Below are 107057 nucleotides of genomic sequence, written 5' to 3'. Positions count from 1 at the left end.
AGCAACAGCAGGTCAGGATCATGTTGAGGTTGAACATCTGAACATCTGCAGCAGCTGAACCGTTCAGACTCTTTCAGGTGGAACCAAAAGTCAGGCAAATTAACAACTCACTACGCAAAGACCAGGAACGAGCAATGTTTATTTTAGCAACACAAAATGAGGATAAACTAAATATTTGGATCAATCCACAATCTAAGTCCATAAAACAGCAAATACAAACCAGACTGTGTCCTATGGAACATTTTAATCCCTGACTGTTTGTAAGTGGATGAGCTCTAAACCCAGAACACCAGTGTCACCAGTGGTGGGTAGTAGTTTATTAGTTTATTACACTACTCAACTACTCTAAAATACTCATGTCCATTTGATGAGCTTATTTTGAAGTAACATACTCAAGTAAAATATAATATTTATATATTATATTTCTGTACATTTCTAAGTGACAAAAGATTAATGTTATTGATACAGTGTATATATACCCAACTTTTATTTGAATGGAAAAAGTCATGGCAAGCTCAGTTTTCTTTCATAGTTTTGTGGATCCAGTCCACGTAGTTGGACACTCGGGTGTAGAACCCATATCTGCCTGCATTGGCACATCCAATCCCCCAGCTCAAGATCCCGGCCGCCCAGTAGTGGTCGTTGCTCCAGAGGGCAAAGGGACCTCCACTGTCCCCCGCACAAGGATCCCTCTTTCCATCTGGGAGTCCAGCACAAAACATGTTGTGAGATTCCTCTGGGACATTGGACATGGTTCTTCTAAGGACATCGAGTGATTTAGTGCAAGCACTTGGATCCACCACTGGGAGGTGCACATATTTAAGTTTTTGTGTGAATTGGTAGCCTCCAACATCTGTCCTTGTGAGACCAAACCCCGAAACAACTCTGAAAGGAAACAATATGTTACAATACATTATTGTATGTACTAATACCATAGACTGTAAAAATAATGGACGTCTTATGCTCACTCCTCCCCGTTTACCATAATGACCACGGCCGTGGGGGAATTCATTGCGGATTTACAGACTCCCCCTCCCCAGCTCTGACGAAGCATGTTCCTAAAAAGGACATATGGGCGGGATTTTCACCGTAGACTCGGCCCTTGCGTGACGTGTAGCTCGCGCTGCTCCAATGCTAACAGTCCGACCCTCATTAAGTACAAGATTTCAAAAATTCATATTACGAAAACCAGCCTGGTTTCATATATTGTGATTAACCCAGCGTTATCTCAGGAGGAAGATCGAGCCTAGTCTAGTGTTGAAAAAATTGAAACCAGGCGTTAAAGTTGTTTTTAAGGTGTCTAAACTCCAATGCTTTTCAATGGGGGCCTAGTGGCGATATGGAGGTACTACAGCAATGGCGGAGCAATGGCGGCCCCCACGTTCGTGGTCAAAAAGCAGGGCAGCCAGCGGCCATTGACTAATACATTTATAAAGCATCCGGAAAGTTTTCACACCCCTAAACTTTTCCCTCATTTTGTTACAGCCTCATTCCAAAATGGATTAAATTTGTTTTTTATCACACAATACCCCATAATGAGAAATACTGGCCGTCCGCTCACACTGAGTAATCAAAGGAGAACCTTTCAGATGGACAAACATCTCGACACAGTGGCTGAGCGATTAGCGCTCTTGCCTCACAGCAAGAAGGTCTCGGGTTCAATTCCCGTGTGGACCTTTCTGGGTGGAGTTTGCATGTTTTTCTCCCCTTCTCTCTTTCCAGATGGGTTTCCTCCAGTTCCCCCATCAACTAAAACATGTACAATAGACGAATCCTCCAGCCAGGTGTTTCTGACCATCTGCCTGGCTCGACATCTGGAGATGGATCCCCGGCCACGGCACTGATGTCGCCCACTGCTCCTGACGGGTTGCCCCAGTGGCATCGAAGGACGGGTCAGAGGACAAATTTCCCTATGGGGACAATATGTAGGACACCTTAACCTTGATTTCTGCAGCAGAGATGGTTGTCCGTCTGTAAGGTTCTCCCATTTCTTCCATTTACTAATGGTGGATGCTGCTGTGCTCTTCGGGACCTTTAATGCTGAAACAATTTTTCTGTTATAATAATAGAATAAAACAAGTAATAATGACTTTACCCCACTATTCCGTCTTGAAGAGTGTTGTTCTCTGGGGGCAGACAGATTGGCATCACAAACTTATTAAAAGTTACGGGCGCTGGAAGTTTAATCAGGGCGATGTCATTGTCATAGTTCAAATGATCAGTATTATTGTATCCGGGGTGTAGATGAACAGAAGCAGCAATCGCATTTGGAACTTGGAAATCTGTCCAAGCGTTTGTTCCCCAAAACATCTGCAAAAACAAAGCGAAAAACAACAGCTCTGTCCAGTTGCATTAAGGCAATAAAACAACTGAAACTATTGATTGTGTTCATGATTTATCACAAACAAGCAAATACTTAAAAAACAAATTGGTCACAGTGGTCCAATCTGTTAAAATTAAAATGTCTACATGTTCCCTCAATCTGTCTCACCCCACTGAGTAACATCATTAACTCCATCTGAGATTTAGAAAATGTAAAAAAAAAAAAGATAATATTTTCCTGTTTATTACCTCTATATCATTGGCTGGTCTTGGCTGCATGTTTGAACTCAGGACATGGGCAGCAGTCAGGACCCAGCGATCGGCGATGAACATGCCCCCTCCACCACCAGACACACGCACCTGCCACGGGATACTGCCCTGTGGAGCATCTCTGCCTCCAATAATCCGCTTGATACCCAATAAATCGACTCTGGGTTTACCACAGACTAAAGGTACAACATCATTAGAAAACAACTCCTGCGACACAAGTGGAAGTGCAGAAAGAGGGATATTACCTGGTGAACAAATGGGTTTTAGACCAAAGTCATCGACAGCTCTCCACTTTCCGTCTGCTTCACAACTGAAACTTACTGAGTGAAGGAAAAGATTGCATTTAAAATCATGTTTCTGAAAACATTTACAGATTGCACTTGTGTTCCCACCGCCCGTTCATGTATTTACTTGAGAGGAGAACATGTGCACTGGTTGTATTTTAATGCTTATTGGTGAATACTTTTATGTGTTCAAGAGGGTGGACATCTGTTACAACTATGCATACACCACGCTGTGAAAACATGAGCTGGAACAAGCCTAAAGCATATTGAAAACTCACCATTCACAGCTCCAGGAGGCAGAGAATAATAGGGTTCATCACAGTAATACTGCACCACAGAGCCGTACTGGTTTGGTTCACCAGAGAGGAAGGACACGCCTCCGTTTAACAGGGGATCTGGGTCTCCACAATCAATATCTACAGTTCAACACATAAACATCAGGTAAAATTAGTATTCTTTATTGACAGACTCAATGTCCGTTTAGGCAAGTAACAAATGAATAGGTTTATGTTTTAATGTGTTTTTTCAGCACCAAGGGTAAGGCTGGGTACTGTTGAACAATACGATTTAGAAAAAGATTTGTTGTTGTAAAGTGGTAAATTAACTTTGATTCGTTCAAGCTTCTGGTATATAAAAAAAAAATTAAGTATCGAAAGAAATGTATAAAAACGTATGATTTAGAGACCAAGTTTTGATGCCTGTTGGATCAAGGGACCGCATTAAAGGAATAGGCCACCGTTTTTTCATACTGAGATATGTTCTTACCTTAGCTTTGACGAGTTCTTTAGGACCTGTCTGGTCTTCACCCGTGCCTTCAATCACGTAAACACAGCGCAGACGGCGTTAGCATTTAGCCTCTCCCTCTCTCCTCTATAGCTCCAAAACAGGTCAAGATAGAAGCTACCAAGCTCTTCCACGTTTTCCCTATTTAAATATGGTTACGTGAAGTGTTTCACTACAAAGTATAATTACACAAAATTAAACAATGTGGATTTTCGAAGCGGATAAAAGGGGGAACTATATTGTAAGGTGTAATAATACCAGGAGTAGTTCGAAATCCGCGCAGTAATCTTCACTTTACTGTGTGGATGCCAAACTACTCCTGGTATTATTACACCTTACAATATAGTTCCCCCTTTTATCCGCTTCGAAAATCCACATTGTTTAATTTTGTGTGATTATACTTTGTAGTGTTCACGTAACCATATTTTAATAGGGAAAACGTGGAAGTGTTTGGTAGCTTCTATCTTGACCAGTTTTGGAGCTATAGATGGTTTTCCGTTCCCATGATCCTCTGCGCCGTGCTGCCATTTTGTGTGGCGTTCGACAATGTTTATGCACAACTCGCATGCACATTTCATGAATAATTGTGTCTACTACGGCCGTTCTGTAGTCGCTAATGTGTTTTTTTTCACTCACAATGAGCCATGTGATGGGTAGGCTAACATAATCATTGTGATGTACACATGCACGGTAATCATAACAGTAAAACACCTAGGGCATAGCGTGCACTTAAACTTGTCCATCGAACCAAACAAACAGCCGTCATGTGAGCGGTTAAACAATGAGGAATGGCTGTATTTATAACGTGTATCAATGCCAATCTGTGCTGCGTTTACCTCCTGATGAACGAAGAGAGTAACAGCGGCCGACTCGCGCTCTTCCCCGGCCTTCTCCTCACACTCTCCCCGAGCGACTCACGCTCTTCCCCGGCCGCCTCGCTCTCGCCTCCCCGGCCTTCTCCTCACACTCTCCGGCCGCCTCTTGCTCTCGCCTCCCCGGCCTTCTCCTCACACTCCCCGGCCGCCTCGCTCTCGCCTCCCCGGCCTTCTCCTCACACTCTACGGCCACCTCGCTCTCGCCTCCCCGGCCTTCTCCTCACACTCTCCGGCCGCCTCGCTCTCGCCTCCCCTGCCTTCTCCTCACACTCTCCGGCCGCCTCGCTCTCGCCTCCCCGGCCTTCTCCTCACACTCCTCGGCCGCCTTTTGCTCTCGCCTCCCCGGCCTTCTCCTCACACTCCCCGGCCGCCTCTCGCTCTCGCCGGGTCTCACTTTACGGGGACGGCCTGGGCTTCCTCCGTGATTTGTCCAGTCTCATTTCTCTGCTAGCTGCTAACTGTACCTGGTTTGTGTTTGACTGCAGCATGAAAAAATACAAGTCTACTATGAGCTCATTCTAGACTTGCTTATTTCATGCTAGCAGCTAGCCCCGTTGTCACATCTGTTTGATGCCACTTTTTCTCATTTATCTGTTATCTGTCAGATAAAAGCTGACAGATCCTGGCAAAACCAGTGTACATCAGCCAAGACATGAGACTCAGACACAGACACAGAGCGGAATAAGCACAGGCTGCCCCGTAAAGTCAGACCCTACACCCGGGACAAGCGGTAGGCGGCCATAGTTTAAATCTGTTGTACGAAAGTTTTTATGTTTCTGTTACTTAGTGATGAATTACTTTTGGGATATTGAGACATTTTCTCTTCGTCATGTCGGGATCAGCCCAACACAACACAGGTGTGAGCACTATTTCTTCACCATATTATCAATGATCCGTAACCCAAACAATTAGACCCTTGACACACATGATGGCGCCATATGGAACTATGCAGGAGTGTGACGTCAATGGAAAACTATCTATAGTGGAGAGGGGAGGAGGCTAAATGCTAACGCCGTCTGCGCTGTGTTTACGTGACTGAAGGCACGGGGGAAGATCAGACAGGTCCTAAAGAACTCGTCAAAGCAAAGGTAAGAACATATCTCAGTATGTAAAAACTGTGGCCTATTCCTTTAAAGAAAGTTGCTGGGACAATACAGCTGAAATAAATGATACACATTTAAAGGAATAGGCCATCGTTTTTACATATTGACCTTACCTTAGCTTTTGTCTATTTTAGCCTCACATTGACTGGCACTTGGAGAACATTCTTAAACACAATTAAAAAAATCACATTTTTACTTAAAGCCATTATAGGTAATATATTAGTACCTCGTTCAGTCAGAGTATTTTCCACATTGTCCCAAAAAAGCATCAGAAGAATAAAAACGTGCTTCATAGTTGCTTTGAACTGAAAACTGCAGCTGGTTTGTTTCATATCAGGTCATTAACCCTTAGACTCACTCTGTTACCGAAAAAATCGATAAGGGGGCTGCCTTATCGATTTGTTTTTATTTAACAGCTAAAATTACATAAAAAGCAACATCTAGCAAGGGATGTTGCTAAATACTGGTGTAAAGTGGTTCATTTTAACGAATAAATATATTTTTCCTTCCTTATGTTTTTCCAACATACTATTTTATGGACAGGCTTTGGGGGAGTTGAGCTTCCCGATGGCCTTGTGTATGAAACTGTTCTTCAGTCGACTGGAACTGACCCGTGGATTCCGCAGTCTCCTCTCTGAAGGCATCACCTTGAAGAGACTGTGTGATGGGTCCGAAGTGTCCCTGGTGATTTTGATGGCTTTGCGGGTGAGATGGGTGGAGTACATGTCCTTAATAGAGGGGAGAGGGGCTGCACAGATCTTCTCCGCTGCTCTTGCAATGCACTGGAGGCTCCTTCGGCAGGAGGCAGTGCTGACGCCGTGTCACACAGTGATGGAGCTGGTCAGGATGCTCTCTATAGTCCCTCTGTAGAAGTTGGACATAACAGAGGCTGGGATTCTGGCTCTTCCCAACTTGCGGAGAAAGTAGAGACGCTGATTTCTTTTCTTGACCAGTGGTGTAGTGTGCATGGTCCAGGAGAGCTTCTCTGTGATGTGCACAACCAGGAACTTAGTGCTGGTCACCCTCTCCACAGCAGCACCGTTGACTGTTGGAGGAGCATGCTGGACCTGCGCTCTTCGAAAGTCCAGAACAATCTCTTTTGTCTTCTCCACATTTAGAGAGAGATTGTTCTGTGTGCACCACATGGCCAGACTGCTCACCTCACTCCTGCAGTTTGATTCGTCTCTGTTGCTGATGAGACCCACCACTGTTGTGTCGTCTGCAAACTTGCTGAAGAGGTTTGAGTCGTACTTTGGAGTGCAGTCATGGGTCAGCAGAGTGAACAGGAGGGGGCTCAGCACACAGCCTTGGGGAGCCCCCGTGTTCGGTGTGATGGTTCTGGAGGACTTGCCGCCGACACGTACAGCCTGTGGTCTCCCCGTCAGAAAGTCCAGCAGCCAGTTGCACCGTGATATGTTGATCCCCAGGTGGAACAGTTTGTGTATTAGCTGCTGTGGGATTGTAGTGTTGAATGCTGAGCTTAAGTCTAAAAACAGCATTCTAACGTAGGAGTCCTTTGTTTCGAGGTGAGTGAGGGCTGTATGAAGCGCAGTGGAGATGGCATCTTCAGTTGAGCGATTGGACCGACAAGCCAACTGCTATGGGTCCAGGGCGGGAGGGAGAACAGACTTGATGTGGCCCATGACGAGCCGCTCGAAGCACTTCATAAGAATTGGAGTGAGTGCTACTGGGCGGTAGTCGTTGAAGCGGGAGGGTGGTGACTTCTTTTGCACCGGAATGATGGTCGTTGCTTTGAAGCATGTTGGGACCACAGCCTGCTGCAAAGATGTGTTAAAAATGTCGGTGAAGACTTCAGTGAGTTCATCAGCACAACCTTTCAGCACACGACGTGGTATGTTGTCTGGACCTGGTGCTTTGTGTGCGTTGATCCTGCTCAGAGATCTTCTCACACTCTCTGGAGATAGCTTCAGCACCTGGTCTTTTGGAGGGGGTGTTGACTTTTGTGCCGGGGTTCTGTTGAGTGCCTCGTAGCGAGCAAAGAATTCATTTAGAGCGTTCAACAGAGAGGTGTCACTGTCACAGGTTTGTATAGTCTGTGATGGTCTTTTTTCCCTCCCACAGACTCCGAGTGTCTCTGCTGTCTCTGAAGTGATCTGTTATCTTTTTGGAATACTGCTTCTTGGCTTTTTTGATGTTACGGGACAGATTGGCCCTAGCTGTCCGCAGTTCCTCCTTGTCACCAGATTTGAAGGCAGCATCCCAGACCCTCAAGAGCCTGAGGACTTCACTTGTAATCCCTTATGTTATGCTTTTTTGGAGTGAACCCCAGGAAGCCCAGCTGACTTATATTGCTCTCAAATAGCAGGATCCATATAAATTAAAAATAAACATTTAATTATAGATGAATGTTAAGAAACAAGGAGTTAATGATATAAACTTGAATTTCTATGCCATTTGTAAATCTTTACAAACCAGCGATATTTGTTCTGTGTTGGATCATTGTTTGTTAGTTCATGATTAACTCGTGTTTGTTAATGTTTTGTCAGTGTGACTTGTTTGATATTTTCTTAAATGTCACCTAATCTTAAACATGCTTTATAAATGTAACCTGTTCATTATAAATTAAAGATGTACAAGTAACACACAACTTGAAATATATATTGTTGACATTTTGTGAGCATATTTTAATAATTATTACATTCAATTTTTATTTGCTCATGAAAAAAAAAAACTTTTGTAAATGGGTTAAGCATAGTTGTTTGAAACTTGTTGAAAATATGCCTGTTCATTTATAACTAAAGGTTTACAAATGACATGAAACATTGATTCATGAGTAGTTTATTGTTGTATTTCGTCATGATTTAATTCTGTTGATAAATGTTTTATAGTTATGCCATTTTATACAGAAATATAGGACTATGTGATTTTATTCATAGAGGTCTCGAAATTTCAAGCTGCAGCTTTAATAAAAAATTAGACCCCAGGTAGACAAGTATCTGTATATAAAATATTGCTATATATTGCAAAATGTATGTATTGTGTACATCAATTTTGCAATATATAGCGATATTTTATATATTTTACAATACAGATACTTTGCATTCCAATATCGATACTTGTGTGACTGTGTGACATCATGCATATTAATATTGTAAAATTATGAATAAGTTTAAATTTGGGATTGGTTTGTTCCTTTTGAAATAGGACTTTGTTTTTTTATTTAAATGTAAATGAAGTGATGCCACTGACTGATCAATGACCCATTTTCAGTGTGTAAGTAAGGGATAATATATTCTATTAGACTTATAAAGGGGTTTAAAGCACATGAAAACAAAAGTAAAAGATAAATAATATGTCGTGTGAAAATCTTCTATGAAAATCGTGATGTTTTGATTGCATCAGTGGATGGAGAGACTATTCACTCTCTTGCTGATTCAGACTTTTCTCAGAGCAACAGCAGGTCAGGATCATGTTGAGGTTGAACATCTGAACATCTGCAGCAGCTGAACCGTTCAGACTCTTTCAGGTGGAACCAAAAGTCAGGCAAATTAACAACTCACTACGCAAAGACCAGGAACGAGCAATGTTTATTTTAGCAACACAAAATGAGGATAAACTAAATATTTGGATCAATCCACAATCTAAGTCCATAAAACAGCAAATACAAACCAGACTGTGTCCTATGGAACATTTTAATCCCTGACTGTTTGTAAGTGGATGAGCTCTAAACCCAGAACACCAGTGTCACCAGTGGTGGGTAGTAGTTTATTAGTTTATTACACTACTCAACTACTCTAAAATACTCATGTCCATTTGATGAGCTTATTTTGAAGTAACATACTCAAGTAAAATATAATATTTATATATTATATTTCTGTACATTTCTAAGTGACAAAAGATTAATGTTATTGATACAGTGTATATATACCCAACTTTTATTTGAATGGAAAAAGTCATGGCAAGCTCAGTTTTCTTTCATAGTTTTGTGGATCCAGTCCACGTAGTTGGACACTCGGGTGTAGAACCCATATCTGCCTGCATTGGCACATCCAATCCCCCAGCTCAAGATCCCGGCCGCCCAGTAGTGGTCGTTGCTCCAGAGGGCAAAGGGACCTCCACTGTCCCCCGCACAAGGATCCCTCTTTCCATCTGGGAGTCCAGCACAAAACATGTTGTGAGATTCCTCTGGGACATTGGACATGGTTCTTCTAAGGACATCGAGTGATTTAGTGCAAGCACTTGGATCCACCACTGGGAGGTGCACATATTTAAGTTTTTGTGTGAATTGGTAGCCTCCAACATCTGTCCTTGTGAGACCAAACCCCGAAACAACTCTGAAAGGAAACAATATGTTACAATACATTATTGTATGTACTAATACCATAGACTGTAAAAATAATGGACGTCTTATGCTCACTCCTCCCCGTTTACCATAATGACCACGGCCGTGGGGGAATTCATTGCGGATTTACAGACTCCCCCTCCCCAGCTCTGACGAAGCATGTTCCTAAAAAGGACATATGGGCGGGATTTTCACCGTAGACTCGGCCCTTGCGTGACGTGTAGCTCGCGCTGCTCCAATGCTAACAGTCCGACCCTCATTAAGTACGAGATTTCAAAAATTCATATTACGAAAACCAGCCTGGTTTCATATATTGTGATTAACCCAGCGTTATCTCAGGAGGAAGATCGAGCCTAGTCTAGTGTTGAAAAAATTGAAACCAGGCGTTAAAGTTGTTTTTAAGGTGTCTAAACTCCAATGCTTTTCAATGGGGGCCTAGTGGCGATATGGAGGTACTACAGCAATGGCGGAGCAATGGCGGAGCAATGGCGGCCCCCACGTTCGTGGTCAAAAAGCAGGGCAGCCAGCGGCCATTGACTAATACATTTATAAAGCATCCGGAAAGTTTTCACACCCCTAAACTTTTCCCTCATTTTGTTACAGCCTCATTCCAAAATGGATTAAATTTGTTTTTTATCACACAATACCCCATAATGAGAAATACTGGCCGTCCGCTCACACTGAGTAATCAAAGGAGAACCTTTCAGATGGACAAACATCTCGACACAGTGGCTGAGCGATTAGCGCTCTTGCCTCACAGCAAGAAGGTCTCGGGTTCAATTCCCGTGTGGACCTTTCTGGGTGGAGTTTGCATGTTTTTCTCCCCTTCTCTCTTTCCAGATGGGTTTCCTCCAGTTCCCCCATCAACTAAAACATGTACAATAGACGAATCCTCCAGCCAGGTGTTTCTGACCATCTGCCTGGCTCGACATCTGGAGATGGATCCCCGGCCACGGCACTGATGTCGCCCACTGCTCCTGACGGGTTGCCCCAGTGGCATCGAAGGACGGGTCAGAGGACAAATTTCCCTATGGGGACAATATGTAGGACACCTTAACCTTGATTTCTGCAGCAGAGATGGTTGTCCGTCTGTAAGGTTCTCCCATTTCTTCCATTTACTAATGGTGGATGCTGCTGTGCTCTTCGGGACCTTTAATGCTGAAACAATTTTTCTGTTATAATAATAGAATAAAACAAGTAATAATGACTTTACCCCACTATTCCGTCTTGAAGAGTGTTGTTCTCAGGGGGCAGACAGATTGGCATCACAAACTTATTAAAAGCTACGGGCGCTGGAAGTTTAATCAGGGCGATGTCATTGTCATAGTTCAAATGATCAGTATTATTGTATCCTGGGTGTAGATGAACAGAAGCAGCAATCGCATTTGGAACTTGGAAATGTGTCCGAGTGTTTGTTCCCCAAAACATCTGCAAAAACAAAGCGAAAAACAACAGCTCTGTCCAGTTGCATTAAGGCAATAAAACAACTGAAACTATTGATTGTGTTCATGATTTATCACAAACAAGCAAATACTTAAAAAACAAATTGGTCACAGTGGTCCAATCTGTTAAAATTAAAATGTCTACATGTTCCCTCAATCTGTCTCACCCCACTGAGTAACATCATTAACTCCATCTGAGATTTAGAAAATGTAAAAAAAAAAAAGATAATATTTTCCTGTTTATTACCTCTATATCATTGGCTGGTCTTGGCTGCATGTTTGAACTCAGGACATGGGCAGCAGTCAGGACCCAGCGATCGGCGATGAACATGCCCCCTGCACTGCCAGACATACGCACCTGCCACGGGATACTGCCCTGTGGAGCATTTCTGCCTCCAATAATCCGCTCGATACCCAATAAATCGACTGTGGGCTTACCACAGACTAAAGGTACAACATCATTAGAAAACAACTCCTGCGACACAAGTGGAAGTGCAGAAAGAGGGATATTACCTGGTGAACAAATGGGTTTTAGACCAAAGTCATCGACAGCTCTCCACTTTCCGTCTGCTTCACAACTGAAACTTACTGAGTGAAGGAAAAGATTGAATTTATAATCATGTAGCTGAAAACATTTACAGATTGCACTTGTGTTCCCACCGCCCGTTCATGTATTTACTTGAGAGGAGAACATGTGCACTGGTTGTGTTTTAATGCTTATTGGTGAATACTTTTATGTGTTCAAGAGGGTGGACATCTGTTACAACTATACGCATACATCAAGCTGTGAAAACATGAGCTGGAACAAGCCTAAAGCATATTGAAAACTCACCATTCACAGCTCCAGGAGGCAGAGAATAATAGGGTTCATCACAGTAATACTGCACCACAGAGCCGTACTGGTTTGGTTCACCAGAGAGGAAGGACACGCCTCCGTTTAACAGGGGATCTGGGTCTCCACAATCAATATCTGCAGTTCAACACATAAACATCAGGTAAAATTAGTATTCTTTATTGACAGACTCAATGTCCGTTTAGGCAAGTAACAAATAAATAGGTTTATGTTTTAATGTGTTTTTTCAGCACCAAGGGTAAGGCTGGGTACTGTTGAGCAATACGATTTAGAAAAAGATTTGTTGTTGTAAAGTGGTAAATTAACTTTGATTCGTTCAAGCTTCTGGTATATTAAAAAAACGTATGATTTAGAGACCAAGTTTTGATGCCTGTTGGGTCCAGGGACCGCATTAAAGGAAGTTGCTTGGACATTACAGCAGAAATAAATGATACACATTTAAAGGAAGAGGCCATCGTTTTTACATATTGACCTTACCTTAGCTTTTGTCTATTTTAGCCTCACATTGACTGGCACTTGGAGAACATTCTTAAACACAATTAAAAAAAATCACATCCTTAAAACTTATAGGTAATATATTAGTACCTCGTTCAGTCAGAGTATTTTCCACATTGTCCCAAAAAAGCATCAGAAGAATAAAAACGTGCTTCATAGTTGCTTTGAACTGAAAACTGCAGCTGGTTTGTTTCATAGCAGGTCATTAACCCTTAGACTCACTCTGTTACCGAAAACACAGCCCCCTTATCGATTTGAACATGTCTAGGGGCCTCCCACTAATAATAATGAACTTTATCCAAAGGGATTTGTTTTTATTTAACAGCTAAAATTACATAAAAAGCAACATCTAGCAAGGGATGTTGCTAAATACTGGTGTAAAGTGGTTTATTTTAACAAATAAATATATTTTTCATTTCAAAATTCTGTTTTTCCAAAGTACTTGCTTTATAGACAAGCTTTGGGGGCTTTAGTGTCTCTGAGGCCCTCCAAGGGGCCCTGGACCCCACTTTGTGAACCACTGGCTTAGAAAATCTTTTACCAGGATAGAACTGTGAAGCTCAAATTATCCCCCAGACTGAGGTGTCGATATTTACTGTAAACCTTGACATTCTCTGATCAATAAAGATAAATTAATAGTCCCTACTGGTAACATAGAACAAAAAACTATCCATCCATTTGCTTTATCCAGGGCCGGGTCGCGGGGGCAGCAGTCTCAGCAGAGATGCCCAGACTTCCTGATCCACACACACCAGAGACATAGTCCCACCAGCATGCCCTGGGTCTTCCACGAGGCCTTGTCCCAATAGGACATGCCTGGAACACCTCCCGAGGGAGGCGGCAAGGAGGTATCCGGAACAGATGGGAGCTTGTTAATGCTTTGTCAGTGTGAAAATGAAGTGAATCTTGAAAAAATGCTTTATAAATGTAACCTGTTCATTATAAATTAAAGATTTACTACCACACAACTTGAAATATATATTGTTAACCTTTTGATAATTTCATTATTACGTTTTCATTTGTTCATGAAAAAAAAAAAAAATATATTGTAAATGGGTTAAGCATAGGTGTTCATTTACACCTAAAGGCTTACAAATGACATGAAACATTTCTTCATAAGTAGTTTATTGTTAGTTTTGCATTTCGTCATGATTTAATTCTGTTAATAAGTGTTTATAGTTATGCCATTTTATACAGTTATATTAAGAACACAGCAATGAAAAGTGTTATTTGGAAAGCAAAGAAGTCGAGCCGTGGGACTGAAGGAGCTTGAGAAGTGTTTTGGGTGATAGAACTATTATATATAGGGCGAAGTCATTTTATCCATGTTTGTAGAGGTCTCTAAATATCAAGCTGCAGCTTTAATACAAAATAAAACCCCCATAGACATGTGACAATACATCAATTTTGCAATATATCACGATATTTTCACGGGACGATACAATACAGGTGCTTTGTATTCCAATATCAATACTTTGTGTGACGTCATGCATGTTAATATTGTATAATCATCACTTGGGATTGGTTTGTTCCTTTTGAAATAGGACTTTGGTTTCTTATTTAAATGTAAATTAAAAGGGGTTGGATGCAAGTTCGCTATTTGATACTCACTACTGCCACCTCAGGCCACATGTGCTCGTGCATGACGGCAATTCGACCCGAAGTGACACCTTTTTGAGTGACAGTGCAGGATTTTAGAGGCAGTTGTGGTAAATAGGTCTGGGCTCATTCTACACATTAGGACATGGCTGGAACATGTAGGGGGAGGAAAATACATAATTATAACATTTTTAAACTCCCTATAGTCCCTTTAAGTGATGCCACTGACTGATCAATGACCCATTTTCAGTGTGTAAGTCAGGGATAATATATTGTATTAGACTTATAAAGGGGTTTAAAGCACATGAAAACAAATGTAAATGATGAAAAGTATGTCATATGTTTAAAAAAAAAAAAAAAAAGATGAAAAATCTTCTATGAAATCGTGGGTTATTTTTCTGCAATATATCGATTATCACAGTATCGGCGTATCGTGAGGTTATCATTATCATGAGCCATGTATCGCGGATCGTATCCAATGAGGTTCCCAGATGTTCCCACCCCTAACGGAGACACAGAACTGCAGACAGGTGGATAGAGATACTATTCACTCGCTTGCTGTTTCAGGCGTTTCTCAGTCGCCTCTATTGTGTCTCGAATCCACTGCACGTAATTTTCCACTTTGGTGTAGTAACCCTTGTACTCTGTCTTATAACAGGGCGCACCCCAGGACACAATACCCATGAGTCGATGCGGCCTCATTGCTGTGTCCAACTTCGGCACAAAGAACGGGCCACCGCTGTCTTTCTCACAGCTGTCTTTGCCCGGAGCCCCGGCACAAAACATGTTCTGGGTGTACTGCATCATTTTATTTGGTGTAACCCGGCATCTCTGCTCTGAATAGACGCTAATAGGTGCATGTTTCAACATTTTAGAAGTTCTATTTTTTCCCACCACTCCGAACCCTGCAACTGTCCCCAAATCATTCTCCTGAATTCCTCTGTTGCTTTCCGGCAAACATATGGGACTGATATTGGGACCCAAAGTGACCCGAGATGTGAATCTAATCAGTGCGATGTCATTGTCGAAATTGGTGCGATCTGATGACTGAATTCCCCTGGTGTAGGCGGGATGAATAATGATCTCATCAGTGTGTAACAAGACAGGATTTTTGGTTTGACCGTCCACGATGCCGGCGTACCACAGCGGCTCAAAAGAGTCGTGGTCGACGACGTGGGCAGCGGTCACAGCCCAGCGGTCGCTAATGAGAGATGCCCCTCCTCTGTTTGGCTCTTTGATCAACAGGTACCAGGGTATTTCTCCGAGCTTTGCATCCTTGCCTCCGAGAATCCTGGCTGTGCTTTGAGAGGATGTTTGGGGCATGCCACACACTGAAATACAGTCAAAGAGAGAAAAAGAATTTGTAAAAAAAAATAATAATCGAATTGTTGATGTTTATGTGTCTATTTAACGTTCTACTATGTGGTTGGATCGCCTTAAACTTTGATTACAGCACACTTTTACTGTGGCATTGTTTCATTCAGCCTCTGCAATGTCAAAATATCCGGTGTTGCATTCATTCATAAGATCTTGTACTGATGGGTTTAACCCCTTAACCACCGCCTTAACCGAGCAGATTTTCTCCAGTTCAGCTTTACCCAAAGCAAAAGCTTCTCGACTGGAGCTCCCCCTTCACTGAGCGAGTTTGTAAACTTCAGATCGAGAGCAGCCAGAGTAACTCGAGGGGAGACTGCATCCTCACCCATAGAAAAAGTGCCTTTGGACAGGCTGTCTTTTCTTATAAAGCCCGAATCAATCTCTTCGGGCATATGAGTCTCCCTCATTCGATTAATTTAAAAAGAATGCCAAAAGTGGCTTGTGGAGACACAGACTTGTGAGCACTAGTTAAAATGTATACTTTTGTTCATTTTATGTACTATGTATGCATGTAACTATATTGTGTTTTGTGAATTGCTGTGTGATTTTAATTCTGTCTTTTTTAGGCTGGCTTTGACATCTGTCAAAGGAACTACCGATGAAAATTAGCTTTCGCTGCAAACTCGGGCATATTTACATGTATAATGTTTATTAATGTGCACTGTCCCTTTTCAAATAAAAATATAATTAAATAAATACAGACTACAGACCAATGTAACACCTCATTTGAAAGTGAAGACCTATAAAACTGATCAAGATTTGTCCTTGCGTCGTCACTTTTTCATAGTTTTTTTTTGTCGCCTGTTTTGTTGCTTTTGTATTCCTTCATCACTGTTTTGTCGTGTTTTTGTTGCCTTTTTTGTCAATTTTTTTGTCACTTTTTGTTGCATTTTTGACAATTTTTTTGCCTGTTTTGTCACTTTTTTGTTGTCTGTTTTGTCACATTGTGTCACTTTTTTGTCACCTGTTTTATTGTCGCTTTTTTGTTGTATTTTTTCCACCTGTTTTGTCACCTTTTTGTTACAAAACAGGTCATTCACCTGTTTTGTCGCTTTTTTGTTGACTGTTTTGCCACATTGTGTCACTTTTTTGTCACCTGTTTAATCACTTTCTTGTTGCCTTTCCTCACTAAGGACAGTGAGGAAACACTGTTTTGCCTACACTGACATATTTTGTTGCTTTTTTTGTTGTGTTTTTTTGCTGTTTGACATATTTTGTCGCTTTTTTGTCACCTTTTTCAACTTTTTTGTCGCCCGTTTTGTTGCGTTTTCATCCTCATTTATGTCTCGTTTTTGTCGCTATTTTGACGTTTCTTCCAAGAAGCTTTTAGATTTGGGTAAGGCTGAACCGGAGAAAATGTGCACGGTTCAGGCGGGAGTTAAGAGGTTAAGTCATGATTTTATTCTATTTTTTATACCTTCAGTACATTTTGGCAGTGTTTTGTCATTGCCAGATGAAAGCCAGTCTCCGTTGGGACCGCAGGTGTACGTGTCTGGAATCACATGGAACAAAAACCTTTAAAAGATACAGCACAGACTCTGATCATGTTTAACAGTAGGATTTCATTTGTCCTGCTTTGTCTCACCATCGCCCTCCAGTGTGTAATACGGTGAACTGCAGTTGAATTGAACTTGACTTTTGTACTGAGTATTGGAATTTCCTGACTCCACTAAAACCAGGATGTCGTCTCTGGGGATATCGGGACGGCCACAGTTCACAGCTGCAAGAGGAAAGTGTTTTCTAAGTTCAGACACAAAGTAATTGGCAGCTCCAGCGTCAGTCTGAGCAAAGGTACAGTTTTCCTCACGTTGGCAGATGTAGCGAGGCGTCCAGTCTCCTGTGCTCTGACACGTCGTCTCATATTCTTCGGCTACTTTCACTTTGCCATTCTTCTGCAGCTGGAGAGACATCATCATTGTGTTTATACTTTTTTACACAAATATTGTACACACATTTGCTAAGAGAGGTTGTATGAGTTGATATTGTAATAATGGCCAACAATTTAGATTCTGAATCATCCCTAAAATGCTAAGGCGGATAGTATTCCACTACACTACTTTTGGAAATAATCATACACTCCAGAAAATGAATATATAGATTAGAGCATATTAATTTAAATTTACTTAATCCCCACTTGAATCGAGTGCATTTTCTCCAGTACGACAGTCGACTTTATCCAAATCTAAAAGCTTCTCCAAAAAAGTGTCAGTATAGCAACAAAAGCGTTTATGACAAAAAACCCAATCAAAATGTAACAAAAACGTGACGAAAATGAGACGAAAACGTGATGAAAACCCAACAAAACAAAGAAGTGATGAAAAAACACTGAAAAAGCAACAAAAACACGGCAACATATTTACATATTTTGACTCATTAGGTGTTTTTCTAAGTTTTTGTTACACCATTGGTCTTTATTACATAATTATTTGCTTCAAACCAGACTTACAATGTTTACAAAATGTCCCTTGTCACATGTCACCGTCACCACTTGGCCCGAGCCGAACTCCGCTTTCAGAGGCTCGGTCTTTGAGTGTGGGCTGACTGTTGCCAGACACACCTTATCTGTAAAAAAAATTACATAGTTTTAGTATTAATTACTTATATGTGAAGTTTGCAGTGGGTCATTATCACTGAAAAACGAGCTGTTGTGTGCACCTCTGGTTTGGAAGCGGAGAGAAAAGCCGCTGTTGGTGCCAAATCCGTCAGACTCGAAGAGGATTTTGACCTGGTGCGAGTGGGTGAGGAGGGGAGAGGCAGGGGGCTTGTTCCCACAGAACGTCCCCAGGGTCCCATAGTGAGTGTCGATCTGCAAGTGAAAATAGTAGAAAAGTATTGTACAACAGGTTGACATGTTCTGTTAATGTCCCGTCTTACACGCCAAAGAAACTGGATATACACTGTATTTGTAAACTTGATTGTCCTTGTATTCTTCTGCATTTGACCCATGGTACCTACATGTACTGAACTAATGCTGAGACCAAGTACATGATAATTAATTATAGATTTATGAACTAAAGCAGCTGGAGCCGTTATCTCTCCCTTGCAGTTAACACTTTCCCTTCAAGGCCAAGTCAAAGAGCTAAAACAGATAAGGACTGAGTTCCTTGGCTGACATTATTCAAAACACTGACTTTCAAAGATTATAAACAACTGCACACACAAACCCCCTCTGTAACCACGCCCCGTCATTCTGCGTCTGCTTCAACACATTTCCTGCACATACCAGCATGTTTCCATGTGTATTGTGTATTTCCCATGTCTTGATGTTTTTACATGTGCATGTACCTGATTGTAATTTCGCGTATCTTCTTTTGTAAAGCGCATTGAGTTGCCCTTTGTTCAAAATGTGCGGTATAAATAAACCTGCCTTGCCTTACATTTCATTTTTTCTGTACCTACTGTTTGAGTTTTCTTGTGCCTCCACCCTTTTAAAATAACACTGTATCAGTGCAAAAGAAAAGGGTAACTTGTAATTTTCCTCTTTGCAATGCACTCTTGCCTGTAAGTGTATTTGTATAATTAATCTCATAATTGTTTTACAGTCAGTAGTTTCCACTTCAGGAAAAAAAAGAAGAATTTCCTAGAGAATGACTTACAAACTTAGTAGTAATTTATTGTTTTTGTGTATATTTCTGATTGAAGCCATCCATACAGTGGGAAATGTTAGGAATCTTAAGAATATTCATTAAGTCTAAATGTATTCTTTTTTTAGCAAATGTCCCTGCATACAAGAACAACTCAAAGCCAGTTTATAGTTCATTTTAACTGCCGTTTGGATTCTCACTCGGACGCTGTCGATGCACTGTCCGTCCTCCTCCTCCACGTCGAAGGGCTGTGAGAAGTGCAGCTCCAGCTGGAGCTTAGGGTCCACAGACAGAGAGAACTCACAGCGGCTGTTCTCCGGGTACAGACCAGGCCATGACGGACTGGAGACCTGCCCTGAGGTCTGACCCGAGAGATCCTCTGAGCAGCTCACTGTGGACACAATCAGAGGTAGGCGTTTAGAGAAGCAAGATCACGATTAAAACTGCGAGAAACTACAAAAAACTCTTTAATACCACAATCAATATTTCTGAAACTCAACAGGGAGTTACTGAATATACTTATTTATCAGGCCCATTAGCCAAAAATCCTGTACCTACTTCTATTAAAGTAATATTTACCAAAATCGGTACTTCCGGTTTAGCTGAGAAAAATGCTAACGGCGCAGCAGCTACGCTAACCCCGGAAGTACCGACTTTAGTAAATATTACTTTTTTAGCAGTAGGTGCGGCCTTTTTGGCTAATGAGTCTGAGAAACAGGTAGGTTCACTCACTCTCCGCTGAGTTTCAGAAATATTGATAGTTGTTTTAAAGACTTTTTAATGGGTTTTTTCTCGCAAATTTGCCGGTCTGGTAGTACCCGGAAGCGGAAGTCGTGACATCATCAGTGACATCTGCTGGAGGCAGGAAGTGATCATGAGAAATAAAATTGAACTAAAACTAGTGATTATAAATGTAAAACTACAACTAAAAATGTAGTCCTGTTGTGGCTTAAGGCACAACAACAACATTTGAGACGTTAAAATAAGGTTTGTCTGATATTTCCAACAACAGTTAGATTTGTTTATTTTTACTATGACAACACCTACAATGGAAATAGATAGGAATCTCGCCTCCCTCCTCCAGCTAAGCCCAGAATGTTTACAAACAATTAATGGGTCTATTGCATTTCTCACAAGCCCAACTGTACATACCAGAGCACGTGTGGTTGTCTCTGTCCAACTGGTAACCGTGGCGACAGGAGCAGTAATATCCTCCGATGAAGTTATGGCAGAACTGAGTGCAGCTGGTCTCTGGGTCCTCACACTCGTCGTAGTCTGCAGGAGAAGACGCAAAACACGAAAACAACCATTACACTGCCGGACCTGCCTGTGCCAAAAGATCCAGTGTTGCATTAACTTTTCACCAAGATCTTGTATTAATGATGGGAGAATGTGATCACTGTGCAAAGCTTTCTTTTACAGGAATTGTACCTCAAGGCCAGAAAGTGCACATGACACCTTAGACACAATTTTTGCTAAAACATAGTCAACACGATTTTATCAAAATTTTGCTAAAGACTCCACCCAGCTTTCTTAAGTTTGGACATTTTTTGTGATGTTTATAGTTTCACTTCCTTATTGGACACTGACAGGAAGGGACATAGATGAACCATGTTAAGTCAATGGGAAATTAGTCCAAGGCTACGTGTGAAACCATCACATTATAGCTTCTAAGTACAAACACTAGCAACTAATCCTTGACCTTTCATGGGGTCAACTGTTAGATCTCTATGCAGTTAGTGAACTTTTGCTTCAGCAGCATTTGCCCAATTCGACCGTCCTTACCCAGGGGAAGTGACATCAGCAACATGTGACTGTGCTGTGGTGACGACAACATGTATTTTGTCACTTTTATAAGTTGGGTTGGGGGGTTTGGCGCAGTGGCTTATGGGATGGCACATAGCTCCTAATCACGGGTTAGTTAGCATCAGAGGTCCCTATGCTAAAGTGGCTATGCTAGTTAGCATTGAGGATCCTTTTCCTAACTCCTTGCTAACTGACTGACCGATTTGGACGCTTCTTGTCATGGTGGACGCTGACGCACTTCCGGTTTGGCGTAAGACCTCTTACCAATTTACTGGTTTCGGACGGGCCCAACTGCTATGCTAGGAACTTTACCTCTATCTATGTCACTTCCTGTCAGCAGCTTAAAAATGCTTGGCCCAATATTACTTCAAATTGCTGCTTCATGGAAGTGATGATGATAGTGATGATGATGATGATGATGAATGATAATTATGATGTTATCCATCTATATAAGTCATATTTTCTAAAGCATTAAAACCTGTCATAAGCACTTTAAATGTCATTAAAGTCATTAAATGGGTTTCAAACTGGCATTAAATGTAATTTGTAATTCTTGTAAAAAAAAAATTGTTCTATAACTTCATGGAAAATACCAAATTGATGGTCTAAACATATTTATTTGGCTGAAATTAATATGTAGCTTTTTTTTTTTTTTTGCAGATACAATAGGATAATTCCATTCACACAAAAGAAGAAAAAAAAGAACTCTATGTATATTTAACACTCAAGATAAATTCATTTAATGGATCCCATGTTTCAAGATAATCTCATTATTATCTAACCTGAAAGCTGTTTTTTTTCTTCTGATATCGTCTCCATAAGGTGTGCGTACCAGTCGTAATGAGTTGGACTGTCATTATCCATCCATTTTTTCAATATTATTCTTTTGGTTATAATGCATAATGATAAAAACGCATTCTTGTTCGTTGATGAAACATTACTAAATTGATAGATCTCCAAGGATGCAGGTTTGCGGCTGAAAGCTTTTGGAGGTTGACTCTTACCACACTGTGTCAACTGGGTGTCAACCCTGAATTACCCAGAAAGCAGTGAATCACAGAAGAAACTCTCGAGATAAGCAGCACATCACAGGGTCACATCGAGTTCGTTTTGATATTAATAGGACCCCCCTGAGAAAGACACGGTTGATATCCTTGAAATAAATACAATGAAATCCTTGTTCTATCATTCACACCTAGCGATTACTTTTTAGTTTGTACAAAAGAGAACTTAACCTCTTTTGGATCTTGAGGTTACTAATTTACAACCGAAACAGGAACTATCGCTTCTCCTATTAGGGTTAGTTTCTTTTTCGCCCTGTCTTGCAACACTGAGAGAATTTTTCTTAACAAACTAGAGAGACAATGACTAATTGTACTAACTAATTGAATGACAGTGTGATAATTAATATGGGGATTAATAACAGGCAGTAACATGTGTTTGAGAAAAGAAGTTTCATCAGAAAGAGAGAGAGAGCACTGAAATGAACATTCATCCAAATCACATCCATGTGATTTGGATGAAAAATAACAATATCACAAATCATCTTTTCCCTGTTTGATGATTTTGAAATAGATTTTAGATATTTTGAAGGTTGTTTTTGTTTCATTTTGCTGACAGAACAGTATAGTTAGTTAGTTTGTTTAGTTTCTCAAGTGTTCTCGTTCTCTGTATCGATTAAGTTGACTTTTTTATGTCTCATTCTGAATGTCTATGATTGCAAGGTTAATTTACTCTTAAAGGGACTATAAGGAGTTTAAAAACGTTAAAATTATGTATTTTCCTCCCCCTACATGTTCCAACAATGTCCTGTGTAGAATGAGCCCAGACCTGTTCACCACAACTGCCTGTAAAATCCTGCACTGTCACTCAAAAAGGTGTTACTTTGGGCCCGAATTGCTGTCATGCACGAGCTTAATATAGAAGGTGCAGTTACGCATATGGCCTGAGGTGGCAGTGGTGAGCATAAAATGGCTAACTCGCATCTAGCCCCTTTAAAGGAACAGGCCACCGTTTTCCCATACTGAGATATGTTCTTACCTGAGCTTAGACAAGTTGATACGTACCTGTCTGGTCTCTGTGTGTGCCCTCAGCAAAATGACCAAAGATGTTGTTAGCATTTGGCCTCTCCCAATGTATTCCTATAGCTCCAAACAAGGGTGAAGTTGGAAGCTACCACGCACTACCACGGGCACAAAGACCAGACAGGTACGCATCAACTCGTCTAAGCTCAGGTAAGAACATGTGTATGCCAGAACGGTGGCCTGTTCCTTTACAGTTTTAGCACTTAAAGCGCAGTAATATTGTAGTAATAGGATACACCCTTTCCATCCCATTACTACTACATTGAATGTGTATTAACATTGTAATAACATGGCACAGATTATACATCATTCAAGGTAATATGAGTCTCATAACATTAGCCCTAACCCTGAAGACTGCGCGATATGGTCTTGTTTCTGACCTTGTATGGTGTAGAAGAGTCTGAACCCGGCGTGTCTGTGGGTGTTGGAGTAGTCCGAGTGGAAGGACAGATTGAGACATCCTCCAGGACTGGACCTCAGCTGTGGGTTCACTGAAGACTGAAGCTCCTCGAGGTCTTTTTTACCACACAAAACCAAAATCACGCCTGCATTTGAAGTCACCTGCAACACGAGGTGAATGAGGTCCTTTAATATTTCTATGAAACCGACTAAAAGCAATAAAAGCCCAACTGGAAGTCATAAATAAACATTTTAAGGGGATTTTATGAGCTACACTGCATGGTTTTAACTGTTCTGATCTGGTGTTGCTGCTGTTGGTCAGGTCTTGGTTCAGCAACACTATGAACCCAAAGAATGAGATCAGAACATCCTGAAAGACCAGGTTGTTCCATCGATGGGCAAACTCCAAGATGACAATGCCCCAATGCCGCTGAGGAACTTGAACTAAGTACATGGTCAGAAGAACCACAGTTAACCTCTTAACCCCCCACCTGAACCAAATCTGAAAGGTTTCAGCCTATAGGCCAGCAACGCCTCATTTTTTTGCTTTTTTCTGCTTTTTAGTCATGTTTTTGTCTCGTTGTAATTGTGCTATTGTTGCTTTTCTGGCTCTTTTGTCACTTTTTTTTTGAGTTTTTCATCCTCGTTTTCATCACTGTTTTGGCGCTTTTCTCAAGAAGCTTTTACATTTGGGTAATACTGAAGAAAACGCGCTCGGTTCAGGTGGTGGTTAAGAGGTAAATCAAGAGATAAGTAAAATTTTCTTGAAATAAGTAAATTTGTCCTTGATTTGAGTAACGAATTTCATGGAATCTGTCCATGAGGCAAGTTTTTTTACACCTAAATTATATATATTTTTAAAAACATCTACAACAACCAGTCTCCTTTATGGAAACAATGGTATAGCTGTCTTTTATAATCTTGTATGTATTGTTTATGTGAGTCTTGTCTTTATATATCTGATATCAAGTAAATTATGATTTATTTTTTTTGTATCCAATCTTGCTTGATCTTTTCTTAATTTAAGTGTAATAAAGATTCTTTGAAGTTAGTTACTCAAATCAAGAACAGTTTTACTACATTACTTTTTTCAGATTCATCAGGCACATGTGAAAGAGGTTTAAAATCATTTTCACTCATGGATCGACCACAGAGTCCAGATCTGATCCCTATTGAGAATCTTTGGGATGCAGTGTTATTTCGTCGACTAAAATATTTAGTCTCAATGTGAGAGATATTTTTACTGACTAAAATTGGACTAAAACTAAATTAAAAGTTATTCCTGAGACTGAAACTATGACTAAAATGTCAAGATATTTTGGTCGACTAAAATAAGACTAAACAAAAATGAAAAGGAGAGACTCAAATTATCCAAACTTCTACTGACAGTCTGAAAGAGCCTCAGATCATGTAAATTCACTGTCAAAGGAACAGCTCTGAGCTTTGCTCCATGAGGCAGGACCTTGATTAAATATGATTATAATGAATATTATAAATGCAAAGTCGACTAAATTTGTCTTAAATTTAGTCGACTAAATCTAGACTAAAATTGAAGATATTTTCTTGACTAAATCTCGACTAAAATTGCATTACATTTCCGGCCAAAGACTAAAACTAAAATAAAATATGCTTTAAAATATGTTTTATTTACACTGTTGGTATGTGCTGGAGAAGGCGGGGTCACACTCTCCCATCACCAATACAAGCTCTTGGTGGAAAATGAATGCCGCACTTGACCCAGAAGCTTATTGAAACAGCAGCACAGCCAACGCGTGCTGTAATTAAAGCTGAAGTCAGCGTAATGACTTCCTGTTTTTTTTCTGCTGCTGGAAACATTTTATAGCTTATTTACGGCCCAGTGATCTCATTCGTTTTTATCTGTTTTGTAAATACAATTGAATATAACTTGTTATATACCCACAATAGAAACGCCCCTGCTTGAAAGTGTAGTTCAGTTTATTACGTTATTTCAACAGGGACAATGTGCAAAAACATTCATTAAAAATGCTTTGCCCCAGTTTCTTTTGTTAAAGGGAAGAGGGCGGGACATCAGGGGGAAAACCTTATGTGAAATAAAACGATTTATCTTGAGCTAGCACACACAATACAGTAAAATTACAGCAGTAAAACATCAGAAAAGTTCATAATCTGTCCTGGTTTTCCAATATCTCTTGAATCCTTTGTAAGTCTTACCGTCACTGCATCGTTCTCACACTGGTGACTGTCCTCCAGGTCCAGGTGCATGAGTTGGATGGACAGGGTGTGTCCCTCAGGTGCACAGCGGCTCCAGTTGAATCTCGTGTGAGAAGGGTAACCTCTGGGATACCCCGGAGACTCCACCCATCCCAGCAGAGAGTGAGACCCCGGGCAGAACAGCACCACCACCAGGAAGCTGAAAAGTGCAATCATGTGACTTTAGTGAGGAAAGCTTCAACGTTACAAAGTTGATTTCAAATGTTATTGGTCGAAATTGGCAAATCTCAAAGGATGTAATTAAACTATTATAGTGTCAAGAGATATTTTCATGCAAAATCTGTAGTTTATACCCCTGGAGACATACTCTGAAATGCATTAGATTTAGCACTTATTTTAAATCTTTTCTCAAATGTTAATAAAAATCCTGCACGCGTTTAGAATTTCCTTATTTAACACAAGTTGCAAATCTATTCCCTTTACTTTTCCAATCAGACGACTGTTCAGCCCATCAAAGTAATTACGCACCTTATCCTCAACATGTCGTTCAGATCAAGCCTCTCCACAAATAAAAGACCAGCGTCTCCTGTTCCCCTTTTTATTTCATTTCGATTTTGCACCCCCCCTCCCTTGATCTGGCCACATTTTGCAGACGTAGGCATTTCAGCTTCTATTAGTGGACTGTGTTTTTTTGCCGTTACCGTAATAAGTCAATGTGAGCCAACTCTTTATACACGTCTCTGCAGGATTGACAAACAATGGGGTTAAGTGAACAAGAGGTAAAGGGAAGGGTGTTTTGGACAGAGAGGAAATGTCTCATTGTGCAGCTTGTGCTTGATGCAGTTATAACAGAGGCACACTGCAAAACTGTGACAATTAATTCAGTTTTTTATTTGATTAGTAGGCATGTAACTTTATTTATGCCGCGCATTTCGTACATAAGGCAATTCAATGCGCCTTGTAATTTTGGTATATTTAGTCTTGGTTACTTTGTTACTCAATCTAGATCAGGTGTCATTAAGGGGCCCATATACAGTAGGTTGTGTTCACGACCAGTGTTGGGGAAGTTGCTTGAAAATTGTAATATTCTACATTAGTGATTACAGCTTTAATAATGTAATATGTTTGCATTACGTATTACTGTTTCAAAAATGTAGCTGAGATACACTGCTTTGAGTTACTTTTAAGTTATTTTTGGCAAAATATAAACTGAAAATAGCAATAAAGCCACTGAGCAAAAGGGCAGTCAGAGATATCCTTTTCCTTTTCCCCATTCTCTTGTGTTTTGTTTTGACAACATTAACTACACTTTGCAGATCTTATACACCAGTGTCCTGCTCGATTTTCTTGTGCTCCATTTCATTTGGAGGGAGTTTGGCATTTTTTGTTCATACATTTAAAAGCTCTTGCTCTTAAGTTACTTGAATTGTAATGACTAATATATTCCCGTATTTTGTAGTAAAATGTTATTGTTATTCCAGAAGCTGCGCATGTGGACCAGGTCGTCGAGGCACCTGTCTCTGACTGCCACCCAGTCCTCTCCGCACCCGACCCCTACGGATCCCTCTGCGGGTGGTGGGCCACAGGAGGGCGGGCCCACGTCGTCCCTTCGGGCTGTGCCCGGCCGGGCCCCATGGGCAGAGGCCCGGCCACCAGACGCTCGCGTTCGGGCCCCAACCCCAGGTCTGGCTCCAGGGTGGGGCCCCGGCTGCGCCATGACGGGCGACGTCTCGGTCCTTGCATGTCGTACGTCCATAAGAGTCTTCTGAACACCAAAATAAAAGCACCATCTTATTCATTAGTTCCGCTTAAATATTAAAAGATAAAACAAATGTGTGCATTTAATTATTTCCTTGTTATGTTGCAAGTACTGAACTAATCAATGAGACGCGCTGTGTGCTTTTATTTTGGCGTGCTTGATCGAAACAGGAAGTCATTTCTTGGGCGCCGTTTTTATGATTTGAAGTTATGCACAGTGTCAATTATGTTATTTTGGATACTCTGTTTTGATATTTGGCCTCATTTCACTAAAATATGCTGTTTTCAATCAAAAGTACATCAAGTTTAGTGTCAGAAATGTAAAAAACATTGTCTCAAAATCATCTTGCGACTCCCACTCAGTGTCCCGTGACTCCCCAGGGGGTTCCGACCCCACTTTGGGAACCACTGCTGTAGAAAGTCAAGTGTCAAAAATGTAATTCATGGCAATTCAAAGTGCTTCACAGTTGCATAAATACAAGAAAGCAAATAGAATCAATAAAAACATCAACATAAAACTAATCAATTACAGTAAGAGGCAAGAGTGTAGATAAAATACTTTCAGTTATATGCATTTTTAAGTCTTGTTTAGATTCGCTCTACTTGAGAACTATTTTAAGTCTTGTTTTGACTCGCTCTGTCTTGAGCACTATTTTTAAGTCTTGTTTTGACTCGCTCTGTCTTGAGCACTATTTCGCTTTGTCTTGAGCACTATTTCTGTCTTGAGCACTATTTCTGTCGTGAGCACTATTTTTACTTGCTCGTTCACACAAAGTTACCTAACCTCTGTTTTGTCGCTCCTTCTCCTCTGGACATCAACATAAAATTAATCAATTACAGTAAAAGGCAAGAGTGCAGATAAAATACTGGTCGTTGGTCCACAGACTGGTAATGCAGCTTAAAGGAAGTTGACTTTGGTTCTCTCTTCTATTCCAGTAAGTAAATGTGCGTGCAGAGGTCTTACTGCAGTCTCGCACAAATCGAAACAAAGTGACTGTGCGTTGATGTGTTTTGCAGTGCAGAGAGAAGCTGGGGGTCCTGCGATGAGGAAACACATTCTCACTGACAGGAACCTGAACAGGAAGCCAGTGAGAAAAAGGAAAAAGAGCACAGTAGGGTCACTGGGGTTTTCCACACTGTGTAGGATTGAAAAAGTCATGAAGTCTATGCGACAGAGGCAGAAGGAGACGTCAGAGAGCTGAGGGGCAGATTAGAAGAGAGTCAGAAGAAGCTTTAGGTTCAGACTTCATTGAGCAACATTTGAGAAAACAGTTTTGAGCTGGAAAGATGGCCAACTGAAGAGGTATAAGAAAGAGGCTGACACTGAATGGGATAAACATGGCACCAGGTTGCACCAGGGATCAGTACCGCAGTGATAATGGCAAGTGTTGCACAGGCTGCAGGGCAGGTAAGTCGACATAATTTCCGACTGGTGTTCTCAGTTGCATGTATTTGACGGGGGTTTTGTGTAAATGAACATTGAACTTGTTTCTATGTGCAGTCCCTGGACAGTTGTGCTACAATATTATTCTATGTATAAAAGTACTCTTCACACAGAGTTCCCGCCAAGATTTTTTTATTCAAAGCACGAAAAGCAAGACCAGGTCCAAAGTGGTTCAAATGGGATCTTAGGGGAAAGGACATCAAAACACAAAACGTGAATGAAATCCATTTATACAAAGACAAATTGTATCGAAGGCACTGTTTGAGAGACGCTGATCAGGCTGCAGGACAAAAAACAATACAGAAAACATTGCGGTGTGCCATGTAGTTTACAGTCATCTAGTGGCTGAACATCCTGTCGTCTGGTAATAGCACCCGTGTGATAACACTGTTTAACACTGTGAGAAAGAAAATCCCCCTTTGTTCATTTGTGCTTATAGAGAAGACGTTTATTACAGAATTACAGAGGTGTCGGCCATAAACCTGCTCAAAACATCTGCCTGTAAAAAGGAAAATTGTACCATAGACTTCAATGTATTTTGTGTTTTGGAGCTTTAAGTCATCCTCATTGAATAAAATACGAGCAACAGGAGTTTTTATTGGAGAAAAATCCCTCGTAACTTTGCTGGGAGCAGGACAGCGGGAACAGCTCATCTCCTGTTTAAGTTTTAATGTCATTTTCATATTCATTAAAAAACACTCGACCAACAGAAAACACTCTAATTAAAAGCATTTGCTCACACTTCATTAACAAACATAACTACCATATTTCATTAATCTATATGTGAAAATACTTACAGTTTTTAATTCACAATGCAAGTCTAGGCGTTGTCCTGATGATGTGACATTAGCAGCGTCTGAGACCAATTACTGGATGGTGATGACCTGCTTTCCGGTAACACGGGTTAGAGTTTTATAGGTCAAAACATGAGCAATCCATGATAAAAGCATTTATTATTTTTGGATTAATCATGAGTTAAAGCGTTCATAGCATTGTCAATGTCCAGCTAATCAATAGGAGCATGTTTAGTTGCTCCTGTGGCATATTAAACTTAACCACTGAGAGCTTTAATAGCATCATCTACCCTGGATTTTGTGGCTTATGTATATTCAAGGCATAAACTGTAAACTGATCTTTGTTGCGAATGACACTGCCTTTCATTGGTTGTATTTCAGGCACATATAAGCAGAAAGACTGTGATGGGACAGCGGACACGAAATGCGGCAAATGTGGACCGGGTTACTTCATGGCCACCCCAAATCACATGGAGAAATGCTTCAAATGCAAGACGTGCAACTCTCGTAAGTCTCAAAAAACACACTATATGTATACTATAAAGACTGGTCAGGATTTTGCATTGGCCTGGAGCTCCCTCTGCAGGCAGCCGTGGGAATAACTGTAACCCAAGCTCTGAAAGAACTTATGCATTTTTTCCCCATACCACCCATCCCTGCCGCTTACATGTATCTTTCTACTTGCTTTCAGTTAATAATCAAATAACGGTGGTGGAGTGCACGGTGGAGAAGGACACCGTCTGTGCGTGTGCGTCTGGGTTTTACTGCAGTGAAGCCAGTTGTGAACACTGTCGTCCCGCCTCCCGCTGCCAGGAGGGACAAGGGGTCAAGACTCCGGGTAAGATCCTCAGCTTCAGTTTGACACACACTGCGCGATGGATCCACAGGGGATACAGTTACTTGGATATATATATTTTCAAAATGAGAAAAATGATAATGCAACCAGTTTTACCTTTAATAAGTTTAATGATATTGATTCCACGCGACATCTTTGGAGGACACTCCCTGCAGAGATGTTTCAATACACACCGAAGCAGCAACATTAAATCCACAACAACTCACTATTGTTTTCTGATTTAGAAACTAAGCGGTTGGTAGTTATGCGGCTGTTACAATCAAATTGTGAAAACACTGCCTTGACGAAGACTGGATTTAACTCTATCTGCTCTGATCTGGGGCTACTGCAGTTGGTCAGGTCTGCGTTCAGTAACCCTATGAGCCCAAAGGATGAGATCAGCTGAACATCCCGAATGACCAGGTTATTGCATCAGTGGATTTCTTCTTCCCTGATGGCACGGGCATATTCCAAGATGACAATGCCAGGATTCATCAGGCTCACATTGTGAAAGAGTGGATCAGGGAGCTTGAGACATTATTTTCACACATAGAGTGACCGCCACAGAGTTCAGATCTTAACCCCATTGAGAATCTGTGGGATGTGCTGGAGAAGACTTTGCACAGTGGTCTCTCCCATAATTTTTTTTTTTAGCTTTTTTTAAAATTATTATTATATTGAACAAACAAAAATGAAAACAAAATAAAACACAAGACACACTTTCACAGCTTGTGTATCAACCCAAAACCCTCTCTACATTATGTATCAATGCAGTCTGCAAGGGATAAAGTCCAGGAATCACTGCCTTAAACCAGTGCCTCTCGGAAACCACATCCACCACAACAGGGTTGTGTTTGCTGCTGATAGTACCAACATTTAACAGTTCATTTTACTTCAGTTATTTACTTACAAATTAATACGTATCTGATTTTATATATTTATTCAATATACAAACCCAAAAATAAAAGCCACTATCTTTGCCGGACTAGGTTGTCAGAGAATTTAGATAGAATTAGAAATTAGATAGAAAAATTACATTTTCAAAATAAGCATTTGAGAACATCCCATCTACTATTATGTTTTTTTGGCATCATTATTTGTTTCAACCATATGTACATTATGCACAGTGTACATTCTTTTTCTATTATAAACTGTCACAACAAATTTATTTGTTTTGTGGACATATGCAGAGATGACTTTCATGAAGTTTAAACCATTTAGCTGTTTCTTCTTTAATCTGTAATCAAAGTTAACAACAAAAACGTGTGACCTTATTTTTGTGTCAACTTTTTCTTGGTCAGGCACTGTACGCTGGCCCTTTAACTTCAGTATTATCAGAAAAATCAATCTCCAACCAACCCAATTTCCATTAAAGTTGAAATTCTCATCACCTGAAGTGATGTCACACACACAGATGGAGTGTATATATATCTATATTGATTCTTACATTACAAATCCCCATCAATCTGCACGTAATCTACCCCTGTATATGAATCATGGCCTATAAATGTTATAAAACCCCAGCAACGGTTCTAGTTTAGACCGTTGGTTCACAGGAAATCAAATATAGGCGACACTTCAAAGCACTGCTCTGCAAAGTGAACAAACCCATTTTTATTTTTCAGTGCAGAGACCTTTGTTTGGCTTCTTCCAAAACCGGAAAATGCTGCTTAAAGACACATTTCTGAAGAATCACGGTGAACAAGGGAAGGAAGTCACACAATGAGCGAAACCGACTGAAATAAGCGCAGCCAAAAGAGAAACAGAAGCAAAACAAATCAGTGCTTGAAGGTCACACAAAGAAGAATTTTTACAGATTACACAAGTCAAACACGGCTATTAGCATTCTGAAATAACTGGAGGGGTAAAAAGGAAAAAAAGACTAAAACATGTTTGTCCACATACAGTATACAGTAACTACCTCAACAAACAAAAGAAGTCACCACTACAAAAAGGTCACACAGACAGGGATCTCCAACCAGCCATTTCTTGGTAACTCGCCCTTTCTACAGTTCTCTATACGCTTTATGTCACATTTTAAAGGCATCTTAAACATCTTACCACAAATATTAAGGTAAAAAAAAGTTTTAAAGTTTAAAGACACATTTCAATGTATCATGTTTAAGTATCATCTATACGTCCTCCCAAGCCATGTAGTTGCACAAGTGTCTTTGAAACATAAGCAGCTCCTTGGCATTTTTGTGATGTAAAAGTAGCTCACCAGGTAAAAATGGTTGCACACCCCAAAGATTATCAATGGGGTTAAGATCTGGACTCTGCGGTGTCGGATCCTGAACCACTCTTTCACAGTGTGAGCCCGATGAATCCTAGCATTGTCATCTTGAAATATGCCCAAGCCATCAGGGAAGAAGAAATCCGCTGATGGAGTAAACTGGTCATTCAGGATGTTCAGATGATCTCATTCTTTGGGCTCATAGTGTTGCTGAACCTAAACCTGACCGGCGGCAGCAACCCCAGATCATAACAGTTAGATCCAGGTGGAGACTTGCTTTATTGATCAGGTGGTGTATGTGTGAAAATATAAAAGATCTTCCTTGTAAACATCATGCTCTTGTTTTTGTGTCAGCGTCAGGAACAAACGACACAGTCTGTTCCCCGTGTGAGTCCGGCAGCTTCAGCAACGTGTCAGACCACCTCTCAGCGTGTAGAGCCCACACCAGGTGAGCCATCGTCCACCTTTCTGCAATCACTTTGTCTTTTGTGTAAACATTTTTATTATGCTGTGTTCTGTGTCCTCCAGGTGTGGAGAGATCGGGAGAGAGCTCCACATTCCAGGGACAGCGACGACCGACGCCGTCTGTGGAAACTTTATATCATGTAAAAGAAAACACAAATTGAAGAGCCATATCCTTTCCCAATATCTGTGTATGAACAAACTTGACTTGTGCTGTTTTGTCTCCTGTGTGTTCTCAGCGTGTGGCTGGATGCTGCCTGCCGGGCTGTGGATTGGGCTGGTTCTCACCTCATTGATCATTTTTGCTGTAGTGTTGTTTTGTTGGAGGCTCAGACGCTGTCGGCGTCAGAGAACAGGTATGTGGCACAGCTGTGAAGTGCGAATATCGGGGTAAACTGATTAATAGGTAATAGCGGTGACATTAAGACCACTGTCCACCCAACCTTTTAGATAATGTCCCACTTTTTCAATGAGTGTGTTTACATGCACTCGAGTATCCAGGTTATTAATGGGGATTTCAAGTTTCCTGGTTTTGTCTGGTTCATGTAAAGGCAGAATCCTGGTTTCAGTTTCCTGGATAAGCCAATATCCAGGTTATTAGAAACCAGGATATTCTCACTAGGATATTCCCACAGTTTCCAGAATACTGTACCATGTAAACACAGTATCCTGGTTTTTCACCATTGCTGACGTACTGAGCATGTGCAAACCTTTGAAACAGATATGGCAGGAGAAAAAACTTTCCTACAGCCACTTTATCTGGTACCTGAGCTTTTAAAATGTTGTATCTTCAACCAAACATTGAAGTAACCTTAATGTAACAATTACTTTTTTGCGCCGTAGTATCTCCCATGGAAGTCAGCATTACTCTCGGATCAAACCATATTTTATTATTATTTTATTTTTATTCTCATCTCAGTCTCTAAAGCTGGGAAAGAACTCTATTGTACTTATTTGGATAGTTCTTGGGCCTGTGCTTGAGAAATGTCTGAAAAAGCCAGGCGTTAGCCACATTGCTAAAGTATTTAGCTCCTTACCATATTCATCATTAGCTCCGCCCCCTCTGGAGCCTAAATATCCAGGATACTGTAGCTTCTCATGTAAACAGGGATATGATCCTGGTTTCTCAGACGCATGTAAACATCATATCCAGAATACTGACATAACCAGGATATGTTAACCAGGTTACTCAAGCGCATGTAAACACACTCAATGTTGCCAAGGAAACTGAACTGAAGTCAGATTTACATAGAGGATGACAAAATATATAGACGCCTTGGATAAAATACCACGTCCCACTTTTACTACTTTAAGAAAGAGCTTTAGTCATAAAATCTGTTGGTATAAAGACTTGTTGATTGTGTGGTGGAAAGAGAATAAATGGAGTTCTGAAAGATAATTATAAAATCCAACATGTGACATCTCCACAGTAGAGTCCCCATAGCAAAAGGTCATTTCTATCTTCACGCTGCCGTCATGCCGCTCGTTCTCAGTAATCACCTCCGGTTTGATGTCGACTGGCGGTGGCATTTGAAAGCCAGACTGTGCATATTTAGCTCAGAGGATGTGAGACTCCTGCATGATGCTACAGAAATCTTGCAGAGCACATCATGTATCAAGTTTAAAAGAACCCACTTCCTGTGACACACTTAAAGACAGACTCTGACGCAGGTTCACGGTAAATATCAGCGGTGACAGCTCAAAGTGAGACCAGCTCCTACGCCAGAGTCTCACCAGCTCAATTAACTTCAATGGCTTTTCATTCAGCTTTTACTGTACTCCCTCTGAAACTACGCACCACTAGTGGAATTTAGAGCATGAGAAATGGAAACATACAAACTCCTTACTACGACTGATATCAGCACATTTAATTTGACAATCTACCGCTATGTACCAATGTATGTGCATGATCTTTGGTTTTTGGACCCGATGAAGCCAGTTACCTGACAGCTCCGCCCCTCAGTTAAATCAAAAGTGTTGGGCAGTGCGGTGGCTTAGTGGTTTGTTTGTTATTATTGCAACACAACATCTAAACAGAGCATGACTCAGATCATGACTCCCATGCTCTGACTAATCTGGGTACTCTCTGGTGATGTGCTGTTCCTCTATTTTGGACTGCAAAAAGTACCGTAATTTAGAATTAAGTTACACTTTCTTGAAATAAGTACAACCCATCCATGCGGTAAGTTTTTTACATTTGAAATTAAGAAAAAAGATCTAATCATACTTGGATTCAATGGATACTTGATATCAGATTGTTGATGTTTTGGACAAATTCCTTGAAATTAGTCACTCAAAACAAGAACAAATTTCCTTTTTTCAGCCAAATTTTACTCATCTCTCGATTTGTTGTGGTAAAAGGTCCCAACGCCTACATTAGGCACTCGAAAGCGCTTTGCAGCAAGAAACCACTCACTCATTCACACTCTCATTCAGACACCAATGTGTGCAGACACTGGAGGCAAGGTGGGTGAAGTGTCTTGCCCAAGGACACAACTTCTGCCCATATACCTCGCTCAAGTCCCAGATGAAGCTGCCTGTTAAATGGAGTTGACAGATTTTAAGGGGACAATAAAATAATCTTTTACCTCACCAGAGATATACTATAAAGAAAGAATGGACTCTACACGGATAATAATCGTGTATTCACTTGTACAAATGTATCATATTGATTATTTTAAAATTTGTTTTCAGAGAACCTGAGTCGGCCTGAAGCTCCAGTGGACGAGGTCTTACCTGAGGAGGTCCTTCTGAAGCTTCCTGTGCCCTCAAAGGAGCTAAACGGACTCTACCAGGACGAGACCTACAAACCCTCGTACTCCTGCGAACTGCCAGCCTTTGTGTCAGGTCAGTAACTACCATCATCCAAATGACATCGTGAAGAATGAGGTTGTAAAACAAAGAAAATGGGGCCACAACTGACTTCAGTCTAATGTAATTTAGTCATTTTTTATAATTTACTTAATTTTATACCAGTCCTGTTAGATTCACTGTGGATAAGCCAAATTTGATTTAATTATGCATCCATCCATCCATCCATCCGTCCGTCCATCCATCCATCCATTCATTTATTTTCTTCCAAGTGTCCGTTGCCGGGTCGTGGCATTGCACCAGCCCCTATGGCTCCTCCTGCAGGTGGTGGGTCCACAGAAGGACGGCCTCACAATTCAAACTGGGCCTGTTGGTCTCTCATAAGGAGCTTCTGAACCGCTCTTTGTCTGACCCGTCACCTATAGGACCATGGGAGACTCTACCAGGGGCACGAAGCCCCAGACAACAGAGCTCCCAGGATCATTCGGGTGCTCAAACCCCTCCACCACGTTAAGGTGGAGGGGTTTGAGAGCAGATGGAGCCCTAGGTGGCCGCCTAGGTCTCCAATGCCCAGGGCCATCCCTCGTTTCTGTAATTTCTCTTTGCCACGGCCAAGAAAGGATGATACTGTATTACATTTTGTCCCTGTAATAATATACTTTTGATGTGCCATGTTTACACAGTAGGTATTTATTAATGGAATCGGCACCATTTATTTCTGACTTTCAACAACATACTCTGCACTAAAATTTTGATATTGACAATAAAGCATGTACAACTTGCCATGTTGGACTGTAGATAAGTGTAGGCGTCATGCCCCAAAAACATAATGACAGTTTGCACCGTCAGAGCTGGATTCAAACTGGCAACTTCCTTTCACAGTTTTGCAAGACAAGTGTGTTGGGTTTTTATATTTTTGTTGACATGTTTAAGATCAACTCTCTCACCTCATACTGTTTTTATGTTTTCAGATGGTGTGGTGATAAGCTGTGACGCACAGGACACCGACGACAGCAGCGTTCCCATCACCCCCCTCAAAGCCTCCGTCTCCTTCAGCGAGTCGCAGCATTTAAACGGCACCTCCGGATACAGCACGGGCAACTACAGCAGAACAATGTCCGAGCCACAGGAGGACGAGTGGTGTGACACATGACACATCTGTGGAGCAAAGCCACTGGACATTCACCTTCTGGACCTTTTCGTATGGGACAAAACTGAAGAGGGGATTTGTAAACGATGCCGCCCCCTGGAGGAGATTAGGAGGAGGTTCAAGCCCTTTCTCTGAATATAGTAGTGTCTGTAGTTATGAAAACATTTTAAGATTATTTATTTCATTTATAGATTTTGCTTTCACCTATACAAGGTTATTTTTTACATCTCCTGAACTCCTTGTGAACTATTTCTTTTACAATAAAGTATATTTTTATATTCACCTGTACTAAAAAAAAACAACGATAAAGCATTGCAGACGTTTTGATTTATTTTTCTAACATCTTGAAGTTAGTGCAAAGTGAAGAACACAGGGAATGTTTACAAGTTGTTCCATTGCTCCCGGAGTTCATAATCGAACAGTATTAGTACCACAAACAGACAGGCAACAGTAATCAGGCACATTATACTCCATATACACAACATTAATGATTATATAAAAAACAGAAAACAAACTAAAGGCTTTGTAACAACAGCTGCTTTTCTACTGACAATACACTGATGTTGCCGTAATACTAACAGAAAGAAACTAGTGGTTCTCAGATTTTGCCTTGGTTTTGAGCCAGTCGTAACTTGGACTTGGTTTAGTCCTGTTTTACACATATTTGTCTTAGGTGGAATTGGGAGAGTGGAATAACAAACCGGGGATTAGACGTAATTTCACGGTTTCTTTTGTTCATTGGTGCAAAGCAGTTAGAGACCTTTCTATGGGGGGCAGATCACTATGGAGACAGGCCCTAATAATCCAATTAATACTAGCATCCAGAGACGCTCAGAGGCTTAACCAGGGTAACTTCAACTAGTTTCATGGTATAGTGAGCCCTGACAAATATTTTCCGAAGTGGTACTTGGTGGTAAAAAGATAAAAATCGAGAACCACAGGCTCAGCGGCTTCAGTCGGCCTTCTTGAAGACTTGCTTGGCGATGATGCCTTCGACTCTCATCTCCTGCAGAGAAAAACAAGCAGACAGTGAAAAGCTTAGTTTTAACCGACAAAGAGGATTTTCACAGCAATTGTTGCCTGACCAGGAAAAAACTGGGTTAACTAACGGTTAATGTTGTTGCTGCAGTTGTTCAGGTCTAGGTTCAGCATCACTATGTGCCCAAAGGATGAGATCAGCTGAACGACCTGAATGACCAGGTTATTTCTTCTTCCCTGATGAAACGGGCATATTCCAAGATGACAATGCCAGGATTCATGCCACATTGTCAAAGAGTGGCACAGGGAGCCTGCGGCATCATTTCACTGGATCTTTTGACATTGCAGAAGCTAGTCAAAGCTCAAGGGGGTCCAATCAAATATTAGAGCAGTGTCAGGCTCTATCAGGCAGTGTACATTATTTGTCAAATATAAATTGTCACAAACAAAAAAAATAGATGCAAGTTGTCATTTTTATACTCACTACTGCCCCCTCTGGTCTAACACGTAACTGCAGTTTATATATTAGGCTCGTGCATGACGGTACTTTGGACCGAATTAACATCTTTTTGAGTGACAGTGCAGGATTTTAGAGGCAGTTGTGATGAACAGGTCTGAGCTCATTCTACACATTAGGACATGGTTGAAACATGTAGGGGAGGAAAATTCATAATTTTAACATGTTTAAACTCATTATAGTCCCTTTAAGGGGACATATCATGCAAAATTGACTTTCATGAAGTTTAAACCATTTAGCTGTTTCTTCTACGGCGTCAGCGCCTCGTTCTGTACTTCCTGAATACAATCGCATCATTGTTCAAACCCCGAAATTGTCAACATTATTGATTTTGTGTGTTCGAAGTGTGTTTTGTTACGTAGCTGCCAGGAGGAGCCCCAGTCAAGATTTTCACCTGCTCATTGCCTGCATTTTATTGTCACTATTTAATTCTCACAGAGATATATTGGTGAATTTCTCCTTTGTGAGATCAATAAAGGATTATCTTATCTTATCTTAAAATGTCAAAGCTGAGGCACCACAATAAGGTCTATGTTTAGGCTCCATAACATAACATGTCCACTTTAATGCATTTTAAAAGCAACCTTCTCTGGCCATCTCTTAGTCAGTCACACCCTTACCCCAAAATCATCCCAGTCTGAATAACTTGTCAATGTATTTGTGCCATATTTAGTAAAGTTAGTTTAATTAAGTACTTAACCCCAAACCGTGACTCCTTTGATTCACAGGTTTATGTGCGGGACAATGCACTTTCTGGCACATCAAAGAGGAGATGAATGAGTCACGTCCGGATCTGGCCTGTGTCCAAAAATAACCCCCTTTATGTCTCTATGCGGTTCATCATTTGACCCTATAATCTGTCTCCCCTCCCTCTCCTTTTCCCAGTGTTAATTTCACTGACTAATATATTTTACCCCTCCCTCTCCCTCTCTCCTCACCATCTCTCCTCTCCCCTGCTTTGTGTAACCTCTAAACCCACCGGGCTGATCCCTTACTGGCATTTTTTTGCGGCAGTCCTCCCCTGAATGTAGACGCAGTGTTGACAATGCACTGCTTTGTCCCACCCGGTGCAGCAGCAGAGGTATTAGTAATCCAGCGTGAGAGGGTTAGAGGGATGGAGAGGAGAAGAGGCTTATTTACGCACAACACCACGAGAAAGTTACAAAAAGCTTAACCGATGGAAATGCTGCATAGTAACACGTGAAATTAAAACGCATGTGATTCGTTTTCGTTCAGCTGGTCTCCTTAACCTTTTCTTACCAGGTGCAGCTTGTCTCCGTCGAGCCAGTGCGTCCAGCCTCTGCCCTGTTTCTCTCCTCTCTGCACACACAGAAGCTTGTCGCCCTCCCAGCTCACTGTCGTCTGCAAACAAACACAAATGATGTGGGCAATTTACATGTTAAGCAGTCTGGCATTTGTGAATAGAGTTTTACAGTGAATGGCAGACTGGACAAAATAGTTGTGTTAAAATAGAACAAAACACTGACTTCTTGCCCGTCTCTCACATTTATATTTGTGCAGAAAGAAAGAAGTGACACGGTTATAGACGCTATTTTATTATACGGCTTTAATGTTTATGAAGCTGCTGCATATTTTCAAAAAGTAGTTCTGATTAAAGGTACACTGTGTAACATTTTGGACTACACTGTTGCCGGCAAAACAAAACATGCTCCTATGACCAGCTCAACACAGAAAATGCTATTACGGGTAATAAACAAATGTGTTTGGATGAGAAACTAACCTGTTTAAATCTCAAATTCTGCTGCCTTTCGTCACATCTCCATGGAGACGAGCTGGAGACGTACCCACTCCCGGTAAAGTTTACAGTCATATCTTAGGAGGAGTGAGCTTCATAAATGCTTGTTTGTACATTTATGAGGTATTTTTCAATGATGAAAATATCTGTCATAAAATAAATGCTTGTATTTAAATGTTATTTATTGGTTAAAATTCTACACTGTGTGGCTTTAAATGAAGTAAAAGTAGCAATATTGCATCAAGAAGCTAAGGCCCTATACCTGATTTTTCTGATAAAAGACAATGAAAAAGGAACACCCTAAATTAAAATGTTAGTTGTGGAGTGTATCGGTACATGTCACTACTTGCAGGGTCACTTTTCTGGGTCATTTTAAAGGAATATTCTTCCATACTGAGATATCTTTGTGAAAGGTTCATGCTGTCTTCTTAGGTTAAGCCTATTACAGTTTTGTTCTTTTAGTAAGACAGAAGGTTTAGTTTACCTGCTTATGGAGGTAAACTAAAGATAAGATAAGATAAACCTTTATTGATCTCACAAAGGAGAAACCTTCTGTCTTACTTAAAGAACATACTGAGATATGTTCTTACCTGAGCTTAGACGAGTTGATGCGTAACTGTCTGGTCTTTGTGGGTACCCTCAGTTACACAAATGTTGTTAGCATGTAGCCTCTCCCAGCATAGCTATAGCACCAAACTACATTGTGAAGCGTTGTAACAACTGGAGTACTTCAGCGGACTTCAGTTATTACGCCTCACAATATATTTCCCCTTTTTATCCGCTTAGAAAATCGACATGTTTGATTTTGTGTTAATATACTTGGATTGTGTAAAGTTCACCTAACTTTATTTAAATAGGGAAAACGTGGAGCAGCGTGTTTGCTTATAACTTCACCCCAGTTTGGAGCTATACCTTTGCTGGGAGAGGCTAAATGCTAACAACATTGTGTGACTGAGGGTACGCACAAAGACCAGACAGGTACAAATCAACTCGTCTAAGCTCAAGTAAGAACATATCCCAGTATGTAAAAACGGTGGCCTGTTCCTTTCACAGAAATGCTACTTGCCGGCAAGTTCATGAAACTGCTACAAATGCTTTATAGTTAGATACACAGTTAACAATATACTACAGGGGAAAAACAGGGATAGTGCCTTTAATGTTTCCCCCAGTCTAATAAATGTAGTGTATTCCCTCCTGTGTGGAGGAGGGGATGTGCCCAAACCTAGTTTAGACTTCCATGGAGCGCTGACCTGACCTAGGGTGAATATCAGGGTCGTTGAGGTTGAGGTTCATTAGCATGACTATGGCCTTGTTGTTGTGCACCAGGGGTGGGCAATGTCAGGCCCGAGGGCAAAATCTGGCCCTCCAGCAAAGAACTTCTGGCCCATAATTTTGAGAAATGTTACTACACAAATCAGAGATCAAATACCTGGTAATCTTCTGTTAAAAATGTGGAAAATACTGTTGATTCTGTTAAAAATGTCCATGCAAAACAGCCTATTGGGTCTTAATATTAAATACAATATGGGCATTTTGAGGAGTGGGGCTTTACTTTACCCTTGGTGTTTGTGGCGATTCATAAAATTGGCCCTCCACCAAGCAAACCTGCCTATCCCTGTTGTTCACCATGAGAGGAGAAATATATTAATTTCCACACACCTCAGTCCAGATGACTACTGTCTAAAGTCTTTAGTTTGTGTTAAAACCATTAAGCGACAATGATGAAGTAGCTCGCAGCTTAAATCCATGTTTTGTTTTGTTTTTGCTGAGCTAAGAGCATCATCACAGCCTTTATTAAATCTTATATGGCCCAGTGATGAGGAGTCCAATCTACATTAGTATAGCTAGTTTGACAGGCGGATTGAAGAAATGGTCATGAAGCTATAGAGTTTTGAGAAAAGTATCAGAGCTGATGCCTAAGCATTATAAAAATCTCTTAATGCTTCTGTACAGTGTTTGTCGTTTAATCCCCATGAAACTCCATAGAAAAGGCCCACTCGATTGACTTTGTGATTGAGATTGAGAGCTTAGAGGAAAGAATACAATGAGACAAACCTGGCAGGTGCGCCCGTCCACTGGCCCCAAGTCCTCGGTGAACTCCTGCCCGATCACAAAGTCCATGAAGAAGTTCTTGAAGGTGGTCATGGTCTTGATCTTCATGGTCCCTGAGGCCGGGTCGTGTGTGATTTCTTTGGTGGGTTTCAGCAGACACACGATTTTCCTCAAAGCAAAATTTATATCTGCAAGAAAAGATCCAGTTCTGTAATTGTCAATCCTACCTCCCATGAAGTGCATAGAAGTAAAGGCCTCGCTTTACTCTCAACTCCTTGATGCAAAAAACAATAGTAAACATAATAGAGCATGTAAAAAAAAAAACAATTTGAGGCAGCTGGAGGGAAGGGGAGAGTTAAGTCTTTTTTACTGTGTGTTGTAATGTACGTAGTCCTGTAATAATGGAAATATTAATCATATATCATCATTGTTTTCAAGATCTTTCTTGTAAACAGGAGTGTTAAAAAGTATTGGCTTCAAAATATTCACAGAAACAACCACCGGTGCAGCAGTGGTTCCCAACCCGGGTAACAGGCACGGCCCAACGTGGCCCCAACACACACAACGAGGACTTTGAGGAAAAAAAGGTTAGGAACCAATGACCTAGTAAATACAAAAAACCTGTGGGAGCGCTCGCCGGATCCAACAGAAGTGTAAGCGATATGGTTTTCTGCAGGATCCCGAGTCGGCAGAGGATAAATAGAGAAAGAGAATGAGATCCGAGGCACACAAAATCAGCTACAAGTGAAATGTATTGAACGCGTTTCGACCTAGTAAATACATCTGATCACTCACTGGCAGTGTTGGAGAGAATACATCGAAATTGTATTTGATTACGGAGTACTTTCCTCAAAATGTATCTTGTAACCTATTCCGTAACTTTGTCTAATCAGAGCATTGCATTCTGATTCTGAATACTTAAAATACTTTCACGTTGATGTACTTTATATTCATGCATAAAAACACGCAGCTACACCACACATTTGAAATGCAAAAACAGCACTTTGCAAATGCACAAAGTCCAGAATGACATAGAGCTACACTTTTCCCTGGCCATTTTGATCTTTTTCAGTCTCTTATTGTTATGAAACTGAAATGTAATGACTGAGTATTGCAATATATTCATTTGATTTTGGAAGTAGCTGTATTATAAATACCCTCAAATGAAAAAGTATGTTTGTCGGAATATAGTTACTCAACATGTGTATTGTAAATATGTATAGTTCATTAACATGCACTCCCCGCCCCTGACATGTTGAAGGTTAATGTTAAGATGTTTTGTTTCAATACAGATACATCCCTGTTATGTCCTTGTTCCAATACGATCTGCTGCTGCCCTTTTGCCTGGTTTTACATCGATCTAACCTACTCCTCAGTTCTTATTTTGTCTGTACAAGATTTGAGGTGTTATCTCTTGAAGACGAGCCCCTCCTCCCCCCTCCTCCTCCTCTCTCCTCTCCTTGTACCCCCGGTGTGCGAGTGTGGGGTCACGCAAAGGACAAGACGACGACTACATCAAACTAATGTCTCGCTGTGAAAGAGGATGGGCCATTTACGAACATCAATAACGTCGCTCTCTCTCAAAGGGACGCGCGGATGCAGCTGCTGCGCGCACCGGGTGAACCTGTACGCTTTCATAACCCGATTACGCAGCTTTATGAAAGAAAAGGGGGGAAAAAAAAATCTCTTACCTAAAGCTTCAAGGTAGGAATCCATGTTGTCCTGCTCCACCATGTGAAAAGTCCCGGAGTAATTAGGTTTAGACATATTTTCTTTCACCTGTTGGGTCTCGGTGTCAGCGCTCCTGCCTCTGTGCCAAAGGGTGTCTGGTCCGGGATTGTTGTTGTTGCGCGTTGCCTCTGCTTGCCTCTGCTTGCGCCTTTGTAACTCGGGGTAAAGCAGGAAGAGAAAGTGGCGATCTGAAGCTTGCCTTGGTGTTAGTTTCTGCTTGGATCGCTGCCAGAAGCTCCGTTGCTGTGGGTAAAGTTTTGTGGCGTGTGCGCTGCATGTGAAGAGGATTCTCATTCATCTCTCCAGAGGCAGGGGCGGCGCGTAGCACGTTTAGGGGCGTGTGGGGAGGAGAGGGAGAGCAGTGAAATTGGAGGAAGAAGAATTACCTCAGACATTTTAAGAGCTGGGAATGGATTAGAACCTTATGTTGCAGTGAATCACGAAGAAAAATGTGTAGGGGATTTACTTTGGCCCAGTGGCGCAGTATCATGTTAGTAAGAGATCTATTGTTGCATGTAATGTCTACACCAGTGCTTCTCAAACTGGGCAAAGTCAGAAAAATATTGCACACAGTTCTAGAAGTGGGGAAACCGTGACTAAATGTTGAGCCTAGACCAACCCAGCAGGCGGTAAAAAAAAAAACAAATAGGTGCGTAACTGCAGTCAAAGGAGTCTTAAAGTGATAGTCTGTACATTTCAATGCTTTACAAATTGAATAGATTGTGTATAATTGACCGCCTGGGTCTGAAATGTGAGGTAACATAAGTATCTTTCCCTCCCTTAGCTGATTTCAGACACTAATCAGAATCCACGGGACACCACTTTGACCAATGAGACGAGCTTTCCTTTTTCTGGGGAAGGGGGAGGAGCTTGATCGTTTACTTCTGAAAATTCTGTTCCTGCTCTCCTCCTTTTGCAAACTAAGAAGTGCTTTCTGGTTAAAGAGGGGAGGAATTTGACTCTATCGCTCCTCACTTTGCAAACTTAAAGGACAATCACTTTAAGTGCCACACAAAACAGCCCACAGATCATTGAGAAACACTGGTCTACACTGTCTCTTCAGTGTGCTGCTGACTACAGGGAGGAGACTGCAGTGTACATGCCAGGTCTAGCTGGCTGGTAATCTAACTAAATGGTTCGCTCAGCCAGTAGGACCATTGGCTGCACTTTGCTCCTGGAGGCCAGATGTAAAGCTAGATTCTCAAATCGAGCTTTACGACTTGCTAATGATGCCTCAGGCCACCCTTTTGTGAGATGCTTCCCTCAGGGAGAAGGTATCGCTCTGGCAAATGTTCTACTTATCACTATTTAAACAGTTTCTTTCCCCAAGCTGTGATCACCTTAAAGGAACAGGCCACAGTTCTTCCATACTGAGATATGTTCTTACCTGAGCTTAGACGAGTTGATACGTACCTGTCTGGTCTTTGTGCCCGTGGAAGAGACTCTTAAGCTTTTTATGTGGCTTTGTTTGTTTTTATGTTGTGTCCTTTTACGTGTTGACACTGCACTTTGAGCTCCTTGCACATTTTTTTCCAATGTGGTTTTACACTGCGAATGGCCAATACAGTGAATCTCAATCTGATCTGACTGAAGAACAGGTTATTCCACCAGTCAGGAGGTTGAGCTCTCTCCCTTCCCCTCTGGTTAAGCCTATCAGGGACGGTGAACTCTTACCAAAACATGAAAACACAGGAATGACCTATGAAGTGATTTCAACCATAGATAAACTGTCAACACCTCACACCAACTCTGCCAAAGTGACATTATCTTTTCATTTATTAACATCTGAAAACAACATTAAATCATTCTACATTAATGACACATATTATATATCTTTTTGGTTTTTAGCAATATACACGTTAAAGTAAAACAAAATAAATATTTAAAAAACACTATTTTTTCTTCATTGAGCCGCTCTTCTTGTCTGACTTTTGCTTCTTGGTGTCTTTCTTCCCTTTGGACAAATTCTCATAAATCTCGTCCTTATTTCTGTGGAAACAAAAAGTAGAAACATTGTTTGGTCACAGGTCGGAGATCCTGCCAGAACCTCCCAGCCCAGGGAGGGAGTAACGTGGCCGTTCAAACACTCAAGTCTATCAAAAATAGAAATGCACATGTAGTAAGAAGAAAACATGCAGTTCAAATCCCAGATGTTTCAGCTTCAGTGGTGGCCATGTATCTGTCTTAGTCTACCCCTGGGCAGTTACAGTAGCTTAATATTCAAATAAAACTGGTTTGTTGTTAATTTTCTTGTGTGCTTCACAAAGCCCTAGGCGCAGCTTCATCTGCTGACGGTCTGTGATCTGTTTCCTACAAGCATGACCAAACTGTGGCCCAGGAGCCAAATGGGGCCCCGTGACCTTTTTTATTGGCCAACTGGCTTCCCTCTCGACTGGCTCATGTTAGTTTGGTGCGGCATTTGTTACAGAAGGGCCTTGTTTAAGTAAAAAACAATTCCCATAAGCAAGAAGCATATTATGCCTTTTGCAAAATGCTCAGGGAATCTATTTAGTTTTAGCAACCTGAACTGCAGAACAAAACACACGAGATGAACAGTTACATTTGACTGTGAAACCAACTATAAGCAGCTGTTCACCCACAAACCTGTAGCTTGACGGGTCTTTTACAACTTTAACCAGTTCCTCAACCTGTGGTCTCAGTAACTACTTTGGTCAGTTGAGTTTAGAAAAATAGGAAGATCTCATAGGTTTTGGAAACAGAAAGAAAAATAAACATGGCACATCTGTTTCAGGCCTAATAACAGCAGGTTTTTGTTGTACTAAAATGGTCTCAACTTACTGTATATTAGGGCTGCAACTAAAGATTATTTGGTAATTGATTAATCTAACCGAGTAATCGCTTGGCTGTGACTGGTGCATGAAACTTGTATTTTTTCATAGTTTTTTTATCACATAATGCTAAAGTGGCGTCGCTTGAGGACATGTTGAATTGGACACTGAGGACTGGACGGTCTGTGATCTTGGCCCGTCTGCTGAGGGACTCCTATCAGCCCTGGGTCTATAGTCTGTCCGTCCATGGGAGTGGATCTCTCCTTGTGGTCCTCCCCGAGGTTTCTCCGTTTTCCCCGTGGGTTTTTGAGTTTTTCCTCGCCGTGCTGGAGAGTCTAAGGACAGGGAAGCCTGCGCCGTTCATCGCCACCTGCTGCCGACGCTGATTTGGACTTTATGTTTGCCTGGATACTTCATTCACCGGAACTTTACATTGTCATACTTATTACTCTGTTTTATTGCCTTAATGTTCGGTGCAGCCCTGTGAGGCAACTCCTGTTGTGATATTGGGCTATACAAAACTATTGATTGATTGATTGAGTAAACTTAAAGTGAATGTTTATTGGAGGCTCTTGCCGCTAATTCTGCTTCTGATTGGACGAGACACAGACCCATATTTACGAAATGTTCAATGTACAAAACACTACACACCGTAACTTTAAAAACAAAGTAGCTTTTCATTAAAAATACATATTTTCAATGTCATTTTTGCTTTATTTGAGTCTGTGTTTACTAGAAAACGATTAATCGATTACTAAAATAGTTTTGGACTATTCCAATAATCGATTAGTTGTTTCATCCCTACTGTATATAGCGCTTTTCTACCTTTATTAGGCCCAAAGCGCTTTGCAGCAAGGAACCAGTCACCCATTCACACTGATTAGTCTCTAGATACAGCAACAGTCAATTGGCTTTTAATATAAACAAAATATGGCATAACTAACACTTAGCTTGCACAAAACATTAAGTTCCTCAGTGGTCAGTGATTCATTGTGTATGTCAGAATGTGATGTGTGAGATCTGTCAAACATGGCCACATAAATGAAGCTTCTCACCATCCGAGTCTTGGGAGTGAATGCATCATGAATGAACTTGTAAAGTGACTTTGAGTGAGATCAGTAAAATGAACATGTGTCTCTCCTCTGCAGTGGAAGTTGTGGGGTGGGAGCGTTAGAGTCGCCGTGTGAGCACATTTTTTATCGGACAGAACTCACTTTGACACCTTCCTGCTAGCGGGTTGCTTCAGCTGCAGATTCCCGTACTCTGTCTCAGTTTCCTGTGGAAAAAAAATAGGAATCTAAAGTTTAGATGTGATTCAGATGTGTGATCTGTGATGTCATGTGTGTACTTTAAACACACCCTTCTCGCTCTGTAAATCACTTTGAGTTACTTTGTGGGTGCACTGTCTTAGATCTGATTCATGTAAATATATCTGCAGATACTGTAAATGATGGGAAATATTGTTACAGATTCACTGTTACCGTGGAGATCCGCCATGTTTGTGTGGGTACTAGCAAAGGTTGTTGTTGTTGTTGTTGTTGTTAATGTTAATGTACTTTAATGTGTTTATTGAATGAAGAAGGAAAAAAAATAGCAAATGTTGTTTACAGACTAACTAAAAAGTGTAGAAAAGAGCTGTGGAACATCAGCTTTGTTTTATTGTTTTGTTTATTTGTGACATTCCTGGGTCACAAATGGTTCGAATGTGTGGTTCAGATGTGTGGGTCAAAGTTCATTTTTCTCAAGACAATCTCAGATAACTTATCACTGACCTGGCGATAAATCTTGAAAACACAAATTGCTTCTCAAATGCCAAAACTCAGAAGGAGGGTGGAGGCCAGTGTAACTCTGGATGAGGTGTTGGTAAAAGTTTTTATTATTATTATTTTATTGGATGTGTGTGTGTCCTAAAGCCTGTGAGTGATTACAAATAAGCCTAGAGTTATTGAGTCACTAGTTTGTTTTTAGCACAGAGGGAAGACCTTGGACCAGTTTCTGCTTCATGTTGACATGTCCACAGAGAGAACGGATATGTGCATTTTAACACAGAGTGACTTCTACCCCCACCTCGGTTAACCTCTTTACCCCCAAGTGCATTTTCTCCAGTTCAGTTTTACCCAAATCTAAAAGCGTACAGCCTATAGGCCAGTGTTACGCCTTATTTGAAAGCTAACCATGCGTTGTTGTAGCGTTTTAGTCACTTTCTAGACACTTCTTTTCATTGCTTTGTTGCCACTTTTCTGTTGCTCTTTTGTGGTGTTTTTGTTGCCTTTTCGTCACGTTTTTGTCACTTTTTAGTCACTTTTTAGTCACATTTTTGCCAATTTTCTGTTGCTCCTTTTTGGTGTTATATTTGTTTTTTAATCACATTTTTGTCACTTTTTTGCCAATTTTCTGTCACTTTTTTGCCAATTTTCTGTCACTCTTTTGCCACATTTTTGTAGCTCTTTTGTGGCATTTTTGTCACTTTTCTCTTCAGTTTTTAGACATTTCTTTTCATTGCTTTGTTGTCACTTTTCTGTTGCTCTTTTGTGATGTTTTTGTTGCCTTTTCGTCACGTTTTTGTCACTTTTTAGTCACATTTTTGCCAATTTTCTGTCGCTCTACTGTAGCGTTTTTGTCGCTCATTTGTGGTGTTTATGTCACATATTTGTCGCTTTTTTGTGGCATTTTTGTGGCATTTTTGTCACTTTTATGTTCACTTTTTTGACATTTATTCTAATTGCTTTATTGTCACTTTGTTGCCACTTTTCTGTTGCTCTTTTTTGGTGTTTTATTTGTTTTTCAATAACATTTTTGTCACTTTTTTGCCAATTTTCTGTCACTCTTTTGCCACATTTTTGTAGCTCTTTTGTGGCATTTTTGTCACTTTTCTCTTCAGTTTTTAGACATTTCTTTTCATTGCTTTGTTGTCACTTTTCTGTTGCTCTTTTGTGATGTTTTTGTTGCCTTTTCGTCACGTTTTTGTCACTTTTTAGTCACATTTTTGCCAATTTTCTGTCGCTCTACTGTAGCGTTTTTGTCGCTCATTTGTGGTGTTTATGTCACATATTTGTCGCTTTTTTGTGGCATTTTTGTGGCATTTTTGTCACTTTTATGTTCACTTTTTTGACATTTATTCTAATTGCTTTATTGTCACTTTGTTGCCACTTTTCTGTTGCTCTTTTTTGGTGTTTTATTTGTTTTTCAATAACATTTTTGTCACTTTTTTGCCAATTTTCTGTCACTCTTTTGCCACATTTTTGTAGCTCTTTTGTGGCATTTTTGTCACTTTTCTCTTCAGTTTTTAGACATTTCTTTTAATTGCTTTGTTGTCACTTTTCTGTTGCTCTTGTGTGGTGTTTTTGTTGCTTTTTCGTTGCTTTTTGTCACATTTTTGTCATTTATTTGCCAATTTTCTTTCACTCTTTTGTCACATTTTTGTCACTTTACTATTCACTCGTTTGACATTTCTCTTCATTGGTTTTGCCACATTTCTTTTACTTTTTTGTGGCATTTTTTGTCACTTTTTTGCCAATTTTCCGTCACTCTTTTGACACATTTTTGTCGCTCTTTTGTGTTTTTGTCACTTTACTGTTCACTTTTTTGACATTTCTTTTCATTGCTTTTCATTGCTATTTTCTCATTTTGTTTCTTTTACTCTTTGGTGGTGTTTCATTGCTCTTTGTCACTTTTTTTTTGCGTTTTAGATGTGGGTGAAGCCAAACTGTATAAAATGTGCTCGGTTCAGGTGGGGGTTAAGAGGTTAAACTACAGACTTTGAACCTCCTTCATAAAACAAACATTACATGGAGAATCTGCTCTGTCTCTGTCTGGGTTATTATCATGTCCTCTGAGTCTGGGTTATTATCATGTCCTCTGAGTCTGGGTTATTCCTCTAAGTCTGGGTTATTCCTCTGAGTCTGGGTTATTATCATATCCTCTGAGTCTGGGTTATTCCTCTGAGTCTGGGTTATTATCATGTCCTCTGAGTCTCACCATGGAGGCGTTGGCTTTGGCTTTCGTGGTCTGGATGTACTCGGACACAGCCAGGTAAATGAACTTGTACTGGGCTTCAGTCTGGACCATCCCTGAACGCTGCTCCCTCACCATCTGGATGATCTTGGCGATGTCGATGTCACAGTCCTGCCCTGAGGGAACACAGAGGATACGAGAGGAAGTGAGGGATTGTACAACGTTTCCATAGACACAGGGAGTTACAGATTAATGCCGGGTTTTGATAAACGATATCAGTTTGGTATCGAGAAAAAAAAAAAGGTTTAGGTACTACTGGTATCGAGAGCAGGTACTGAAAAGAAATATAAAATCTTATATTTACGTTCATGAAATATATTCTTCTATTTCTATAAAAAAAAAAAAAAGTGAAACTCAAGTCTAAAATAAACTGAAAAATGGTAAAAACAAGTGGAAAAACTGGGGTAAATTTGGGAAAAATGTGGAGAGTAAAATGTAGGGAAAAATGTACTTTTGGGGCAAAATTTGGAAAAATGAAATAAAAAAAAAGCATAAAAATGTGGAAAAAAAGATATGGAAAATTTTAGAAAAAAGTGCAAAAAAAACAAGTGGAAAAATATGGGTACATTTTTGAAAAAATGTGGGGAAAAAATTTGGGGGAGGGGAATTGAAAAAATTGAAAAATATAAGCAAAATGTAAGTAGCAAAAGTAGAAATGAAATATAAAATCTTTATATTGACGTTCATGATGCTGTTGCAGAAATATATTCTTCTATTTTTATTTAAAAGAAATAAAAAGGTGAAACACAAGCCTAAAATAAACTGAAAAAGGTGGAAAAAATGTGGAGAATAAAGTGTAGAGAAAAAAAATTAACATTTGGGGCAAAATTGGGGGGAAAAAAGCAGAATAATTTGGAAAAAAATATAGAAAAATTGAGAAAAATGTGGGTACATTTTGGAATTTTTTTTGTATTTATTTTTTATTTTTTTGAGGAAAAAAATGGGGGAAAAGGGGAAAAAAAAAAATTGAGAAAAGAATGAGATAAATTGATTAAAAATTGGAGAAAAAAATAAGAAAAATTTGGAAAGTGTAGCATAGGTATCGGAAAAAGTATCGCTCAGGTATCGGTATCGAAAACCAAGTATCGTTAACGTACCGGTATTAAAAAAATGTAACGATACTCAGCCCTAATCAAAGATAAAGATATAACATTTACAAATATAATGGGACAAGATGAGACTAAATTCCAAACGAGCGGAGAGTCATTTTTACCTATTGTCGTGATGGTTTCAATGATCATGTCAATCACCACGATGGTTCCTGTTCGGCCGATACCAGCGCTGCAGCAGAAAACACACATCAACAAACCATACACAACATGAACAGGAGAAATCTGCAACCATTTTCACTTCAAATTAACACAAGCTCTGCATAATTGTGTATATAGATCAAATATGGATGTAGTTTCTATACAATTACAATTTCCATCACATGGGGAATTACGTTTAAAGCCACGAGTGAAAAGGAAAAAAATGAATTGGTGCAGCTTTACAAAGTTTTAGATACTTTGCTGTTACTCCACATCACATGAGGCAAATTCCACATGGATAAACTACACTTAGCTGAAACCCTTGTTCGTTTTTCTAATCCTAATCCTGAAAAAAACAGAATTACTTAATCCTAATGAGGAGGTTTAGTTACCTCACCACAGATTATGAAACCTGAACCTTTCGCACAAATGTTAAAAATAGCAGTGAATTAGTTTTCTCTCATGTGATCATGTAAGAACAGCTGCTTGTAGAAAACTATTTATGTGAGATGAAAAGCTGGGGACTAAAACTGAACATGACTGAAGATTAGGAGCGTGACAATATATCGATTTTCCGATATATCGCGATATTTTGTGGGACGACACGATACTTTTTCTTCCAATATCAATACTTTTGATGACGTCATGCATATTAACCTCTTACACCCACCTTAACTGAGTGCAGATTCTCCAAATCTAAACGCTTACAGCCTACAGACCAGTCTAATGCCTCATTTGAAAGCTAAGACCTACAAAACTGATCTAAATGGATCCTTTTCCTTGCATTGTTGCCGTGTTGTCATCAGATTTTTACCACTTTTTCATAGATTAAAAAAAAAATCTAATAACACTTTTTCATCTAATTATTTCCACTTTTTCACTTTTTTGTCAATTTTTTGGGCTTTTTTTGCATTTTTGTTACTTTTTTGGGTCATTTAAAAAAAAAAAAGGTCACATTTTTCGTTGTGTTTTTTTTTTTAGCTATTTTGTGACTTTTATCGCATTTTTGCCACTTTTTTGTTGCTTTTTCCTTCGTTTTTGTCTCTTAACCAGGTGGTGGTTAAGAGGTTAATGAGGCAGCAGTGCTCCACTGTTTTCAAAGTCAATAGAGGAACAATGATCAAGAATTCAGTCAGGACAGCAGGGGGCAGCACTACAGTTTTAAGCACTTAGAACATTGTCACACAAATAATTTGCTTTTAATTATAGTTTTTATATTTATATATATGGTTAATTTGGGGTTGATTTATTATTTCATAAACAGAACTGTGGTTTTATTTTCGGTAAATTAAGTCACTGACAGATCTATATTTTCAGTGCGTAAGTCAGGGATCATTTATAGACACAGAAAAAAGGGGTACAAAGCACATGAAAAGAAATGTAAATGATAAAATAACATGTAGTATGTTTTTTTAATCGTGATGTATCGTAGGTTATTTTTGTACAATATATTGATTATCGCAGTATCGGCGTATCGTGAGATGATCATTATCGTAACACATGTATCGTATCGAATCGTGAGGTTCCCAGAGGTTCTCACCCCTACTGAAGATGAGTCATGACAAAGAACTGAAGATTGGACATGTACCTGCAGTGGATGATCATTGGCCCCGCGTTGGGGTTTTCACCCTGTCTGGAGTTGACTTGCTCCAGGAAGCTGAGCACTCCCCCGGGCTCCTGCGGGACGCCGTGGTCGGGCCAGCTCATGTACTGAAAGTGCCAGATCGTCCTCGACTTCTGGGGCTGTTAAAATAATCCAAGCAACAAGTGTAAACGTCCGACCGATGCTTGAAATCCTTGAAAATGATCGTTTGGACTAAGCGCTATAGTGGAGATTGTAATGACCTTGTCTACCCGAGCGATCTCCAGCATTCTCAGTTTATAATCTGTGGCTTCTCTCTCTGATACGTGGGTGACGACGTACGGGCCCATCTCCTTGGAGGTTTCCAGGTCCGGCCAGTAAGGCACGCACTTATTCTGGAATTGTATTCAAATTCAGGTAAATGTTTAAACAAAAATCAAGCTGCTACAGATATAAATATACAAATGACATATTTTTTTTTTTAGATACTGACCCGGCCCTTCTCCACCTCTCTGGTCGTCATGACGATGACCCTGGTGTTCTCCTGCCAAACCATCTGCCAGAAATCGTTCACCGTCGTCGCGAGGCATCCCTGAGTCGCAATGTAAACTTTCTCATCGCCGAGTTCCCCCCGCTTGTTCTGCAAATACAAGAGAAAAATATAATGTGTGTAAAAAATGAAATACATGAATGATGGAAGAACGGCTTATATTAAAGTTCATGTTCTTGTTATATATAAGAAATCTGCCCATTGGTAATAAGCAGGGCAACATTATTTACTGTATACTGTGCCTTTAATATAAAGTGCACCTTACAAAAGAAGCGAAATGACATCACTTTAATGTTAAGGCAAAGCACATGCACAAGGTAGGGGAGGGGCGCCCGTCTGTTGACTGGAGGGCGGTGGAGTTGAGAAAAGGCATGAACGCAGACGCAGAAGGACTGGGGCGTGGTTGGGGGAGGGGGGGGATGCGTGTGCAGTTATTTGCATAGTCCTTGTAATGAATGTGTTTATAAATATAGTCATGCAGACTCCGTATCTGGTTTAGCTCCGTGACTTGGCCTTGAATGTTGACTGTGTAGGAGAGAAAGGAAGTCCAGCTGCTTCAACCTCCTCCCAGGGGGAAAATAATTATCCGGTAGTTCATATATTTATAATTAATTAGCTTTTACTTGGTCTCAGAATTAGTTCAGTTCTCCAGAGCAGGTAGTTCCCTCCACGGTTCATCCCTTTTCCTCCAAAATATAGCCCACCAACCATAATATCCAGAGCATAGAATAGCCGTGTTTAAGTGATTAGTAGTTGCTTGTCCTTCTCAGATGAGTAGCAAGAACTCCTCTAATAAGAAGAGATGGAAATATCCCCAAATAATTCCTTAAAATGAATTTGATCCTTTCTTGTCGTCCCACTATTTAAATATATTCATCCACCATAACATTTTAACATTGTGAACAAGGGAAACACCACAGGCCTGACTAAAAGCGAGTGTTGTCTGAGGACATACTTTGACGTAGTTGGCGTTGATGTAGTCCGACCCCACCACATTAGGATCTCCGTTCTGCAGGATGACCCTGGTGTCGTTGACTTCACAGAGAAAACACACAGAGTAAACATCCACAAACATTCAGGCCACATGTTTTATGATGAGGGGTCTTACAGGGGAGGATGTTTTTGTATCGGTTTTTGCTCTTGTTTTCAGGCCGCTGTCCTTCTTCTCTGCTCTTTTTCACTTTAGCCTCCAGCTTTTGCAGCGCCTGCACAAACGACAAATGGTGAATCGTTAACACCAATTATAGCGCGTCACGGGGGGCATGTCGACTTTGGAGACTGGTCACCCACAGAGTCAGCGCTCGGCCACTTCACCGAGAACTCATAGTTGTGCCTTTTCTTTCAAACCACAGTTATTTGTTTAAGCATCTGTTTAACTCTTAGGCAAAGGCTGCAAGTAGCCACAATACATCACATTCTTTTCATTAATTCTGCTTAATTGATTACATGAGGTTCAGTGTGATTAAAAATATGAATCAAAATTAATCACACTTCACTTTAGCGGCACAGACACTAACTCAGTTTCCTTTTTCCTGCAAGATGTTGCTTAGGGACGAACATAGCGTAAAGTCCAAAACATTTTTCTCTCATTGTGGCGACACTTTCTCCACGTCAGCAGCTCCTAAAGACTTGGACTGAACAATATTTTGAAGATTTTTTCAGAGGGAATTTTTAACACATTGAGTGCTGAACTGTTTTGGGGATTTAGCTGCTGAGTGCCAACTATCCAGAACATATTTCATGATATTTGTAGCACCACAGCATATTCTATGTTATGGCGATATAGTTATATATGCTATGGACACATGCTAGGGCTCGTTTGAAAGACGAGAATCTAAGCTCTTGTAGGTGAAAACGGTTTAATTCTACGTGCCTCGGTTCCTGAGAAATCTAAGCTAAGCAGAGGCTAAATATGATCAAAATCAAATACTCTCCTTTCTGATTCCCAGCACTATTTATAACAAACATTTCTACACCCGTATCATATAAAGCATTTTGTTCTGTAAAAGTAGGTTTAATTTTGAATGTTTTGAACTGAAGCCATTCTTTAAACACAATAAAGATCAATCAAAAGATCCGCGCAGCTCGTAAGCTCTTATGAAGTTTGCATGTTTGATGAAGGGCTGATCTGACGCCAGAAAACTGACTTTTGTGGTTTACGACCTGTGCAGATCTTTTCTTTTATCCAAATCCTGCCGTCAGAACGGTCGTATATTCTTTAACCCTAGAAAACTATCGCTCAAATTCAAAACACCATCACTGCCACCAGGTGATTTTTACCCGAGATAATACACCCGATAAAAAGTACTTGTCATCAAAATATATCAAAACATGACAATACCTGACACATGTGAGTCGTGTTCTTTTATATTAAACTGTGTCATGTCTAATAAAATGAAACAAAAGCATAATGAGAGGACTAGATAAAAATGCTCCAAACTGACTGGAAAATTAGGAATTTGGGAACAAAAAATTCATAAAAAATTAAATAATGAAGATGGAAACTTGTTTTTTGGTCCACCCGTTCTTTGGTGAAGGCTCAGTGTCCTCGGCACAAACAGCCACAGGAGAGAGAAACTAAATATGTCATATTTTGAATGGGTATAAATGATATAAATGACCAGCTGACTAAAATAACTATGTGTTCCTCACTTGCTGTGAGGCCAGAGACACCGAACTCTGCGACTGGAGCAAAGCTGTAGTTGAAGTCACAAAATAAATGTGGCAGCCCACAGCCAGCCAACCTTGAAAGGGGCAAGAGCCTGATTACATACACTAACCCTACCCTACCTTCTCTTCTATTACTATTGCTGGGTGAAAATCACCAAACATGTGCCTGTAGGAAAACACCCAGGCCATCGAAGATGTCAAAGACAAAGCTGAAGCTACTCAGAGACCCAGGACACTCAGATAAACGCAGCATAATGAAAATCACATAAATGTATTTGCTCGGGTGAAAACCACCCTGCAATATTGTTCTGGGGTTTTAAATGCACGTCACAGAGAGAACGTGAACCAGATTCTTACTAAGTTGTATAATAGAGTCACCTGCCTAAATAAGAACTAATCTGCTTCCATGCCACCACAAGAGGGCTGTAAAATCCCTCTTAACCTGAGAGTTGAGGAAGCGGCTCCAAACTGTTGTGACAGAGTCTATTTAAAACACGGTGGCGATGTGCGATGTTGCACCACAGAGTCGAACACGGTGTCGAAACCAAGAGAGAGTCTCACGTCAAATTCCTCCCAGAATCCCGCCTTGGTCTTCTCCCCCTCGTCCTGTTGGGCCTGCGCGGTCTCGTCCAGCTGCTTCACTCTGCTGTCGATGTCTGCAGCGTTCACCCGCGTCGAGAAGTAGGGCTGCAGTTACAGAGAGAGAGGAAAGGGCAACAATGTTTAAGGAGTGATATACATCATGCAGTCTTCTTTCTTCATAGGGCCGTACTTATACTCTAGGTTTGGTTTTTGCATTCTAAATACTTATCAATCCTACTTTTGAGGATCTAAAAAGAAAATAAACTCGTTGAACTTTGGTCATTTCTTATCAACACTTGTCTGCGAGCTCAACCTGATCATCTTGTCACTGCCTGCACTGTCTAAACCTGAGCCCATTTGATTAAAACACTTTTACTCCTATAATGTAGTACCTCAACTCCTTTAAATACACATTTTTAAAATTAAATCTGGTTACCATGAGCAATCAATGAATCAATCTGTTATTACTATACTTCTCATGGATAGATATGGGCTATGTTATATATCAAAATAACACTTATATACTTTATAAATACTGTGTGGGTTGTGATGATGATGATTTTATAATAACAGTAATACTAACATGCTGATATATTGAATGTGAAATGAATAAAGTGTAGCATGTTGTGAATGTTGACTTAATGTAATGCATTGTTGCATCTCATGTATACATGTAACCGACTTAATTGTTTCATTGTTACAAGCTACCAAGGGCTAAACTAAGTTAGCTCAGCAACCACATTATTTAAGTTATTTATAATACATGTAAATAAGTTTGTCTTCTTCCCACTCCTTTTCGAGCTAAAATGTTATTTATTTTATTTTGTTGGCCAAGTATAGGGGCAAAGGAAGTGTGTTGGATGTAAAGGTAAAGATCTTGGACAGATATGGCATGTCCCCTTGTCTCTGTATTTGTTCTTGTTTGTATAGTTTTGTTTATGGCTCGAAATAAAATGTTCAATTCAATTCAATTATATTCAGCTTTATGTAGTTTTGCATTTATTCAATTGCAAAACAAAGTAAATGTATTAATGCTCTGTACGTTTTGGACTATACTGTGACCATGAGTGAAAACATACTCCCAATGACCAGCTCGACACAGAAAATGCTATTACTGCAGTGGATAATCAAAGCATGGATTTGGATGAAGACCTAACCTAGTCAATATCACCATGGAGACGAGCTGGAGACGTACCCACTCCTGGTAAAGTTACTGTCATGTCTTAGGAGAGCTGAGCCGCTCACAGCAAGGGCACTTCAGGTATTTCTCAATTATGAAAACATCTGTCATAAAATAAATGCTTGTATTTCAATTGTATTTATTCTCTACTTGCACATGACCCATAATGCTTTGCGCCTTGGGTGGTAGCTACGAGCTGGAGGTCTTTGAGTGCGAGTGAAGCTACAATGAAGTGAAGCTATAATGAAAAACAACTTCTTCTGTGCTCGTAATTGCTCCAACGTAATCCTGAACAACAAAACAAGAGCTTTTGTCCCGATCAATTCGTGGTTATCATAAATTGTATAAAATGTACAATTTCCTTTTACAATGTTTTTCTTTCTTTTTTTTCCCACCACCCTGCCCAGTGATCTGGAGAGAGAGAGAGACAGAGGGAGAATGAGAGAAGAGGAAAAGAAAGGATTAAGGGGAAGAAACAGCAAAGGAGGATAGACCAGACTATAGATGCTAATGAAATGAAAAACAAAAACAACAGTGCAGTACTTTCCTGAGCTTGGATGAGAAAAGTACTGTCCTCATCCAAGCTCAGAAAATCAGAATCCATCACATTTTCTGAAAGGTGAATATGAAATTCTCCCATCAGGAAGACGGTACAGAGCACACAGTTTCAAGAACAACAGATACAAGCTCTCATTTCTCCCCAACTCTGTGTCTCCTTTAAACAAACTGAAGGATAAAGAGCAGGTGAAGAGGCGTCAGAACTAAGAAAGAAAGAAAGAAAGAAAGAAAGAAAGAAAGAAAGAAAGAAAGAAAGAAAGAAAGAAAGAACTAAGATAAATGTGAGCCATTCTTTACTTGTGTATAAGCTTGTAGCTTTTTGGGTGTCCATTTTCACAATGTAGCATTGCTTGATGGTTTATAAGTTGAATTTCCTGATTGTATGTGCAAAATTGTGAAATAAACTATAAATAAACAAAAAATAAAGAAATAAAATAAGTACGCCACAATTCTAACAAAACTAATAACAATAATAATCATAATATCATCAACAACAATAATATTGATGATAGCATGTAAAGCAATGATAACAGCGACAATATTCACTCATGTTTTTGTCACTTTTTCATCACCTTTTTTGTTTTTTTTATCCTCATTTACATCTCATTTTCGTTGCTTTTTTCAAGAAGCTTTTAGATTTGGGTAATGCCGAACTGGGGGACAATGTGCTCGGCTACGGTGGGTGTTCATAAACCAGGTCTGAACATATATTTCCAGTCTACAGCAACAGTATCTGCCGTAGCAAAGGTTGCGCTGATGGAGTTCAGATAAGAATTTGCGGTCAAAATGTGCTGAAGCATCTCTGTAACGATCGGACCTGTTCGCAGGAATCAAAAACTGACACAAAGTTCTTTCATACTGAATTAGAGGAGGGGAAGCTGCGATCCCTCCTTCGTTCACCTGTTTGAGGTAGACCATGGTGCCGGAGACCTCTTCGATGCCTTTGTGTTTGTAGAACTCGACCAGGTCTGTGAGCGAGTCGAACGCCTCAGAGCCTCCCACTGTGTACCTGTCATTCTGATCAGAAACATCATCAGTGGAAACTCCTCACGGCAAAACGCTGTCAACATGGAAAAGCACACAGCGGCAAAGTGGCGTCGCCGGCAGAAACATGAGCTCATCGTTTGTTCACGTAAATATCTCTTCATGTAAATGCACGGATAAGAATAGTGCTTCAGTGTTGACATGTGATTACAGTAATGGGCCTCATAAAACCTCATGAGGTCTATATATAGCGCTGTGGTTGGTCTTAATGTTTCTCATGTCAAAACTTTACTGTGGTGGGTTTATTCATGTAGAAGGAACTAAAGGAGGAAGCTACAAGAAGCACACTTGATCTTTAGAGTAATCATCTTTTCCCTCTTATGCAACACTGACTGCTGGGAAACGATCCTCCCGCTTAAGTTTTATGTTTTGAGGTCAGTAAAAAGTCTGGACACGCCCCCCCGGCTGCAACCTAACCGCTGTAGGCAAGTGTGCAGCGGCGGAGGAGATTCAGGAAGAGAGAATCTGAATGGGTTTCGTTGCTGTTGTCAGTGAAAGTACTTTGAAAGGATTTTGTTTTGGTGCAACGTGAAATATAAAGTAGTACTAAAATAGGATGAAATATAAACACACTTTATACAGTACCTGTCAAAAGTTTGGAAACACTTTTTGAACAATGAATGAACACATGGCCGTAACGTAGGAAACAAAAAAAGGGTGAAATAACTTATACTTTGATACTGATACTTTAAATTATTCAAAATGGCCACCCTTTATTCTTGGCAGTTTCTCAATGAACTGCCAAGTTTGTCACCTGAAATGGTTTTAATCAGTCCTGTAAAGTCAAAAACATTTCGGTGGTGACATCATGAAGCCCATTGAGAAATATATATATATAATAAGTGCAAAGCAGTAATCAAAGCAAAACTTACTAAGAAGAATTTATTTCAACCTTTTAATTATTTTTTATTTTTTATTTTTAAAGATTTTTGGTCACAATATAGTTTAGCACTCACTTATTAACAGCTACCTAAGTGCTAATTAGTAGGGCTGGGCCGATCCACTTTTGTCACGATTCAGGGGCCGATCCGATACTTATCTCGATTGAATAAGTAATTATGATAAGCGAATTTGGGGGTAGGTGCTCATAAGCTTCTTGCTTCAGCCCACTCCTTTTGAGCAGAATGTATACGGCTCAAATAAACCAATAAACTAAACTAAACTAAATGATAAGTGTGATAAGTTTATCTTAAAATGTGTAAACAGAAACAGTCGTGTGTCCAGAGTTTATAAACCCAAGGCCATTTGACATTTATTGAAGTGTTAAGATTGAAAAACGCATTAACACAAAATGTAACAAAGTGCTATTACTGGAAAACAAAGGAGTTCATGATAAAAAGTGCCTCAAAACACAAGTATTGAAAGTATTGCGATGCTTCATAAAGTATCGATACTTGGTATTGCAGTACAAAGTATTGCGATCCAAATCCGATACGATATTTTATCCCAGCCCTACTAATTAGTGCACGAACTGATAGTGAATTAGCTCTAATTTGTCTTCATAAAGCACTTATTAGTCCTTGTTTTGCATGGCCGTATTCAACATCTTACGAGCTACTAACGAAGTCGTTCCCATTTATTCATTCTTAATTACTACTTATCAGACCGTTGTTGGACATTAATTATAGTGTTAATAAGGTTCTGGTTATACGGGGCTTATTACGTGTCAACCTGTTATCTGCCAACGTAGGGTTAGCAATTATGCATATGCAAATCCCAAAGCGTATATGTCAGTGTGATGCCTCATTTGAAAGCCAAGACCTTCTAATTTCTAAAACTAGTGAAACACAACTTACACATGTGCCATTCCTAACCCTAATCATAACCCTAAACTCGACGACAAGTAACAGGTTAAAGCTATAAAAACTGTTCATTCATTAACTCTCGATAAACAGGGATAAAAAAACAATGAACTCTTAATGTGAGTGTTAGTTAGTAGCTCGTAAGATGTTAAATAAGGTATTAAAATAAGGACTAATAAGTGCTTTATAAATACCAATTTAGAAGAAATAAACGATCAATTAGTGCAATAATTAGCGCTTAGTTAGCTGTTTATAAGTGAGTGCTAAAATAAATGTTACCTTTTTTTTAATATATAAATGAACGCCTTCAGAGAATCTACAATGTAAATAGTCTTGAAATAAAAGAATAAACAGTGTGTCTATAAAAGCGTGTCTTTTGACAGGTACTGTATGTGTTTTATTTCATAGACTTATTGCACCAGTAGATTTATTATTCTTTTGTTGTTTGGTTGTCGTTTGGGTGTGAGGTTGTCGGTGCTTCTACTGTGAGGTTTTGAAACTAGTTTGACACAATGACATTTAAAGCCAGACTCGGGAATCCTGTTCAGAGGAAACGAGACCTCCAATTTGAATGTTACATCACTTAAGAAAAACCCTGAGTCGGCCTGAGCAGTTTTGAAGAACATCTAATCTTCAGTCCTGCCCCTGATTGACCTGCAGTATTTTAAAGCGTGACATATTGAAGCCTCTCCTACCTGGCAGAAGATCTTTATGTGGGACACTCTCTTGGCCCCGCTCCTGCCGAGCTCGTCAGTGAGGACAGACAGCACGAAGTCTCCGGGTTTGGACAGAGACTCTCTCACCAGGAAGGTCCCCGGCTCGTCCCGCACGCTCAGCAGCTTCTCTGCGTTCGGCCCGGACAGGTGGCCGTGGAACCACCTGGTCACAACAAACACGGACACTGCAGTCAGAGGAGGAGCCGGTGCTGCACTTACCAATATTTGTCTTTATCTGTAGGACTTTTGTACAGACGAGAAACTATTACAATCAGTGCAGCTTATAAAACAATGTTGGTATTGAGCTAAAGCTGTTATTGATACAACTGTTTAATGTAATAATTGATCTGGTGTTGTGGAGTCCAGCTCCAAGCACTGAATTAAAACAATTACAATTAAAACAATCAAAAGCTCGGCCACGTGGCGTGAATGACTAACACAGAGTTTATACAGGAAGCAGCAAGTCAAATGTAAGGCTTTTTAATGACATTTTAAAGCTCAAATATTGCATTTAATGCCACAGAAGCAAAAGATAATCTGTGCATATTTCATTTCTCAAGATCAAACAGAGGAATGGGGGAAAATGTTGAAATCCAAAACATTTTGGACACGACTTTTAAGCAAAAAAGTATAAACAACAGTGTTAGACCTTCAAGTAGGTATTTTTGACAAACCTACACAGTAAAAATGTTCAAGCAATGTCATTATTCTAAAACAAATTTAGAATCATTGATTGATTCATGTCTTTAGTTTGAATTTTTGCAAACATGTTTCCATCAAACAAAGTTTAGGTTCTTACAGATTATTTTTTAAGAGAAAAAAACAGTATACAAACATGTATGGCCGGTTGGAATAAAATTCAATGCTTTTTATTACGACGTTTAAGGCCTTCATTTTGGCACAAAGCATTTTATGAAACACAGTTAGAACAAAGACAAGATGTGTCAGACGTCTGACCTTTCATCAAGTCAGTGATTCTCAGCATGTTTACAGTTTGTGCCACAACTAAAAATAGTCTTTACAAGCATCAGTTTAAACTGAAAATAAACCAGACCTGAATGTAAACCAGGACAAACTCAGACCTGAACCAGCTCTAAAACTGGACTCAGGTTTTAAACAAAACTAAATCAGGACTAAACCAGGTCTTAACAAGTTTTATCCAAAAACGCCAGATCCAACAAAGACAGACCAGGTTTAAACTGACCTAAAGACTCATGAAACCGTCAAAATTACAATTAGATTTTCACCCTAAATTGTTTCCTATTTGTCCCACAAAGTGCAAACGCTGCTGAACAGAAAAGCCCGAAATAACGACTGCATAAAGTGAGATTGTGTTAAATATGAATGAGTGAACGTGTGGCGGCCTGGTTTGTGGACCAGGCTCAGTTCTCAATTTCGTCTTCTACACTTCCTGCGCTGTGGTCGGAAAATTTCTGAAAACCGATTTCGTGGCTGAAAGATCTGAGTATTTATAGCACGGCCGGCAGCGCTACAAATAAACCTTGCGATAAACTTTTAATGCATTACTGTACACTTAGTTTTGCGCAGGAGTTCTGTGTGAAATCAGGAGGATATTTGCATCAAAGTGAGACGGCGAAAGGTTGCAGAAAAAACTAAAACAGAAGCGAATGCAAAGTCGTCTCGTCAATGAACTAGAGAAACCTCTGAAACAGCAAATAATATGCAGATCAGACAAAAGGCTTGAACTGAGATTAAGTATTTGAGATTGCATTGCATTTATGTATTATCTAATATCCACGCAAACTCTGTTGATTCAAATCTCTACAAACATGTCCCGTTCATGTTTCATGTTTCCCTTCAATGTCAGGCTCCTGCACATGTGTTAAAATGTTAAAATAAACAGGAATTCTCAGACATTTCAGTTCAGGCTCATGAGAAGGGATTAATTTGTTTGTGTTTTTGACCATATTAGCAAATCTAACAAGTCGTTTTCCCCAAATTGTTGTGCCCTCTAATATATTTTTATCATAGTACTGAAGCGTTTCATACGTTGCTTTACCTCAAGCTGAATTGTGTCTCCATCGAAACAAGTTAAAAAGAGGACGAGTGTTGTAGTGATTGTAAATTAGCATACGGACATTTGAAAGATAAAATCTCCAGGGTTTTCGTGTTTTAAAAATAATACGACTCCAAGATATGTTGATGTTTGCAAGAGACTAAAATAATGGCAGTCTTTGCTTATCCGTCAAACTGCATTACAGATTAAATTCTGATTTCGTGCGTCCCTAACCTAACCTACGTAAACAAAGCTAACCAAATCTAAAATTAGGGTGAGCTGAAGTCATTACGCACATCGTTTATAAGACAAGTGACACGTTAAGTCTGAGTGAGTTGAGGAAGATAAAAAATGAGCAAGAACACGATGGAGTGTGCAATAGAGGAAGGTACCCATGCTCTGGCCACTGCTTTCAGAAGTGTCAAAACTTCAAGTTTCCAACCGCAACTACAAAAGGGAAGTTAGACAACTGACACAGAGACAGGACCGGCGAGAGGAGGGGTGCAGGGCAGGGCCCACGAGCACAGCATGGACTAATGTTTCAGTAATGGACTGGTCGTTATAAAGGCTCTGGATTCTTGCTATTTCCACTGCAGACAGAAAAAACCTAACGCCAGTCTGTTATACGCGCTAAAGTTCTGCAAAATGAAATCAATTCTCTACTGATTATAGGCACAGTATGTACTTACAGTTTATGCAACAGAAGGACTGACCAGCTGAGAAGATCACGTACAAAATATGCACCAATATGTCATATTTATACAGCCTATTATACACAGAGAGGGCTGTAGGTGTGCGGTGTTTTCTTGTGATCATTTTAGGTTAGAAATAATTTAACTGGTGCTGAACTTCACTCAATTTCTCTGTTTGTTTGCTTTTTATTAAATGATTTAATGCCTTTTAAACCGTGTCAAAGATGAATTTCTGCCTCTATTGGGACAGACAATAAAGATCTGTTATCTTGTCTTATTTATTATCCAGCTTTAATTCAACAGTGTCTCAATAATGTCAGTGCATGATAATAATTCACAGGATTAAAATTGTTAGTTGTTAGAACCAAGAGCTGGACGATAATTTGAACTAAGACATATCTTTAATATGAACCTCAGCTCAAACAATAACAAACACTTTCTACAGTTTGATTGAACACAAAAATCTTCCATGGTCTTGTCCAATCTCCCATGAAGTCCCATGATGATAATTGAGATTGACTGAAGTACAGATTGCTATTGAATGTTAAAAATAAAGTGTAGCGTCTGCAGAGCGGTTGTGGGAGTTCACTTTCTGAGAAAAAGCTGCTCATTTGCATTTGACATACTAGATCTAGCTCTTATATTTTTCTAACCATTTCTTAGTTTGGTGAGATTATTTGCCGCCGGTGATGAGCCATAATCATAGTTTTATATGACTGAAGAAGTCATTTTAGTAAGAAGCTGAAATAAAAAATGTTATTGCTTCTAAAACTGTTTTTTCTAACGGTGGAGGTACTTGGACTTCAAGTCATACTTGGAGCGCGACACGTTATCAATCTGACTTGCGGAGACATTGGCATGATTGTCTTTTTAAAATGTTATCTTCATTGTTTGTCTTGTCTTTTCATTTTTAATGGACTACGAGTTGAATTGATACCATAGCAGACTTTATTTATTTTAAAGAGAAATTGTATTCATGCATAGGTAAAGCATTTGGATTAGGTGTGTTTCTGGTTTAGAGAATGGTTAACTCCAAGTTTAGACATTATGTCAAATGTATTATGTATTAATTTAGGTCGACTTAAGGCTCATTCATACGTCATAAGACATAAGTCATGTTTGCCTTGCAACCATGGAAACTTCTTGTAACTGAAGACATTTATACGGTTACAAAGCAAAAATGATTTCATTTTGTTCTTGCAGGTCTCGATGTAAGAACAAAGTTCTTGTGTCTTATGAAGTATGAATGAGCCGTAAGAACATTTTTAGACCAGATTTAGTCTTGATTTGACATTAATCTAGGCCTGATGGTCAAATAGTTTTTTAGGTGGTACTTGGTGTGAAAAGTTTGAGAGCGAAGAGGAAGAGGATAGAATATACTCCAGTATAGAACTGGGGCTCGCTCATGGTCCTTATGTACAGTATGATTAGTTTGGCCAGCCAGAAACTCCTGATTTTTGTTTCTGTTCTCCTGTTTTTTTTTCTGTATGTAAAGTATGTAGAAGAGCTGGCCAGGCTACAGTGTAGTTGCACCGTGACCATTATAAATGTTTTATCTACATCCTGCCCATCTCCAGTGATAAAAAAAAATACTGAAATAATAAACTTAGAAGTGGTCAAACCTGGGAAATGTAGTTTTTGATATTGTTTTTTTAGCAACACCTTAAATAATACGTCTGTAGTCCAACAGGCAAATGCACGTGCGAGTAAATCTCTAAATCAATGAGGTATGAACCAGGACTGTAGCAGGACTAAACTAGTACATCTCCAGGACATATTGAATAGAAATGTGAATGGATGGGCTGACCTCTCGGTGGTGGGGTCGGAGCAGTTGAGCGGGTATTTGAGGTCGATGGTGGTGCCGTCCTTGTCCTGCAGGATGCCGTTCTCCGCTGTGTAAAAATCCACCAGCTCCGACAGAGTGGCAAACTTCTCCCCTCCATACAGGTCGTAGAAGTCCCCCGTGTTCTGGATACGGATGTGGGTCACCAGCTCCCCGACCCTGAGCGGCAATTTCCAAGTTTCATTAACATTAACGAAGAAGAAAACGCCAACTCTGATCAATTAGCAGAACGGAAGAAGATCTCGGAGAAGGGTAAAAGGGTCCTTCACGGGACAGTACCTGACAGACAGGGAGAAATCTCCGGCTACTTTCTTGCTGGGCCGAGCCAGGAAGCTGCCATGGATCCCTTTGGTCTTCAGCAGGTCCTCGGCCTCGAGCCCCGTGATGTCTCTGTGAAACCACCTGCACAAACGCCACGCAGAGCAAGGCACGCATCAGATAACCCGCCGCCCTTTGATTCAGCTCAATCAGGTACTCAATCACTTCATTTGTCTTTACAGGATTTATCTGTTATTTCAATTAGACCTCATATTATAATAAGAAGCCGAATTTTAAAGGGAAAAAATGTCTGTGATCTAAAACTGAACATGTACATATAAATAACATTTCACGGAGCAAAAGAAAGCCATTTTCTGAATATAAACATTCAATTGAAGCTGGTTACATACATTTCTGTGATAACATACTAGACGCTGCCAAAACGGTGACTGGAGGATTTCATCATTCCTGACTTTGCTTCAGAAATGACGACAAACGGTACAAATTGCATTGTGTGTCGCCTATTTTTTAACAATCTTTGAATACATTAGTGCTCAAGGCAAATTCATTAATAGACGTAGATAGACCTGATCAGAGTTTTTGTTGCGATATTTCTAAAAAAAAAAAAAAGTGTGGGGATCAAGCCGTCTTCCAAAACAAGACATACATTTCCAGATCAAGATTGAAATAAAGAAAGGCACAAAGCAGAAGGAAGAAGGAGCAGAGGAGGCACATTAGTATCCAGCACAGACGGAGAGGACTGGACTCACCGAACCATGGCGTCTGGTCACTTCCTTTGGAGTCAAAGAGAAGGAGAGGGCTGTGAGTGGATTTGACGTGTGAGGGCTTTCAATCAAAAAGGCCAACTTTATTTCCTGTTATCTAGAGTTTGACACCCTGACTTCAGAGACATGAGACATCTACACGATCAGGCATAAGATCCATTTACTCAACTTATTTCAATCTTCTGTACTAACCTACTTCAGTATTATATAAAGAACAATGCTCTTACTCGAGTACACTCCCCACTTCTTCACCAATCACTTTAGTATGTTGAGATTTGTCTATTTTTACACACATAGGCTAACATTTTGACACCACACGCTCATGACATGCAGTTTTGATCTACTTTACCCACCTCTGCACACTCTAAACTGACATCACCAAAGCAAACCTCCCTCTTTCCCCTCCACACTCCTCCTCCTCCTCCAATCCCAGTCCCATCTATTTCCAAAGCACAAACAGGTGAACACTTACTTTCCGTCAGCGCCTTTGAGAACAAGTGCCACAGATCAAGATGCTCTCTCTATATGACGTCCTGCCCTCCTCTCTCTCTCTCTCTCTCTCTCTCTCTCTCCGTGTGCGTCTCTGAGCTCTCCCCTTCCTTCCTATTTGGTCGTGTCTTTTCACCAAACGGTAAAAAAAAAAACAAGACAGGAACAAAAAATAGCTGACGAGCCGGAATTCCTCCAACAGAGAACTACAAGAGTTTAAAAAAAACAAAACAGAGACGCTACTGTTTGAGTGCAGCGCCGCGCACAAGGCTCCGACCGTCTCGTCTTCACGCGGTGAATCATTGCCGAAGCGGCCGGCGCGTCGGTTCCACGTTGGTGACAAAAAACAGTGTGTGCCAAAGGAGCAACAGGAGTCAAGAATGCTGAATAATAAAAAAAAAAAAGAAAGAAATGGATGTACTAAGTGTTGACAAGTGTCTTTTCCTGTTTGTGAGAGGCCCGTTAGTGCTGCGGCTGTGTGTTGTGCTTCTCAGGTGTGTAAAACAAAGGTCAGATCACACTTCCTCATTTGATCGATCGGCCGTCCCCTCCCTCCCTCCCTCTCCCCCGCTCGGCTCTCTCTGTGTGAGCGGCAGAGGCAAGGTGCGTCCAGGGAAATGCGGCTCATAATGACAGGATCTGACAAACAAGAATGAAAGGGCTCATATTCATGGACTTGCTAAGATAAGGAACTCCAGGGGATAATTGCAACTGTTTTAAATTGACTATACAGAGTTTAAAAATGTTAGAATTATGTATTTTCCCCAGCCTGCATGTTCCAACAATGTCCTAATGTGTAGAATGAGCCCAGACCTGTTCACCACAACTGCCTCTAAAATCCTGCACTCAAAACGGTGTTACTACGGGTCCGAATTGCCGTCATGCAAGAGCTTAATATAGAAGCTGCAGTTACACATATGGCCTGAGGTGGCAGTAGTGAGTATAAAATGGCTAACTTGCATCTAGCCCCTTTAAGCTTCATTTTAGTTCAGGGATTTTAGGACTTGAACCTCAAACAGTATTATATTTGACATTCCAAATACCACCAGGCCTGGAACAAGCTCAAATCAGGACTAAACCAGGTTTAAAAGGGTTTAAGATAGACATAGTTTACATCCAACTTAGGTCTAAGTCAGAAAAACGCCTCACTTATGCTTTGAAACAACAACAAAAAAACCCAAATTGAGCAATTGCTACGAATGCAATAAATACGGCCTCATTTCCTATTTTAAAAGGTGCATTATGCAACTTTTTATGTGGGAAAAACAGTTGATATTTGTGTGTATTTGACCTTGTAGTGACCCAGTGACTGTATGAGTGATCATGGCGCCTTTACTATCTCAGTGGTCTCTAGGACGCTCCAGGATCAAATGTTTGGAAGGTTTTCACCACAGACGGACCCGCTCACCAGAAAACCTAGAAAACAATTGATTCTGGAGCGTTGTTGAGACCACCGTGATCGAAAGTAAAGGCGTCATGCTGACCACTCATACAGTCGCTGTGCCACTACAAGGCTAAATACACAAATATCAACTAGGGCTTAAGGTTAAGGGTTAGAGTTAGAATTATGTCTTATTACATTGCGTACCTACAAACTACTAGTACACATTAATCCATTGTGTATCTAACCCAAAGGTACAACTTATTACACATTGTTACAAAGCCCATTACATTGTACTCAATTTAGCTTGGTACAATGGATCAAGGGTAGTGTAAAATGAAGTGTTGCCCTAAAGTCTTCTGACTGAGATTGACACGCTTTTTTTGGCAAACTCAGCCAAAAACAATAAACAGTTCAGTTTTAGTTAAAAATGTCCTAAGTCTTCTTTTGACACAATTTACAACAACAAAAAAACATGATATTACAGCCGTATTGCTTATTGCAAGTTACTTCAATATCATTCGGCCGTAAGTTTACCACAACTGCCTCTAAAATCCTGCACTGTCACTCAAAACATATTACTTTGGGCCCGAATTGCCGTCATGCACGAGCTTAAAGGGGGGGTATTATGCAAAATCGACTTTTTCAAGCTATACATCATGTTATTATGTCATTCCCTCATTAAAAACATGCCTGAAGTGTTGCCTCGGCACATTCACGTATTTTTGAGTAATCTGTAAAAACTCTGATGGCGGCCATTTTAGGGATAGGTTTGCCTGAGTCCTCCTAGGAACTAGTCTCGCCAACCAGACTCCGCTTCTTTACAGAAGAGGGTCTGGCAACACTCCATTGCGCGCTTTCAAAGGAAGTGACGCAGCGATATGGAGCCTACCGACCAATCAGAGCAGCTCCCTGAACGGGCGTCACGTTGTTGCGCCTTTGTTTTGTAGTTTTTCAACACAAGCAACCACTTCACGTAATGCTCCGGTTTGCTTGTATTCTTAAGTTTTTTCTGACATAAACGACAGAAGTCATTTACTGAACTCCATGTGGCAGGGAGCGCCATTGTTAATGTCCGAATGACGACAACTTTCTTGTCGCTGTTTCTGTCGTCACATCTGCTATGTTCTCATTGGCTGATATGCGCTTCGGTTGTCCCACATTAGTCCCGCCTCAAGCAGTAGCTTTTCTACGACAGGGTCGCCAGACTAGTCTCCTGTTTATTAATTAATAAACATCGGCGATTAGTCTGGATGCCAGGCTACCTAGGAACGCCCCCACCTCCTGGAGACGCCTCCGAGCTTTCGTCACCAGCCAAGTAACCAACCACTGCTCCTCAGCAGAACCCCCTCCCCACTGATGCCACAGACAGTGTGTGGAGGGGGCGTGTCTGAAAGGGTCAGAGGTTCTTAAAGAGACAGAGGCCTATTTCAAGACATTCGCTACAGCCATTTTGAGGCAGTTATTCTAATTTACTGCATTTACAGACCAACAGAATGTTTCGTCATCATTGTAGTGTGCTATTGACTGGTGCTATGTGATTGAAAAAAGCTTAATACCCCCTCTTTAATATAGAAGGTGCAGTTACACATATGACCTGAGGTGGCAGTAGTGAGTAGAAAATTGCAAACTTGCATCTAGCTCCTTTAAGTACCACCAGTTTGAGAAGTACCGGACTTCAATATGTGTAAACCTGGACTAAATCATGCCTGAATTATCAGGACACGCTCTGACAGGACGAACAGACAGATTTACAGCCTATTTAAATGAGTTCTGCTTTAATAAAACATAACAGTCTGTTTCTAAATGTTGTCGCATGTTGTCTGTGGTAACATCCATGATACAGAAAGGTGCAGCCTCTAAACAAAACCTTTCCAGTGTCAGACTCAAATTACAAGGGAAGAAATAAGCACTTCCTGAAGTTTATTTTGAGAAACGATCTAAAAGTGCGTGTCCTCTGTCTGGGCAAAATGTGAAAGGTTTATTTGTTGAACGTGGGGTTGGTATTTTCTGGTTCTGGCTTCTAAAAATGTCAGAATCAGCAACTCCTACACAAAGAGAAGTTGACATTGACACGCTGCTAAACAAGGCACAGACACAGATTAGGGAAGATGCACATTTAACTTGCAAACCAGACCAGCTGCGGCACAGGCCCTGATAAGGAAACTTCTGACGTGATAAATACTCTCTTTATTGTTCAGGGTTTTCTGCGAACAGAGCCAGAGGTGATGTGATGGAAATGTAACAGTTTTACAGCCGCGGCAGGTGTGGTGGTGGTTTTGCAGCACGAGTTGTAACTCTGCACCATATGCAGCCAATGTCGAACTGAGAACACCAGCTTGTTTCAGTTGTGAGCGGCTTAATATGGGCTTCAAATGGGTAAGCAGAATCTGAACATAAAAGAGCCCATGCAGAAGCTATAGGGTGTTTTGTTGTTGTAGAAATGTTATGTTAAAGGGTTGTAATTAATACAAATGAAAGAGCAAGAAAGGTTAATGTTATTGCATGTGACCCCCGTGTTCCTCTAAAAAAGAGATTATTATTCTTAGTGGGACTTTCCTGGTTAATTAAAGGTCGTATGAAAAATACAAATAAAGAGATGAGCATATGAAAAGGTTGTACAACTTTCAGGAAGTAATACTGCCATGGAAATGTAAACAACAACAGGCTGTTTGTTTACTATCTATGAAAATGCTTTATAATTAGACACCAGGGTTTGCACTGGCAGAAGTAAGTCAAATGTAATGCTTTTTTATACCATTTTAATGCTCAAATACTACATTTTAATGCTACTATTGCAGAAACAATGGGGAATGTGTCATTTCTTAGGATTTGCAAATATTTCATCAAACTGAGGAAAGAGAATAAGACAAAATGGGGGGGGGGAAAAAGTAGTCAATTTCAGCCAAAACTGCAGAGACTGAACGATATGGACAACATTTCATATCTCGATATTCATGCCAGACATCTCGATATATTTAACTGTGGGTTATCTGAAAACCACAAGAGTGCCGTTTTATTGAATATCGATATCGTTTATATCTTGCTTTTGCGATATTGTCATCTTGAAAGTTCATATCTCGATATCAATACGATAACGATTTATCTTTCTGCCCTAACTGCGATGTCATCATTGTCCAGGGAATTTAGATTTAATGCCAGTTTGAGTCCAATGTAATTTTTTTTAAAAGACATTAAGGCCTTCATTTTGGCACAATTAATTTAATAAGGTAATTCTAATGCCCCACGGAAACAGTTACACATGGCACAAAGGTATTGTTTGTTTTTACAATACACGGAAGGCATTTAATTCCATAATTTGGAAAAAAAACAAGTACAGGGTCTTTAATATATATTGCGATTTGCTAATTGCGACCGGTCGAACTGCAATCTCGATTAGGCAAAAGGAACAAGTCAAGTACGCTTTCTCTTGTATCTGTGACATTCACGAGGATAATCCTAGTCTATACTTCTTTATGCTGTACACGGTTATACCTAGTTTATAGATGTATAAATGAAGATAAAGAAAAAGGTCAAGGGACTCGCAGAAGAAGCCAAAGGTAAGCGATGCTGGAGAAGGCTTGAACCCACACAGACGAACGTAAGTATGAACTTTAAAGCACACTCACCTGCACGACATGTTCGCTCTGCTCTGGGACTCAGCTGCAAAGATCTACAGGAAGTGAGGGATGGATCTCGTCTCCCGGTTATTGATGTCAGAGGTGACGCTCTAACGCTCTACCTTCAAGTACAACAATAAAAACTATAATTACTCTGTCCAAGCTTTGCAAAAAAAACCTCACAAAAGGCACAGCGAGCAGAAGTTTAAAGTTTTTACACCGGATTGTGATAAGAAATCGGACGACTTCTTCACCGACCCGAACATCCCTCCCACCCAGTAATTTGCAACCATTTTGTTAATTGCCCGAGGACTGTATCTACAAAAGAAAATGTGCCTGTTCCTGTCTCCCTCTCTCGCTCTAATTTGTTTGCTGTGGCGGTATCTACTCATGTTTTCCGTGTATCACTATCTGCATGTAAATAATGACAGTTGAAGATGCAAATAACAGCAGAGTTGTTGTTCGTCTCCATTTCTCTGTTGCCTCTTTCTTATCACTACTTCCAAACAAAAAAAGTACTGATAAAGTTGTTCAAGTAGTTGTTAATAATGAGCTTATTCATTCAATTATCAAAGCGGGGGGAAAAAACATGTAAAAATGATGACCATTTATTGGGATCTGTAAACGAACAGCAATGATGAAACAATAATTACAATAAAACAACAGAAAATAACAAATTAAATAAAAGATTGCCATCATTTCTTCTTCTTAAAGTTGAATTTCAGTCTGTAGCGTTTGTTGTTGAGGAAGAGTTTTAGGAGAAACCGTATGGTCATAATATTTAGGAATGTTGAGGTAAATGTCGGGGTAAAGATAGTTTCCACTTTTCCTCTTAAAGGCAAAATAAAGCTACTAAAGGGAACGGTTATGATATGATTTAGAAAGACTTTTCCCCCGCCGTATTACTCACCTCTACTTGTCTTTCTGTAACGCAAAACAAGCTTTGAATGGGAGAAACTTTCACACTCTCTCAGCAAACACATCTACACAAAATGCACATGAAATACAAGGACCTTGAATGAAAGATGAATTTGTTGTTCCACATTTTAAATCCAGTAAACTCCAAAAACATGCTGCGTTCGTCTTACTTCAAGCCTCTTTAGCGTCATTGTACATAGTTACACGTAAAAGTTGACCCTGCTGTAAAAGAAGCTCAGCTCCAGTGAGTTTGTGTGGCTAAAAAAAAATCAAGTCCTGTCCAACGCCGTACACGGGAGTTTTCGAAAAAATCGTGAGGTCCGGTAAATGAGAATCAGAATGCGGTGTGGGCGGAGCCTCTGAAACCTCTTTGGTGCGTACGGCTTTAGTCCTGACAGTGATCCGCTGCTCCCCCCGCGGCGACTCCTCAGTTCGACGGGTGCTGCTGCGCGAGGACTGACCTGATATTGGACTCTGCTGCTGGAGAAAGTGATGAAGGAGAGGCCTGAAAAAACCCGCTGAGGTCTGTCCAGTAGGAGAGTTGCTTCAGCGCGGCACCTGCATCGCCTGCGCGTTCTGGGCCTGGCTTTGGCTCGTCACCTCCGAGCCGCGGCTCGCTAACCGGCTCAAGATGTTGCGTTCGGACATTTGCAGCCTCACGGCGACGGGCGGTATCCTGGCGATGGTTGCCGGGAGGCGCGTGACGTCCGCCTTCATGTCACTGAGCAGCTCCTCCAGCTGTTTGAGAACTGAAAACAAGGAGACGAGACGGTTAATGATGTGAGAGTGTCGAGTATCTTTTGGAGGACTCTCCTTTAAACAGTGCTTTTTATAATAAAGTTTAGCTCTATTTAGATGCTGCGGTATAGATACAGACGGCATCTCGTCATAGAAGGGGCGTGGCGTCGCCGAGGGGGAAAATAGAATCTTTTGGGAAACACAATTTTTTACTCTTTTTAGCCATTTTCTGGTGGAATATGAACATATTTATCACATACGAATAAAGTCAAGTGTAAATCGGGTCTATATTGATATTTTCTCACAGCAGATACGAAAAAACGGCAGTCATAGCAATGCTAGCTAGCGTTAGCATTTGCATGATGCTAACATGTAGCATCATAAGGACAAATAAAAGTAATTTAACCATCAGTTCTGGCCTTCTCAATATTCAGGATGCTGCTTTTTTTTTTTTTTTTTTTTTTTTTTTTAAATGTATTTATTTACATTAAATCATATATACATATATATATATACACATTATTTACATCTTATATTCATAGACATTCATATTCGATTCGTTTATCCTTACATTACTTAAATAGCATTTTACATGTTCCATTTTTGTAGCTCTATGGCAGAGACATGAGAGGACAAAACATCCCAAAATAATAAAAGAAATAAAAAGAAATAAAAGAACACCAAATGAACAGAAATGAGAATTCAGGATGCTGCACGCTGTATACATACGTTTCCAATGACATCACGCATAGTTCCAGGCGCCATTTTGAATACTGAAGTAGAATTATGCAGTACAACAACATATAACAATATCTCTACTCAGGATGAAAAACTGATTAACTGTGGCATTTTTATGTTCTCGTAATCATTGCTCAAGAAGATAGCAGTTAAAACACAGCCCCAGAGACGCATGTTTATGTGGCAAATGTGGCACAGACATAGCAGTGCTGTCTGTTGAGCTACAGCAGGTTTAACTAAAGATCTGACCGCTTTCTTCCTCAGACTTAACATTACACAATTAACACATCAAAGAGGAAACAGAAAACCTTTCTCTGTGATTTTTACAGTTTGTCATGTCAACAGAGTCTCAGTCTGAGTCAGTGATTAAGCTGCTCACGATGTTAGCATGCTACCGGTAAGCAACTGTCAACCATTGATCAACCATTGATTCAATGATGACTGAAAGGCATGTATAAGTTCCTCTTCATATTATTTTGATTAGCTGGTTCAGCTGTGCATGACTTTTTTTTTACTGCTGTGAGCTGTTCAACACACATGGCCCTCTGCACCTATGAGCTAATTGTTTGCTCAAGAACAATAAAAGACGGAGAGATCACAGACACATCCTTTTGAAGCCTGATAGAGGTTATCCACACCTGCCCTTCTCTACAGAGTAAAGCCCTGACTAAAAACCGAACACAGGCAAACAACTGCAGGTATTTTAGGAACAAAAGAGTGAGAACATAACATGTATACAGCAATACAGCAGCAAATAACTTTATTCAATCTGTCTCCTTTTTCAAAGCAATGACCCATATTCGGTCTTTGCATCAATTTAGAATCATGATAAGATTAGTGGCAGAGAGGGTGGACCAATTGTTCATCAACATTAGCATTTCTATACCTCATGTTTAATGCACTAATTCCAACCCTGGCTTGGTATCAAATACGACCCACGGAGCGCGAGAACGAGCGCAGTCTCTCGACTCAAAGGACGCACATTGATCCAGCTCGTTTGCAGAGGATTCATCACTAACTATAGGCGTCTTATAATCACAGTCACTGATCATTGAGACGCTTTGTGTGGTACCTTTGTGAAGCACTGCGTTAGCCGGCTTGTTTCCGGACATGGACTCTTTGCTGAGATGCTGATGAGACTCGGCCAAACACTCCACTTCACTGAAGCGAGTGTTCAGGGCCATGGAGGGGTGGGCTGGGTCCTCGGTCATGTTCAGGTAGGCCGCTCGGCGAAGCTGCTCCTCGATGACCAGCGCCTGTTCCAATAACTGCAGTGCAACAACACAACCACCATGAGAAACTGAGACACAACACACAAAGGCTCGAAGTATGCGACACTCTACCTTAAAACGCCGCGCCAGAAACTTGTTCTTGATCTCCAGAAAGTTCCCTCGGCTCATTTCACCTTTAAAGGGTTCATTCAAGATGGCGTACCTCACGTCGTTCTGGACGTCCTGCCACCGAGCGTAGCCGTGTCTGGGAGCGCTGGAGTCAAGCGTCACAACAAGCGGCTTTTGTTTTTATGGACATTATGTTTACTTAACTGGATTAATGGGAGTAAAAGGGCCCGATGTAAAGGATACTGTATGATGCCAGCCAAGAGCCAGTAGTCATGGCGACGGTGCCAAATCTCAAAGGTCTTCTTGGTGACGGTGGCAGCGCGCTCCTCGTTCTGCCACAGCGAGTGCAGCTCTGGACACAGAGTGGTGAAACAGTGAGAGAGCGTTTGCAGGAGCAAATCGTTTTAGTAATTGGTTCTTTAAGCACCTGTGAATCCTCCGTCTGCGATGTTGAACATAAACCTCTGCTTGGTGGCTTTCTTCTTCTCTTCGCTGATATTGACCGCAGGTGTTGTGGCGACTCCGTCTTTGGCGTTTTCCCCGTTCTGCAGTTTGTCAGAATCCTCACTTTTTAAGGCTTCCTTCTCCTCTTTTTGCTCTGTAATAAAAACTGTCAGTGCTCTGTAACTTAGAATGATGGAATCTGTAGTTCATTCCCAATGTGTGGAAAATACCTTTTTTGTCGTCTGCATTTGAACTTGTATCCATCTTCTCTTCTTTTGACTCCTCAGCTGAAGAACAGACAAGGACAATTTGATGTATACATAATACGCCATTTTGTATTTACATTAACCGTTTTGATATTTTAATATGAAACTGCATTGTGATTTATCTCTGAAATGCTTAAGTGTAATCATTTGCCTGGCAGCTACACCCCCGCCCTGACAATTGCCTTTTATTAAGCAGCGTTAATCACCAATCTTTAAACAAGCACCTTTACCAAATCCGTTCTGCTAATCCATCCACTCATGTATTATAAGAAATCCCCCCCGTGTTTTCTGAAATACTTTGGCTGCACAACTCAGTCTGCGGTTTATAACAATCCAGTCCATGATTTACGCGCAACTCATCGACCATGGGGTCCTGTTTGTTTTGTGGATCACTCACAGATAAACAGAGGCAGGTAGTACAGCATGAGAAAGTTTGAGAGCACACACAAGGCAATAAAATGAACATTAAAGCCCAATAACACCGGCATTTATTTATTTACTAAAGTTATCTTTCGCCCACTCCCTTTGAGAATATTATGCTGCTTCATCTATCTGTGACTTTTGCCGCCCAAGTGAACCTAATAAATAAATAAGCTAAGCCAAATCTAGCAGCTGCTTTAGGTAAAGCTGTTCGCTGAAGTGAGTGCTGTCTTATTTAGTCTCAGAGAAGTAAAGCGATTTAGATTTTGGCTCCTTCTGTTTTAATGCAAACGGACATCGACTTATTCGGTCAAAGGTCACTACTGAAAACTCACAACTGCAAAATGTTACATGTAGATATGGGGAAATGTAATGTACCGGTGTGTATTTCCATACTGTAAATAGTCAAGCTAAAATTGACATGTGGCCAGAAAACAAAGGGGAAGCACTGTATTTATGCAAAATATACTTTCATTTATGTCCTCATATAAAAATAAAGAGTTTGTTTCATTCACACATTGTTTGCCCAGGCTTTTATGTTTTTAAAGTTCAGCCAGCCTTCTTCTCATTATGTCAAAGCTCAATTACTTTAGATTAACAGCCAATGTGCAGGAGAGCCCGAACCTGCGCCCTCTGCTGGTGGTTTTATAATATTTTGATATCCAGAATTAGTACTAGATAAATTAGTTAGACATGCACATATTTATAGGGCCTTTAAGGACACACAGAGGATACAGACTTATCGCAAACTTAGTTCTAGTAATCTCACCTTTGTTCCCCTCTGGATCTGCCTTGAGCTCCTCGGACTTCACCTCTGAACCCGGTTCCTTGTCGGCAGAGCTCAGAGGCTTCTGTTCTTTATCTCCGTCCTCTTCTCTGTCCTTCGCTTCACTCCCTGCCGTCTCCTTTTCCTTCTCATCCTTCGCTCCAGCAGCCTCTTCTTCACCGTCCTTCCTGTCGCTCGGGGAGGATTTGTCAGACTCATCTGGGATTTCGATGATCTGAGAGCAAATATTACGATATTATTTTTTCCCGCCTCTAACGCTTTGTGAGGTTTTGTCCAGTTGTTTTGTTATATGCTCATTAAAAAGGTAAACTTACATCCTGATCATCAGACTTCTTGTTCACTTTCCCTTCCTCTCCTTCCTTCTTAATGTCATCCTTCTCATCCGCTTTAGACAAGTCCTCTGCAAAAGAAACACCGGCGTTTTATAACCATTCTCCTCTCCTTCCTGCATGTTGTGTATTGCACGGACTTTACCTGGGATGGGGGTGTTGGGCTGAGTGTCCGCGGGGGTACCGGACGACGGGGTCTTGGGGTCTTCACCGGACGCTAAAGCCGCCGCTCGTTTGTTCTCCTCCAGCTCTGCCATCCACGGCATCGACCACTGTCCGTTCACATGCTCAAACTCCTGCACCTGTTCAGTTACAAAAAAAACACGTTTACATCTTTGCACACGGCAGCTTGGTCAGTATTGTGTAGGTTTAGTCTGCAGCGTATGTTTCTGATGGTCTGAGGTCATTAAGTATGAAAGACTATGAAGTAACTCATCTGATTAACCTCTTAACTCCCACCTGAACCGAGCACATTTTCTCCAGTTTGGCTTTACCTACATCTAAAAGCCAATATAGCAACGAAAACGTGGATGAAGACGCAGCAAATAAAGCTACAAAGACACAATGAAAGAGTGTCACAAACGTGCCAGAAAAGCAACAATAATGGAATAAAAAAGGGACAAAAGAGTGACAAAAAGTGACAAAAATGTGACGAAACATGACAAAAAAGTTAGGATCAGTTTTGTAGGCCTTAGCTTTCAAATGGGGCATTACACTATGCTCCAGTCCAGAAGCTTTTAGATTTGGGTGGAATCGTGAAGAAGAAGCTAACAGGCTAACGGGCACTGCGGGCTAGCACCACTTAAACAGTATTTAGAGCCAAGTTTGAGTGAAAAAAAATATATACAGTATATGGATATACGACATCCTTCTCTCCCTTTGTCTTTTCTGTCAGTGAAGTATTTGCTCCCCTCGACAATTAAAGTAAAAACCCGTAACATGCTACGACACCTGCAGTGGCGCTTATGGCCTCTAGGGGCATGAGTTACTTAGTACTGCTGCAGGGGTTAAGAGGTTAACTAGATCTAATAAATAATTGAAAATGTTGTCAAATGATTTGGAAATGGAATACACACAGAATACACAAGAGACAAAGCATCAAGATTACAAAGTGTAAATGTTTTGATCTGTGAAGTACCAAAATATCCAAAAAAGGAATCCCCTCTTCACTTTCTTCCTTATCTCAGTAACTTTATACTTTATTAATGCCCACAAAGCGTCTCAAAGTGATGTCAAACCTTCTTCCTTATGAGAGACATGACTCCGATGCGGGTGAGTACATGCTGCCTGGAAAGACCCTCTCGCGGGACGCCGTCTGCGAAGGTCTCGGCTCCATCGGCCCCGGGCTCGCACAAGTGACGCATGAACAGAGACACGTAGGCCCTGGAAAAACAGTCATCTATTTATTTATACAGTTGATTTACAGTTTTACTCACTAGCATCCAAAGCTCAGACATAAACATTAAGTTTTTTGGGGACAAACGCTAATCCCTGAGCCCACACTTTCAATATTACACTGTTCAGTATGTGACGTTTTGAGAATAATTGCCCCTAAAATGTAATTGCAATCCAAGTGGCCGCGAATGTTGGAAATGTGACTCACTTGAATTCTTTCTCTGACTTCCCTCGGAGGTCCCTGACGAGCCACTGGTTTGTGAACGCGTCTTGTGGAGGCATCCCGTATCGCATCACCGCATTCAGGAACGCCTTCCTCTGCCGCGCATTAAAGCCCAACACCTGAAGTGCATCATGAGGTAAATAAGGCCACATTATACAGACAATACATCTCAATACTGCTTTGTGGTTCTTAATGTCCACACTTACCTCAATATTTCCCCCAACGCGGGCCAGAAGCGGAGGCAGAGGTTTGTCCCGATCGTTGCGCAGCCCTTTGCGGCTCGGTCTGCGGGCGTTCGCTGAGGAGAGAAACAGCCAGTGTTACTAATCAAATAAAAAACAACACATGATAAAAGTGTTGTCCCATTGTGAAGTGTCTGTGCTCGACTTACAGCTCACCAGGACCTCCCTGCACTGCAGCTTCTTCTCAAAGTCTCAAACCAAATATAACCTTCTCAACCAATGAGCTCACAAGTACAAATGTAAACCAATTCGTGCGATTCATAATTTAATGCTTTGAATGAACAGCTATAAAAGTCCAGAATGAATGAAGAACATAGTACATATGGAATAAAGTCATGCTGAAAATGTGGAACTTTGGTCATTTAAAACAACATAATGAACCATTTGATTGAACAAAGATGAGCAAATAAAGTGCATACATGGTGCATGAACAGTTTAAAGGAAAATAAAGAGAATTTATGCCTTGTTTTTCATCTTCCACATCTTTTTTAATTTTTTCTTTAACATCTTTTGCTTTTTCTTTTCTTTTCGCTGCCTTTTCTTCTCTTTCCTCTTTTTCCTGTCCTGCCTGCGTGCAAAGCAAATCAAGCACCCACAGGTGCTCTTCCCTGACGTGATGAAGACGATGTCCCTGTGGATATCATAGCTGTCATCTGACCCTGAGTTTACATCTGTGAAGGGCAAAGCGTGTTAGTGCACATGCATCATGTTAGTTGGGGGTTAAAATCTTACTCTTACCAATTGGATGTGGATTATTTGTGCTATAAGTCTCTCTAATCACAACACATACAAACCCACTCCTCTTATTGGTCGGCTGTCTCCGTCATGCGCAGAGTGAGTGACAGGCAGATTTACCCAATCACAGAGGAAGCATTTACTCAAATATCTCTTACAGGAACAGGCCACCATTTTTCCATACTGAGATATGTTCTTACCTGAGCTTAGACAAGTTCATGTGTACCTGTCTGGTCTTTGTGCATGCGCTCAGCCACGCAAAAAGACCAAAGATGTTGTTAGCATTTGGCCTCTCCCAGTATGTTCCTATAGCTCCAAACGGGGTGAAGTTAGAAGCGACCACGCTCTTCCACGGGCACAAAGACCAGACAGGTTTGTATCAACTTGTCCAAGCTCAGGTAAGAACAAATCTCTGTATGGAAAAGAAAGAAAGCGAGTGTACTGAACATGCATCGTGAATTAAACTCCAGTGAACTAGACGCTAAGTGTATACATAGCTTTGCGATATCGCCCACCTCTCGCCCATGTTTGTGTCTGTTTATGTGGAACTTCATGCAGGTTAAAAAGAACAGCTCTGAGCAGAGAGGGCATTACCTTCAGTGCGTTCGTCGAAGTCCTCGTCTCCTTCCTCTGAGGCCACAGAGTAGTCAGACTGATTGTCCGACTGATCCTCCTGCCAGTCTACACAGGGCACAAACAGACGTGAGAGAGAGACTTACAGCAAGATTAAACTAAAAATATATATTAATTCAAATTAAATCAAAAACTCATTGAAAATATGCTACTCTTAAACACATTTGCATGCACATGTTTCTAAATGACCCCAATTAAATGTAAAAAAAACAACATTTCACAAATACAGATTACAGATTAAAACGATTACTTGTAAGATCACAGACAGACAGTACATTAGACAAAGGAAATTATTTACCTGAGATAACTAGTGTTCCAAGAAGCAGGGAAACAAAACTATGTTAATAACATTTCATGCATTTATATTTTCAACTAGGGCTGCACAATTAAACAAATTGGAAACGTGAACGGCGAGGTCGCTGTTATGCTAATCACAAAGACTCAGTATCTAAAGCAAAGAACATGGGTTTGTATTACATGTACAATCTATAAAGCATGTTTAAGGCTCATTACTGAAAAGCATGGGTTTAGCTGTTCATGTTTCAGATTTCTATCAAATACTATGGTCCTGGACGCGGCAGAAATAGACGTGGTTGTAAAATTGTGCAGCCCTATTTCAGCGCACGCACAGACACGCAAACACAGAGTAATAGATAGATGTGGTATATGCTCTGTACCCTGGCGTATACCTCGGTCCTCTTGGGAACCGTCGTTGTAGTTGACCGGCTTTCGCGTTCGTTTGCCTTTGCCCAGGTTCCGGGCCAGATCCTCCTGCTGCTGCTCGTAGTGATGCCGGAGCAGCTTCTCCCAATAGTCGGGGTCCACGCTCTCCTCCTGTTTGATCACTTCTCTCTCCACCTCCTCCTCCTGAGACCAAACAAAGGCGTTTACGGACAGGGTATAGGAGTGTGATGATGAAGTTCTCTGTCGGGCGCTCACCTCGTCCTCCTCGTCTTTGACCACGTACTGCGCCACTTTGAAGGAGCTGAGGTACTCGTTCATGCTCTGCAGCTCGGTGTCGTCGGTGGCGTCCTGGTTCCGGTCCAACAGGCGGTCGATGGCCTTGTCGTCGTAGTGGATCACGCTGCTGTCGTCCTCCTTGTTGTCTCCTAACGCGACAGTCCAGAATATTTTACATTATTTTACTGTGAAATCTTAAGCAGATACAAGAAGAACAATTGTGCAACCCTATATCTAAAAATAAAATACTAAAAAATAATATTATTAAAACCATGTTAAGACATAAAGGCCCTTATGTCTTGGGTTAGGTTTTTTGGTGACATTGGAACAAAATTGGTTTTGTTCTCCTGCTCTACTGTAAGATAATTGTGGAAAAGATACTGTGCATCTAATTACAAAGCATTTGTATGAATTTCATGAAGGCTCGTTTTCTAGCATTCCTGTGACGATGGTCCTAAAAAGTGACCCTGCAAGCTGTGAAACACACTTATAAAGTCATCCCTGTTAAGAATTGGAAAGTTATAAATGTGTAACGAAAGTGAAGAATGAGGTTAAAGTAGGGCTGGGCAATAAATCAAATGAATTCAATTAATTCATGCTTTTAAAAACAGGCGATTTGGAAAATGGCTAAATCGTAAAATCGATTTAGACGCTCCGTAGTGAAATGACACCAGCGGAGAAGCAGCGACTTTCTGACGATCTCTGCTGCCTCACAAAAGCGTGTTGTGTTTTAAGAGGACGCGGTGGAGTTTTGCTTCGCTAAAACAGAGTTTCCCCCTTTCCTCCGGTCTGCTCCCGTGCCTTTCTCTCACTCTGCTCTGAGCGGACCATTTAACTCCGCCCCTTTCCCTTGAGTCTCCATGGAGACGGTTGTCAATCGCAGAGGCATGAAGACGATAAAACTAAAACACTTTTGAAAACTCCATGGCTTATTAAGAGGTTTTACTTTTGAGAGCAGACAAGGAATATCTAAAACAGAAATAAAGGGTAAAATAAAGGGTTATGTGATCTTAATGGGCCTAATTGTAGCTACAGCGGTGGATCTGGTTTTATGTAACATCACTGACCCTCTCCTAATTCATCCTTGAACAGCTCTTCTGTGCCAAACTTCAGGATATCGTCCAGCTCCTGCTTGGACATGGAGCCCGTCTTGGTGCCCATGCCTGGTCTGACCACGAGATGGGTGAGCATCATCTTCTTTTTAGCCACCTGAAAAAAGCCGGCGCAAGTGTAAACAGGAAGTAGGATTAGAGCTGTTATAAAGATAAAGATAAACAATACATTTTGAGCTCAATATTTATCGTCTGTACATGTATTTGTATTTTCCCCGCATTTTACTAATGTAATAACACAATTTTAATGGAATATTTGAAGATTGGGCAAAACTAGTCATTTTTATGCTTATGGAGTTCCTTTCTGTGACATGAAAAGAGAAGATAGGACTTTATTGATCTCACAATGGAGAAGGTCGTCAATAAGATCGCTTATGGCAATATTTTCCTCCCTCAATATATCAAACATCCAATTCTGTTATCATGACAGGCCTAAGCAGGATTTACTTTACTGAGGAAATGGATCCTTTTCACAGACCTGTGTGATTCTCTCCTCCACAGACGCTTTGGTCACGAAGCGATAAATCATCACCTTCTTGTTCTGTCCGATACGATGAGCTCTGCTGAAAGCCTGCAGGAAACAAGCAGAAAGAATAACATGTTAATAACCATAATCATCATGAAAAAACACTGTGCATTGAGTTTGGGACCATCACAATCAGCAAATTTGACAATATTCCACAAACCAGAACAAGGTCAAATAGTGACTTGAAAAACAGGGTTTATACAGGCAGAGGCAAAGCCATTTTAGTGCCTAAATACTATAATTTAATCCCACAAACGCAGAAATAATCAACGCATATTTCATTTAAGACTTGCAAAAAATGTCCCCCAACAGAGGAAAGAGAACAAAATGGACAACCTTTGAGCAAACAAATCTGGTAAATTTCAGCCAAAAGTGCAACGGTAAATGTTTAACAGCATAATTTTTATACATTAAAAATTGTTGAACAATGTCATAATTTTCTAAGAAATGTATATTTTAATCCAAATGAATGCTTTTTAGTGAAATTTAAAGGGATACTTCAGGATTTTTGACATAGGGCAGTTCCTAGTCATCCAGAGTGTTGTTGATTAATGGAGATTTTTTTTTTTTAATTCATGCAGTCCTTATATTTGAAGAGTTCAGTGGTGCTAGGCTAGTGCTAGGCTAGCGCATGTCTATGGTAACTAGTAGCCTGCATGAAAAACCTCTTCAAAATCATTGGGTAGTCCTCCAAACGTTGCCATATCTGATTTGTAGAAAGCTCCTTTGTGACTTCCACATGTAGTAATGCCGGCCGCAGGTAAACAAACTACTGTAGATCTGGTAAGCTAGCAGATCACTCCGCCGCTGTGTAGCTTACAACCAGGAAGCTGATGCTGCTCAATTATAAGTTATTTTAAATGCAAAATGGTTCTATTTCAAAAATTATTCAGTCAATACAGGCATTTATATGGGTAGTCTGGTGTTATAAGTGATTTGCCACAGGTGCACTGTGCTTGGGTCAGACTGTTTTTAATGCAGGCTACTAGTTACCATAGACATGCACTAGCCTAGCACCACTAAACTCTTCAAATATAAGGGCTGCATGAATAAAAAAAAAAAAACATCTCCAGAAATCAACAACACTCTGGATAAGTAGGAAATGAGGCGCAAAAATCCTGAAATATCCCTTTAAGGTCTTGATTTTTAATGCCCCGCGGAAACCCTGAACCTTTTTTTGGTGAGAGCTTATCTTTATGTTTAAGCCATGAGAACGTCACATTTCCATGACAAAGCCGAGTGACAGACCTGAATGTCATTGTGAGGGTTCCAGTCCGAGTCGTAGATGATGACAGTGTCTGCGGAGGCCAAGTTGATTCCCAAACCTCCCGCTCGAGTGGAGAGAAGAAACGCAAACTGCAAAGCACCGGGCGCTGAGGGACGAGACTCACGTTAGCACACACTTTATGAAGCATATCAAAGTAACACCTGTCCCCATCTAACCCCTGTCTCACCGTTAAAGCGATCAATGGCCTCTTGTCTCATGTTTCCATTGACTCCTCCATCAATCCGCTCATATTTATAGCCTTCATTTTCAAGGAAGTCTTCCAACAAGTCCAGCATTTTGGTCATCTGGGAAAAGACCAGCACCCTGTGTCCGCCCTCCTTCAGTTTCCTCATCATTTTCAGAAGCAGCAGCAGTTTCCCCGAGGCCTTGGTCAGAGCATTTCCTTCGTACATGCCGTTTGGGAGTTTAGGCGCCTCCTGCAAAGAGTTTTCAAAGATCAACAGCCAGAAGATGTTACATCAATACGTACACGCACAGACGGGGATACTTACCATAGCAGCAGCAGGAAAGAGGTAGGGATGGTTGCAGCATTTTTTGAGATCCATCACAACGTTGAGGAGAGACACTTGGTTCCCTCCTCCGCGAGTGTTGAGGGCCTCAAAGTTACGAGTCAGAATAAACTTGTAGTATTTTCTAAACAGGAAGAGAAAACAAAAAAGGCACTTGTTTAGTTAAAAAACAAGGTAATAATGATGTATTTGTGTCTTTAAAGTGCATATGACACAATTATACTTAAGATTTTGCTAAAGATTGTTCCTAACTTTGTTTAGTTTGGCCATTTTTGTGATGTTTATAGTTTCACTTCCTTATTGGAAACTGACAGGAAGTGACATAGAAGAAGGTAAACAACTTTAAACTGTTGCCGTGCCAACCATGTTAGTCAAGGGGAAATGACTGAGTCAAACTGCTCTGGAACGTTACCTTCATCTATGTCACTTCCTGTCAGCAGCTTAAACATTTAAATAAAAATAACTTTTCTGCCCAACATTTCTTCATTAAAATTGCTGCTTCACTGAAATAAGATGATAAATATGCAACTGATAAATACGTCATATTTTCAAAAGCATTAAAAAAACTTTAAACATTTAACCCCCGGCTGAACAGCGCACATTTTCTCCAGTTTGGCTTCAGCCAAATCTTAACTAATCAGGAAAAAAAAGCATCAAAGTAGCGACAAAAACGAGGATGAAAATGCAACAAAAATGTGACAAGAGTGACAAAAAACGACAATAACCTGACAGAAAAGCCACAAAAAAGTGATGAAAAAAAGGTGAAGGAAAAATCCCCAAAAAAGTGACAAAAACATGACAAAAAAACAATGAAAAAAGGCGATGAAAAAGCAACAAAAAGCCCCAAACTGTGATGCGAATACGTGACGAAAACACAACAAAACAGAGACGGAAAAGTGGCAAAAACACAACAAAAGAGCCACTAAAAAGTGACACAAAAATGTGACAAAAAAGTTACGATCACTTTTATAGGGCTTAGCTTTCAAATGAGGCATTGCACTGTTGCTCTCCAGTTGGGAAGCTTTTAGATTTGGGTAAAGCCGAACTGGAAAAAAATGCACTCTGTGGGTAAAAGGGGTTAAAAACCGCCTCCCTGCTCTTCTGTCAGACCCTGCAGCGTCACCGCCACTCGCTTCCTGTTTTGCGTTCTTACTTCTGCATAGGACTGAGCTCGACTCGAACGATCAGCTCAGTTTTGGACGGCATGTGTTTGAAGACGTCGGCCTTCAGCCTGCGCAGCATGTGCGGGCCCAGCATGTCGTGCAGCTTCTTAATCTGGTCCTCCTTGGCGATGTCCGCAAACTCCTCCAAGAACCCTTCCAGGTTGCTGTAAATAAATTAAACACTTGACGTGAATGTGGGAGACTACGAGAGAGTTATCGATGAGGGAAAACCACTCACTTGAATCTCACTGGAGTCAGAAAGTTGAGCAAATGGAAAAGCTCCTCTAAGTTGTTCTGCAGGGGAGTCCCGGTCAGCAGCAGCTTGTGTTGGAGAGGGTAATTGTTCAACACTCGGAAAAACTGCAAGAAAGACATAGAAGGAAATGGAGCTGAGTAATTGGGCTGATGTTAATTGAGGCAGCGATTGCACAAAGACATTGATTTTACCTTGGACTGGTTGTTTTTCAGTCTGTGCGCCTCATCCACGACCAGACAGGCCCATTCAATCGAACCCAGCACAGCCTGATCAATGGTAATTAACTCGTATGACGTCAGGAGCACGTGAAACTTCACTTGGGAGTCTTTCTGTTAGGTGAGAAGTTCACAATTAAAAAAACGTGCATGCAATAAACAGTATTCACAGGAAATGAATCTTGTCTTCAATAAAATGACCTAAAAGTGCTTGAAATATCGGGATTTGTGCTGATTTGGAGTAGATTCTTGTTGCCAATGGAGCAAGAAGGATTACCGTAATGTCCAGACTATTGAGCGCACCTAAATATAAGCCGCACCAACAAAATGTATACAGATTTTTGACATTGGCCATTCATCTTATTCCGCCCCGCCCACTTTTGCCTCTTTTTGCCACAGATCGATCCATTGTCTAGTGCAGGGGTCACCAACGTGGTGCCCGCGGGCACCCAGGGGCCCTTTGGGGCATGTCCAGTAGCCCTTGGGACTTTTTCTAAAGTGTATAACACTTCATTTTCTTGAATCTAATTCTTAAAATTACAGTTATTTCGGTTCTTGTGACTCAGTATGAGTTTAAAATAAAGCTATTTTAATATAATATGGGGTCAATATCCTATAAGTGAACAGTGTACATTTAAGTCTTTAGGATTTGTTTTTAACTGGTAGCCCTCGAACAACTTAATGCTCTTAAAGTAGCCCTCAGCTGAAATAAGGTTGGTGACCCCTGGTCTAGTGTTTAGTAGATTGATTTGTGTAAAATGTTCTTTTGCAACAAGTCAACACTGCACCGTGTCTGTGTAGTAAATCGTTTTATCTTGACTTGACCTATGTAAACTAATACGAAGGTGAAAAGGCCGCACTGGTCTATAAGCCACAGCTGTTCCAAGTGTATTTGAAGTATTGGACTTTTCTCTCTTTGTGCGCGGTCAAATTTACCAAGAGAACAGTGGCCTACAGGTACGTTTACTCTAATGAACCTCTCAACCCCCACCCCAGTGCATTTTCTCCAGTTCCCCCAAATCAAAAAGCTTCTGAACTGGAGCTTACAGCCTATAGGCCACGGTAAACTCAGACCCTGCAAAACTAATCTACTTTCTTTTGTTGCTTTTTTGACATGTTTTGGTTACATTTTGTGGCTTTATCGCACAAAAAAGCAACAAACATGTGATAAATATGTGAGAAAAAACATGACCCAAGAGCAATGAACACGTAGGTCTGTCACGATAATTACTACATCGACTTATCGTTCAACAAATAACGATACATTTTTGGGCTCGATATTTATCGTCTGTACATTTATTTGCATTTCCCCCTATTTTTTCTTGTAAAACTTTGATTTCTAACAGAAGCAAATTGAGCTACATTACATTTCATGTTTATTGCAGCTTGTGTGGTATTTTAGGATATGATGATACACTTTTAGAACAAAGGTTTACTGTCATTTTTATGCCTGAGAGTTGACAGTATCGAGTATCGTTAGACTCAATAATATCGTTTATCGCGATACTTTCCTGCCTCAATATATCGAACTTCAAATTTGTTATCGTGACAGGCCTATGAACATGTGATAAGGCATTAAAAACATGATAACAAGAACAAGGAAGAAGCTTAAATGAGTTTAGTAGGTTTTAGGTCTTAGATTTGGATCAAACTGGAAAGGGGGTAGGTTAAAGCGTGGTAAAACTTCGATTGTTCAGTGATTTGAAAACAATCCAAACCTACTAAAAATCAGCATACATTGTTTTAATTCAAGGGCTTTTAAAGTAATTTTGGTTTTAGAGGGTATTGTTTCTAACCTTCATTTTGGACGCCTTTTTGCCGCCTCTGATGGCGTTTCCCTCAAAGGAGAACTCGTTTTCTCGGATGACCGCTCTGCTGTCTTTGTCGCCAACATACGTCACCACATACATGTCTGGAGCCCACATCTCGAACTCTCGTTCCCAGTTAATGATGGTTGACAGTGGGGCGCTGACCAAGAAGGGACCTTTCGAGTGTCCCTGTGGAAGACCATGTAGATATTACGTGTGGATTCACATTAGCATATCATTATACCCGCTTGCTCTTGAGCGCATTTCAAATCTCACCTCCTTGTAGAGCGAGTAGAGAAACACAGCAGTCTGCACCGTCTTCCCGAGCCCCATCTCGTCGGCCAGGATGGTGTCCGTCGCCTGAGCCCATGAAAACCTGAGCCAGTTTAGCCCCTCCAGCTGGTACGGGTGAAGAGTGCCCCCAGTGCTGTCCAAGTACTCGGGCTGGCGGTCGAACTTTATAGTGGGCTGGCGAGAAAAAGGAGGAAAATAATGACGTACTTCCATGATTCCAGCACTTAACTTAATTATAATATAAGCAAATAGTCCTAAATACATAGCCTTCTGACTAACTAATCAGTTTCTCTTCAGTATGGATGAAAAAGGGAACATTGTAACACATACATCGACCACTGGATTTGCAGGCGGCCTCTCGGCTTTCTTCACTTTGATCTGTTTCTTCAGCTTCTTAACGGGCCTGCCCTCCTCACCCATTATCAGCTCCCTGGAGAAGAACGCGTGTGAGTTCACAATCAAAACAACAACATGTAAAATGCTTCACGGCTCCGTTACCGGTGATTCCAGTAAGTTTGTTTGAAGGTGTCGAAATCCGGGATGTCCATGTCCTCGCTCTCCCAAGTCGACTGGTCGCAGGGCAAATCTCTCCATTTGATCAGGTAGTGCACGTTGTTTTTCTTATCAACACTGAAGGAAAAACAGTATCACAGATGGGTGCAATAAACGCTAAGGAGGAATGCATGGACTTGTAGGAGTAGGGATCAAACTGAGCCACTGTTCCCCCTAACACACTCCAAACGCAGAGAGTGTGTTACCTGTGATTGAGGATGCGGTGGATCATGAGCCACTCCATCTTGACCCCGAAGCGGCTGAACTCCTCCTCCATGCGCACGTACAGAGGGTCCTTGTTCTTTCGCTTGGTGCTCTTGTTGTCATCTTCGGCGCCAAAGTCCACGATGGGAGGCTCGTCCATGTCGGTCTTCCTCTGGTAGTTCCGAAACATGACCTGGCAGTTCAGCTCCAGCTAAGACAAAAACAGAAGAGTCACTATATGCATTTTCCACAGGTTTCTGCTGAGGCTATGGTGGCACAGTTTTTTTTTGTACTAAAGATGTCACCTATTCCTCTATTTTGTCTTTAAATGTATTTATGATCAAAATATCCCCTATTAATGGAGTCCAATCTCTGCGGTGACTTTACCTGCAGCTCTTGCACCCAGGAGCAGTGCCAGTATGACAGATTACACCATTTGACGAAAAACTCCCTCTCCCTGCGGCCGACCAGAGGAGGGGGGTCAGGTGAATCCGCAGGCAGGTCAGCCGGGCGCGGGACAGGCGTGGGGGGCGGAGGCTCGCCCCAACGCCAAATTATAACCTTCTGGACTTTGCCCTTCAGCGCTGCACACTGAGAAAAGAATAAATAAACACAGTAAATATGGTGGATTGCTAGAACCTTTACCAGTATGAAATAAATGTATTCCTTTTGTATCAGACTGCTACATAAAAATAATAGAATAATAAAGAGGTCTGAAACTTTCTGAACCCACTGCACATCTGAATAAAACGTTGGATGTTCAGCACTAGGACGGCCTGATGTGTGGCCTGACCTTGCAGCGGGGGCAGATCCACTCTCCGTTGGGGATCTCGGGCAGCGGGGGGTTGAGGCAGTGGATGTGGTAGGAGGAGGGGCAGGTGTCGCAGCAAAGCAGCTCGCCGCCGTCTTTGCACATGCGGCAGTACTCGATGTGGAGGTCGTCTTCCTCCTCCGCTCCATCCTCCTGCCCCTCATCGTCCTCGCCCTCCACCTCGGAGAGATCGTCCCGGGCCTCCCACTGGATCCCCTCCTTCTCCTGCAGCACAGTGACACAGTGTTCAGAGGGGGGAGAGGAGGGGGCGGACAGGAGCAAAGGTATGCGGAACAGAGTCAAAGGAAAACGGGGGCGGAGGGGGGGATTTGACGGCGGCGGGAAAGGAGGCCGCGCGTGTGTGCGTGTTTGTATGTGGAGGAAAAGAGGGAAGGGACCAGCGAGGGGTAAATAAACAGGATACAAAAACACAGAGTTGCAATGGGGAAACAAAAAAGCAACATTCATTTAATACATTTTTTTTTTCGCTCCCTGACCATAAAAAAACATCACCACCTGGATTTAACTAACTGTTCTGATCTGGGGTTCAGGTCTAGGCTCACACTGTACTGTATGAATGACCAGGTTATTTCATCAATGGATTTCTTCTTCCTTGATGGCATTATCATATTCCAAGATGAAATAGGAGGATTCATCGGGTCCCATTGTGAAGAGTGGCTCAGGGAGTACGAAACGTAATTTTCACACATGGATCGGCCACAGAGTCCAGGTCTTAACCCCATTGAGAATCTATGGGATGTGCAGGAGAAGGCTTTGTGCAGTGGTCACACTCTCCCATCATCAATACAAGATCTTGATGCAAAATGAAAGCAACACTGGATCTTTTGACATTGCAGAAGGTCATTGAAATAATTCCACAGCAAATGTGTGTTTTTGACCAAAGCTAAAGGTCCAACAACATATTAGAGTGTGTGACCCTTTATTGTGGCAACTTGTTTTTGGTAATGCAGTATTTTCCCTGTTAAAGGGGCTAGATGCAAGTTGGCCATTTTATGCTCACTACTGCCACCTCAGGTCATACATGTAACTGCACCTTCTATATTAAGCTCTTGCATGACGGCAATTCTGACTCGAAGTAACAACTTTTTGAGTGACAGTGCAGGATTTTAGAGGCAGTTATGGTGAACATGTCTGGGCTCATTCTACACATTAGAACATGGCTGGAACATGTAGGGCGAGGAAAAATACATAACTTTATCATTTTTAAACTCTGTATAGTCCCTTTAATTCCAAATAGCAGCCAAAACAGAGGTCTGGAGACCCCTTCCACTGAGTAGCTCACTGATTTTTGAACATTTAGTGATGGACTTCTAGGGGCCAGAGGAGGACAGAAGTACTCACACAGTGTGGGCAGCTCCACTTGCCCTCAGGAGCCTTCTCCATGTCGGGGTCCAGGCACACCATGTGGTAGGCTCGGGGGCAGGTGTCACACAGGATGATCTCTCCTCCCTGTTGGCACACCTCGCAGTAGTCCTGGTGATCCGTCTCGTAGCCATCCCCTTCTTCTGTTTCCACTAAAGCGACAAAACACAGTTACAGATTCGCTCAAGAGATCAGCCACGAGCGTCTCATCTCTGGTGCAAACCTTTCTTCTTCTTCTTGGCGTTCTTGGACTTCTTCTTGGCACGGCTGCTGCGACTGGAGCCATCGGAAACGGAGAATGTGCCGTCGTCGAAGTCACTGTCGGCATCTGGCTCGTCTTCGTCGCTCTAAAAATAAAGTCAGAACACTTTAAAGGTGCTGGAATTCATGTATTAAATAAAAAAATAAAATAAAATGGACGTACAGAGGAGCGTTTCCTTTTGCTGTTAAGACCTCCCAGTTTTATTTTGAGTGGCGCCACCTTTTTGGGTTTGGGCTTCGCTGGGGTCTTTGACTTGGACTTCTTTCTTGCATTCGGGCCTGAAAGACAGTCATAATAATAACATAATGTGGTGCAATCTAATTAAGTATGGTGATTAGTTAATTATCTATAGGGTACTAACTGTTCAGGAAATACTCTAAACTGGTCATTTATATAAGTGCAATACAAAACCCTATTTCGGTCTCATTTCTCGTCCGCAGCCGACGTACCTTTGCCTTCTTTGGTCTTGGCTTTGCGCAGAGGGGGGGCGGGCGCAGGGGCGGGGGCAGGCGCCGGGGCAGAGGCGGGGGAAGAAGCCGAGCCGTTCTCAGGCCCTCCGTCTGTCGCCACCATGTTCTCCACCGCCGCGGCCACGTTGGCAGCAGCGAGCGCGGCGTTGGCAGTAGCGCAGCCCTACGACAGCAGCATAAACCATTCAAACATCTGCGATAATCATCAGGATCCACCAAGGCTACATTTTACAAAACCGGTTCCAAAAATACTAACACACACGTATACCTTTAGTGGATTGTTGGTGCTAAATTCTCTCCACTTGGCCATCATTAACGTCATCATCTTCGACACTGCGATTTTAGGGTTTTTAGCAGCGATTAAGGGCCTAAAAAAAACAAAAACACATTTGATTTTGTATTAATTAACTTCAGTGATACATGATTCATTTAATATTACAACGGCTCAACTGTAAATACCTGACAAACTGGCTGAAGGCTTTGTAGTTGGTGAGTGAGCTGTAGTCTTCCTGAGTAAAGACGTGGTCGATATCTTTCATGCCCCAGGTCTCCAGGAGTTGGGTAGAGCTTTTGGGCTGTGTGTTTAGATGTTTTTACACAGGAATTAGAAGCAAGTTCACTGTCAAGCACGTTATAACATATATATATGAAGTACATTAGAGTCTATATACCTGGCAGTCATCATCATCGTCCTCTTCCTCCTCTGGTTCGGGCTCTTTGCGTTTGCTTTTCGAGGACCCTCCTTTCTCCGCAGCGGAGCTCTTCTTCTTCTCTTTGGCCGTGCTCGACCGCTTCTTCTTTTTCTTACCCGGCGCGTAATCGCTTCCCTCACTTTCCGACCGCACGATGCTTTCATCTGCATCTCTGTCCGCTGCCTCCACTTCCATCAGCGGCTCTGGGGAGCTGATTGCCAGCTCCTGGGCACACAAACAGTTCAGGAGAAGAGATAAACTAAGGGTTTGCATAAGTACTACACATGTACCAAGGAAAGTTCACGTCATATTATTAGTTCTTTGCTACTGTATTACTTTGGACAATTCGGCTCTGGAGTCTCAAACAATGTAAGGAAATTATAAACACTGTGGTGACTTGTATCTATGATCTAACCTATGGCTATATGTTGGACATGGGCATCTTAATGGTCAGATCTACAGTCAAATCTGGTCTGGAGTAAACTTTTTTCCCATGGTATTGGAGTAGAAAGCAGTCATGTGTTGTTCAAGCCGAGGTTTAGAGGTTACTGTATCTGCGGCCATGAATGGAAATCAAAATGAATCAAAGGTGAATGAAAAATAACGGTCTTTCTGACATAGTTAAATGAACATTGAAGATTGTAAGCAGAAGTAGCAGAACTTGTGTGAGCAGCATTAACCTCTTATCTCATATTTTTGTTGTATGTTTGTCTCTTTTCATCCCGCTTTGTGTCATGTTTTCATTGTTTTTTTTGTTGCTTTATTTGACTTGTGTTCACCACATTTTTGTCGTACTATTGTCGGTTTTCTGGCACGTTTTTGTTGCTTTTCTTTGGCTTTTTCGCCTTGTTTTCGTCACTTTTTGTCACACGTTTGTTGTGTTTTTGTCGCTAAACTGCAAAATTATACAAGTAATTTTGTCGTATTTTCAAGCATTGTTTGTATCTTGCTTGTAAAATACTCGCGTGTTGGTAGTTAGCACATAGCTGGTTAGCCGGCGTCGTGATGTTAAACTCTTAATAATTGACTTTTTCAAAAAGTCAGTGCTAAAAATACAAGGGATTTTTTGTGTCAGACCCCGACACGTGCCCGGGAGTGGGTGGGACTGTGGAGCTCTATACCAGTGGATAAGTATGATAATAATGCATCGGTTTTATATGTATAATTATAATTATAATTTGTATAATTCATTCACTCCATACTTGGTGGTGGTAAGCTCCTATTGTAGCCACAGCTGCCCTGGGGTAGACTGACGGAATCTATCGACCACTCACTCACTACATTCTCTAGGCTTCCTGGTGTTACTAAATGGTCTTCCATACAAGTAAGACCAGGCCCTTCCCTGCTTCTCAGGTGTGATACATGTTCTCAGGTGTGATACGTGTTCTCAGGTGTGATACATGTTCTCAGGTGTGATACGTGTTCTCAGGTGTGATACATGTTCTCTACATGTTCTCAGATGTGATACATGTTCTCAGGTGTGATACATGTTCTCAGATGTGATACATGTTCTCAGATGTGATACATGTTCTCAGGTGTGATACGTGTTCTCAGGTGTGATACGTGTTCTCAGGTGTGATACGTGTTCTCAGATGTGATACGTGTTCTCAGATGTGATACATGTTCTCAGATGTGATACATGTTCTCAGGTGTGATACATGTTCTCAGATGTGATACGTGTTCTCAGGTGTGATACGTGTTCTCAGGTGTGATACGTGTTCTCAGATGTGATACGTGTTCTCAGATGTGATACATGTTCTCAGATGTGATACATGTTCTCAGGTGTGATACATGTTCTCAGATGTGATACGTGTTCTCTACATGTTCTCAGATGTGATACATGTTCTCAGATGTGATACATGTTCTCAGGTGTGATACATGTTCTCAGGTGTGATACATGTTCTCAGATGTGATACATGTTCTCAGGTGTGATACATGTTCTCAGGTGTGATACATGTTCTCAGATGTGATACATGTTCTCAGATGTGATACATGTTCTCAGATGTGATACTTGTTCTCAGATGTGATACATGTTCTCAGATGTGATACATGTTCTCAGGTGTGATACGTGTTCTCAGGTGTGATACGTGTTCTCAGATGTGATACGTGTTCTCAGATGTGATACATGTTCTCAGATGTGATACATGTTCTCAGATGTGATACATGTTCTCAGATGTGATACATGTTCTCAGGTGTGATACATGTTCTCAGGTGTGATACGTGTTCTCAGGTGTGATACGTGTTCTCAGATGTGATACATCATGTTCTCAGATGTGATACATGTTCTCAGGTGTGATACGTGTTCTCAGATGTGATACATCATGTTCTCAGATGTGATACATGTTCTCAGATGTGATACATGTTCTCAGGTGTGATACATGTTCTCAGGTGTGATACATGTTCTCAGGTGTGATACATGTTCTCAGATGTGATACGTGTTCTCTACATGTTCTCAGATGTGTTACATGTTCTCAGATGTGTTACGTGTTCTCAGGCGTGATACATGTTCTCAGATGTGATACATGTTCTCAGATGTGATACATGTTCTCAGGTGTGATACATGTTCTCAGGTGTGATACGTGTTCTCAGGTGTGATACGTGTTCTCAGGTGTGATACATGTTCTCAGATGTGATACGTGTTCTCAGATGTGATACATGTTCTCAGGTTTGATACATGTTCTCAGGTGTGATACGTGTTCTCAGGTGTGATACGTGTTCTCAGATGTGATACATGTTCTCAGGTGTGATACGTGTTCTCAGGTTTGATACGTGTTCTCAGATGTGATACATGTTCTCAGGTGTGATACGTGTTCTCAGGTGTGATACGTGTTCTCAGATGTGATACGTGTTCTCAGATGTGATACGTGTTCTCAGATGTGATACATGTTCTCAGATGTGATACGTGTTCTCAGGTGTGATACGTGTTCTCAGATGTGATACATGTTCTCAGATGTGATACGTGTTCTCAGGTGTGATACATGTTCTCAGGTGTGATACGTGTTCTCAGATGTGATACATGTTCTCAGATGTGATACGTGTTCTCAGGTGTGATACATGTTCTCAGATGTGATACGTGTTCTCAGGTGTGATACATGTTCTCAGATGTGATACGTGTTCTCAGGTGTCATACATGTTCTCAGATGTGATACGTGTTCTCAGGTGTGATACATGTTCTCAGGTGTGATACATGTTCTCAGGTGTGATACATGTTCTCAGATCATGTGATACGTGTTCTCAGGTTTGATACATGTTCTCAGGTGTGATACGTGTTCTCAGGTGTGATACGTGTTCTCAGGTGTGATACATGTTCTCAGATGTGATACATGTTCTCAGATCATGTGATACGTGTTCTCAGGTTTGATACATGTTCTCAGGTTTGATACGTGTTCTCAGATGTGATACGTGTTCTCAGATGTGATACATGTTCTCAGGTGTGATACATGTTCTCAAGTGTGATACGTGTTCTCAGATGTGACATTTCTTGACCTTCTGACCTCATAAACGTGTCTGTCTTCACACCATTGTTGTTATTATGATGATGCACCATTGGGTCTAAGCACGTGTACCTCTCTGACGGGTCTTTGTCTTTTGCTGCTCCTGCTCTCGCGGCTGCTCTTCTTGGCCTTTTTCTTTTTCTTGGACTTGGGCACTTCCTCCGGTTCGGACGCGACATCCTCGGGCTCGTCCTCATCTGCGCGCGCAACAACAACAACAACAACAACACAATCATTTCAGAGACAGAGGAGCTGACCGCGCGCTGGCTGGCACGACTTAACAAACAGCCGTGCACGCGAGGAGGAGAGCTGTGCACGAGGGGAGCGTGCACGAGAGGAGCGTGCGCGCGAGGCTGGCGTGCACGCGGGGAGCAGTGCGCGTGGCGAGCGTGCGTGGACGTACACACCGCGCGGCCACAACAAACCGCGGGTCAAACTTTGCCGTTGTCCGCCTTTGAAACTTTGACAACTCCCGCTGTCACAAACACACGCACGTGCTCTGTCAGCGCGGGGAAGCGGCGACGTAGCGGCGCTAAAACCCCGCACAGTTGGTGGCCAAGTTCGGTAACTAATCTATCATGGCGAGTGACGGACAGGCTAGCTCCGGCTAACGTGAACATTAGCTCTGCGAAGGGAGCCGGACCCGCAGTCACGGACCGGAGTCAGTAAACCGAGCTTACCGCGGACAAGGGAGTGCTCCTCGGCGGCCCCGTAGTCCTCCCTGTCATCCTCGCTGCCAGACATTTTCCCGGCGCTGTGTTTGACTCCTCGGTGCAGAAAGAGTCCCTCCTAAAAGGCTGCTGCTCGTCGAGGGAGGAGGGAAAATGACGTGGGGCTGAGTGGACCTGGGGAGTCCAGCGGGAGGGGGCGACGGCGCTGCAAATATGAGAACAAGCTAGTACCGCTTTGAAACCGACACATTCATGCCTTTTTACACGACTCACACACAACAAGCTGCATCTGTACATCAATTATTAAGATGAGTGAAACACGCTCTTGTTTTCTACAGCATTTGGACTGTTTAGATTAATAGTACAAAGTAAAGTAGCGTGTGTGACATGTCTGTGCTGCATTTTCCCGGTCAGTCTGACTCTAAACAACACTTGAAAGAAAAGTTGCCGCTTTGAACCTTTACCTGGAGGCAGTGAACTTATAGTGAGCTCGCAGTCCCGGACGAGGACGGCTCCTTCGTGAAACAATTCAAAGTCGGTTCTCGCGGCTGCTGCTGATCATTATTGTTGGAGTGAGGCCGGGTTCTTCAAAGGCAGGCGAAATTCTCAACCGGGCTGTCAGTGCCCCAAAACACGCCGCTCCGTGCCCACTTTTCTCTGCCCCAGCCTCAGAGGCAGTGCTTAGCTAGATCCTCACAAACACAAAGGGGGCAGACATCCCATAATAATCCCCCCTCCCACACTTGCACAGGACTCTGCATAGTTACCTCGCAACGGACAGACCATAATACTCCGCCTGCCCCCACCCCCTCCGCCACGCACGCGCTTGTACACTCACGTGCGTGCGCCCTGCACATGCACTGGGCTCAGTGCATGCACGCGCTTCCTTTCCTGTCCCAACCCATAGCAACCCCGTAGTCATGGTAACGCCCCCTCCCTCTCGACAGACCATAATATTCCAGCAGCAGCATACATCCCATAATATACAACTCCCAAAAAGAAGAAAGAAAACCCCACAGCACATGGTCTCCAGGGCAGCGCTGCCCAGTGGTGATGGGCACAGTGTCTGTGGTGCCCACGTGAACGGAGCAGATTCAGGCCACAGACCTGTGGCACAGGACGAGGGCCGTACCAGGCCAGACCAGGACTGAGTCTGAGGCCTGTATCCGCTCATCACATCAGTCTGAACGTCAGTCCAACAGGTGTGCAACACACGGGCGATGCACAACCCCTTACGAACTGTTCACAGCACAGACACTCTGATCACAGACACAAATGTAATAAATGTGATAGAACCATATTTTAGTCATGGGTTCAAAAACAAGTGTTTCATCTCTTCCTTGCTCAGTCGTGCTTATTTTGCAGCAAATCCAGCATTGACAGTTGTTCTACGACAGATTCAAGTTCAGGCAAACATATCAGTACAGCAGGAAAGTGATTTGCTGTGTCAAGTCTTAATGCAGCCTGACTCCGCTTCAGGTCGGGCCCGACACCTACTGGGGTCACAAGATTGTTGAACTTTCAGCATTTGACTCGTTGGAGGCTGTTCCACCAGGGCACGAGGAAACACTGTTGTTGTTTACAGAGATTTGTTTGACTGGCCCCAGTAAGGCCTTGTCCCGGTCCACTGTAACATGGTCACGTACAGTGCTGTGTACAGTAACATGCAGAATGCATAGCAACAAAGCCCCGTGTGCGGCTCTGGCCTGTTACTTTCGCTTGAATGCCCCTTCACTTGATGTGCATGTGCACTGGCACTCACGGCCGTCACCTCCTCCGTAAGCACCACTATCACCAACACACTTACACATGTAGAACTGGACACACATCTTCAATGTTCCGTAATAATCATGGTCCGTTCATTCTCCTGCCCCCTCCCCCCATTTGAGACCCCCCCCCCCCACTGCACGGCCACCCCTCCGCTTCCTGCCTGACAACACTGCTGCCATCCCATAATATTCATGAACACGCACCGCACACATTCACACTCTGACTGCGTTCATCTCTTTGTTGGCAGAGATGCCTGAGCAGAGCGTGCACAGCGGTGGAGCCAGATGATTTTCCCAGGTTTAAGGCAGGTGCCCTCCAGTGCGTCCCAATGACAGACACTGTCGAGTCTCCAAAGGTGACGACACACATTCCTCATAATAACCTTGAACATCCTGGTCCTGAAGTTCAGGAGCGACCTTCTCACAGAGAGGCATCAGCGGGCCACACCATACAGTAACGTGAGTCCGCAGCTCCCTGTGTGTCATGGTGAAGCTTTAACAAGCATCTCTGGGCTTTTGCAGCCTGGCTACAGTCATAGGCCATTTCAGCATGATAAAATGTTCCCAAATGGGAGAAAGATAGATAAAAAAAGAAGGAAAGTTATTTACGAGAGCGAGGTGAAAGGATGAGCATAACAGAGGCGCCGGACGTGACAGTGACCACCTCATCACCATGGCGTTGCTGTGGGAGACTGCGGAAGACGTCACTTGGAGAAACAGGGGACACAAAGGCGCAAAACGACACCAGGCTCGGCCCAAAAAGAGAAAGGGGCCTAACAAGAACCTGTCTCTGCAGATGCAAACAGAGCTAAGTGTGTAGCCCGGGCCATGTGTCACAGAGTTCAGGTAAATGGAGACTCCGCACTGATTTGTTCATGTTTGCTTTGCCACACTGACTCATCTGATTCAACACTGGATAAATACCTAATAAAAATACAATACAACCAATATAGGTCAATACAATATAAGTAAAAGAGTCACAAGCACCTTTTCCCCCCCTGCCTTTCCCAAGTTTATATATATGGAGTATCACTATCATGAGGCAGGACATCCGATTTCATACACGAGCAATATCCCAACATGACATTCAATAAATAATTCAGCTTCACTTGAAACCTCCCCAAAATCGTTTCCTAACAGCGTTTAGGGGCCTTGTCTATCAAGCGCACTCTCCTTTTCCTCCTTATACGTGGTGATTTATTTGCCTCAGTTCCAATATTTGTCAGCGGTGTGTTTTCTTCCCCTTGTCTAAATGTCACCCCTTCTTCCAAGACAATATAGGGAGAGGGAAGAGAGGAGGGACCCAGGGGCAAATGCAGGCGACACGGCGCGAGAGGGAGGGGGCGACTCGTAAAAAGAGCAACAAAGTTTGGGAAAATTAAACATTAGCGAAGGTTGTTTCTCACATGCATATTCATACAGGTGGATGCTGAGTCACTCGGACGCTGTTGATCAATATTGCTGCAAATTTCTCCTTGAGGTCAAATGTAATTTTTTTTTTTTTTTTCAGCTTTTAGTGGTCTCTTGTGAAACATTTAATTCCCGTCTCCTCAAGAGCTCAAAATGCTCCACCTGCTGATGTCACGAGGTGGTGTCCCTCTCCCAGCATCTTCATCTGACTCACTTTTGATCATTTCCGACCTCAGCTACAAATCAGGTCTTGCAGCTGGCGATGGGAGCCGTGTCAAAACGGGTTCATCTTTTCTCTCAGTGCTGGTGTTTTATGATCTCAGAGAACTCAACTTAAACGTTCTTCACTTTACTTATAAAACATGAAAAGCAAATCGAAATCATTCTCCATCGTTCACATCAAGGAAATGCAATTTACCCTAAACTCGTACACTGTCCATTTTGTGTGATTGTGACAAACATTCAAAAATAAAACTAAAATGAAATGCAAACATTCCCATGCGCAGAACTTTTTCTCTCCCGCTGCTGAACCCTCCCTCTGCATCACTCCCCGGATCACGCCTGTGCTCTCTCTCCTTTAAAACCATCAGCCCCATCAGGCTGCGGTCACTCACTGCCCGCTCCCCCCTTTCACCTGGATCGGACTATGTTTCCTGGGAATATATTGCAACTTTTCTGCAACAGTGTTCTTCAGTAATGAGAGAAGCCAACACTTTGAGGCTTTTGAACAACTTCTTTGAACAATAATGGGTATATTCTTTCTACTTATCAACTAAGCTGGATACGTGGGTGTTGATTGGCTGCTGAGTGTGAAACTTCGCTGAGAGCATGCGTGTGCTGATTGAAGCGGGAGACACTGCACAGATCGATGTGAAGAAACTTTAGTGGCTGCATCAATAAATGGGTAAGAACAACATTACTACAACATGGTTCAGATTGAGAGCATCATATCGATGTGTACGATTTGGACCTCTCCCGTTTCTGCTGTGAGAGACTGCTTTTATATGTCCTGCAAAGGGCAGAGTCCTGATGCCACACCAGAAACACATCCTGGGCTTCTGTCTTGATTACAGATTTGTGGGGATCATCCCCCGAAATGGGACTGCAGATATAACTCCGCTGTAGAGGAATAGATCACAAAGGTGTAACACGGAGCAGGTGGCGAGTGCTGTCACTGAAGAAGCCTGAACACAGAGACGGACAGACACACAGTCTGATGCCAACGGTCTCCACTGTCAATCGAACGGCACCACTCCTCCTCCTGTTGCTATGGGCAATCTACCCCACCATGGCAACCAACTGGCTGTAAGTCTAGCGTGCAGAGGTGCAGAGAAAGAGGGAGTTTGTTTGTCATGCAATAACTTTTAAAACACAGTGACATGTCTCTAAATCTCCTTCAGTCGCTCCCTCACTGTCTTTGTCTCTGTCCTTGTGACCTTTTCCCTTTTCTTCGTCTCTGACTTCATGTGCCTCACTCTTGCCTCTTGTTCCTTGTTCCCTCTGCTTTAAAACTCCGTTGCCTCTTTCCCTTCGGCTTCATGACTCTTCCTAATTATGCAGCCTCCTACTTTGCCCTTTGCTCACCCATTTCTCTTATAAAAGTCACTATAACAATTGCCTCCTATTTGTCGCAGCTCACTGGCGAGGCTGCCCCGCTCCAGGCCTGTGTCGGGCGATGCACCATGTGCGCGGTTGAGGGGACTGACCCCTGGGCAGGTGGGAGTGTGCAGGGCGCGGGGGGAGGTCATGGAGTCTGTTCGCAAAGCTGCCGAAATGGTTATCGAGGAGGTATGACGAAAGAGCCATGCGAATGACGATTTAAGTGTAATGCCAGCAGTTAACCTCAGTGTGACCTGTGACAGTGCCAGCACCAGTTCAGAAACCGCCGCTGGAACTGCTCCACCACTCCTCGAGGGATCAATGTCTTTGGGAGGGTCATGAACCAAGGTGAGCTCAGTCTGAGAACTGGCCAGTACGTCTGAAATAACAAATAAATACTCTGTCTGGTGCAGGCACTCGTGAGGCGGCCTTTGTGCACGCCCTGTCCTCTGCTGCGGTGGCCGTGGCGGTGACTCGCGCCTGCACCCGAGGAGAGCTGGAGAGGTGTGGCTGCGACCGGAAGGTCAGAGGGGTCAGTCCAGAGGGTGAGCCTGACTCTTTAGAACAGCACCACAGCCCTGTTTTCACACTGTTCATTATTGGGGAAATACATAAGAGTTGTGTTGCACATTTTGAGCTCTCTCTCCATATTCTCTGCTTGTCCCGCCACAGGTTTCCAGTGGTCAGGCTGCAGTGACAACCTGTCCTATGGAGTGGCTTTCTCCCAAACCTTCGTGGATGAACCAGAGCGAGCAAAGGGGCTGTCTGCGGGCCGGCCCCTTATGAACCTTCACAACAACGAGGCTGGTAGAAAGGTCCATTTGAAAACACTTTGCAAAATGCGATTATTATCCTACTCGGGTCACTCACAGTGCTGGTGTTTCAGGCCATCCTTCACAACATGCAGGTGGAGTGCAAGTGCCACGGGGTCTCCGGCTCTTGTGAGTTGAGGACGTGTTGGAAGGTCATGCCTCCTTTCAGAAGAGTCGGCGTTGTGCTCAAGGAGCGCTTTGACGGAGCTACCGAGGTACCGACACAGTTCAATTCAGAGGCATCTCCGGTGTGCGTTTACTGATACAATAACGACCTGGTTCTCCTTAGGTTCGCCTGACTCGCATCGGCTCCCGAACCGCCCTGCTTCCCCGAGACCCCCAGGTCAAACCCCCTGCTGCCCGGGACCTGCTCTACCTGGCCCCCTCCCCAGACTTCTGCCATCTGGACCCAGACAATGGGATTCCTGGGACTGCCGGGAGAAGATGCAATGGTAAGAGTGACAACCCGCTGTATTCAAATCATGATTGGACATTTACGAATGCAATATCTGTCAGGAACCTCTCGGTTGGCGCCGGACGGCTGTGAGCTGGTGTGCTGCGGTCCAGGTTACAGGGCAGGCAGAGCCGAGGTGGTGCAGCGCTGCTCCTGCAAGTTCTCCTGGTGCTGCTCCGTGCGCTGCCAGCAATGCAAAAACACAGTCACTATTCACACGTGCAGAGTGTAAAGAGCCGACGACGGCAAAATCACAGAGGAATTAACACATAGCAAACCACCAGACAGACACCAAGTGAACCAAGAGAACACTGAGAAAAAGATATATGTACATTTGATAAAGCTTCAACTACGGACATCTTGGTTTTAACAGTTTTAAGTCTAGATTTACTGTGTGGGCCTGGATTATTTGAAGACATTTCAAAAATATTTCTACAAAATCATCAGCCAGGGGAACAGGATTTTTATTTTTTATATACCAAGATGTAAATTTGGCTTAAAATAAAAGCATATATATCATTGGAAAACAGCCGGAACAGGGGTGTGTGCAGATTCTTTTTCACTGACCCATGTCTTTCTTTAAAGCTTTTTAACTTTTTATGTGGAAAAAAAAGTTGATATCTGTGCGTGTTTGACCTTGCAGTGACCCAGCGGCTGTATGAGAGGTCATCATGAGCTCTCCAGGATAAATTGTTTTGTAGGTTTTCGGGTGAGAGTCTCCGTCAGCTGTGAAAAACCTTCTGAACAATTGATCCCGGAGCATCCAAGAAGCCACTGTGATGAAAGTAAAGACATCATGCTGACCTCTCATACAGCCACTGGGTCACTACAAGGTCAAATATGCACCAATATCAACTTTTTTTTCCCCCACATAAAAGGTTGCATAATGCAGCTTTAAGTCTGTATGCAAAATATTAACTTTTCAGTAACTTTAAATGTGCTAAATTGTTACTATTTAGTCATTTCCCCCATAGTCATTACAATTTAAATAAGTAAAATTAGATTTGAACTTGTTTTTGA

General features: G+C 41.5%; 6 protein-coding genes across 8 annotated transcripts; 2 read left to right on the top strand and 4 right to left on the bottom strand.

The window, feature by feature from the left end:
* Positions 1–484: 484 nt before the first annotated feature.
* Positions 485–26386, bottom strand: LOC306966822 (complement C1r subcomponent-like). The gene is made up of 20 exons (XM_079561638.1): positions 26301–26386; positions 25773–25971; positions 23561–23741; positions 20443–20565; positions 19491–19681; positions 18362–18512; positions 18153–18268; positions 17514–17604; positions 17292–17426; positions 17124–17198; positions 15451–15660; positions 12215–12352; positions 11630–11826; positions 7267–7415; positions 6249–6334; positions 3155–3292; positions 2838–2912; positions 2572–2768; positions 2096–2310; positions 485–885 (listed from the first exon to the last, which is right to left on the bottom strand). The coding sequence occupies exons 1-20, from the start codon at positions 26312–26314 to the stop codon at positions 516–518; spliced, it is 3051 nt and encodes a 1016-aa protein (XP_079417764.1). The 5' UTR covers positions 26315–26386; the 3' UTR covers positions 485–515.
* A 2157-nt stretch (positions 26387–28543) lies between these two features.
* On the top strand, positions 28544–37778 carry LOC306966567 (tumor necrosis factor receptor superfamily member 5). The gene is made up of 8 exons (XM_079561367.1): positions 28544–28938; positions 30150–30275; positions 30460–30606; positions 33191–33284; positions 33365–33441; positions 33538–33654; positions 35993–36145; positions 37081–37778. Exons 1-8 carry the CDS (start codon positions 28869–28871, stop codon positions 37260–37262), a joined length of 966 nt encoding a protein of 321 aa, XP_079417493.1. The 5' UTR covers positions 28544–28868; the 3' UTR covers positions 37263–37778.
* A 344-nt stretch (positions 37779–38122) lies between these two features.
* On the bottom strand, positions 38123–82481 carry rbp5 (retinol binding protein 1a, cellular). The gene is made up of 5 exons (XM_079561387.1): positions 82478–82481; positions 44254–44334; positions 42566–42750; positions 40015–40116; positions 38123–38265 (listed from the first exon to the last, which is right to left on the bottom strand). The coding sequence occupies exons 2-5, from the start codon at positions 44327–44329 to the stop codon at positions 38212–38214; spliced, it is 417 nt and encodes a 138-aa protein (XP_079417513.1). The 5' UTR covers positions 44330–44334; positions 82478–82481; the 3' UTR covers positions 38123–38211.
* ptpn6 (protein tyrosine phosphatase non-receptor type 6) lies at positions 46074–69572 on the bottom strand. Its single transcript, XM_079561340.1, has 16 exons — positions 69098–69572; positions 68611–68634; positions 67862–67984; positions 67547–67741; positions 63010–63193; positions 60369–60485; positions 57710–57835; positions 55587–55683; positions 55434–55513; positions 54422–54568; positions 54192–54323; positions 53935–54089; positions 52310–52377; positions 51061–51212; positions 48297–48358; positions 46074–46282 (listed from the first exon to the last, which is right to left on the bottom strand). The coding sequence occupies exons 2-16, from the start codon at positions 68616–68618 to the stop codon at positions 46186–46188; spliced, it is 1743 nt and encodes a 580-aa protein (XP_079417466.1). The 5' UTR covers positions 68619–68634; positions 69098–69572; the 3' UTR covers positions 46074–46185.
* On the bottom strand, positions 74781–100697 carry chd4b (chromodomain helicase DNA binding protein 4b). 2 transcript variants are annotated; one of them, XM_079561282.1, is made up of 40 exons: positions 100458–100697; positions 100003–100198; positions 99395–99519; positions 95808–96053; positions 95596–95711; positions 95405–95504; positions 95116–95299; positions 94829–94944; positions 94628–94751; positions 94384–94556; positions 93004–93246; positions 92598–92801; positions 92213–92421; positions 91953–92084; positions 91785–91884; positions 91437–91628; positions 91149–91349; positions 89329–89466; positions 89120–89241; positions 88872–89045; positions 87701–87842; positions 87376–87625; positions 87170–87294; positions 85874–85966; positions 85351–85492; positions 84263–84432; positions 84001–84190; positions 83285–83371; positions 81920–82011; positions 81699–81832; positions 81334–81478; positions 80241–80397; positions 80081–80166; positions 79749–79980; positions 78524–78580; positions 78277–78447; positions 78093–78201; positions 77853–77985; positions 77582–77777; positions 74781–75782 (listed from the first exon to the last, which is right to left on the bottom strand). In XM_079561282.1, exons 2-40 carry the CDS (start codon positions 100064–100066, stop codon positions 75580–75582), a joined length of 5877 nt encoding a protein of 1958 aa, XP_079417408.1. In that variant the 5' UTR covers positions 100067–100198; positions 100458–100697; the 3' UTR covers positions 74781–75579. The 2 variants fall into 2 exon arrangements, with proteins under 2 accessions (XP_079417408.1, XP_079417409.1); XM_079561283.1 differs by having other exon boundaries at positions 84013–84190.
* A 212-nt stretch (positions 100698–100909) lies between these two features.
* wnt4b (wingless-type MMTV integration site family, member 4b) lies at positions 100910–106339 on the top strand. 2 transcript variants are annotated; one of them, XM_079561360.1, is made up of 10 exons: positions 100910–101195; positions 102011–102221; positions 104246–104477; positions 104807–104960; positions 105035–105119; positions 105185–105316; positions 105444–105586; positions 105658–105798; positions 105873–106035; positions 106100–106339. In XM_079561360.1, exons 3-10 carry the CDS (start codon positions 104389–104391, stop codon positions 106267–106269), a joined length of 1077 nt encoding a protein of 358 aa, XP_079417486.1. In that variant the 5' UTR covers positions 100910–101195; positions 102011–102221; positions 104246–104388; the 3' UTR covers positions 106270–106339. The 2 variants fall into 2 exon arrangements, with proteins under 2 accessions (XP_079417486.1, XP_079417485.1); XM_079561359.1 differs by lacking the exons at positions 100910–101195; positions 102011–102221 and adding an exon at positions 103737–104076.
* Positions 106340–107057: the final 718 nt, after the last annotated feature.

Source organism: Gobius niger (genome assembly GCF_951799975.1).
Source record: "Gobius niger genome assembly, chromosome: 8".
NCBI classification, from domain to species: Eukaryota; Metazoa; Chordata; class Actinopteri; order Gobiiformes; family Gobiidae; genus Gobius; species Gobius niger.
Note: the sequence above shows the minus strand (reverse complement) of the source record. Positions and strands in the feature narration are given on the sequence as shown.

Excerpts from the sequence above, each read along its gene's own strand:
- LOC306966822 (XM_079561638.1), bottom strand. Across the intron at positions 19,682-20,442 it reads AGACAACCACACGTGCTCTG|TGAGCTGCTCAGAGGATCTC; the intron begins GTATGTACAGTT and ends TTGTGTCCACAG. Across the intron at positions 18,513-19,490 it reads AGTGCATCGACAGCGTCCGA|ATCGACACTCACTATGGGAC; the intron begins GTGAGAATCCAA and ends TTTCACTTGCAG.
- LOC306966567 (XM_079561367.1), top strand. The coding sequence starts at position 28,869 with ATGGCACCAGGTTGCACCAGGGATCAGTACCGCAGTGATAATGGCAAG. Across the intron at positions 30,607-33,190 it reads ACAAGGGGTCAAGACTCCGG|CGTCAGGAACAAACGACACA; the intron begins GTAAGATCCTCA and ends TTTTTGTGTCAG. Across the intron at positions 33,655-35,992 it reads CTGTCGGCGTCAGAGAACAG|AGAACCTGAGTCGGCCTGAA; the intron begins GTATGTGGCACA and ends ATTTGTTTTCAG.
- rbp5 (XM_079561387.1), bottom strand. The coding sequence starts at position 44,329 with ATGTCTAAACCTAATTACTCCGGGACTTTTCACATGGTGGAGCAGGAC. Across the intron at positions 42,751-44,253 it reads TTCCTACCTTGAAGCTTTAG|ATATAAATTTTGCTTTGAGG; the intron begins GTAAGAGATTTT and ends CTTTTCTTGCAG. Across the intron at positions 38,266-40,014 it reads ACGGAGACAAGCTGCACCTG|GAGATGAGAGTCGAAGGCAT; the intron begins GTAAGAAAAGGT and ends TTTTCTCTGCAG.
- ptpn6 (XM_079561340.1), bottom strand. Across the intron at positions 55,684-57,709 it reads GATTCTGGGAGGAATTTGAC|GCGCTGCAAAAGCTGGAGGC; the intron begins GTGAGACTCTCT and ends TCGTTTGTGCAG. Across the intron at positions 51,213-52,309 it reads TGAAACCATCACGACAATAG|GGCAGGACTGTGACATCGAC; the intron begins GTAAAAATGACT and ends GTGTTCCCTCAG.
- chd4b (XM_079561282.1), bottom strand. The coding sequence starts at position 100,066 with ATGTCTGGCAGCGAGGATGACAGGGAGGACTACGGGGCCGCCGAGGAG. Across the intron at positions 91,629-91,784 it reads CTGCAAATCCAGTGGTCGAT|CCCACTATAAAGTTCGACCG; the intron begins GTATGTGTTACA and ends TTTTCTCGCCAG. Across the intron at positions 82,012-83,284 it reads CTTCGACGAACGCACTGAAG|CGAACGCCCGCAGACCGAGC; the intron begins GTAATGCCCTCT and ends TTCTCTCCTCAG.
- wnt4b (XM_079561360.1), top strand. The coding sequence starts at position 104,389 with ATGCCAACGGTCTCCACTGTCAATCGAACGGCACCACTCCTCCTCCTG. Across the intron at positions 104,478-104,806 it reads ACCATGGCAACCAACTGGCT|CTCACTGGCGAGGCTGCCCC; the intron begins GTAAGTCTAGCG and ends TATTTGTCGCAG. Across the intron at positions 105,317-105,443 it reads CAGAGGGGTCAGTCCAGAGG|GTTTCCAGTGGTCAGGCTGC; the intron begins GTGAGCCTGACT and ends GTCCCGCCACAG.